The sequence below is a fragment of the Arvicanthis niloticus genome, chromosome 12, assembly GCF_011762505.2.
Source record: "Arvicanthis niloticus isolate mArvNil1 chromosome 12, mArvNil1.pat.X, whole genome shotgun sequence".
Taxonomy (NCBI): Eukaryota; Metazoa; Chordata; class Mammalia; order Rodentia; family Muridae; genus Arvicanthis; species Arvicanthis niloticus.
In genome coordinates, this window is record NC_047669.1 from 9,879,190 (window position 1) to 10,008,980 (window position 129,791).

Below are 129,791 nucleotides of genomic sequence, written 5' to 3' on the forward strand. Positions count from 1 at the left end.
AAGTCCAAAGCTAAGTACATTCCTTTATAAGACTTGTGTGGGGTGGCAGCTCTACCCCCAATCTCTAAGAACCCTGGCATTATCTTAGGTAAGCAGACAGCAACGCCCGCCCCAAACAGGGAGTAGCTGGGACCCACTAGGACCCTGGAAGTCACTCCTGGCCCGAGCACTGGTTCCTTCCAGTCTGGGCCTGAGCACTGAGCAGATCCCGGGCAGCAGCTGTGCCCCCAATCTCTAAGAACTCAGCTCTAACCCAGGGTTAGAGCTCCCAGGTGCTCTAACCCTGGCATTATCTTAGGTAAGCAGACAGCAACGCCCGCTCCAACCAGGGAGTAACTGGGACCCACTAGGACCCAGGAAGTCACTCTTGGCCCAGAGCACTGAGCAGATTTTGGGGCCCAGCTCTTAACCCAGTAGTAACACCCACCCCACACAGTTCTGATACAACCAAGATAATAGGAAAGACAGGCTCTACTCAGAGACAGGGCAGGTAGCACTAAGGAGATACAGTTGGCAAAAGGCAAGCGCAAGAACATAAGCATCAGCAATCCAGGGTATTTGGCATCATTAGAACCTAGTTCTCCCACACAAGAAAGTCCTGAATTCCCCATAGTACTAGGAAAGCAAGATTTGGATTTAAAATCACTTCTAATGATGATGATAGAGGACTTTAAGAAGAAGATAAATAACACTCTCAAAGAATTTGAGAAGAACACAGGTAGACAGGTAGAAGCCCTTAAAGAGGAAACACAAAAATCCCTTAAAGAATTACAAGAGAACACAACCAAACAGGTGAAGGAATTGAACAAAACCATCCAGGACATAAAATGGAAGTAGAAACAATCAAGAAATCACAAAGTGAGACTACACTGGAGATAGAAAACCTAGGAAAGAAATCAGAAATCACAGACGAAAGCATCACCAACAGAATACAAGAGATAGGTGCAGAAGATACCATAGAAAATATTGACACAACTGTCAAAAAATGCAAAATGCAAAAAGTTCTTAACACAAAATATCCAGGAAATCCAGGACACAATGAGAAGATCAAACCTAAGGATAATAGGTATAGATGAGAGTGAAGATTCCCAACTTAAAGGGCCAATAAATATCTTCAACAAAATTATAGAAGAAAACTTCCCTAAAGAACCAGATGCCCATAAACATACAAGAAGCCTATAGAATGCCAAATAGATTAGACCAGAAAAAAAATACCTCCTGTCACATAATAATCAAAACACCAAGTGCACAAAACAAAAAAAGAATATTAAATGCAGTAAGGAAGAAAGGCCAAGTAATATATAAAGGCAGACCTATCAGAATTACACCAGACTTCTCACCAGATACTATAAAAGCTAGAAGATGCTGGACAGATGTCATACAGACCCTAAGAGAACACAAATGCCAGCCCAGGCTACTATACCCAGCAAAACTCTCAATTACCATAGATGGAGAAACCAAGATATTCCATGACAATACCAAATTTACACAATATCTTTCCACAAACCCAGCATTACAAAGGATAATAGTGGGAAAGCTCCAATACAAGGAGGAAAATTATACCCTAGAAAGAGCAAGAAAGTAATCCTCTTCCAACAAATCCAAAAGAAGATAGCCACACAAAGATAATTTCACCTCTAATAACAAAAATAACAAGAAGCAACAATCACTGTTCCTTAACATCTGTTAACATCAATGGACTCAATCCCCCAGTTAAAACATAGGCTAATGGACTGGACACATAAACAGGGCCCAGCATTTTGCTGCATACAGGAAACCCACCTCAGTGACAAAGACAGACTCTACCTTAGAGTAAAAGGCTGGAAAACAATTTTTCAAGCAAATGACCCTAAGAAAGAAGTTGGAGTAGCACTTCTAAAATCTCCAGCCTGAGAACACAAAGGGAGGGATTCATGGCTCCACCTGTATAGGTAGTTGAGGGTGGCCTTGCCAGGCATCAGTGGAAGTGGACAGCCTTGGTACCTGAAAGTTTGGATTCCCTAGTATTGGGGAATTTCAAGAGCAGGGAGGTGGGAATGAGAGGATGGTGGGAGCACATCCTCATAGTAATTGGAGGAGGGGGAATCGGGTAAGGGGTTAGGCGTCAGTGAAAGTAAAGTACCTTGGTGCCTGAAAGTTTGGATTCCCTAGTGTTGGGGAATTTAAGAGCAGGGAAGTGAAAATGGGAGGATGGTGGTACTACACCCTCATAGAAACTCCCAGAATTATATGGATTAGACATGACAGAGGCAGGACACCAGAAGACTAGATTCCAGAATTCAAACAAAAAATTATCTTGATACTAAAATTTGTTTTGAGAATTGTATATTGCAGAATACATAGCCTTGGTGTAACTACTCATCAAGTGAGCTGAGCAGACCTGCTCGAACCTCTGATGTCCTGGGATTCCAGCTGAATGCAGTGAAGATACAGACGTCAGAGACTTATCAATTTACTCTTCTCCCTGCCCCTCTTCTAATATCTCAACACCCATAATCAGCTTAAAGAAGTTAATGAAGAGTTGACGCCCCTATTTCTTGGGCTTGGGGGCTGAGGTGGTTAATATTGGGCTGTCTTTCTAGGGAAAAGTAGTGGTTTTGTTGGAACAGGGAGGATTAGCTAGGATTTATTGCATAGCCATAACCTATTGGTAGAAATATGTATAATTGTTATTAAGATGACGTTATAATTTCTTAAATGGTACAAAATTTACTTTGATTTCAAATTTAAGGTTTTCATTGGTACAAGCTTCTTATTGATATAAAAGTGAGATGCATATTGTTACTTTCATAGGCATTGTGCCTATATAACATGTTAGGAATACAAGGCTTAGACCCAGTCCTTCTTTAACTTTTTAAACTGATTTGAGATGGTTCGCCTGTGAGTTAAGGGCCTATAACAAATTCATGGCTCTAAGTTTATTATTAGAATGTTTTCTATATTTTATTTAGCTGAAAGGAGTTAACAAACAATAGTCCAGATTGCCTTACATGGATAGTTGGTTTTCAAAACATCAGAAGTCCACAGAATTGACGTTACAAACGTTTCTGTATTAATGTCCATTTTGATTAGAGACCTGTCTGCTCCTGACAGCTTCTTGTCTTGGATTCTAAGAAGAAATTGAGCATCTCTGGAGTTACTCCAGTTGTGGTGAGACAGCCACTAGGCAAGAATTGCCTCTTTTCATCTACAAACAAATCACTGTCCAGAAAAGTACACACTTGCAGAATAGTCGACTGATTATATCTGCCAAGACAGAGTAATCAGCCCTTAATAATTCTGCATCACTAGGTCTGTCAGAGGATCCTGGGCCAGAAGGCTGAAGATCGAATGCTCCAGCGTTTTGTAGTATAGGGGCTGTCCAGGTATTCAGCGGTCTCTATAATTTGGCTAAATTTTAGAAGCTATGCTTTGTGCTTCCCATAATTTCAGTTAACTCAGTCATTCTGGATGTCTGATGGGTTGAAGACCTATAGTTTCATAGCCAATCCTTGCTATTTACTTTGAGAGAACATATTTGAGAGGATGGTTTTCAGCTGACATTCATTCTAAAGCCAAGAAAAAAAAGCCAGGTTCAGAACTAAGTCTTTTATTTAGGAGAGATGACAGAAGTTCTGCTTAGTCAACAAAATGATGGACTGGGTATTAGGTCCATCTTGTATCTTACTGACACAAATTGGTATGGTTGTGCTCTAATTATATTTTGAGAGAAAAGTTTTATTTTAATAGGAAGGGTGATATGTAGGAGGAGCTAAGGTGGGAGGAGTAAGGAAAGGAAGAGGAGGAGTAAGGAGAGGAGGAGGAGAAGGAGAGGAGGATCTAGGCAACGAGAGAGGGTTGGGGGGGGGAACATGGAGGCAGATGTTCCAGTGTCTCCACCAGTCAAAGATAGTTGATATATCTAGGTTGGGTATTGGGTTATACTTCTGATTGTATGGGCATCTTGTTATTGAGCATTACCAAACTTATAAAGCCTTTGATTGACATTAAAAAAATGTATAAAAGCAAAAAGGAGAAGGGGGCATGGGATAGGGGTTTTCTAGGAAGGGGGAAATGGGGAAAGGGGATGGCATCTGAAACGTAAATAAAATATTCAATAAAAATAATTTTAAAAGAAAAAATGCCCCCCTTAAAAATATGGTTATGCATATAAGAAATCTAATTGATTAGAATAAGTTAGGGATGATGGATGATGGAATATGGAGAACAGAAGAAACCTTAGGTGAATGACTTCTTCAACAGGTTACATGTTGTTGACCTGGGCATGGCCATGTTAAGGATCCAGTGCCTTAGCCCCATGAAACTGACAAAGCCTTCCCTTTGGCCATCACAAAGATGGCAAAGCCTTCCTCAGGTCCCAGTGCGAATGCTGACAGTGTGAGCAGTCCATGTAGCTTCTTCTACCCAGATGTTTGTAGTTTGAAAACCGTTCCCTCCAGAGACTGTGCCTACCTCCTTAGAGACCGCACCTACTGAGGTTAGCCATGCCTGTCTTCTCAAAGACCATACCTTCTAAGAGTAGCTATGCCTGCCTCCTGTTGGGCTGTTTGTAGTAGCCCTGCCTTCTTGTTTAACTGCACCTAATAACCCAGCCTCCCTGAATAATTGTATTTAGTAAACATGCTGAGCTGCTAGGGTGTCTCAGCTTTTCCACCAGAGAGCCCAGATGACCCAACCCAAGACTTTCTGTGTCTTGGTGTCCATGTGCTTGACTTTTTAAAAAATTCCCTTACCATCCATCAAATAAATTCCTGAAGCCATGAAAAGTGGAATAAAATAGTAGAAAATGTTTATATAATGTAGTAGAAATGCAATATATGTTTTTCTTGGAAACTCCAATGTTTATACAAGAGAGGAAGCATCAGCTTGATTGAACAGTGAAGCTTAAATGCAGAGTGTTGATTTAACTACATGGTGTGATATAACTCTGTCTGGAAGCTGCAGGAGGGATAAAAGGGGAACGTTGATATAGGATGATAAAACTTCATCTACCACAGAGGAAGTAAATAATAACTGATAATAGCAGGCTGGCAGTTAGAGGGGAATTAGAGGCAAAGTCTAGAAGAGCTGGGTAAAGAGTGAGGGACATTATCTCTAAGAAACAGTAGTGAAGATCAGGAAGTTAAAGGCATGAGTAGAAGGCGGATGTTTTCAACATGGGCATTTTAGGATAATTTGGCTTTCACGCTTGTATATGTGACATTTTGATTTTTAAAAATTAATAATTCATGAAATCAATAGCTTTGTTGGCTTTAATTGTCAATTTGATGCACTGAGAAGGGAGTCTCGAAGAATTTTACAGAGAAGGATGCCCTGTGAGCATATCCTTGAGTGATTATCTTAATAGTTAACTGATGTAGGATGACCCAGCCCACTGTGGGCAGCACCATTCCCTAGGCAGATAATCCTGGCTTGTATAAGAAAGCCAGATAGGCACAGGCCTTAGAGTGAGCCAACAAGAAGTGTTACTCCATGGTTTCTGTTCTGAGTTCCCTCAGCAATGGAGCCTGGAAATGTAAGCCAGATAAACCCACTCCTCATCTAAATTACTTATGTCAAGGTATTTCATCACAGTCACCAAAAGGAAGCTGCAACAACTACTGTTAAAAATTCGGGGCTGACTTGCTGGAATCCATGAACAAAACAAAAGATAACATCAGCTCCTCACAGCATACAAGTAAGCATTCAAAATGTGTCAAAAAATGGTGTCACATTTCTAGTGAGCAGAGAATCCATCAGACTTTGCCAGATCACTGCTTGTCCAGAGTAGGTCAGGATGTCTCTTGTGTCTACTACAACATTTAGATTTGGCACTGTGGCTTAGCTGAAGTGGAGAAGAAATGTGTAGCGTGTAGCGACCATTTGCCTGTCAATTTGCTTTGTCTTTTAGATGAAAGCCTATCTATTGTCCGTTTCACAAGCCCCTCCCCCCTTGGAATCTGTCTAATGGACGCAAGATCCAGGGGAATTTATTCACTGATAAATATGCAGTGATATTCATGGCAATTGACTGACCAAACACAGAATTAAAACCTGGGAAAATGGAGTGGAGATGGCTCAGTGATTACACTGGCTGCTATAGCAGAGGATCTGGGTTCAATTCCTAGAACCTACATGGTGGTTCACAATCATCTGTAACTCCAGCTCCAGGGAATCTGATGCTCTTCTGGCCTCCAAAGGAACCAGGCAAACACACAGTGCGCATACGTGCCAGCGGGCAAAATGCTCATACACATAAAATTTTTTAAAAAAAATAAAATCTTCTTTAAAAATTTAGGGAGAGGGGATGACACATAAGCAAAAAGTAACATCATCAGGAGCTAAATTTATGAAAAAAAATATATTTGCAGCAAAAGACTAAAGACATTTCTAGAATGTGCTTTTAATTATTGTCTTTTCCAGCTTCCCTTGTTTCTAGACAAAGCAGTAGAAATGTGGTTATCAGGGACAGACCATTGGGGATTACATAGAACCAGAAGGAGAGTGGGAACAGGGAAGTAAGATTGCAAGCACTGCATTAAAGGAAAAAAAGCCCTTCAAGCTGTCTAAAGACTCAGGGCCTGTCATCCAAGCTACCCGGGATGCTGAGACAGGAGGACCACAAGCTAAAGGCGTATGTGGACTGCAGAGTGGGTTTAGTCCAGCCTGGAAACTTTTTGAGACCCTGTCTCAAAATAAAAAGTAAAGGGGCCAGGGCTGAAAGCCTATAACTTGGTGATAGAGCGCCAGTATTTCCAGGGCCTGAACTCATTCCCCAAATTTGGTTATTGTCTGCCTGCCATCGGTGCTGTTCCCCCATTACAGACTGTGTCTGAGCCGAAGCTCCTGACATGCTTCACATGATTGAGAGATCTCTCAGGCCAGTCCACAGAGCATGTATAGGAACAAGAACAGAGACCTTCATCTCTCAGGCCTATTCACATCTTGGTAGGGCCAGCACAGTCACAAATGGCACCAGATGAGGAGAAGTCCAATGTTACTCCCTCCCCCCTGGGAGCCTACGAAAACCTTTCAAGAGCAAGATACTCAATGCTCGTCGCTTCCAGCTCCTGTCATCACGCAGCCTGCCAGTGCCTTCTGTGAAACTATTTCTTCAGAAGCTTCAGGCCAGCAAAATTCCCACAGCAGAAAAGTAGGCGGAAGTCTTGACATAAATGTTCTAGAAACCAGCAGAGCGGTGACCCTGTCCTCCAGGGAGCACACTGCCCCACACTGAGCTCTCCGAATGACAAAATTAGACTTGGAACCAACTCTTTTTAATTTGGCTCATAATAACTGTGCATACTCATAGGGGAAGACTGATATTTTAATTCATGTAACCATGTGTGGTGATTTAGTCAGGAGAAGACACACCTAGTCCTTCAAATATTTATCATTTCCTTAGAATGATAACATTCAAAATCCTCTTTTCCAGCTGATTCGGAATGTACACCAATTCTTTAGAATTTTACATTTATTTATTGTGTCTCTAAGCATGAAGTGGGAGTGGTGGCTTGGGCATGTGTGGCACAGAGTGAGCCTGGAGGTCAGGACAACCCACACGAGTCAGCTCTCTTCTTTCACCATGTAGGTTCCAGGAACTGAACTTGGGTCCTCAGGCTTGGCAGCAAGTGCCTCTATCCACTGAGCCATCTTGTGTGGCCCCTACAGTAAATTCTTTTGTTTGTTTATTTGTTTTTCGAGACAGGGTTTCTCTGTGTAGTTCTGGCTGTCCTGGAACTCACTCTGTAGACCAGGCTGGCCTCAAACTCAGAAATCCGCCTGCCTCTGCCTCCCAAGTGCTGGGATTAAAGGCGTGCGCCACCACCGCCCGGCCCTACAGTAAATTCTTGAACTACAGACAGCTTCCTAACATAACATTAGACCTCAGCCTCCTATTTAACTGAAGCTTTGCTACTGCTATTCAGTCCTAGTTTCTTCTCTGTTGTTGTGACAAGCACCAGACACAGAGCAACTTAGGGGAGTAAAGACATATTTGATTTATAACTCCATGTTGCAGTCCATCATTGTGAAGAAGAACAAATACCTAAAGCACCACATCTATAGTTAAGAGCAGAGAGAGAATAAATGCTTGGATCTTTGCTTGCTTGCTTGCTCTTTCTTCTCTTATTTCAGGGTCCCTTCCCTGGAATGACACCACCCACAATTGGCTAGGTCAAACAACAATCAAGACCATCCCCCACAGACATGTCCACAGGTCAACCTGATCTTCTGGGAACCTTTTTTCCCAGGTGATTGTTAAGTTCTGACACACTAACATTTAAAGTGAGCCATTAGTATCTCCTACCTCTCTTCTACTTGCAAGCAGAAACCAGGGAGCCTTGGAGTCTCCGTGCCAGGACATACTTCAGAGGGTATCACTGAGGTCCTGTCTCCCAGCTTAAGTGATGGCAAATTCTCACGAGGATGTAATGGTGTCTCTGTGCCACCCTGATAATGTGCTTGTGTAGCGACTGTGAGAAGCCTCTGTGGCTTCCCACTTCCAAGACTACAAAGGAAGCAAGAAAATGCCTCACCCGAGGCAGTAGTTTCCCTACTACTCCCGGAACTTTCTAGCATTGTTGGACTGTCTGAAAAATTCATCCTCCATCTGAGAAGGTAAAGAGATAAAGAGAAGGAGGTGGAAAGGGAAGAAGAGGAAGAGAAAGGCCTGAAAATTACAATGCCTTTGCACTGGTCCAAAGGACTCTGTCTCACAGACACTCTCTGAGAGAAACAAGAGAAAACAGGACATTCTTTCTCTGCACTGCACAGCTATGGACTATTTTGGTTGGTATTTTTGCCTCCTCACATTTTTTGGCTTTTATATCTAAAACAAATAAATAAAAACAGCGTGTTCTGTGAACTCTATAGACTGTGAGCTAATGTGGTCCCATCCTTTCTCCATTCGTTTGTAGGCTCTGTCCACAGCCCACGAGCGTTAGAAAATAACTTATCACCCACTCAACTCCCCGACTTATTCTTAAAAGAAAATATTTATATTATGCCACTGAAAGGGTTTCCATGGCAGTGATGACTGCAACACCATCGCCTTAGCAACCGGATGAATTTGTCTTGAATGAGTTGAAATCCCCTTTATAGACAAATAAGGAAAATCTGTCAAAAGTGTGTCTGGTGTTGGGGAAGCCCTGAAAGATGTTTCTTCACCCACTGCCTAGTTCTCCTCTGCCGTGGCCCCTTCTGCTCTTCTGAGCCTTCTTTATGGCTTCTTTTCTAGTACCCAATATTCAGATTTTGGGGGGAGAAAGCGAAGGGTTAGGGATTAGCATGCAAATCCATGCCAAAGATAGCAGGAGGCAGAAGAAAGGCACACTGTCTCTTTGACAGAGAGGCCTGCAGCACAACCCCGGAGACCAATGCACAATTTTTCTGCTTTCCGCTCAAAAGCATCTTTGAGGAGAAAGTTTTACCAGACGGTTCTGTCCTGAGATGGAGGAAGTCACAGCATGCCGGCAAGCCTTCTCTTCAGGTCTCAGTTTCCTTATCTCTACGGTGGATCTTATACCAAAGGAATTTTGTAGGAAATCAGATATATCGTCATCACTCCCGACGCCACTAGGGAGTTAGTTCCCTTAGCTGGCCTGTCGGAACTGCACAAAGAACTCTGAAACAAGAGGATCGACTCTTCCATGAGTGCTTCCACTTTCCAGCTGTAAGCCACACACTCATCCTTGCCTAGGCCGTGATCCCTGTGGTGAGCACTAGACATCAGGGTGTGACTTCCCCTAAAGGGGCTTCAGTGAGCTGGTTACAAAAATAAATATGCAGCCCTTTCTGGGAAGCACGTAGTCCGTGTGAGGGGATCCACAGAAACAGCTCAGTGTAAGTCAGAGCCAGCACTGGAGTTCTCTTTCCCCGTTCCTCACTGAAAAGCAGCTTGGAAAGCTAGACACGCCGACCCCGGTTTCCTTTCCTTTTGTCCTCACTTCTGACACAGAAGAAGCTTTTGTAAAAGAGGGGGAAGGGCAGTTCCAGTCGTTTTTTTGCTAATAGGCTGGGAAAACACTGGGAAACACTAGGAACACCTAGTGTTTGGTGTGGCGACCAGGAGAAATACAACAAAGTATGAAGCAGGATAAATAAACACTGCTTATCTTCTTTTCCAGACTATCTAGGGATTAGTGAAGTCAATCTGCCTGTCATGTTCGAAGAGCGATATGTGTCAGCCAGGCTCCAAAGCTCAGCTTGAGTCCTGAACCATCCTGCCACATAGGTCAAATGTCTGAATTGGTCATTTTCAAAGGGATAAATCACATTTTTCTTAAATACAGATTCAAATGTTTGCTTCGGAAGGAAGCTGAAACATATAATCAAGCCTATTTTCCTTGTTGGTTTTCTAGTGATATGACAAACACTCACCAAAAACAACTTGGGCAGGGAAAGGGTTTATTTGGCTTGTATGTCTCAATCACAGTCCCTCATGAAGAGAAGGAAGAGTAGGAACCTGGAGGCAGAAACTGAAGCAGAGGTCATAGAGGAATGATGCTTACTGGCTTTCTCCAAACCGCTCATTCTACTTTCTTTTTAAATTAAATATAATTTACATAATTTTCTCCCTTCACTTTCTTCCTGCCAACCTTTCTATGTACCCCACCTTGCTGTCTCTCAGATTCAGGGCCTCTTTTTCTTTAATTTAATACACACACACACACACACACACACACACACACACACACACACACAGAGTCAGCTCAACCTATATAATGTTACTTGCATGTATATGATTTCAGGACTGACCACTCCTAGACAAAGAACTACAGGCAACAAAAGATTGTTGAGAGCAAGAGAAATAGTTCTCCCAGAGAAGAGATCTCTAATTGGCTATCCAGTACCATGGTCACTTTTCTTTCTTATATTATATTATTCAAGACTACCTAGCTAGGAATGGCACCACCCACAGTGAGCTAGCCCTCTCACATTATTCAGTAATAATTTTTTTAAATGCCCCCAAGAGGCTTGATTACAAGGCCCGTCTGATGGAGACATTTTCCCTGTTGAGGTTCCTTCTCCTCGAGTGCTGCTGGCTTATGCTAGCAATTTGATAAACCCTGATCAGCACACTCTTCTTGGAAATCAGAGCACTTCTGCATGTCATGTCTGACATATTCAGACACCTGACCTGAACAACAAGATGGTGTAGGAGCTAAAGGTGGGCTTTGGAGCCTGGGTTTGTACATATCAACCTATGCATGCAACAGGGAATTTGACCTCTTGGTCTCTTTATCTGAAACAAGCAGTATTTACACAATAGGGCTACCTTTAGCATCTTAGGTCCTTGGATCATGAGCAACTGGGATGTGGAAGATCCCATCACTCTGAAGAATCCTCCGACACTGTCATCCTTCAGTGGTTCAGTCTCACACTTAGGTGGCATGCCAGGCTCATCTGGGCACTGGTGGATGTCGATGTAAGTATTGATGCTTGCCACCCTGAACTGAGGGGGTGCGTTGATGCTTCTCAGAACCTAGCTTTGCCTTAAACCCAGAGCCATTGTGGACACCAACCTTAGTATGATCCCTGCTCCCAGATTTTCTTGAGGATCTATTTACTCTTCCACATGGATCCATACAAAGTCTTCTTTGCTGAGCTAACTAGAGTGGGTATTTGTTCCTTGCAATAGGAAAATCCTCATAGACAACCGGTCATAAAGAAGACTCTCTTTTCCTCCTAAGTCTCTCAGAGACTGTAGTTTGTACAATAAACTGCTGTGTATAGGAGACAATTGTGATGTTTGGGACAGGCAGTCCTATATAATCCAGGAACCAGGATCAAGCTAACTCTGCCTGATGGAGCAGTCTGGCTTATAAGCCAAGAGTTCCATGAATAGCAGTCATCCCTGATGGTTCCCACCTGGGATTCTCCTGGGTCCGAGCTGGGTAAAGATTGATATTCTGAATACTTGCAAGAGTCAAATGCAGGGTGCAGCAAAAGTGTAGGGAAGCTGATCACACAACCACATAGAGCCTTAGATCTGGCCTTTGGTGGTTCCAAGGCAGCTGGAGCAATCATTTGTATGACATGTAGAAGAGGCCATTTACCAACCAGTGTGGGCACCTAAGTCATGTGTTTAAACTATATGCAGGGCTGAACCCGTGACTTTAACTCAAAGTGAGTGCCCATGGATAGCAGGGACTCATGACCTGTTTGCTGTTCACAATGCTGTGGGGAAACTCTGGGGACTGTGGAGTTATTAGGGGACACTGAAGGTCATCATGTGAACTTCCAGGTCTCAGCCCTGTACTGGTCCCCTAGGTTTCAGTTTGCTCTAGTGCTGGGTGTCCTGTATCTATTTCCTCAAATCTGAAGCATTCTTCCCTGGTGAGAGGGACACTAAGATTCAAGAATTAAAGCAAAATGCAGGAAGTAGACAAAAGTCAATCTTGGGAAACTATTGATACTCAAAAGATCTCAAGGCCTGTCCTCTAACAGTTGCTGGGAGAGCAGACTCAGACTAGCTAAAGCTGCCTGAGAGCTTTCCCATTCTTATGCCCTTGGGGCCTAGGCAAGGGGCTGCTCTCTGAGTGCTGCAGAAGGCAAGAGGCTGGGCTACCAGCTCTCCTGCTTTCACACCTTTCAGGCTGGCTCACCCACACCTCACCACCAGGGTCAGCTCTGCAGTGCTGTCCAAGGATGCAGGTGCAGGTGCAGGGCCTGCTCTCCCAAGTGCTGCAGGTGGTGAGAGAGAGATAGCTCTCCTGAGCTCATAACTCAGTGGGCAGCTTTCCTGATGTCACAGGTGATCGAGGTGGGGACATTACCTCTGTGCCCGTGCCACCCCGTGGCAGACAAGTGGCAGGGTCAGCTCTCCCACAGTCATGTCTTCAGGACTGGCTCACCCACACCCTCACCACCAGAGCCAACTCCACTGTGCTGCCTGGGCACGGCACAGGGCCTGCTCTCCCAGGTGCCACCACTGGTGAGAGATGGGGCCAACTCCAGAGCACCACAGCCAGTGAGGAGCTAGGCCAGTTCTGCACAGCCCCTGGATGTCCCTGTGGTCCCCAGATGCTGCCCCAACCAGGAATGTTTCCATGTTTTCTAGTGGTAATATGAGCCACAGATATCGACACCAATCCCTGCCACTACAGAGACATGGACTCAGACATGGCCCTCAGTAGTAGCTCAGGCTGGGACCTCACTATGGCCCCAGGTGGTGGGGTGGCCACTCATAATAGGCTTCTCTTCTCTACCCTTGAGACTCCAGTTTCACCTCTCTTCATAATGCTCAAGGGCTCCACTTCTCTCTCTCTCTCTCTTTCCCATCTGTCCACCACATATGGGCCCCTGCATGACATCCTCATCCTCTATTTAAGCTATGTTATGTGGCAGTAAGAGGGTGTCTATGCCATTCTAGGCAACAGAAGTTCCCCCCGTGCTTTCTGGATCTAGTTCTTCCCTGAATTAGGACAAATTCCTCACACACAGATTGGCCTACACATGGATAATCCAGGTGTTTCCAAAGCCTCTTTTTTCTTGGTAAACACTGCCAACTTTTTAAGTCACCACTGGGGCTAGGAGCGATACTACATACCAGAATTTAGGAGATAAAGGGGATTTTCAAGTTCAAGGCCAGCTAGGGACCCTATCCTGGATCACCACCAAAGAACTCACCGTCAGGGTTTCCAGCTCTCTGAGCTGGTCTTGGCCTTCCTTATCAGGTCTGAAGCTGTGCTTGCGAAGGTGACCTGCATAGTAACATTGCCTTAGCCTGACACACCTGGAAGCCTTTGATAGTTGAGAGGATATTCCACTTTCTTTAGTGTAGAGAGCTATGGGTTGAAGCTGAAATTCAAGCAGAACCTGTTTTACTCAGCTCTACCCTTGAGGTGGCAGCTGTACAAGACCTGTCCTCTAATTCCTGACTCTGGAGAACTACATGTGGGCAATGGGAGTGAGTGATCTTTGAGTTGTCCTTCAAGAGGCCCCATCTTCCACATGGAACAATATAAGGCAGCACCTGAAAATGCTAGCCTCTTCTGTTTGTCTAACACCCACGTTAGTGGAAGTCAGTCTTTTGTAGGCTGTGGGTCACATGACAGGCCTTGTATGGCCCTCATGGGAAGAGGTGTGTTATCATGCTTTGTAGGGACCACTCATGACTAGGGGTGTGGGAAGGGGTAAGCAGGCATTAGATGAGCGACTCGGGGGAGCTACAAAGCTTAGCAGTAAGTTAGAGTGCTTTGTGCCTTCAGAGAATAGCCCAGAGGCTTGCAGGAGGCTGGGAGCTCTGATCTACCACTGAGGTCGGCCCCCAAGCTCCAGTTGGCACCATTGTCCCCGAAAACTGTGGGAGGATTGTCAAAAGCTCATGTAGGAGCTGTAATCCGCATTTCATTTTACAGATTTATTTATTTTTCTTTGTTCACTTCCCTTTGTTTCCTCAGAGTTACTTTTGGTAGAAATGTTTGAGTAGTTTTCAATAACACTAAAGAGAAACGTTCATTTCCCCACTCCTAGCTGGATGATTCCTAAGGCTGGAGAGACGATAGCTACACCTTTCCCTAAGCAAGAGAGACCTGGAGGCGGAGGGAAGGGTAAGGATCACTACCTCATTCTAAGTGCTAATGCTCTCATGTGTGTAAATCAGCTTTAATTCTCACTGTAGTTCTGCAAATAAGCTTCGGTGTGCCTTTGTTCTGGTGCGGAAGGCTCTGGTTCTGGGTCACAGAGCTAGCACAATGGTCTTGACCAAGGCATAGAGTCCCCAAGTCTCTATTTTCACAGGTGAGTCTGCTCCCTTGCATTCCACAGAACTACCACAAGAATTCCATAATTTCATGTACAGATATATTATTTGTCTGTGTTTCATGTTTTTTGAGATCTCAAAAGACAAAACACAGCATCTGTGGACTGATCGCCTACACACATGATTCCTGGCTCATTAGTGGGCAGAGTGGGTGTATCACTCCCTGCCCTCCTCCCTCGGTACCCTGCAGCTCCCTGGATACGAGAGCTGGGCCTTGCAGTTTTCTGGCTGGTCTTGTTGTCCTTCCATGATGAGTGCCAGCTCCTTTCTGGATGCCTTGTATGACTCAGCCTTCTTTGCAATTAACTGTGATGTTCTGCTGGAGGCTTCCATTATAGACAATGAGAGCGGCTACTTTGGCCTCAGTGGGGTCTGGCAGGCTGGACTGTTTGACCTTGAGAGCTACTTCCAAAGAGACAGAAAATCAGCCCCATGCACAGATCATGCCAGGATGTCTTCCTCCCTCTGCCCAGCTTTGTCCCTGACTCCATATTCAGTCCCAAGGGCCAGGCCTGTGCATTCACACCCACTCCCTGGCATCTGGGTGATTGGCAGGAGCCAGGATGCTAAGCTAGTGAGAGGCTGGCAAAGAAAACATTCTGTTGCTTCTCCTGGAGAAGATATTCCTTTATAATTCAGAACGATTTAATTGTACACCTACTCTGGGCCAGGCACACCAGGGGATCAACCAGATTTGAAGCAGTCCTTGATCCTTAGGCGTGTGGAATTCAACAGCAAGTGTTGGGAGATCCCTGAAGAGACCCTGACTCCACCACAGCACTGAGCATCTGTCATGGCGACGTGGAGGAGAGGCAGTCGAACGAGATGGAACCTAGAACAGCTTTTGCTGATGCCTTTTTAACTCCGTGAGAACTTTATAAGATGTCCAATCAGTGCCCTTGCTTTTCAGTTGGGGAACTCAGGGTTCTGAAAAGTTAAATAACTTGACTTGGGTTTTGTTGACAGGAACAGAGAGCATTGGGGAAGAGTCCCAGTCCCAAAACCAGGTGTTTGTGGGTTTCCCCCCAAGAAAGCTAGGCTTCCTGTTTCTTGGAAGGGGTGGATTTGGGTCTGTTTGTTTGTTTGTTTGTTTGTTGTTTTTTTGTTTTGTTTTTTGAGACAGGGTTTCTCTGTGTAGCCCTGGCTGTCCTGGAACTCACTCTGTAGACCAGGCTAACCTCGAACTCAGAAATCTGCCTGCCTCTGCCTCCCAAGTGCTGGGATTAAAGGTGTGCGCCACCACTGCCCAGCTCAAGATTTGGGTCTTTTAAAAAGCTGCAGTCCTACCAGCAGCTCTGAGGCAGGGCTTTCTCCTTGCTTCTGGACAGCTACAATTTGCCTACTACGTGATGAAGCTGATGTTGGGCCCACTCTCTCCAATGGGGCTGGCAGCCTGACAGCAGGCTGGAAGGGGCCCATCTATGCTGCAGGCTCTCTCAGCCTCACCTGTGCTAAAGAAATAGCCTCACCGTCTATCTAAATTGTAGTTCCTGTCCTTTGAAACCAACAAGCCAGACTCACTTAGCATCTGCGAGGGGACATTACTCAGTGCTGCACCATCAAGAACTCATTTAGCTCTGATGAGCTGAGCCCATCCCTAGGTCTCCTTCAGGCACGTTTGCTCTCAGCTGTGGGGGTTTGGATTATCAGTCCTGGAAGATGAACACGTGCTGGGAGACAACCAAGCTCACCCACCTCTTCTTCCACACCTCATACAGAGGTACAGAGAAGCAGAAAGGATGACTCTGGGGGGGTGGAGAAAAGACACTAGATGAGACTTTGTGTTCTCCGTGCTCCTCGAGTTCTGGGAGGACCAGATCCAGATGTGTTGAGCATGACTTCCTCAGCTGTACATCTAGCTACTGTGTCAATTCACTCCATCTTCATCAATAAGAAGGTGCAGCATCTCATGCTCCATTGAGAACCTGAATACACTGAGAAGTCAGGGGAAGCGCCCAAAATCGCAGAAGAAACAGAACCAAGATGAGCACATGTACCTATCTCTCACAAATCCTACTCCAAGTAAGAAGAGGAGGGCAGTTTCCTTCCACCCCCTTTATGGCTTACAACCCCCTCAGTTGGGGGTTTGATATGGAGCCTGCAGGTTAAGGAGACTTCTGCTCATAGAGACTCAGTATGAACATTTCCAGAGGGATGTCCTGACGCAGTGGTCACCCCCAGATAAGCAAAGAGTAACATACAGAAGGCTGGGGAGAGGGAACTGGCATCTTTGGCTTCACTCCCAGGTGGCTCTTACTGTCCACAGAACACAATTCATGTCTTTTGCACCTCCATGAAATTGTATATCTCCCCTTTTAAAAAAATGTCAGTCACCAGGTGGTAGTGGCGCACACCTTTAATCCTAGCACTTGGGAGACAGAGGCAGGCAGATCTCTGTGAGTTCTAGGCCAGCTTGGTCTACAGAATAAGTTCCAGGATAGCCAAGGCTACACAGAAAATTCCTGTCTCAAAAAAACCAAAAAGAAAAGGAAAAGAAAATTACAGTCAGCCTACACAAGGCTCTAGGTTATTCTGGTGACACAAGGCCATTCTGTGATCTTTTCTCTGGACAGTCCAGAAAGCTGTCATTGGATCCCCAAGAATGAGAGGACTCCCCAAGGCCTGTTACTAAGACTTATATTCTCTTCTGGTCCTACACATGATCCTTTGCCCCCTTGTCTCCTCCAAACTAACATTCCAAGTGTGATTGTGAACCCTGAAGGCCTCATTACCACTCCAACATGGCCACGCTTCTGGGTAACCAAGTTACACATCTCTCTCTTGTGCTTCAATTCTTCATGTCTGTGAGCCTCCTGTGCCTACTCCACATCCCAGACAACGATGTCCCCACCTTGCTTTGTGTCCTTACTCTCTCCATGTGCACATGATTCCCAATATAAGCACCAGTCATCATTTATCATCATTTCTATAGCACGGAGCATGGGCCAAGCACCATTCTTAGAATCATGTATGTGTGTTTGCATACATATGTGTGCACTTATCTGGTCCTCACTGTTCTCTGAGATGGTATTGTGTCACCTCTACTTTACAGTGGTGGAATAAGACATGGGAGGCGGGGAAAATCACTTGCCTGACATCACTAGGCACATTAATGGCAGAGCCAGAAACTGAGTTTCTACCATTCCACCCACAAGTTGTGCCTGGGTTTCTGTGTTAGTTTTCAGGCTCTTCCTCCAGTCGACAGGCTGTTTGAGCAGGGGCTTATGTTTTAGTACTACAGGCATCTGTGCATGGCCCAGTGACTCATCCACTGTAGGGTCTTGGAACAAACTGCTGAATGGACATCCCCAAGTCTGATCTCACAGTGTGCAGTGGCATTCCTATGGCTCCCGTGCGTCTTCATGATTCACAGCAGGTCCCAAGCCCTGTTCATGCCCCAACTTGTGCTGGCTGTTTGGAGCTTAGGGCTTCATCTTGTGAGACTCAAGGGGTACAATAGGTACAGACAAGCACATGTCCCGTTTTTGAGTCAATCTTCCTTTGCCTTTCAAGGGTGCTGGGTCTGTGTGTATACAGTACAAGTGTTTGTGTGGCTGCTGCAGATTGGGCACTGTTCCAAGGCTGAACGCACAGGCAATAAATACGAGAGGAACTCTTTCTTCAATATCATGATGAGTGTGCTGGTTACTACTCAGCTGCTGTGACAAAACAGTGTGGCCAAGGCTACTTATACAAGAAAGGGTTTGCTTGAATGGCAGTTCCAGAGGTGTAGGAGTCCAACAAGACAGGACACATGGCAGAAAGTGGCAGGCACGGTGGCAGAATCAGGAAACTGAGACATCACATCCCTAACAGCAAACACAAAGCAGAGAGGGTGAACTGGGAGTCTTTACATTCTCAAAGCCTGTTCCCGGTGGCATATGTTTTCCAGCAAGGCTGGGCTTCCCCATAAACTCTCCAAGAAGTAACACCAACTAGGAACTAAGTATTCAAATGCAGGAGGCTGCGGAGGATATTTATCTTTCAAACCACCGCAGCAATTGCGAGCAAGCATCTTGTGATTCCTTTTCTGGGGATATGTGACTAAATATATACTCAGCCTAGGGAACACATTGCTGACAGACCAAAGTGAAAATGGCACTAAAGTCAAACTTGGTGATGAACCGTATTGGTGTTACTTACTGGAGTGTGGGTGAGAGGATACTTATAGAAGCATAAATGACTCAAAGAGACCTGTGGGATTCTGCATCATCAGAATCCCACCCCAGCCTGGGCGACAGCTCATGAAAGCTAGAAACCTGGAGTGCATTGTACAACTGCCACAGTTAGGGTCACTATTGCTATGATGGAAAGTTGTGACCAAAGCAACTTGGGAAGGAGAGGCTTTATTTCAACGTATACTCCTAGGTAACAGTCCATCACTGAGGGAAGTCAGGGCAGGAACCCAAACAGGGAAGAGACTTGGAAGCAGAGGCTGATGCAGAGGCCATAGAGGGATGCTGCTTACTGGCTTGCTCCCCATGGTTTGCTTAGTGTGATTTCTTACAGAGTAGGATCACAAGGCCAGGGATGGCACCACCCACAATGGGCTGGACTCTCCCACATCAGTCTCTAATTAAGAAAATCCCATACAGGCTTGGCTACAGTTCCATCTTATTTTCTTAACTGAGAATCTCTCCTTCCAGAGGACTCTGGTTTATGTCAAGTTGACATAATCTAACCAGGACAGGCTGGGTGTGGTGGGGCATGCCTTTAATCCCAGCACTTGGGAGTCAGAGGCAGGCAGGTCTCTGTGAGCTTGAGGTCAGCCTGATCTACAAAGAGAGTTCCGGGAGAGCCAAAACTAGCCAGGACAACAACCTTTTTGGTAGCTCAAGTGGTCTGAATCTCTTACAGGCAGCTGGCCTGGTCTCTGTCTTTCCCAGGACCTTGGGTTATCTGAGAGTATCTCTCACGCAATCTATTGTTTACATACACTTGGGGAGGAAAAGACCTAATGTTTGGTTTCAGGGACTTCCAGGAACTTCTAAATTGTTTATTTCCTATGTCTTAATGTGCTTCCCATCAGGATACAATGTTTCCCTTTCTTTAGCACATCCTGCGCCTTCAGGAGCAGCCCCAGGATAGAATGTTTCGATTTACAGGAGATCGCTGCACACCGCCAGGCTGGAGCAGGAATAAGTAAACAAACAGTAAACAAGTAAACAAAATGGAGCTGCTGTGCTGGCTCATGGCAGGAAGGGAGAGGCAGGAGGAAGGGCACGTGAGCTTACCAGGGTAGGCGTCGCAGAGAAGATGATATTGGGGCAGAGACTTGATAAAGAGTGGGAGAGAAATGGGCTGCTGTCTAGGAAAGAGAGCTCTAGACAGGGAACCCCCATACCAAAGCCCTGCAGTGGGCTCCTGTGGGGGATGAAGAACAAGGAATCATTGGTCAGCAGCAGCGTAAGCCAGGGCAGCATTAGAAACATGATGTAGATCCTCGTGGGCCATGGTGGGCATCTGGGGATGTATTCTAGGTGTACTGAGAACCCCCAAAGGAGGTTGTACAAGAAAACTGGCGCAATCTGACCCATGTTTAAAGGCTTGAAAGTGTGAGTTTGAGTATGAAGTCTTCTTCAGTTTCCCTGCTTAACAGCAGTGTTTTCAGTGAATTAGCTCTTTTGTTTCCGCTGCCGTTTCGTAAAAGCTCCCCCTTCTCCAAAGCCGCTGTGGTGATTTAAATGGGAATGGCTTCTTATATTTTGAATACTTGGTCACCAGTTGGTGGAACTGTTGGGAAAGATCAGAAGGTGTGTAATAGGCTCCCCCCCCCCCCCAACCCTCTCTCTCAGTGCTTCAGATATAGGCCAGGTTAGTCCAGATTAAAAGTAGGTAAAGGCAGGTTTAGTAGGCGCTACTTCAAGGTAGGTTCATCAATCCCCAAAAAATGGGGCTGAGGAAGTTGTGCACCCGGGCTAGGGTGGGGAAGTTTTATAGACTATAGGCAAAGGTTGATGATGTGTTAGCCATAAGCGGGGTTTGTACCCAAGTATGGTCAGGAGCTGAGCGCTTAGGTAGGAATTTGGGGTGGCTGGCAGCATCATGGGAAGAGGTCTGGACAGCTGCCAAGAATATGGGCAGGGTTGGGGAAAGGAGGGTAGATGGGGTTTCCCATCTTGTACAAGGCAAGCAGGGGTTCCGGCCTAATAGTGTGGCCTTGTTGAAGGATGTAGGTCATAGGGAGGGAGGGGTTTTGAGGTTTCCAAGAACTGGCATCATTCACAGCCCCTCCCCCCATTCCACCCAGCTCATGGTTGAAGACCCAGTCATAAGCTTTCGGCTGCACCTGCCACCATGCTTTTGCTCTGCCAGTGAACTGTAACCCTCCGGAACTAAGAGGGTTCCCAAATGAAATGCGGCCTTTAATAAGTTGCCTTGGTTGTAGTGTCTTATCCCAACCAAACAAAAGTAGCTATGACAGCCCTTATTGTGTCCCTTGTGACTTCAACTGGCTTCAGCTAGAAGTTACAGTGTAATAAGAGACACAACTAAATGAACAGTTGAAGTGCTGATGGCATGAAGTCATGGTGGGGCAACCTCAGGGCCCTGTGAGCATCAAAAAGGAGGCTGCTCTTACAGGCATGGAAAGCTGAGTAGCTCTGAGAGGACATGGTCCTGCAGTGAAGGCTTGAATGACAAAGAGGAACAGATGAGGCTAGGAACAGATGAGCTATGCACATGGCAGAGGGACCAGTGCTCTGAAACCGTCATGGCCTTGTGGTCCTTATCCACCTGTCTGTAGTTCCTACCAGGCCAACTCCATTGCCAGCCAGCCTGGGCAAAACTGGTTCTCCTGCTGAGTACTGACTGGTGCAAAAATCTGCCATCCTTGGCTCCAAAACAAAGTCATATTTAATCTCATCAAAGCCCTTGACCACACAGTGCCTTTTCTTTTCTTGATAATTAACTTCACATTCCCAAGAGCACATTCTCCAGCTGTCCGTGCTCTTTCTGAGACCTGACCTCAGAATCGAGCAAGATGCCTAACTCCTTAGGTACCTCCGAGAACGATTACCTCTGCAGCCATGTCCTTCCGTGATCTCATAAAAGAATATACAATCATTCTTGAGCAAAATAACTCCTGCAAAGAGACTAGGTGTCTATCCTGCCTTGGCTGGATTGTACTGCCGAGTGACTTAAAAGACTGAGGAGAGAAGAGCTCTTTTTTTCATAGAAGAATTCTAGCTACAAATGTGAAAGGAATGCATAATTAGAAAATCACCTCTGTTTCTGTTTTCAGTGCTGTTTGGTTTGAGTGAAAATTGTGAGCAGATGAAAGAATGAGCTCACGGAGTCATAGAGAGGTGCTCAGAGAGGGTCTGGTGTGCTGTCACCAGAATCCACTGCTAAGTCTTATCGCAGTCACCAAGAATGGAGTGGCCAATGATAGGGAACTCCTGACAGAGTGAAACAGACAGTAATTTTGCCTTCACCCTGGGATCTTTAGGAAACTTTACCAACTACTGATATCTGGGATCTGTCACACAGATTATCATTTAAAGGTCTAGGGCACAACCTAGGCATAGAGATAAAGTATCTCCATGTAAACCTGATGAAAGGCCAGAGTTGAGGCAACTGCCACATGGGAGACAAATCATCACATACACTCATCCTAGTCAGGTTCTCAAGTTCATCTCTAGCTGGAGAAATTTCCATAGATTGACCATTGCATCACTGAACCAACGTAGATCATAAAAATGGTGGACCGGCATTGTTCCATTGGGGGGAGTGGGCAAGTCCAGCCCTGCCTTGTCCTCCTTCTTTTGACCACAAATCTTCTTATGAAATACGGCCTTTACTGATTGGACAAGAGGGACAGCAAATACACATGAATCCATCTCCAAGAGAGTCTTAAGTAAACGCAGGTTTGGCTATATTGCATTAGTTCAACTGAGACTGTTGATTTACTGTCTAACAATGTGGTGTGACAGCCCTGCGGACTGCAGATGAGGAAAGGCCACACTATTAAGAAGGCAGGCAGTCTCTTCTCTATGATTTCGGTTACATAAATACATCTTAAAAGCAAGAAATAAAAGCAAGAAATGGTCATAGCTATGTTATTATGTGATGTTCTGTTGCAAAACTTTGTGTTAATCAAACTTTCTTTTAAAGATGCAAAATAAAACCTAGTCACTTGCATTTATAGAAAGATTGACTTTAACACTGATCTCTGATTTTTGGTTTCATGTTGCCAGCTTGTGCCATGCTCTGAAAGTTGTGCCCAGCAGCGCAATAGTGGCACAATGGTTACAGGAATAACCAGCTACTTTCTGAAAGAGTTTGAGCCAACTTCACAGAAGAAATCTGAAGCGGAAACTTCCGGTTTCTTTGGAAAGTCAGCTATGTCAAATGCTGTTTTGCTGGGGTGTAGGGAGCCGCGGCGAGCGGTGACAATATTCGCCATTACAAGATGGCGCTGGCAGCAGGTGCTCCCACAAGTAAACAACTAACTGCGCAGGTGCAAAAGGCAAAAGTGCCAAAGTCACTGCCCATCCAGGGGCGTAATATGGGGTGAGGAGTGAACAGCCAATCAGAAGTGAACACACCACTCTAGGGTACATATAGCAATGCTTTTCCTGGGCTTGGGGTCTTCCGCTTCTGCTGATACAAGAATAAAGCCTCGTTGTAGTAACCACCCAAACACTGTCTCACGTGTCTCTTTCGCGGGCGAAGGGGACTCGGAAGGGGAGCGGAACAACTGAAGTCAAAACCTGGGAATTTCAAGGCGCCACGGAGACCCCCCCACCCCCCGAGATTCGGGGCAGGTTAAAAGACTACAGGATCGAGGTACGTCTCTGAGAGATATGTTTGGGGTGGAAGCCTTCGTTGCAGACGGATTTCCATCCACTGCCGCCGCTGCATTAGTTGGCCTCTTGCTTGTGTTGCTTTCGCCTTTGGCTTATTTGTGTTGTGGGGATCCAGCTCGCAGCACAGCTATTAGTGCAAGTCAAGAGGTTTCAGGAGAGGTCCACTCCAGGGTATCAGAAACAGAGCGTGTTAGCTGGCAACAGGCCAAGGAGCTTGGGGGAAGAGATAAGGCCAAGGAGCCTGGAAAGGAGAAGCAGGCAAAAAAGCCTGGGCAACAGAGACAGGCCAAGAAGCCTGGTCAAAGAAAAGAGTACTCAAAAGGAACAGGGGCCACTGCAGGGCCTGTTAAGGTTAAGGACCCTTCACCAGCTGGTGAAGAGAGAGTAGAGGTCAAAAGGACCCCCCTATGCCCCATTAAGGAGCTTGCCCCCATAGACCTTAGCAGCTCTGAAGAAGAAAGCCTAGAGCAGGAGGCAGCCACCTATACAAAAAATAACCGTTCTGAGATAAGACTAAGAAAGACCTTGAGTCCCTCGGCCCCGCCCTTGCCTCCGGCTTATGCCCCGGGCAGCGTCTCTAATTCATTTCTCAGCCCAGGAGATTGGAGACAGCTACAGCTGGCATTTCTGGTCTTTGAAGGGGCAGAAGGTGCCCGTGTTCATGCCCCAGTAGAGTATAGGCAGGTCAAAGAATTAGCTGAGGCAGTACACGCATATGGAATTGGGGCTAATTTTACTGTATCCCAAGTGGAGAGATTAAGTGCAGCTGCTATGATGCCAGGAGACTGGCAGGACACAGTGAAGGCGGTACTTAACAATATGGGCCAATACTTAGAGTGGAAGGCCTTGTGGCACGAGGCACTGCAAGCACAAGCCAGGATTAATGCAAACACTGAGGGACAACAATTATGGACTTTTGACATGCTGGCTGGAGTTGGCGTACACGTGAACGACCAGACCATTCATCCCTGGCAGGTCTACGCACAGATAGCATCAGCTGCAATAAAGGCATGGAGGTCTCTCCCTAGGAAGGAAGGCAGTAACCTTTATTTGTCCAAGATAATTACACAGATGACATTATTATGTGTCATAAGGATTTAATTACTTTACAGACCTCATACCCCTTATTATTAAACACCTTGGAACAGTGGGGTCTGCATGTTGCTACTGAGAAAGTTCAATTTTCAGAAATTGGCTCCTTTTTAGGGACAGTTATCTATCCAGAAAAGATAATTCCTCAGAAATTGGAGATTCGTAGAGACCATTTACATACTTTGAATGATTTTCAGAAATTATTAGGTGATATAAATTGGTTAAGACCATTTTTAAAAATTCCCTCGGCCGAGCTGAAACCTTTATTTGATATTTTGGAAGAGTATGCTCATATTTCCTCACTGAGGGCCTTAACACCGGCTACGAGCCGTGTTCTACAAGCAGTAGAAAATGCTTTACAAGATGCCCAGTTGAAACGCATAGATGAAACCAAAACCTTTGATTTATGTGTTTTCAAAACTAGATGCTTGGGGCTGGTGAGATGGCTCAGTGGTTAAGAGCACTGACTGCTCTTCCAGAGGTCATGAGTTCAAATCCCAGCAACCACATGGTGGCTCACAACCATCCATAATGAGATCTGATGCCCTCATATGGGTGTCTGAAGACAGCTACAGTGTACTTACACAAAATAAATAAATAAATTCTTTAAAAAAAAAAAAAGAGGAGATGGAAACACAAAGCAGCTGCTGGAACTCGCTGCAAAAAAAAAAAAAAAAAAAAAAAAAAAAACCCACAAAACAAAACTAGATGCTTACCCACTGCTGTATTATGGCAAGAGGGGCCTTTGTTATGGATTCATCCCAATGCTTCTCCCGCAAAGATTATTGAAAGTTATCCAGATTCAGTCGCTCAGCTTGCCCTTCGTGGACTAAAAGCAGCCATTACCCATTTTGGAAGGGAGCCTAAGGTTTTGATAGTGCCCTATACTGCCCATCAAGTCCAAATATTAATGGCGACCTCTGATGTTTGGGCAGTGCTGGTTACTTCCTTCAATGGTCAAATAGATAATCATCCTAAGCATCCCATCTTACAATTTGCCTTAACTCAAGCTATCATATTTCCACATATTGTGTCTCAGGAGCCACTCCCAGATGGGATGGTAGTTTATACGGACAGGTCTAAAACAGGAGTGGGTGCCTATGTGGTTAATGATAAGGTTACATCCAAACAATACCATGAAACCTCACCTCAAATTGTGGAATGCTTAGTGGTGTCAGAGGTTTTGGAAATCTTTCCAGGTCCCTTAAATATTGTTTCAGATTCCTTCTATGTGGTTAATGCAGTGAAAGCATTAGAAGTTGCTGGGTTAATTAAGACATCTAGCAGATTTGTAGAAGTTTTTCAAAAGATTCAGCTTACCCTGGCTAAGCGAAGATTCCCTGTCTTTATAACTCATATTAGGGCTCACTCAGGCTTACCCAGACCTATGTCCTGTGGAAATGACCTGGCAGATCGAGCCACAAAGTTGATTGCAATTGCCCTTTCGCCAAAATTGGATTTGGCTAAAGCCTTTCATAAAAGGTTTCATGTGACAGCTGAGACGCTACGATGTCGATTTAACATCACTAGAAAAGAGGCTAGAGATATCGTGACTCAATGCCAAAACTGCTGTCAATTCCTACCTGTTCCCCATACCGGAATTAACCCTCGGGGAATTAGGCCATTACAGATCTGGCAAATGGATGTTACTCACATCCCATCTTTTGGCAAATTACAATATTTGCATGTCTCCATTGATACGTGTTCTGGAGTTATGTTCACCTCTCCATTGACCGGAGAAAAGGCGGCCCATGTTATTCAACATTGTCTCGAGGCTTGGAGTGCCTGGGGAAAGCCTAAAATCCTTAAAACTGACAATGGACCAGCCTACACTTCTCAAAAATTTCAACAATTTGAATTTGGACAGTCAGGGCAACACGGCGGCAGCTGATCGCCATTGCCTGGAACCAACTAGGCCAAAAGAAATGATAAAATGGAAAGATGTTTTGACTGGTCAATGGAAAGGCCCGGATCCTATTTTAATAAGATCCAGGGGAGCGGTTTGTGTTTTTCCACAGGAAGAAGACAACCCATTTTGGCTGCCAGAGCCACTGACGTGGCGACTCGCGGTTCCTGAAAATGACCCCCCAAAGGATTCATCTGCAGACGCTCTCAGTTCTCATTTGGACTCTCCTAAATTGGGTTCCTAATATATATAGTGAATTTAGATGGCTATCCTATCTTCTTTTCCAAAACCTATGCCCTTGCTTTCTTAAAAGGTGCCGCTTCTGCTAAACAGAATTTCTCCTATACCCTTAACTGTAATGCCTCACTCCAGTTTGTTTGTATCCTCCATTTCTTTTCATCCTATCCAACAACTCCTTTACTACTTGTACCAATGTAACTTGCTTTATGTCCCAGTGCTGGTCTGCTCTTGTCTATAAGCAGGCCCTAATAGCCAGTATACCACTATGGATCTCTATCCCCGTTCAGATGTCTGGGACCTTGACTTTATTTCGACAGAAAAGAGATTTTGATATAACTGCAGCCATTATCACTGCTATTACCATCTCTGCAGCTGCAGCTGTGACAGCTGGCATAGCCATGGCTAATCAAGGTGCAACAGCTACCGTTGTTAATCAAATTTCAGAAAAGACTTCTGAGGCTTTGACCACTCTACAGAAAGTGGATGCACACTTGGCATCAGACATTCTGTTGGTCAATCAGAGAGTTGATTTGCTCCAAGCCCATGTAGAACAACTCACAGATGTGGTTCAAATGAGCTGCGAGTCAGCAACCCCACATCTATGTATTACACCTCTGGGATTTATGAATGATACATTTATTCAAAGCCATAATCTTTCTGCTTATTTACAAGGGAATTGGACTAGGGAGCTGGACCAGATGCAGCAGCAATTGCAGATCCGGATTTTGAGCCTTAATGGAACTTGAGTGGACCCTGTTACCCCTGGCAATTTTACTTCTTGGCTTACCTCTGCCTTTTTTTTTTCTTTCTTAAAGGGTGGGGATAGGCCTGTTTGGTGCAGCCCTATGTTGTGAATTAGTGTTCATGATGGTTGGTCTGCAAGCTCAGAGCCCAACAAAAACGTGACAAGGTCGCTATCGCCCAAGCACTCGCAGCCTTGGAGCAAGCATCTCCCCCTGAAATTTGGCTATCTATGCTAAGAAAGTAGCTGATGACTGAGACCCTCAGTCGATGCACCCCAAGGGTTCAGCCCATTGCACTGGGTCGATGAGAGGTCTAAGTCTAGTCAGCCCTTGCCTGAATAACTGTGGTACCTGAATATTTAGAGGTGTTTGCGAGTGGGTACTCGACAGGGAATGTTCCACGAGTGTGGATAGATTTCCCGAAAGTATGCCTGATTGCACAAAGGTTTGATGCCAAAAACTTCCTCTCCTGGTGGCGCCTCAGGGAAGAGGTTCCCTTTCCCCGACAAAGGCATCGAGATGGGTATGGGAAGTATTACTCATTGCACGACGACAAGAGAAGAAACCCATTACAATATCTCATTTTACACAGGGGATCAGGCCTCTGCTTTCCCTCACTGAGTTGGTGCCGCGCTTGATAGACAAAAGGCTGTTCCATCTTTATAAAATAGATAGGGGGAGATGTAGGGATCCTCAGCGAGCGGTGACAACATTCGCCATTACAAGATGGCGCGGGCAGCCGGTGCTCCCACAAATAAACAACTAACTGTGCAGGTGCAAAAGGCAAAAGCGCACCAAGCCACTGCCCATCCCAGGGCGTAATATGGGGTAATGAGTGAACAGCCAATCAGAAGTGAACACACCACTGTAGGGTACATATAGTAGTGCCTTTTCCGGGCTTGGGGTCTTCCGCTTCTGCTGATACAAGAATAAAGCCTCGTTGTAGTTGTAGTAACCTCACTGCCTCACGTGTCTCTTTCTCGGGCGAAGGGGACTCAGAAGGGGCGCGGAACACTGGGGCACACGGATGAAAGGATGCTTTGCTAAAGCAGACACAGGTGAAAGGTCTCATAATGTTCAGAAGGGATATAAAGATGACCTCACAGACAGTGGGAGCTCAGGTGTCTGTTTGCTTTACTCCGCCTTGCTCTACTTTGAATGACACACGTGTATTGGTTCGCCTTACATTTGCATTGCTAAGCTTCACTTGTGGTGATGCCATTGAGAGAATCTCACCAAAGACCCTGGAGTGAAGTTCCTGTGGCTTCTTGCTGCAGCCTCAGGCCAGTCGGCAAGCTTCGAGGTTTCTTCAGGATTGAACTGCAGCTGCTGGTTCATGTGTGTAGTGTCTGGTGACAGGACTAGGCTACAGCTGCTCACTGGTATTTGGTGTTTGCTGCTGGCCTGGCCTGCTAATATCCTGACAACAAAGATTGGACTCACTCTCAAAGAACTATTTCTAACCAGGTCTACTTCCCCTGTAATTTTTCTTTTCCACGACCTCTAGTGGGTTTGGGCTAGAGGTGAGGTTGAATACTTATTAAAGAAGGTTGGAAAAATTTTATACAGAAATTCATACCTGGCACTGTCAAAAATCTTAGCTAGGGAAGTCATAGGCCCCAACAATCTATTATTGGTCTGGTAAATGGAAATTGTCACACTGCCTCCTAAATATTTCTGTGTGCCCGGCCTCAATAGAGAAGCTCCTGTTTGCAATGGCAATGGTTAATGCAGAGACTCACAACCGGTCAGAGTGCTGACAACAGGTGACTGATGAGTGTCAGCCATGAACAGAACATCTGTGTGTCTTACCCCCCTCCAAGGCTCAAAGAGCACCGAGGACAAAGGCAGGAGGGAAGGGCAGAGGGATGGGGAAGAATGTTCTGGAGCAGTCTTCCAGGCAGGTCAGGGCACGGCTGTCATGTTCATCGGAGCTTACCTGCTTTAGCTGGACTCTCCAACATTCCATCATAGATGGGGGAGGGGCTCAAGGTGTCACACCTCTCTGATGAGGTATAAGCCATTAGTGGTTGCTTGGGAGGTAGAGTCAAATTCCTTATTGGTACTACCACTGGTAAGTTGCTGGTGCTCAAATTAAATACCCCTCCCCAGAACAAAACAAAACACAAACAAACCAAAGGGAACAAAACCAGTAAACAACAACAAAAATATGGGAAAGCAGAAGATTTATTTAGCAGGAATTCAGTATGGGGGATGGCTAAAAGTAGATAATGAGGATATCATAAAAATACAGTGTGTGAGAGAGACAGACAGAGAGCGAGAGAGACAGAGACAGAGACAGACAGAAAGAGACAGAGAGCTAGAATTCTCATCCAAGCATCTTACTCACGGCTTTGGCCTCCCTTCTGTGGCTTTCCTGGGAAAGGTCGAACTTGTCTAAGCTGAAGACATCCTCATAACAGCACCTGCCAAGCAAAGCAGTGGAGAAGAGAACCTGAGATAAAAGTAGAAATCACGTGGTGGATGATGGTTCCAAGCTAGAGAAAAGATACACACTTTTTCTTGCCCCTCCTCAACCAACTGCCCCCCCCCCCCCCCACCGCTAGAAGTACCAGGCTTTGAACCAAGGGCCTCACACATACTAGGAAAGCACTGTACCCCTGACCTTCCCCAAGCCCCCAGATCTACACTGAATGAAGTTTCTGCCCCCTGTGCTGTTGTCCCCCACGGCGTGATCAGCACTCAGATCTTGCCAGGGCAGGGCTGCTCTGCGAGCAAGGAGGCCTAAATTTGCTACAGCATGGCCCCCAGCCAGTTATGCTGTTGTCCCGTTCCCCAAGCCAAATCCTGGGGTGCTCAGTCTTGAGCCTCCCGCAGGTCTGGAGGGAGGACACTAGTGGGACAGTCTGCCTGTTGCTGGCAGTTGTGGGTGGTGGGTGGGTGGAGGCTCTTGTTGGAAGGCTCCCAAGAACAGATGGGGCTTTCTGTGTTGCTGGATGGTGGCAGCTTAATGTATAGTAACTGACAAACTACTCATCATGAGGGGCGTTCCGGAAGGAGGCCTGCAGTTGAGTGGGCGACGGGGATCACACAGAGGGAAGTTGGCAAGCAGGAAGGCACCGTGTGGGTGGAGGCGCAGGTGGAACGGCTGCGGGGCAGTGTGCTCCAGAATGAGGTGAGCAGGCTCGGCTCAGCACGGGCTGAGCCGCCCCCCCCCCCCACCGCCTTATCAAGAGAACACTGGGTAACATTTGCCCAGAGTCTCCAGAAACAGCTTCCCGGGAACCCTTTTAAAAATGAAAATAAAGGCCTGGTAGGGGGCGGGGGGGGGGGGGGGGTGGGGAATCTCAGACAACAGAAAGCAACAGGTAACAAACTATCAAAATGGAGAAGTATGGTGGGAGGAGAGAAGGAGGAGGGGGAAGCAGGCACACACAGAAAAATGGAGAGGGGATTCTGAAACAGGTATCTAATTCCCCTGGGAGCATCTTGAGTCTTTTAAATGTTTTAAGTGGTATAGGGTGGGCCCCCTCTGCCCTAATTTTGGCTTAACTTAAGGAAAGTGGCGCTGATAAGGTAATTAATTTCATATAAAGCTGAAACGTGTTTAGCACAGGCCTTGAACGCATCTGACCAGTTTGGACTAGTCGGCTCCAAAGGGAGGCCCTGCTGGAGACAGACAAGCTTATAAGGCCTTTGTCTCTGAGAATGAGGAAGAAGCTGAAGTTTGCAGTCTTCCTTTTTTAATCTGGCCTTCAGGGATCAGTGACCCCTGGAAATAGTTCTAATTTTGTGGTGAATATAGGGATTTGCTGAACCTGGTTATTCGTAGTTATCTAGTAAGGGACAGAAAAAGATTTTGGAGTCTTGGTTACAAACAGATGGAGAGAGCAGACGTCCTTCTGGGAGGGTCCCCAGATGTGTACTGTCCCACTGTGTCCATTTCCAGGCAATAGATCCAGCTTTGCATCCAGAATGGATGTGGATCTCTGAGGACCCAGAGGCAAGAGGAGTTGATGTGTTTGTCACTAGGCACTACTGTGACTACAGTTTGAGGCCACAGGGCTGAGACTACAAGACTCACTCCTATATGCTGTGGAGGACCACTTTGGAAACAGCTGAGGGCAAAGTGTCTTGATGCACCAGAAAGGACAGGTTAGAGTCAGTGGAGCCTTGGCAGAGCCTGTCTCTGGGGATCCGCAGCCATCCCCTTTGGCCAGAACCCCTGCGGGACTAATATGCTCTGCTCCTGGCTGTGAGGTTGGCAAATCTGGAGGGTTTCTTTCACATCAATAAACAAGCACAACCCATTTGCTTTGATCGCTGGAGCAACAGGGTTTTACTCTGACAGCTCTTGACATTCTGTTGGCCACGTGAGAAGTCATTCCTGCCCAGTGGTTGTGCTAAAGTTTGTACTTTTGCTGACACCCTTGGGAATGACAGGCAGGCAGCCTTTGAAAAAGAAAAGACCTTTCACATTTAATCTGAACCAATTCCTGTTACCAAAGCATTATTTTATTTCTAATGTCCAATTTCAAAGTTCCATTCAATAGTCGGGGAGGAGGGAGCCACCCAGATCCAGGGACGTAGGCCGCTGGTCAAGTACTTGCTTACCGAATGAAGGCCCTTGGACTCCACACCCAGCACTGTGAAACCCAGCAGAATCTAGAACTGTGGCCGACGTATACAGAGACTGGGCAGGAAGGTAATGGAAGAAGTTGATGCCCAGCTAAGCAGAAACAGAAGCAAGGAACCCATAGTATTTGCCTTTATAGAGCAGCAGTTCTGGACCCGTAGGTTGTGACTCCCTTGGGGGTCAAATGACCCTTTCACAGGGGTTACTTAAGACCCTCAGAAAACACAACAGATTTACATTACAACTCTAACAGTAACAAAGCTACAGTTACCAAGTAACAATGAAAAAAATGTTATGGGGCGGGGCGGGGGGTGGGGGGGAGCAGGGGCGGCAGTCACCACTCCATGAAGAAATGTATTAAAGGGTCACAGGGTTAGGAAGGTTGAGAAGCGCTGGTCCAGAGGCTTACTAGCCCTTTCCACTCTGCTTTCTTACATTTGCACATTTGTGGGTGAAAAAGATGGAACACAGAATCACCCTGGCTTAGGAGGAAAATACTTGTCTGGGAGCAAAGAGACCTGGATCCTGGATCCTGGTCCTGGTCCTGCCCTCTGTGCCCAGGCTTTGTCCTCTCAGGTTTCCTTATCTGCAAGAGCCCTTCAAACACCAGATGATCCCAGCAAGCCTGCTGTGCTCCTCCCGAGGAGGCCAGGAGGCTACTTGCCAGGGGAAGGTGACCCAGCAGGGCCTGCTGGGACAATTGTTCATGTGCTGCAGTTCACACCTCTGTCTGCGGTTACACAGTTACAGTTTCCTAATCATACTGGCAAGGCTTCCAGAGTTCCATTAGCACTCCCATTGGACAGGATATGCCAAACTGCTAATGGCACCCTGGGGGGCTACACCTCACACTGTCAGCTGCCTTTCAGGAGATTTTATTTTAATTTGTGTTTACTTTTATTAAAATTGGACTATTGGTTTAAAACCAAGGAACTCCAGGCCGATGCCTATGCAAAGGTGGAAGAGGGGCCTGTGTACTGTTCACTGCTGTGAGAAGGTCCCTGCTAATGGGAACAGCTGAGGGACTGGGAGCTGCCTGGTTGCCTTTAGGAAGCTTCCATTTGCTAGTAGTGAATTAAAGCAGCAGCTGCAGGCAGATGTTGGTAGAAGCTCAACAACCTGGAGAAGGAAGCAGCAGAGCCTTATGAGGCAAGGTGGACAGACTGTTTGCATCTGGGCTTTCTTGGTGAGATGCTGCATCTACTCCTGTTTCTCTCTCTCTCTATCTCTCTCCCCCTCCCCCGTCTCTCTGTCTCTCTGCCTGCCTCTGTCTCTCTGTGTCAGTCTCTCTCTCGCTGTCACTTGCGCTCTCTCTCTCAGCCTTTGTTTCTTCACCCTTAAGAGGAACAGCATGGGTTTTGTCTACCTGGAAGCACATCCCAACACCAGCAATAGAGTGTAGGGAAATATTTGGAAGATGATCCCAGGGAGGCCTGGTAAAAAAGTGAGAAGGTAGGCGAGGAGAAATCTGTCACTCAGCAGGTCACCATGTGGAGCTTAGTCCTGTTGCTGGGAAGAAAGGGTATATGTCTACTAACTCCTATCATTATTGCTTCGGGATGTTCCTGGGGGGCATGAAGAGCTTAGTGTTGCTGGCCATCCTTAGATACAGGCTGAGAATGGCAGGGGACCTGAATGGGTTTAAGGGTTAATAAGTTGTTTTCCTATTACCACTTCAAGGCCCAGAAGGAGTAACCTGTGTAAGTTATACAGCTGGTAAGTGGTAAAAGCCAGGCTTTGTATCCAGGGTTTCTGGCATGGATAACCATTATGCTAGAATGGTTTTCTGAATAAAAATAGCAAGGAGAAGAAGAAGAAAATGAAGATGAAGGAGGATAAAGTGAGAAGAGGGGAAGGAGGAAGAGGAAGAGGAAGAAGAGGAGGAGGAGGAGGAAGAAGAAGAGGAGGAGGAGGAAGAAGAGGAAGACGAGGAGGAGGAAGAAGAGAAGCAGCTCTCATTTGTGACTGATTCCTGAAGCTTGTCTTTGTTGTTTCACTGAATCTGTCTTAGGGGAGCCCACATTCTTACGTCTGCCTAGGCACGATTCCTAAGTCTCAAGTATTACAGCCAGGAGCTCCAGCTCAGCTCCAGGAGGCACAACTCTGCAGCAGGCTAATGAATCTGGAGGCTCTGGTCACCACTTCCCTTCCTGGGGCCAACGTTTGGTCATATTCCCCTACTCACTCAAAATGTTGTGCCTGGGACTCAGCTTTCCTTAGATCCCTTCCATCTGTTGATATCTTCCTTGCCAAAGAAGTACAAGGATGCAGAGAAACTGGGAGGATGAGGAGTCTTTCTGTCTCCCTAAAATGATCAGGGTCTCCACTCTAAGCCTTGTTAAGGAGTTTAGGTCCACAGAAGGCTTAGCCCATCGAGACTAGCCGCTTACAATGATGGTACATAACAGGTTCAGGATGAATATCCACGTCGCAAGCATCTGCCCTGTAAGAGAGATGGCAGAGCTCTTGACTTCCAACAAGTTCATATTCTGAGGGAAAAAGAGAGATGTGGACAGATAGCTGTGACTCTGGACACAAAAGGTAGATGTGAAGGTGAAGCGGCATGGGATGTGGAAGAAAGGCATGTAACCGGAACTCCTGAGGGGACATTTGAGTGATTGCACATGAGAAGAATCACAGGCAGTAAGCTAGGGAGGGTATTCACCACAGGAAACAATGGCTCTCCGGTGTGGGTCCTTAAGAACAGTGATAGCTTTCTCACCTTAGACATGTGTGACCCAGGGACTTAAGATGTCAGGTTCTCAATGGCCATCAAAATCAGTTTGAGACCATGCATGCTGGCTAGTTTATGCTAACTTGACACAAACGAGAGTCATTTCTGCAGTGAGACCTTTGAGAAAATGTCCCCATCAGATTGGTCTGTGGGTGACCCTATGATGCATTGTTTTAAGCTGAGGATCGATGTGAGACTGCTAGGCTCACCTAGGCAGGAACTCCTAGGTGCTAGAAGAAAGTAGGCTGAGCAGGCTGTGTGGAGCAAGCCAATAAGCAGTGTTTCCCCGTGGGCTCTGCTTCAGTTCCTGCCCTGGCACCCCTCAGTGACGGACTGTGAACTGAGAGTTGGAAGATGAAATAAACTGTTTCCCACCCAAGTTGCTTTCAGTCATGATGTTTATCACAGCAATAGAAACCAAAATCCACCTGTGTCTCATGCCAATGATGATTAAAGATGCGGACACATGGGAATAAGAAAAGTAATGTCGGCTTCAGGAAGGAAGAATGAGGGAACGGCACAAGACCAGTCAGTGTCCAAAAGTGGGCCCCCAAAAGGGTTGCCACGAGGGGGCTTCTTAGAGTTTTTAAAAAAAAACTTTAAAATTATATTTATTTATGACTGCATGTGTGGAGGTCAGGAGACAACCTGCAGGAACCGGTTATCATTTTCCCCTATGCGAATTCTGAGGATCAAACTCGTGTAATCAGGCTTGGTGACAACTGCCTTTGCTTGCTAAACCACCTTAGTAGCTCTGTGGAGATTTTTTTTTTTTTTTTTTTACAAGACTTTTGGTTGGGATTGGGCTAAGACTGAGGTAATTTCTATGAGATTAGTCAGTTTCCTGAACTTACTGGTAGAGTCAACCAAACCGTCCTTGACTGCATGATCTTCTGGCCCAGCCAGAGAGGTGTTCACATGCTGTGCACCAGCTAAGGGTTGGAGTGTCCCTCTGTCCACCTCTAATTCCTACTTTGATCTTGCTGACCTTGGCTTCCTGCTGGTCACTAGCTAGCCAGTGACTGACTCTGCAGGCAGGCATTACTGGTCTCTAATGCCCTTGGATAATGCCTTGCTGGGTGTTAAACTGCTTTCATTGTCCTCACATTCCCATGGCTAGGTTGTAGTTTTCACTAAGGGCCTTTTCCCTTACTACCTGTAAAGCTAGCTCCGAACACAACTCCCTTGAAACATTACCAACAGTTCCCTGAGTGCAAGCTATTGGGGGGGGGGGGGGTGAGGATGCTCAGTGAGATGAGTCCCTGGGCCAGTTACTGTGAGGGTGTCCCACTTCGAGCTGTGCTTTCGGAAGCTCTCTTCTCTAGTGGAGTTATTCTATGTACACACTGTGAACTGTGGCGCTGGTATAGTGTCATATACGGTGATGGCTAATGAAACTCCATTTTGTACCAGGCATTCATTTCGGGACTTCATAGCCATTTGTCTCTGACTTGAGTTCCTGGAAGATAAGGCCCAGCAACCCTGACTCCTTGACCTCCACTCGGAAATGTACAGCCATGATCATCTGCTCTTATATGACTAACCGCTGACTTTGGCGTCTGTAACTTGTTTATGCAGACATTCGAGGACTACTTTGAAGTCACCTTGACCATCTAATCTTGGCAGAGCAGAATAGCCATTGTGATTTTTTTTTTTTTTTTTTACTTTAAAAGCCTGTCTTTCACTCAACTCTGGGTGTGTGTCTCTAATTTGGGTTGAAGACTGTGGCCCTGTTAGCAGCTTCAATAAATGTGGTTAGTTATAACCTGGATCAAGCCTGGGGATCCTTTCCTGGTGGTCTTGAACTTCACCACATCACGAAGGACGTGTGTTATGGCTCTGAACGTTCCAGTTCTTCTCTGCACACATGTGAACCCAAAAGATCAGAAGGGTTCACGGAGGAGATGATGTACCACGTGTGTTAGAAAGAGTGCGTGAGGCAGATCGATTAGAGCTAGCTGAGATGCCACTTCCAAGTCAGGAAAGTGGAAGACAGGTGACAGCCTTGTGACATCCCTTCGGGATGGAATGGACAGAGCTTTGTAACCAGTAGAGTATGGGAGAAAAGGGGCTGAGGATAACATGAAGTCAGTGTGTTAATGATAGGAGGAGAGGGAGGTGGGAAGAGGGAGAGAGGGGGAGGTTGGAGGAAGAAGAGGAAGGTCAGCCCTGTTACTTATTCCCCTGGGAGTGTTTAGATCATCTGGAGCAGGATGCGGAGAAGGAAAGGAAGAAAGGAGAGGTAAGATAGAAGAAAGGGTAGGAAAGGGAGGAAAGGAAAGAGAGGAGTGGAGAGAGAAGAGAGGGGGATGGGGCAGAGGAGAGGGAGGTAAGGAAAGAGAGGAGAGAGAAGAGAGGAGATGGGGCAGAGGAGAGGGAAGAAAGGAGAGGAGAGAGAAGAGAAAGAAGAGACGGGAGGGAAGGGGAGAGGAGAAAGAGGGAAGAGAGAGGAGAAGAGGAGAGGGGGAGCAGAAGGGAGAAGAGGAAAGAGGAGAGGAAAGGAGAGGGAAAGGGAGGAAAGAGAAGAAAGGAGAGAAGAGAGGAGTAGAAAGGGGAGAGGAGAGAAAAGAGAGAAGATGAAAGGAGAGAGAAGAGAAGAGAGAAAAGAGGGAAAGAGAGGAGATGAGAGTCTCTGGAGTCATGGATCTTAGTCCAGGAAGAATAGAATATGAAGTGAACCAAGAATAAAATGTCATCAAACTGATGTCTTAGAGAGAGAAATGAAATAGGGAGGAAGCCGAGCAAACCAACACTGCCCTCCATCTTTTCTGTTAAGTAGGAGGTGGTGCTATCTGAGGAGACCTGGCCATGTGGTAGGGGTTTGAGGAGGAAACAGTTGCTGGTAGAGGGTGCATGAAGGAGTTGACTGGGGACACAGAGAAGGACTGCCAGGCACACATTGTTTTCTCCTGCTCTGACAGCTGTCATCAGTCAGGGGACCAGATGGGAAGATGAGGTAAGACTCTCCCAGTGCAGAAACTGCACCCGTTAGTGAAGCAGGTACCACTAGATACAGAATTATGCTTTGGAGCCAGTATAAGGCCATTGGTGCTGATAGAGTGGTGTGTTCGTGGGAGCATGAAAAGAAGTTTGGATGACTTCCCTAGTGACAGCCAGGGTGAGCCTCTTTATAATTATGGACCCGAGTAAAGAGTGAAAACGGAAGCCCATACATCAGATGCCTGAACATATTTGCACACTATAAATTAAGCTATGTTCACTGCCAGCCTGTATTCCCAGCTGGTGTCCTTCCATCCGCTTCCAGGATCACCTCATTCTCAGGGCTCTAGGAGATGATCGATCCCCCCCACCACCCCCCTCTTACCAGCCTGGCCACTTGTGCCCCTAGGAGTGTTCAGATTTTCTGGGAAAAGATGGGGAGGGCGGCTAGATCTAGGCCAGGGATCCAGCTGCTGCCCTCTGAATCCAGGGCAGGGATGCAGCTAGCAAGTTCTTTATGAAACAGGGCAGGCAGGCATGGGTGTGTCAGCTCACCAACTCCGGATCTCCAGGCAGGTCTCAGCACAGCATTCTAAAAGAAGGAAGGGAAAACAGCTATTTTGTGGAATTAGACTGGCTAGACACATGGTTCCAGAGACTTCAAAAACACTATAAACAAAAGCAGAGTGTCTGGAAATGGCCCCATTTCCTTCATTCTTGAATTATTAAAAAAATTTTTTAAAAGGTACATCTATAAAATAGTTGCTCAGTAATAAAAAGAAAGAACTACTGATATGTGCTGTGCACACAGATGTATCCCCAAACATTATGTGTGTGGAACGACACACTGGCCTGATCCCACTCAGGACCTTGGGAGAAGGTCGGCGGAGGGACAGAGGCTTCAGCCCAGGAGGCTTCAAGCTTCTTCACGACAGGCTTCGAGCAGAGATACCCAAGAGACCCAGAGGAATTTGTTTGGGGGGTGACAATGTTTAATCCTGTTTTTGGTGGTGTTTACCCAACTGTATATTTGCAAAATACAAATATACCCAACGCTTTAAAAAGTGGGTTTCCTAATGCTGAATTTACCTTCCCAAGCAATGGGTCAGAACTTCCTCAATTCTGAGGCTACGCCTGGGACTTTCTCCCTGGCCTCACCCTTCCTCATTCACTAGCCCTGGGCCGTTCCTGCACAAACTGCCTGCGTGGCAGAGTGGAATAGCCCACCCCAAATGTTTCTCTGGCATATTTTGAGTTGGCTGTTCAGCAATGTAATAGATCTTTGTAGACCCAAGAACAGTATTGAAAACTATCTTTCAAAACAAAGAAATCAGTACCTTTTCCTCTGTGTTAGTAACTAACCAGGGTGTTTCTGATGCCTCCCTCACTGCCTACGAGAAACTCTGAACAGGAAGGAAGAGGATGCTGTAGGTGGGTCTGCAGCTGGAGCAGACAGATTACAGCGTGTACTTGCTGCCTGGGGGGAACTCAAGTGGCTGAGGTTATGCTTACCAGGCAGTCCTCCCTAACTTCCCCACCCATCCCTATAAACCAAATATTTCTATGCCTTAGGCCCGGCTTGAACGGTCAGTCCCGTTCCTATACCTGTCTACAGTAAATGTACTCCATAGACTAAAATTATCAACTCTTCAGAGGGAAAGATTCTGCCAAATCCTCTTCCTCAGTTTACTTAGTCGAACATTGGTGGGTGCCTGGGGTGGGGGTGAGGCACCTGGGGTTGTGGGGGTGCTCTCCTGCCATGGCTCAGGATGGTACAGGACTCCTTGTAAGCAAAGGGCTCTTCTTTCCAGACCTAAGGACAGTGTGAGAAGGTCACAGACTGACGTCTGATTTGACAAGTTCGAGGGGACTACAAGCTCTGGTATCCTGGAACTGTTCTCTGATTTTATAGCTCCTAGGTAGGGTTTTAGGAATGTTGGGATTCGTTTCAAATTTTGTGTTGCCTTTTCAGAGTGAATGTTTTCTCCTGCTTTTCTTGTTTTCCAACTTTGAGATTTTTTTCACAGATTAGATTATTTTCTTTTTAAAAAGAGGATATGCCCAAAAGCCAGGCTATCAAGCCCCCTCCTTTGGGCAGATCTGCCATGTTTATTATGGAAGAATAATTAGAGAAGTCTTCTCTGGTTTCTAGAAACCAGACAAGCGGAGGGCAGAGGGCAGGAGGAGACACACAATACAACGGACAATGCATTTGAGCTAATCGGGTTGTCTGTCCAGTGGACACTCTCTCTCCAAGGTCAACGTGCTAATCCACGTTACGTTGTAAACCTCAAGGGCCATCGACACTGAGAGCTGTTATGCTCACAGGAAATGTAAGGCTAAATTCTCACATGCAGAGAGGTTTGGCACCGACATTGGTTACATCAAAAGGCTCTTCTTGGCTCGAGGGCCCAGGAAGGCTGAAGTTGCCCCTACACGCACGTAGCCTTTCTGTGAGTCAGTCTATTCACGCAGCAAGTGGAAAGCGTAGCTACCTTCCTCTTCACATAAGCACGGGGAGAGTCAAAGTCCGGCATGTCAAGAGCATCACTAAGACAGTGTGAGTGAAGCTGTTGCCAGGAGACACTGAGTAGGCGGGACCATGTGACTCCCTCACAGTTGCCAGGGTGCCTGGCCTTTAAAGGAAGAGTCTTTGGGAGTCCCCTCAGAAGCTGCTATCCTCCCAGATCTATTTTTTGGCCCACGCTTGCTCACAGGAACATAGTTTGAAGATCTTTCTGTTCTTAGCCCTGGGTCCTGCAGTACCAGCCTAGCCAGGGCCACCAGGCTTACCAGGGGCTTGGGCAAACCAGCCAGTGTGTATTCGGAAACCTTTGTGGTCAGCATAACCACAAGGGTCCACCCTTGTTCTGGCCCCATGGTTCAATGCGCAGGCTGATGTGGCTGTTCAGTGAACAAAGGGGACAAATCCCTGCCTGCTGTGTTCTTTACTCCCAAGAGGCAATTGCTGGCAGGATTTCCCCAGAAAGCTATTCATTCCCCAATCGGCCAACTGTGTTAGAGCTGCTGGCTCACTATGGGAGCCACAGGTACTGGAGAAATGGGACTAAAGTAGAAGGATCTGAGGTGGGGTCAAGGGGATGCTTCCAGTCCTGGCAGGGGAAAAAAAAACAACAACAGGGAGATTAAGTTTTCATTTCTGTGCAAGTAGCCACCTCCGGTAGACCCCTGGGTTCTGAGTCCTTTCACCACAAAAGGTCCCCCCCTATGACTGTCTTTCAGGGACAGTTTTAGGGTGGTTCCCTTTATTCAGTATATGCCCCTTAGAGTTATGGGCGTGGCTAAGGCTTTTCTCCATATTGTCTCAGCTAATGCCAACACAGCTGCTTGTGTTGTGTTAAATATGAGGATCACGCGCAGGTTTGAAAAGCTCTGACCTGTGTGGATTCTAGAACGAAACGGTGTTGGCTTCAGAAACTGCCCAGAACCAGAACCAGGGAAGAGCCTAACGGGACAGGCATGAGAAGGCCAGACTCCCATGGCAGCTAAATGTGGCTTTTCTCAAGGTTATAGATGATTCTGACATACGTCCCCCAGCTATGAAGCATCTGCTGAAATTACAGACATGGGCTGTGGAGGTGGCTTGGGAGGTAAAGTGCTTACTGGGCAAGCATGAGGGCTAGAGGTTGGGACTCCAGAACCCAAGGAAAAGCCAGAGGGTTTGGGCAGCCCTCCCTGTGATCCTGGTACTCCAGAGACAGAGAGGCTCTGGGTCAAGCTGACTAGCTAGATACATGGTAAGCAAAAGATTGTATAGAGATGATAGAAGCAGAGGTAGAGAGATACATGGTAAGCAGAAGACCCTCTGTGTGTGTGTACACATATATGCATATGTGTGTGTGTTTGAAAGGGAATCAAGGAGGATACTTAACTACAATTTAGAACATCCATAACCATGCACATACATGTACATGTGCACCCCTATATATAAACACACATCTGTACATGCACCCACATCATGTGCATGTCATATGCACATTTCTCAAAACATTATGGGATAAAATAAAAAGATATAAAACTGGATAACCACATAAAAGACTGTGAAATTAATCCAGACAAGCAATGGCTACTTAGTAGTAGAAAATAGCATGAACTCGGCGGCCACTGCAGTCCAGTGGATTCTTACTATATCAGAGTCTGTATTTGCAAATTCTAAGTCCCAGACGTTTTGTAAGTCTCAAGCCATTAAGGCTCATGGAGCTCTGAGACTACTGGTGGACGTGAGCAAAGAGAAGCCATGATCGGTGACCCAGTGCAAGTAGTCTCCGATGGAGTGGATTTCCGTTGCCTGTTGTCTCAGCTCTCACACTTTGTTCCAGGCTGGCGAAAGGTTGGTCTTTGCAGTCCTGCTTCCTGTTGACTGTTTGTGTAGAATCCCCCCAGGGATGGTAGCAACTTGTTATGTAATGTTCCACGCACTCAGAGGCGGAGACAGTCCTTCACAGAGAAAGCCGGCGCTAGATAACCACTCATCTGCCGTGAGTTCTGCTGCCCCTGGATGTGAGTTCCAAGTCACTGAATCAACAATGTACGTGGCGTCTTGAAACACAAGCGCACAGGAGAAGAGGCTTTGTGTTGCCCATTGACAAGACCACTGGCGCTGGAGACTCACAGGAATCTGACCATACACCTCCTCTCAGCAATTCAGCATTTGCTGTTCAGTGTGTGTGGTATCGTTACAACTACTGAAGACAAATTACCTGTTTTTCTATGTTGTCTGATTTGAGTGCCCACAGGGCAGGTGCTATTCTTCTCCCGCAAGAAAGAATCATCCATGTTAGAATATGTGACTCTGAACTAATTGGAGTCCACTCCCAGAGAGGAACAGGACTCTAGCTTTTGTGCTGGACTGCTGGTCCTTAGGAAAATGTAGATGATCTCATAGCGGAACTGGTACATCGTTAAGAGGCATCATTATGTCTTGTGGGTGGAGACCTAGATGGATAAGAGAGATTGAAGGCTAGAGCAGATGCTGGCTTTGTGTGAGAGGGAGATTGCAGTATTCAATCTCTCTGACAGCCAACATTTGAAACAGGTCCATCCATGCTTACAATTCTTTCTTAAAACAGCACATTTAAATTTCCTTTGTGGGGCCCGTACCCCCATTTCCGAAGCCTACGGTGCCCCATGTGCTTTGAGCCTCATATAGTTTGTTATGATTTGCCTTACTCTTGTAACAGGATGGTCAAATATAGCGAATGCTAATAAGGATGATGTCACGGTATCAGACACATGATTGTTTCTAGCATGCCCCATACAGAACTTAGGTCACATTTATATTTATAGTATTTGGTGTTTATTAATACTGTTCTGTATTTAACCTGGCAGTTCTACCCTGGAGGCCTGATGTAGGAATCCTTGACATTACATGTTGAGGACGTGGGCTCCATGTTTGGGAGTCTTGTCTCAGAAGAATGCTTGATAGAAAAAGGCTGACGTGGTTTTAGGATCGCTCGGCCTTTGCTTTGTTGAGATGCTGTTTCAGAGAAACCAGTTAAAGGTGGGGGGAGTAAATTCAGGATAGTCACTTCACTGTTGGAGTGTGGCTGATGGCAGCCCTGGGCTCCAAAAGCAGAGAGAATGACCCCTACCCAGAAGGCCTGGGATTTATGAACAGAGGATAGAATTGGTTTTTTGACCTTTAGTATCAAATGCCTGTAAAATTCCTCTTAAGCAGAGTTAAGAGAAGCACCTGTGGCTTGGAGAGCAGCGACCGCCTCTCCGCCTCTCTGAGTCAGGGCATTAACTGACAAGCATGTTGTTTTATGTTTGCTTCCGTCAGACTGTGCATAGCCATCATGACAGCACTCTCCGGGACTGCTGCCAGCATTTTCTGATGGCTCTGAACACATTTCGATGAATGTCCAAGGAACAAAGCAGAGGTTGCTGTGAGAGAGGAGGCCATCACTACCTGTATCACCACAGCCTCAGTTTCCCCAGTGGAAGGTGACTGGTTAGATCTCTGAGGTCATTTCCAGAGACTGCACTTCTAAACAAAACATGTCGGTAACCTTGGGTATTGGCCAATGTTTTCAGTGTCCTTTCTGGCCCAATGTGTTCAGTGGTGAACACTTGGTGTGGGGCTCTTGTACTGGAGATGAGGTGAGTTAGCTTCTTGGCAGAGTGGCAAGGTCCAGCACTGACAGCCCGGTCAACTCTGGGGCCAGGGCCCTCTGCATCTCTGTGTGCAGTGTCCTGTCATCTCTCTTCAGTATGTATCTCCCTTACATTTGCCCACTTTTCTCAAAGTCCTCACTGACAACATGAGAAAAGGAAGATGATAGTGAATTACAGATGTGTATACGCATAGGCATTTAGTGTCCTCATGCGCCGTTTGGAGGGAAAGACCCTAAAGGACATGAGCTATGCCATCTCTTTTAAAGGCAGGTGCTTTGAGCATTTCCCTGAAATCTCACATACCCTCTAGCACTCTAGGGATGGATCCTTGGTCTGCACCTGGACTAAGTGAGCCTCGAGACTCTGTCCAACTTTCTTTCAAATACCGCGCAGAGTAGGAACAAGTTTCTGTGAGTCCCTTTCACTGCAAACCCAAAATGTCTGGATCTTAAATGAGGGGCATTAGGCCGAGGCCCGACTACTCACAAATTACAGCCCTGGTTTTATTGCTTGTGGTCAATAAGTATTCTCTTTCCAGAGATAGGGTGCAGTGGGAGCCCACACCCCCACTTTTTACTTCTGTTGGGGTCCTTCACTCACTCACATTGCACCCAGATCTCCAGCTATTGAGTTGAATGGATGAGCTGCGAATTAAACAATGGCTTCAGAAACATCAACGTCCTCAACAAGATTCTGCTTCTCTTGGTCACTGGTGGATGTGGTCCATTTAAAAAGTGTTTCTTAAAAGAGTCCCAGTTTTCTTAATTGTAATGTGTAGACAGACTACTATTCTTACAGGGTGCGGCGAGAGGAAACAGATCGTCAGTGTAGGCGCTCTGTAAAGGGCAGCTCTGACTTTTGGTTTTGTTGAGTTAACGCAAAGCACAAACACAAAGAGCCTCTACGTGAACGTGAGATTTCCTAACCTTCTACGGTCTTACTTGAATGCACTTTCTTATCTGAAAGATAGATGAACTGCTTCCTGTAAATGCCCACTGTGGAGGGAGCCCCATTGCTGGTCCGTAAAAGCAATTAAGAGAAGAGGCACAGGAGTCAGCGATGGGATGCATTTCAATGCTTTTATTTACGTTGCCTATTTGGACCACAAACCAGCCAGGAGAGTTCAGCCCTCAAGTTCAGCCCTCAGGGAGAACTCTATGGTCCCACTCTAGGCCATCACTCCACAATGCGGCGGAACGACTGGACAGTGGGGGATGCTGCGCCCCAATCGATGGGCTTCCGGTACTCCTTCTTGTCCAGAAGATACTGTCTGCCACGGTAGTTGGGTAGCTCATAGAAAACCCAGATGCCTTCTAGTACCTTACAGGAGTGGATCTCTCGCAGGTGAAACTGCTCCATGATAGAAGGACAGTCTTCTGTGGTTTCGTACATCTGGCCGTTGAAGTCACCCTTTTCAAAGATCTGAATCTTATACTGGCCTCCACTAGACTGAAAGCAATAACAAGACCAAGAGAAAGAAACAAACAGAAATCATTAGCACTTCAGGAACCCAGAGAGAAGCTTAGTGCACAGCCTCTCATTCTGAATGGAGGGTTATCAGAACTCCTGTCTTCTCCGTGAAATACTGAAAGGGCAGACTAGCATAATTTCTATAAACATCTATGATGGAGAGAGAGAGAGAGAGAGAGAGAGAGAGAGAGAGAGAGAGAGAGAGAGAGAGAGACACAGAGAGACAGAGAGAGAGAGCTAGAACAATTAGTATTTAGTCTGTACTTGATCTCAGCCACAAGGCTAAATAATGTCATTTAGTCTACTGATGAAGTAAACTAAGATTCTTACTTCATTCAACAATGAAGAGGTAGGAAGATTTAGGAAAGGTGTGTAGGGCAGAGGGTGTTGGATGGAGAGAGAACTCAACTGTTAGGTGCTTGCTGCTCTACCACACACACACACACACACACACACACACACACACTCCTAAAAACAAACTCTTAAAAAAGAAAGGAAAAATGTGGGGTTGCGGCCACACAGCAATCTCCCCAGACTCACCAGATGAACAGCTCGGCAAGAGCCCAGGCGGTCATTGAGGCCCATCCAACGCTGGTACTCAGGGTACTCGCCCTGGGGTAAGATGTACATGTGCCCCGCGAAGTTGGGCCTTTCATACACAGCCCAGGTGCCTCCCTCCACTCTAATGGAGTTGCAGCGACTTAGGTAGGAGCGGAAGTCCGCGCAGTCGCAGTCGCAATCATAGCGGCGGCCTTGAAAATTTCGGTCTTCGTAGAAACTAATCTGCAGCACAGAGCAGTTAGAGAGCTGAGGAGCTGGGCAACTTTGTGCACAGATAAAAGTGACAAGCACACTGTCACGTCAGAACGGCTTTTCCTTCTAATGTGAAGAAAACCACACAGTTCATCTTTACCTCACATCTGGTTTCTGGCAATCTTGTCAACAAATGGAGTAGGGACTTTCTTAAAATGGAGCAGAATATAAAAAATGTCCTAATAGAAGCCAGTAGTCTCAGATCAAGCGGCATATTTAAGTTCTCATGGCCCTCTATATATCACATTATATTATAAATATCTGTTTATGCGTCTGACCCTCTCACCAGACTCCGTTTTGGATTCCCCCAAGGGTAAAGAACAAACCTCCTTAGTCTACAGATCTCCTGGGCCCAGCAATAGCCGGCAACGCCTCAACAAATGCTCCGTGAAGATGACCATGTCATGGATGGGCACGGGGCATAGATACAGACGAAAACACATGACTGTAATGCGAAGAGAGTGGGCATTAAGTATTCTTTGCTTCAAAGTCTTACCAGTTTCTACCACAGGACCTGGAGTGTCTTGTGGCACTGGGAACAAGTTGCCACGGAGAGCCAGACATAAGCCTGTGCTCTTGAACTACGGGGCTCAATGAGCCCTGCTACCTCAGGTAAGACATTCCGGGGACTTCAGCTTCCCACTGGTCCAAAGGCATGACCCAAATACACTCGCTGTAAGTGTGTATAGTGGTGATACAAACCAGAGCTCAGAGTGCTTTCTGGTTGAAATGGGGGACACCTAATAGGAACTTTGGGGGTTCATAAATCGTTTATGAATATCATTGTGAAATAAAAAAAATAGATTTTCCCGTGTCCCCCACCCCCACCTTATTGCTCAGTAATGCCACAATCAGAAAAATACTAGTTATAAGGGAGAAGGAGCTGACTTCTTGGCGTTATGCTGCCACCTTTTGGCCGATTTGATTTATTGACTTGGCAGAAAAGCGTCATCATAAAGGCGCAGTGGCAGGTAGTCCTTGATTTTTTTTTTTAGTGAGGGTAGCAAGGTGAGTAGTTTTCCAGACGCAAAGGAAATGGGGCAAGCCCGTTCAGACGCATAAAATACGTGAGTCCACCATAGGAACTAGCGTTTGGGGTTCCGTCGGTGCCTGTAACCGCCAAGAGCAAGAGGATAACGCCGGGAGCCGCAATGGGAGAGCACTCTGAAGGGGCGGGGGTTGGTGATTCATTAGATGGGGAGAATGGACAGACTCCCCAAAGGGCATAAGATCCTTTCTCTTTAGTCCTGGCTTCCCTTCCTGTCCCAGTTCTCTTACTTCAATTCCCTGTTCCCTAAAAACAACAAAACAAACAACAACAAACCAACAAACCAATAAACAACCCCCCAACAACTCCCCCCCGCCCAACCAAGCCAAATTTATTTCATTTCCTCTCTTGGGTTTTGTTTTTCTGCTCCCTCCCTCATTTAGCACAGCAGATACCTGTTTACAAATGAGAGGGAAAAAATTTTCAACACAGCTTAAGTGACTTTGAACAGAGCATCGAGCCTTCCTAATCTGAGAAACAAGGTAAAAGTGTCTGTCTATAGAGGGTAAATGGTAGTCGAGTGTACAGTTTAACACTTGACTCAGAATTGCCAATGAAGAAGGGGCTTACCCGTCTGGAGGAGCTGCAGGCAGTTAAGCAGTCCTGGGAAGGGGAGGGTTATATTTCTGGGTGGAGAAGACACTGGTTCTCAACCTTCCTAGTGCTCTAAACATTTAATACAGTTCCTCATGCTGCAGTGACCTTCAACCATAAAATTGTCTTGTTGCTACTTTGGAACTGTAATTTTGCTACTCTTATGAATTGTATCTAATTATATCTAATATACAAGACAACCCAATGGGGTTGAGACTCACAGGTTGAGAGCCACTGCTCTAAGCTGTCTTGCTCAAGTAAATAACCCACACCCATGCTCAAGCAAGTAACCCTTGAAACACAGTGGGATACACACACACACACACACACACACACACACACACACACACACACACGCAATTGTGTACTTAGCACACCATAAACAATACTAGTGGGATACAGGGAAGGGGCTTGCTGGGAGTGGAAAGAGAATGGGAGAATGGGAGATGAACATGACCAAATTACTTATATACATGTGCAAAATATGAAACACATTAAAAGAAAACCTTTAAAATATATCTGGCTCAGTCTGTATGTTAAGTGTTTCCAGGGCTGATTGGTACTGGGTAACCAACGGGTGTGCTCTTCTCTGGGGCAGGCTATTTCTTCCACTCACAGCATCCTTAGTTGCCTGTAATTGTTTAGGGTTGAGGTAGGTCCCTTTCACCTTAGCGTGTCTGTTACTGTCGTCCTTGTACAAGTCATATTTAGGCAGCCAAGGATAAATACTTTAAACAGTAAGCTGTTCTCGTTGTTTTGGACAGAGATGACTTCCTTTTCAGGGACAGCTCTAGTCCCGTGAGTGCCGTGCAAACCTCTTGCTTCTTTTGTGGGACATTCTCTTTTCTTCCATGTCCCTCGTGACATGACTTAACATGGCAGCACGTACACTCTGAACACTCAGCGGGACTGCCCCCACACTCCAGAGCCTTTTTATTGTGACCGATGAAGACAACTTCAGGAAAATCTGCCACCTTTTCTAAGAATGGGCAGGTTCTACAGGACTTCATCTATATGCTGAATTTACCTTTGAGTTGTGACTTACCAGAAATGCTTTTGTGGGAGCTATGGCAAATGTGGCATGTGTTTTAGTTCATTGATCCCAGCATTTATTCTCATCTGCACATTTGCCTTATACCGGTGTCCAAGATCTGAAATATGCACAGGGCCATCATGTTGTCCACCCTTCCCAGCCAACCAGTCATTCCACACCAAAGCAAGTGTGCATGAGTTTTTAATGGAGTAATTTCTGGGCTCCAGCCCAAACTCTGTTCAGTGGATGAAGGCTGCTCCATCTATGCAAACTTCCTACTTATTAAGGAAATGTGGAAGCCATCCACTCTACACCCATCCATTCCATAGCCAATGGAGAGACTGTGGTCTTCTCACATAAAACTCAGAGAGAAAAAAAGTGCTGGTTTTCCTGGAAATTACTACAAAATTCCTGTCACATTTGTTTTTGAAAAATAGCCCACCAACCCAAGCAGAAAGAAAAGTATCTCAATTATCCCAGTGGTTAATGAAAACATGCTTAACAAAACCTGTTGCTCTTGCTGAGCTCACAGTGTCTCAGATTGATCCAGTGACAAGATGTTGAGAAAGGAAAGACAAGGAGAATGAACAGGTGTTTATTTACATAATATCTATGCTCAAGGCCCTTCAGACTTTTCAGTAGGATCTAAGTGATGTATATTACAACACTGGACATCTGTCTGAATGGATGTTTGCTTTATCTGTCAACTGAGGGGAAAAGTGCTCAGGCACTCGTCAACCATAAAACCTTAGGTTAAAAGCCACCTGACACCCTGACTGGAAAGCATACAGTATCGCCTGCATAATTTCTAGCTATCCTCAGTCTAAAGATGAGGAAACCATAAGACAATGTAGATGGATTTTCCACACCATACCTGGCCTGAGCTTTGAAAACTATCGATTTCTCAGGAGCAGCAAAAGCCAAAGCTGCTGCTGTACAGGCTCAGGGAGAGGGAGAGACTGGGAGCAAAGACAGTCAACTAATTGTATGTGCCATGTGACCATTACATGCTCTATTGCCCACACTTCTGCGGTCAACTGGAGACATGAAGTAAGATGCCGGGGATCTGTTTATTCAAGGGGGACAATTTTTTGTCTTTAGGAGATACATATTTAAATATCTCTGTCAACAATACAATGAAGTTGGCTACTTTTCAAATGGTATAATAGAGATCAAACATAACCAAATGTTAACCATTAGATTTACTGTGCACTTCTCTTGTCTTCCAAGATTAGTAAGTCTAAATGTTTTCAAAGCAAAGAGTTGGAGGGGCCCAGTGTGGGGATCAGGCACTGCACAGTGACTCTGCCCTCCAGAGTCATGGACTACTACAGAAGCAAACCTCCTGAACAACTACCTTCCGACAAGCAGTTAAGTCAAATGGTGAAGATTCTGCCTGGAAACAAGAACCACTTGAATGAAGAAGTGTTGTTAAGATTTGGTTCACTGGACTGACCTATCATCCTCCAGCCTTGGGGACAGTAACGATTGAGGCTCAATTATAGAGACCAGAATGCCGACGACCGACAGTTTCTACTGCAGTCTTTGCCATGTCCTAGTTCTGTGAGATGTACATCACCAGTTGCCAGAAGGTGGCCATTGCAACTGTTCCTATAGTACCTAGCGCAGCACCCATCACTAATGGTAAACCTTTAACATGGTGTTAGATGGTTCTGTTAGACTAGAAAACAAGCCCTTCTCCATCTCTCTCCCCGGCCTTATCCCTCAAGCACTAGCTTGCTCACCTCAGGGCAAAGAAGCAAAAGCTCTGCTTTGACAGAGCTTTTTGTGCTCCTGGGTGAGGTTAGCTAAAAGGTCTGTGTGCGGTGACTTACCTTGGCTCCAGTTTTAGACATTGTAAGTGCAGAGGTGGATCCCCACACTACTGGGAGAGGTCCAGGGCAGCTCCGGGGCTACAGGCACAGGGACATTTATACAGGGCGGTTTCAAATCAAACATCTGCTTAGTCATGAGAATTGGATCCAAAATTTGAGTCAGTCATTTAGAGTCTATTGATGGTTGCTAGAAAAACAATTGGGATTATAAAATAAAGGAAAGCTCCGTGGCCCCTTTAATGCTCAACCAACCCTACTGTATTGTAGACTTTGCTGAATCAAAGCACCAAAAACACAGCCAAAAGTTTTAAAAATTCAAAAACAAGTTTTTCTCTGTGTACTTTGTTTTCTCAGCGAATGACCTCTTGGACATTCCTAACATCTTTTTGTCCTTCAGCAGAGAGCCTGCAGAAGCCAAAGACCACCCTCTACTTCTGGGCAAGCAAATTCACTAAGAACCAAGGGTCATGAAGGCTCATCTTTGGGGTTTGGGAGTCACTACAAAAAGCATTTCAATGTTTTTAATATAGATTGTGTTAGATATATCAATGTTTGGCTTGAATTTGGTTATTGATATAAAACTAGGTAAGAAAATGCAAACTAGTATGTTTAGGAGTAAGATAATGTCGGCAACTCACTCTCAAGCTTTACAGGCAATGACAGCAGGCTGAGTATGGCAAATGGTGACACCTGGGTGCTCAGAGCATACAGGGGTTCAGTGACTTAACCTCTTCCTTTCCTTTCTCCTTTCCCCTCCCTTCCCCTCCCCTCCCCTCCCCTTCCCTCCCCTCCTCTGTTTTTTTAAGAGTCTTGCTATGTTGTGTATCTCTGGCTGGCCTGGAATCCACCGTGTAGTTTGAGGCTGACTTCAAGGTCACGAGGATCACCCTGCTTCAGGAATTACAGGCTTGCCTCACCAAGGCCAGCTCACCTGTCCTTGCAAATGTCATTCAATGAGTGTGACTCACAAGAGGAGTGTCATGTACACATGGACAGAAAGCTGCCTGGAGACTCCAGAACTTTCTGAGTCAGTCACGCGCTCTCAGCCCATTACACTGGGATCTACTCAAGCAAATGATTGGTCTCAAACCTTGGGAATGAGGTAAAGACTATACAAACTCAGAGAAACAGTACATCAACTCTTGCTCCTTTTTAACTTTGCCAGCCAAGCTCAGTCTTCTTTGAAGTTCAACTGCACCTTTCCACTAATAAATCTCCAACAGGTATCTATAAATGTGGTCCCCACAAGAGTTTTCAGTTACAAAGGGCACCTCCATAGGCTGGAGAAGCTCAGCAGTTAGCAGTGCTTCCTGCTTCTGTAGAGGACTGGACTTCAGTCTACAGCAGTCCCACCAAGTAGCTCACAGCTATAGCTCTAGGAGACCTGATTCATTTGGCCTCCTCCAGCATCTACTAGTGGACTTGTACTCGCATGAGCGTGTGCGCATGCACATACACACACACACACACACACACACACACACACACACACACACAGAGTGCATACCCAGTTAAATACCTGCACATACATATATGCATTTAATAATAATAAAAATCAATCTTTAAAAATGTGCCTTGACATGTAGATTACTGAGAAGCAAATAACAAATCACAGAATGCGTTTGCTTCAATTTTATGCACTTTAAAGTATCAGAATCCTTTAATGCGATCCCTCATGGGTCTTCATTTGGTCATGCTTTGCTTATTCCAATTTCATGCTAAAGCAAAAGCTACCAAAGCTTCAAAGGTTTAACAAGCTTTAAGAGAGTTAATTTTGGGGCTGGAGAGATGGCTCAGCGGTTAAGAGCACTGACTGCTCTTCCAGAGGTCTTGAGTTCAATTCCCAGCAACCACATGGTGGCTCACAACCAACTGTAATGGGACCTGATGCCCTCTTCTGGTGTGTCTGGAGACAGCTACGATGTACTCATATAAATAATATAAATTAATAAATTTTTAATTAAAAAAAAAAAACAAAAAAAAAGAGAGTTAATTTTACTTGAAGACTAAGAGCGGCTACTCTGTGATGGTAACTACTAGTTAAACAACCCATGTTAGCAGCTGTTCTGTGATAACTACTAGTTAAATAACCCGTGTTAGCGGCTGCTCTGTGATAACTACTAGGTAAATAACCTGTGTTAGCAGCTAGACTTTTCTCATTTATCTTCAAGCAGGGCTTCCCAGCCACATAAACCAACTCTGGCACAGTAACAGAATAAAAACAGAAACCTTTTATTAAAATTAAAAGTGAAACATCTTTTTACCAAAAAGAAAAATTACTTTTTAGAGTTTTTTGAAATTTGACATAGAAAATAAAAAATAAAAAAATTTATACAATTTCATGTGTTTTATACTTTAAGGCCTAAAATTCCATTTTATAAAACTATCTCTGACATATTTATGCAGCAACAGACCATTCTGTCACTCTTTTTAAAAAGAGAGTAGCAATCTCTTTTTAAATAGTTACAAAGTACCATACAACTGTTTTTTCTTTTCTTTTCCTTCCTTCCTTTCCTCTGTGTGTGTGTGTGTGTGTGTCTGTTTGAGACACAGGGTCCTCACCATGTAGACCAGGCTGGTGGAATTCGCAGAGCTCTGCCTGCTGAGCCCTGGGATTACAAGCATGTGCCACCACACCTGGCAGACTTTTTAGCTAGGACAAAAGCCTTTCATCATACAAATTAAAATATGAAGTCAGCTTGTAAGAAAGCCTGTACTTGGTCACTAAGTATACACAAAGCTGCCTTGCCCAGTGTTCCATTTTGTGTGACTACACATGTGATCTTCTGACCTTCTACAGTAAGAGGCTTTTATGAAAGTCAGATGTTTGGCTGAAATACGACCTAAGTGAGTACAGAACAGAAACGAGCAAAATGTCTTGAACAGAGAGAAGCCGTGAGGTCTCGCAGGCAGCAAGGATGCTCTTCCAACAGGCTGCAGTGGGCGCCATCTCCTCACATTTCCAGAGCCCTGCAGATGAGCAAAGAAAATTGAATGTAGGTAAATTAATGTTGATACTCTATGCAATTAAGAAAACTACTTTCATTTATAAACTCATGTAAATGATATAGATAATGAGAAGTCAGAGTGCTAAAATAAGCTTTGTATCCTTTTTGGTGTTAGCTAACAGGGAAAACCTGTAAGAATCCAAAATTGGCAAACTAGGTACTAACAGGAATGTCAATCCCTACCCCTTATGATGTCTGTTTCTTTGAAAAATCTCTGTATTTCTAATCTTAGACCCACATTTATTAACTATATGTTGTGAAATTATGCTTATTTTTAAGTTTACTTTTATTTTATGTGCATGGATTTCTACTTGTATGTATGTATGTATGTATGTATGTATGTATGTATGTGTACCACATGCACATAGTACCCTTGGAGGCCAGAAGAGAGCGTCAGATCTTTGGAATTGGAGCTATAGACAGTTGTAGGTTAACAAGTGGATGCTGGAAACTGAACCTGGGTCCTCTAAAAAAAAAAAAAAAAAAAAAGCAGCAAGTGCTCTAACCAGTGAACTCTCTCTCCAGCCCACAAATTATGGTTTTTAAAAAGAATATTATAGTTGGGCATGGTGGTACACACCTACAATCCCAGCACTTGGCACTGAGGCAGGAGGACCGCTACAAATTCAAGGCCAGCCTGCACTCCACAGGAAGACCCTGTGTCATGAACAAATTAAAGGAAAGAAATATACACTTTATAAAGGCAATCGTTCTTGTTTGCAGCTTTAGAACTGCAGTCCCCTAAGTAGTTAGATATGTCCTTGCAGCTCACCTCTAAGTTTAAGTGCATCTCAGGACAAGAGCACATGCTGTACAGAGCCCTGTCATGAACGTGAGGCAGTGTTATCTGAAGCAGGTGCAAAGTGGCCAGAATCACATCAACCGTGACATGTCCTCACAATGGACTGCTACCCAACCGTCTAGGAACAGTCTTGGGCTGGAGAGATGGCTCAGTGGTTAAGAGCACTGACTGCTCTTCTAGAGGGCCTGAGTTCAATTCCCAGCAACCACGTGGTGTGGCTCATGGTCATCTGTAATGGGATCCTATGCTCTCTTCTGGTGTGTCTGAAGAGAGCAACAGTGTAATATAAAATTTAAAAAAAAAAAAAAAAAAAAAAAAAAAAAAAAGCAGTCTGACATGGCAGAACAGCCCTAACAGGCCGACTGACTGGGTTCATCGCCAAGACTACCCAGAATAAACAAGGTAAATGTTTGTTTGCCAGGACCCGGAGGTAAGGGAAGGTTAGAAAAGGACTACTGATGTGGGGCAGGGGACGCTTGAACTACGTGCTGAGATATTCTGTTTTCAAAAGGTGGCAGTTGCATAAATTTGTGAGCATAATTTGTTCGTCACCTTAGACAGTGACGAGCCAGGCTTGATGGTACACGCCCATAATTCCAGCTCCTTGGAAGGGTAAGGTAAAATGATTGCAAACAAGGTCTGTTTGGTTAGGGGGAAGTTCAAGACCAACCTGAGAAACTTAGCAGACACAGCCTGCTCAGTGACAGAATGCTTGATGAGCATGTGTAAGGTCCTAGGTCACATCCTCAGTACCACCAAAAGAATGAGAAAAAGAAATGAAGGCCCCGAACAGGCGAATTTCATATTATATGAACTATCTCTAGAAATAAGCTTTCTCCTACCTTGGGTCCCCAGTCCCATCTCTGAAGGACAAATGCTGTTTATATTCTTTATACTCTTTCAGAAGTTTTTAAGCATATAACCAGCGTGGGTATGCAAATCTCACTGTTCTGGTTGGATTTCAAATAGGAATGCTTATCAAAACACACAACATCCAATGTTACCAGCCTGTTTTCTAGCCACTGCATTCTGCAGGGGAGGTTATTTACTGAGACAAAGGAGCTTAGCAATGGCTAGACCACTGAAAAAAAGGCTGGACCACTGAAGAAAATGACACCCTTCCCCAACACCTATTAGCTTGCCCACAGACCTGTTGGGAGGAAGGGATAGTAAATCTTTATTATTTATTACTATGCATGGGTTCATAATGTGTGTTGGTGTGCATGCCTGTCCATGCAGTGTGCTGTGGAGGACAGAGGACAGGTTTGTGAAACCACTTCTCTCCTTTCATCTTTATGTAGTTCCTAGGGACCCAAATCAATCACCAGGCTCATGACGCAGCAGGCTCTTCCCTCTGAAATACCTCAGCTGCCATGTTCTCTATTTGTGAGTGAGCATCTCTGTATGTAAGGGAGCATCTCTGTATGTAAGGGAGCATCTCTGTATGTAAGTGAGCATCTCTGTATGTAAGGGAGCATCTCTGTATGTAAGGGAGCATCTCTGTATGTAACCAAGCATCTCTGTATGTAAGGGAGCATCTCTGTATGTAAGGGAGCATCTCTGTATATAAGGGAGCATCTCTGTATGTAAGCGAGCATCTCTGTTTATGTAAGCGAGCATCTCTGTATGTATGCGAGCATCTCTATATGTAAGGGAGCATCTCTGTATGTACATGACCATCTCTGAATGTAAGCATCTCTGTGTGTAAGCGAGCATCTCTGTATGTATGCGAGCATCTCTGTATGTAAGCGAGCATCTCTGTATGTAAGTGAGCATCTCTGTATGTAAGGGAGCATCTCTGTATGTAAGGGAGCATCTCTGTATGTAAGGGAGCATCTCTGTATGTAAGTGAGCATCTCTGTATGTAAGTGACCATCTCTGTATGTAAGGGAGCATCTCTGTATGTAAGCGAGCATCTCTGTATGTAAGGGAGCATCTCTGTATGTAAGTGACCATCTCTGTATGTAAGGGAGCATCTCTGTATGTAAGGGAGCATCTCTGTATGTAAGCGAGCATCTCTGTATGTACATGACCATCTCTGAATGTAAGCATCTCTGTGTGTAAGCGAGCATCTCTGTGTGTAAGCGAGCATCTCTGTATGTATGCGAGCATCTCTGTATGTAAGTGAGCATCTCTGTATGTAAGGGAGCATCTCTGTATGTAAGGGAGCATCTCTGTATGTAAGGGAGCATCTCTGTATGTAAGTGAGCATCTCTGTATGTAAGTGACCATCTCTGTATGTAAGGGAGCATCTCTGTATGTAAGCGAGCATCTCTGTATGTAAGGGAGCATCTCTGTATGTAAGTGACCATCTCTGTATGTAAGGGAGCATCTCTGTATGTAAGGGAGCATCTCTGTATGTAAGCGAGCATCTCTATATGTACATGACCATCTCTGAATGTAAGCATCTCTGTGTGTAAGCGAGCATCTCTGTGTGTAAGGGAGCATCTCTGTATGTATGCGAGCATCTCTGTATGTAAGCGAGCATCTCTGTATGTAAGTGAGCATCTCTGTATGTATGTGAGCATCTCTGTATGTAAGGGAGCATCTCTGTATGTAAGGGAGCATCTCTGTATGTAAGGGAGCATCTCTGTATATAAGGGAGCATCTCTGTATGTAAGGGAGCATCTCTGTATGTAAGCGAGCATCTCTGTATGTAAGCGAGCATCTCTGTATGTAAGTGAGCATCTCTATATGTAAGTGACCATTTCCATTCCTATATTTGCCTATGAAACATGGTATCTTTTGCCTATTTTTTTACTTTTAGTCTTCAAAAACCTGAAAGCAGTATGCTAATTTCTATTTTAAGCACAGTTTGTGGACTGGTGAGTTGGTTCATTAGTTAAGAGCACTTGTTGATCTTGTAGAAGACTCAGGTCCGATTCCAGACACCCACATGATGGCTCACTACTCTCTGTTAGTCCCAGGAGATTTGATGTCCTCTGCTCTCTGGACAGCAGGCATACATGTGTTACACAGACACACAAAAGCAAACCACTCATACACATATTTTTTTTGGAAAATATTTTAAAATATTCTAAAAATAGCATTTGGATTAAGCAATTCTCAGCAAATATATCTCCATATTCTCTTCTACATAGTTAATTCATGACTTCTAGTGTTCTGTAATGAACTATTTATTTGGGTTAATTCTAACTACCTTAATAATGATCTATGTGAGGTTATTAAGGACCAGTTTTATTAGTTTTAGGAGACAGGAAAAGATGCATTAGAGAGGAGGACTAGAACTCAATGTCTGGGCTGGAGAGCGTGATCAGCAGTTACACACATACACTGCTTTCCCAGAGGACCTGAGCTCAATTTCCAGCACCAAAGCTGGTCAGTTCACAAACACCTCAAAGTCCAGCTCCATGGGAGCTGACACCTTTGGACGTCTCTGGGTACCCTCACTCAGGTGTACACACCCACATACAGACATACCCATAAGTAAAAATAAAATATTAAAAAAACAAAACAAAAACATAATTAATGAGGTAAATGTAAATTTTTGGTGGTGTACAAATTGCAAGGAAAGATAAAACTTGGCCATTATATTTGCCCAAATTTCTGAGATAGGCACCACTTGAATATTTAAGCTTTCTCATTAAAAAATATGTGGGTACATGTCTGCACGTGGGCGAGAGCAGAGAAGAACACTGTCAAGAACATAATACACCGTGTTCTTTTCTGTTTTGTATGCCATCAAAGAGTTTCCAACAGCCCCGTGAGTGCCCATGTTGTATGCCTACCCGTGGCTCCATGCAGGGTCCTACCCAGCTGCTTGCTTGGAGGCTGCTGGAGGTGGGACCAGGCTGTCCAGCTGCTGCCGATGTCCTGTTCTAACCAACCATTCATAGAACTTGTTCTCCACAAGGACCTGGAACTGCTTCCTCTGCTCCCTGAAGTTGTGTAAGAGCACACAAATGTAAGGAGACAACCCCCAGCAGATTTTACTCCCACCATTCCCTAAAATCTCAGTACAATCAAATGACTATGTACAGTCCCTCTTCAGTTCTCACCATGTTCAAGGAAGTGAGACACAATGTCTAAAGCCTAGTACACTGCAGGTTCTTAACAGTGTTCTGACTGACAGGAATAAATGTATAAGGAAAAGAGATAGCCCTGCTGTCCAGGTCGGCGGATTGTGATCTCTGTCTCTGTCCCTGTCAACTATGAGCCCTTGTGGGGAAGACAGGAAAGAAGCAAAGTAAATGTACAGCATGAAGTTAAGTACTCAGAAGAAAAACCCTTGTTGGAGAACAGTGGCGTGTCGGCTGACAACGCAGCATTACTGAGTGCTACTGTAGAGCAGGAGTGGACAGAGATGCCTCTCTAATGACACGTCAACAGGATTACGTGGAATGGACTGCCCGACAGAAACAATCAAGGCTCTAACGTGACAGCATGACACAGGCAAGAAAGAGAAGAGTAGCTCCCAGTAGGGAACAACTTGCACATTGGTCTGGCAGGACACAATTCCACTGGGTCCACAGGACACCAACAACAGACAGGGCATGCTGGAATGACTACCGCCCAATGCAAGAACAGGGCACTCCACAACCTCAATTGCACAATCCCACTCAAGGCCAGGGGTGAGGCCTGTCTCCTGGGTGAGTGGCTGCTGACACTTCATACTTTTAGATCCACCTCATCCCACCCTGCCTTACAGATAAATTACTTCATCCCACCCTGCCTTACAGATAAATTACTAAGTTACAACCATGCAGCCACTCACTTTCTCTGACTGCAGATGGCATTTAATCTTCAGCAAGGCCTTGCCTCCTACAACGCTCCACAAACCACACAACGTGAACCAGGATTTTGCTGCCAGTTTGCCTTCAATCTGCTTTCTGTTGAAAGTTCTCAACTCAACATTTAACTTAATGGCTTAACTTTATGACAGAATAAAAACAATGTACTTGCTCTGCAGGAACTCAAATGTGTGTGTTTTTGCACGCTAGTAATCTACAATATGCTACCTTTTAACGCTGGGCAGCGACTGTCAAGTGCAGGCCTGCAAGCCAACGCTCAGGACAGTGGGTGTTCTTTGGTGCTCCTACACTGCAGAATCGGCTGGTGGCTTAGGTACAGTAAATGAATTTTTAGCTTATACTGAGTTTTGCTCTGGATGTAGCCCTAGTGTAAGCTAAGGTGCACCTTTATTCCCAAAGTTACACTAGCTACTTTTTCAACATTTCTAGCATGCTAAAATATAATTGCTCACCAATTTCCAGACTCTACAAACTCCCTACGCTTTTCACACGTGTAAGAGAGTCCAGGCATTTAAACGATGAAAACATTTACAGAGCAGGTGTTCTAAAGATATTTCTTCAATGACGATCTCCTCTTACACACTCTAATTCTATTACTGTACTATATGGTGTCATAATGACTGAGGGGAATAGTAAGGACACAGAGACAGAGAAGCACCTCTGCAACAAGGCTTGTGACTAAGTAAAGTACTTAATCTTAGGTCTCTAGTCTTCATCTGCAACTGGGTACAGCGATTAGAAATAACCAGTGAGTTAGCATAGAGCTGAACAGATCAGTGCTTGGGACATCCTAAGTATTCAGCCTGCGATCCTGTGAGCATCTCCATCATTACTATATATTAGAGTGACAACTTCCTACTCAGAAGGCTCTGAGTACAGTGAGATCACCATCTGCTGACATGATCCATGAGGTGAGAGCCACATCCAGTGTTTATACAGATAACTGTAGTACTTCTGCACGGATCTCCAACTAAGGCGTAAGTTGTGTCTGTTGCTGATTGTGTGATGTGTGAGTGTATGTGTGTGTGTTGTATATATAGGTATGATGTGTGTTGTACACACACACCACACACACACACATTAAAGGAGCGTAGACTGAGATTTACAAAAAAAACTTGGCCATGTGCTCAAATGGAGAGAGAACGAAGTTACCTCCACCATGTTCTAGTACTCTAGTATTTCCTTTTCCCTCTCTTACAATCTCTAACAAATGAAATTTGTCTACCAACATATTTGTAAAAACAATTATTTATTCTAAGCATGGGTAATTTCAAGTTATTCACAGTGGTCTGTTGAGAAGAAAATTGGTTAATAAAAACTTACTAAGCTGAGACTCAATGTTTAGAATCATTTTTCACTTTCTCGTCTTCACAAACTCACACACAGAGCCCAGGCTGCTGCCCAAGTACTTCTGTCCTCCCCATCCTCCTTTCTGCTCTTGCCCAGACACTGAACCACTCTGTCTCCTCTTCCGACTCACTCTCTGACTGCCTATGTGCTAGCCCAGAGTTCTATTTAAATCTGCCATGGCCTCTAGTGAGTAGTCTGTATGCTGTGGGGCTTAGAGAGTCTCCTGAATAAATAAACTCCTTCCTGGACTTCATTCCACAGCTTAAGGCAAATCCTGAAAGGCTTCTACTGCGGAAATTCTAATGGAATGCTCAAGGCCTAATCATCAAAACAGGACATAATTCAGGCCACGTATTAAACTTAGGGACTACTGTGTTGCACCCTGAATCCCGCCTTAGATTCTGCTTCTCAGATATCTGCTCCTCCACTACTCTCTGATATTCAGACTAGGCCTCACTTGCTATGTAAAGTTCTTATTCTTCAGGACCCATTACAAATTCTACATCCTTGACACATCTTCCTTAACTGTTCACACCGGTGTCTTTGGACTCTTTGCAAACTGCATGCCAGGAGTCTGGCTTCTGGAGTTCAAAGACTGATAAAAATCTGGTCATAACATAAATAGCCACAGCCATATGTGTTATCCCATGCATGTAATTTTAAAAAATCCGCTTTGGTGCCCCCTAAGTAGAATGATGCACAATATTTTATACTGCAAATCTCGCTTTGAAAAACACACTTCCATTATTTCTCCCATTTTAGCATGGATTAAGGGAGTAAGTGACAAGAACTAGCAAGAATCTACAGTCTGGCCTTGGGAAAACCACTTTCAAGAATGTGACTTATAAGTCTGTGGTGTAGTGGGAACCATGAAAACCTGTATTTTACACCAAGGTTTTGGAGGATTCCAAAGCCCTGATCTCTTAGCCATCAGTATAGAGCAGCGTGCAAGAGAAAGCTAATAGCTAAGCTGTTTAAGGCTGAACCACACACCATTTTCTAGACAAGATTGCTTTAATTCATGTAAGTCTTTCCTCTACCAATTAAGTGTAAGCTGATTTTTATTGTGATTCTTACCATGCACCTCCCACTAACCTGGAATTTGTGGTTCTCCTGTCTCAAGCCTTTAGGTGCTGGGATCACAGGCTTGTGCTACAGAACAGTGCCAACTTCTTCACAGAAGGGAGCCTAATACCTGAGTACCTACCTGCTCATTACCATCTTCTAGAAAGCTACACAGCATCTAGAATACTAACCTGGGAGGATGCTCAGGTCATTCTAATTTGTGTGGCTGGATACTATAAAGTATCCAAGTTCATTTGTCTTCCTAACAAGTTTTGCACAATTAGCAAAACACTGACTCTAGAAAACACTTACTTTGTCAAACGAGCTTCCTTCACAGTTTTCTGCCAGATATGTATCTTCTGTTCTCTTTGAGCCAGTGCTTTCTGGTAGGCAGAGGGGAGACCCCCAGGTATCTCTGCTGTGTCCCCTTCCATCTCAAAGGGAATAATAAATATGTAGAACTCAGAGGGTGGCAAGAGCCGGAAGACTCTTGTGTCAGTGCCTTCTCTGCACACCACCATTGGGTTATCCCAATAGTTAGGCACTGTAGCAAGGCCAGTCCTGGCCATGTGGTCCTCCAGCATTGGGTAATGGGTATGAAAGGGGGCAAAAGTTACTGTCTGGTTTCCAGAGAGAATAAGTGGCCGTGAGGGGGTCATAACATGAAAGGTGCAGTCTGTTGTAGAAGAGATGGACAATCGGTGGCAAACAGCAATGACTTTTAGATTCTCACAGTCATGGAGGTGAAGAGCCGTCTCCACAGGACCCAGCACAAAGGTACTATTCCTGCATTTTTCAATTGTCATGGATCTGAAAAATTTTTAAAGAGTTAAATACTTCTGAATGAATTACCTAGAATAAAATCCTTTCTTAAAACAAAAACAGAAACCCCAGTCCAAAGAAAATATCAGAGTATTAGGGACCTATGCTTACCGTAAGGGGGAGAGCAAGTATATAAAAGACTCGTTGCAGCGGTGAGCCCTGACATGTGCTCCTACTAGAGTTTCTGAGCTCTTGGCCAGTGTCTGCTTGTAAACCTGGCTCATCACCACGATGCGATGCAACTGAGGGGCTGTGTGGGCATTGCAAGCAATCTTAGCTCTTTTGGTCGAACCTTCAACTATTTAAGAAAACACACAAATAATAAGATAGTTTCAGATCAAAGAAAACATGTGACCATGAGCTTATCCACGTCTGCATGTGCCCCTGCCTACAATCCATTACACGTGAAGAAATAAACGGAGGAGTTAATGATAAAGTATTGTTTACTGTTCTTTCTCTATATATCTGTTATCTCAAATCATCTTTAACAAATGTAAACCTATAATAGCCTCAAGACTTCCGGCAGAGCTAGGGTGTGTTTTCTCATTTACCTTCTGAGTTAAGTGACATGCCTAAGGTCCTACACTAGTGACAGAGCCAAACAGCTCTTCCTTATGCTCACTGCCACCCCAACCTTGGTGGCCTCCTCACACTGCCCTGTACTACAAACGCTCCATCCCTCTCCACTTACTAACAGCACCATCCCAGGACTCCTACTTGAGTTCACGCCTTCTCTCCCAAGATCATTCCTACTGGCAATGCATCTTCCCCTCACAGGGCCCCCACTGACCCAGCCATGTCAGCACGAGTCTTGTTGCTTTGCCTGCACTTCCCACTAGCCACATGGACAATCTATACTGGTTCCATGTGGAAAGGATATACAACTATGCTAAACTTCTTTTAAAAGACTCAGTTTTTAATTGCACATAATCATATACATAATACATAGTTATGTAGAAAAACAACAGTAAAAAGTTTAAATATTAGTTTGTTATCAAATTATTAGAATTTTAATATAATCTTATGAGATTAAACAGTGTTAATTTTGCTAACAGTGCCTACCCTATCAAGGTTAAAAAGCTCCCTTAAGCTTAAGTGTTTTTATGAAGCTAAGAATTACATAGTTCCGCTTACATGTCTATAGGATCCCTGAATCTCAAGAGACTTTAATGCATGGCAGAATGGCTGGGTTGGATATAGACTTCCTGGATCACTTAAAAAAAAAAAAAAAAAAAAAAAAAAGACTTCAGACTTTGTAGATAATGTACAATCATTCTATTTTACAGTGTCATAAAAATATGAAAAAGTATAATTCTTTCTGGAGGTGCTGCTGAATGACAGAATGCATGTGTAGGATGCATGAAGCCCCAGGTTCAAGCCCCTGACGTGTCCTAAAAAACCTGAAAAAGATTCAACTTTCTGGGGGGAAGTGGGGTTGAGACAGAGTCTCAATATGTAGACCAGGCTATCCTAGAATTCACTTTCAAGAGACCAGGCTGTCCTCAAACTCAGATATCTACCAGGCTCTGCCTCCTAAGTGCTAGGATTAAAGGCATGCAACACCATGCCCAGCTGAACCAATGTATTTTTAAAAATATATATGAAAACTGTCTGTGGGACTATTTTTGCAATTCTGAGATTGTGGAAACAAAGCTTACTATATTTTTTTTTCTTAATAACTTGGCCTGGTACCTAGCTTAGTAGCACAGATATCTGAAATGTTTTCCTGGTTCTTTTCTTGAAACTTATACATGGGCCCATGAGTCTACAGCAGTGGAACCTATCTGTGAGGCACAGCTGGACTGCCAGGGACAGACAGTGACAGAGCCAACACTGATCTCTTATTACTGCCCATACAATTTCTAGTTTAGAACAGAAGAAAATATATTCCATGCTTGTGTCTCTGCAGCTAAAAGCCACTCATCTTTATACCAACTCTGAGGGGTCGTCTATTGGTTTGCCAGATTCTGCTACTAAATACAAATGAAAAAGCCTCAAGCAAGTAGCTGACAGCAAAAGGAAGAGAGAATGGGGGAGAACAGATTATAGCTTTTGTGACTATAATGAAAGACCCAGGTCACCTGAGGGCAATGCCCCACTGTGCAAGGCACATACAGAAGATGGATCCTCTTTTATACTGGAGGTAGTTTTTGCTTACTTACTGTGGTGGTTGTACTACGAACAGCCCCCATGGGACTCATGTGTCTAAATGTTTGGCCCATAGGGAGTGAGAGGCACTATTAGGAGGTGTGGCCTTGTTGGAGGAAGTGTCAATAGGGGATGGGCTTTGAGGTCTCAGAAACTCAAGCCAGTTTTTTTCCTGGTGTTTGTGGATCAAGATGTAGAACTCTTAGCTACTTCTGCAGCACCATGTCTGCCTGCACTGTGCCATGCTCTCCACCATGATAATGATGGTCTAAACCTCTGAAACTATAAGCCAGCCCCAGTGAAATGTCTTCCTTTATAAGCGTTGCCATGGCTGTGGTGTCTCTTCATAGCAATAAAACCCTAACAAAGACATTTACTTGTTTTTTTCCCCTTTATTTTTATCTTACAGTCATGTGTGTTTTGCCTGTGTATATGTTGCGTACCACATTTGTGTACTGCAGAGACAAAATCTCACCATGTAGCCCAATTTGGCCTTATACCTGTGATTCTTCTGTCTTCCAAGTGCTAGATGACAGGCATGTGGCACTGTACCAGCCTAGAAGACATCTGACCATTCGTACACCAGCAAACAGTAGGTTTCCCTGTTTTTCAGTTTAACATTAGGTAAAGCATTTTTCTTTAAATACCTTGGTGAGCCCAAGACAATTTCTTTCCAGACTTGAGGCAAGCAGATGGACCAAAAGGATTTGTAGTCAAACAGGTTCTCAACCATGCTTCCAGCTTGTAGAGAGAGAAAGTCTTAGAGGCCTTTGAGAAGCCACTTGCTGCATGCAGTGGTTGCCACAGGGCAAGTTCATGAAGGGGATAGACTTTCTTGGCTTTGCTCACCATGCCTTCAATGAGGAAGCTGAGTGCCATGACAGCTTCTCGTGAGAGCAGACTACTGTGGGTCGAATGAAAGGATGCAGTGAGCTGTTCTGGGTCTAGAAGCAGCTCCAGGAGTTCTGACAGATGATCACAAACAAAAGCCTGGTGACTGTAGTCATTCCAATTCTAAAACAAACAAAGGAAAAACGCTCAACTGAACGAAGGTGTTCTGTAAGATAAACATTTGACATTTTAATTACACCACATTTATATGATGCCTCATTTTCTCAAAACAAAGTAGGTAGCTATGCAAAAGTAACTTCTGTGTATGTAATATGCGTAAACTAACTCAAAACCACTACAGGTTCAACACCCCTTATCTAATATGTTGAGACCACAATATTATGGAATTTTATCTATTTTTATTTCATAAATTCAAAGTAATAGCTTTACCTTTCATTCCATATGTTCACTGTAAGTTCAAAGCAATAGTTTTTTATATCAGAGGTTAACAAGATTTTTGCCAAGTACAGGCCATCTATCTTATGACTTATTTTTGAAGTCTTGAGTAGTTAAACTAGCTAATTCATTCTCTGTTCTTATACATATAATAAAATTACCCACTCCTTGTTCATGACCTTAATTATCATGGTGCATACCAAGACCTGTGGCCTCATCCCTGGACCTAACCTAGAATGAAAGTCTTTTGTGATCCTTAGTTTGTTCTAAGCCTATTGTCCTTTCCAGTACAATCTATAGCTTGTAAGACACGAGGAAGCACTGAACTCCTTTTCTGATATATGCTGCCTTTACTATTTATAGGAGGAGGCATATTCTACTTTTTATTCTAACCTTAAACTTTCTATCAACTATCTTAGCTTCTTAAAATTATTTGAATCAAATCAGGAATTCTGTAAAATCATTGCCAGGAATTATAAAATCAACAAACAACATTATTTCATGAAAGTCTATCTTCATGTTGATCTGCAGGAAATTTGTGAAATAGAAATCAGTTATAATATACTAGAGGCAGAAGGGTCTGCTGTTGCCTAATCAGACCATGTCAGGAAAATGAGGAATACAGCAATGACAAACATGAGAATACACATCAGAAGCAAGAAGCAATCCGGAGATGAAGCCCTGAGGCCATGCCTTTCCAAGGGACGCCTGTCACAGCCATGCAAAATGGTGGGTCGTCTCCAGGAAGCCCATGTGTCCACTGTACTCCTCCTGCATGGTGTCTGCCAAGGGCTCATTAAAGAGCAGGAAGTAGAAGCCATCTGCTCCTCTGTCAGAGGCCGTGGTCTCACGGACATCTCTTTTCCTCTGATGAGAAGCCATCTACACTTCAGAGTTCTAATCTCTCAAAACTGCAGGTCACTTGTGGGCTATTCTAATAGGCCCTAATGCCACATAAGTACCCATCATTAACTATTAAGTTCTTCAGTCTAAAGGACTGATAGCTCGAGGTTTTCATTTCAAAGTAGGCCAGCGAGACCCATGCATGGTAGTATATGCTATCAGTATGATTACTTGGGACACACAGGCAGGAGGATCTCATATACAGGAGTTTGGGACCAGCCTTGTTAATATAACAGGATTCTGTCTCAACAAAGTCAAAGTTGTAACAGAGAATATTAAGTTTTTCAGTTTTCCTTGAGCCTTAGGCATAGGGACTATATTCTAGATGTACCATTTGGTGTGGGCACTCCACAATCACTTATTTCTTGTATTTTGACCCCCTTTGAATTTCTACAATCGTCTGCATTTGCTGCAAAAAAAACTGCTTTGATCAGGGGCCAAAGATACACGCATCTATGAATATAAAGTGTCTAGAGCACAGTTAAACTACACTGTTTTAGAGCAATGGCAAAGATAGCTTCTCCTTTGAGGCCTGTAACCTCTCTCGAGCCAGGAAATTAGTTGGCTCGGTCTACAGTACCAAGCATGAATTCCCTCTCTTAAGTCCAAAGACAGTTGTTGGTTATGTCAGAGATTTAAGTCCCACTATTGCACCGCTGGAGACAGCCTGCCAGTCATCGCTGTGGTTTGTAGGCTTTACACTGTGGCAGAATGGGTGAAGACCAGAATGTCTGCTGCTTTGAGGTCCCCTATGTTCAAACTACACCTGGTGTGGCACACAGTCTCCTTCTGCTACCTGCAGATCAAGATGTAAACTCTCAGCTCCTCCAGCACCATCTCTGCCTGCACACTGCCATGCTTTCCACCATGATGATAATGGACTGAACCTCTGAATTGTAAGCCAGCCCCAATTACATGTTTTCCTTAGAAGAGCAGTCATGGTCATATCATGTCTTCATAGCAATAAAACCCTAAGACAGGGTAAAAAACACCTCTTTAAACGTAGCTCAAGCAGAAGGACTGCTCTGCAGCAGACATCTTGTGAAACAATTTGCAGCTAGAGAGAATAAACAACATGTCAAAAATGGACTAGAAACTAAGGTTGCCTACTGGCCAAGGTGGCTACACTATATACATCTGATAGAAATTCTCCCAAATTGGGTGGCAATGACATCGTGGCTACTTGATAATATCTGGGATCAACCTGACTACATCTGGAATCAACTAAAATCCAAGATGTTGGGCACACCTCTAAGAGATTTTCTTAATCTGATTATGTGAGGTAGAAAGACCTAAACTGGGGTATACCTTCTGGTGGCAGAAGGAAGCTTTGCTTTGTGCTTGCCTGCCCTCACTCCTGCTAGCGTGTTTATCTACCCTGGCTGAGGTTGTACTGTAACTAACGTGGTCAAGATTTCAACACAGGCTGAAGACCAGCAGCTCTCCAGGAATCCTCCAGGAATCCTCCAGCCCTTTAACACCAGACTGGGACTGCAGAGACATTCAGCCTAATGGACTGAGCAACTACTAGATTCTTGGCCTTTCCACTGTGGGACAGCCATGGCTGGCCTACCTGGACTACATCTTGTAAGCCAGTCTAATAAATCACCTTTCAATGTGGCTACTGTTCCTTGAGAACACCAAAACATACATCTTATACTGTATTGTGGAACCTAGTAAAAAGAGACTCCCTTCTACTGAATTAAAGTTCTAACAGTGAGCTGCTCAACCAGAAAAAAAAAATCAGAAATGGATTTACTCTCATATAAAGTAAAGTATTTTTGTCTTCAGCACTGGAGGGTCTGGCCTACACTAAAAGATGGGGAAAGTTACAGGTTTATAATAATGGATTCCTTTAAAGAATAATCCTCAGAAAATATAAGAAGCAAATACCAGAAGTTTTTTTTTGTTGTTGTTGTTTTGTTTTTCCAGAACCACCCTTCATTTAAGCCTAAGAATTCTCGGTATCCGGGGATATCTCCATAATCGTTGAGTGTATGCTGAGGGATAGCAAAACTCAAACCTCCTGAGTACCAAGAGCCTTGGCCAGCTCTCTTTGGTACAGCGTGTCCTTGCTTACTGGTACTGCTCAGAGGGAGCCCACAGAGAACATAGAGATTCTATGATACACTATGGCATTCACAAGCACACAATGGCATGGCCCATCAAGATGGGTTCCTGCATGCTCCAGTGCCTGCTACACCTGCCTTAGGATAACTTGAAAAATCCTAACTACATTAAGAAATTAAATTAAATCCTCTAAAGTAAATTTGGAGAAATCATGCAGATTTTCCAGGGGGGTGGCAGTGGGACCAGTTTGAGTCAGATGAAACTGCTGAGTAAACAGAAACACTATGAAGTTAATACTGGAGAAATATCTTTACTGAAATTTATGCAATATTTCTTCACCAACACTAAACTATAGGAAGCAAGGATGGTGCTGGGCTTCATGCCGTGGAAATGGAGGTTTGGGAAATAAAATTAGTACCAAGAAAGCAAAAGAAAGAATAAAGCAGCATCTGGTGCAGGAGATACAGCACACTCAACTATAGTCACACTCAAGAACCAGAAAGCGGGATGGGAGAGGGCCCAGGATGTAAGAAGGCTTGCTTCACAACATGAGAACCTGAATTTGGATCCCCAGCATTCGCGCAGAAAGGTGGATGCTGGGGACTGACTTTCTTCCTATTCATGACATTTTTCCTTCTTTTCTATTTTATTTTCAAGAGTTTTGTGGAACAAGAGTAATAATAATAGCTGTGTTTCTGAAAAACTAACTACTAAACAACGCTCTACAGAGCTTGTGAGATCGCTGGGTTGTATACTCTAAGGCAGAGCAGCCCGTCTGCACTGGCAGTGCTGGAGGACACACAAGGAGAGCGACTGTGGACACTTCTGTTCACTTCACATGTGCAGCAGTGGAAGAGGGTTTGACAAATGCTCAGTTTTAAGGAACTGGAAAACTTAAAAATTAAGGTCTTTTTGGCTTGATGCAAATCTATATTTTATTTTTGTAGAAAAGTGGGTTGACTTGGACTGATAAGAAATAAATTTACTTTAAGACAATTCCTCAGAATACATGTAATTTTACCATTTATTAATGATTAAATCAAATGAGCATACTACTCCCATAGCATAGGAAATAAATCAGACCAACAATCAACAAATGGGATCCCAGGAAACTAAAAAGCTTCCGTATAACAAGGGAAATTGTCAGGAAATTTCCTCCTCTCAGAATGGGAGGAAACCTTTGCCAGCTACTTAACTAACCAAATATTGATGTCTACGATACACTAAGAATTCAAAAAAATTAAAGAAACTAAAGAACCCAATTAAAAATGGGCAATGAGAATCAACAAAATATTCCCTTAAAGGGAATATACAAATCAGAAGAAAACATCCAGTGCTCGACTACCTTAGACAAAAGAAAAATGTAGATGAAAAGTACATTAAGCTTCCATGTCACCCAGTCAGAAAGGCCAGCATCAGGACAGGAATGGTGACAGGTGCTGGTGTGACTGTGACAGTGTGCTCTCCCTTATACACTGTGACTGTGACAGTTTGTGCTCTCCCTTATACACTGTGACAGAGTGTGCTCTCCTTATACCCTGTGACTGTGACAGTGCATGCTCTCCCTTATATACTGTGACAGACACAGTCTGCTCTCCCTAATACACTCTGACTGTGGCAGTGTGTCCTCCCTTATATACTGTGGGTGGGAGCACAGACTTGCAGCCTATTGAGGTTTCTCAAAACACTAGAAAGAGGACCAGGTATCATGGTGCACACCTTTAATCGCATCACTGGGAAGGAGAGATAAGCAGATCTTGCTGAGCTGGAGGCCAGTCTGGTTTACACAGGGAGTTCCAGGCCAGCTGGGACTACAAAGTCAAACTCTAGCCCCCATCCAAAAACCAAACAAAAACAAAGTAAGAAACAAACCAAGAACCAGATCTATGCTATGACCCTGCTGCTCCTGGAAAGATGCGCAAAGGACTTTATGTCCAACTAGAGAGATACCAGCACATCCATGTTCTTAGCTGCTCTGTCCACAATAGCCAGGAGAAGGAGTCAAGCTAGATGTCCATCAACAGACAGACTGATAAGATAAATGTGGTATATATACACCATGGGATTTCAGTCAGCTGTTAAATAAATGAAATCATAAAATCTGCAGATAAATGGATAGGAAAGTTATACCGAGTGAGGTAATGCAGGTCCAGAGAGATTACCATGTTCTCTCTCCTAGTTGGTCCTAGCTTCACATCTTTTGTTTTATGTGTGTTACTTAGAGCTTCAGTGGAAGCCAGGAAACCTGAGAGGTGTACAGGATATCTCCCTGTGAGATACAGGTCAGGGAGGCTCAGAAGCCTCCAAAACAACATGAGTAATTGCTATTGTCCTTGGTGACTCACCATAACTACACAGTGAGACCCAACTGCTGAGGACACTAAACTCTGGCTAACCTACACAGAGAAACCAACTGCAAACTGACCAGGAAATGCCTCCCTGCTGGCTTGCTTTAAAAGTGCCTGAAGGTGCTGAGTAGGTTGTTGGGAAAGAAAAGACTTCAGCAAACCAGACCCTGAACTCTGAAATACTGATAAGCCAGGCAAGATGTGCCTGGGGCCAGCAAGATGGCTCCACAGATAAAGGTGCTTTTGGCCAAGCCTGGTGACCTGAGTTCAGTCCCTGGGACCCACATGACAAAAGGGGAGAACCACCTTTAAAAGTTGTCCTCTGACCTCCACAGTGCTATGGCACACCCACAAGTGTATACATCCACACTAAAAAGGAGCTTTCATATGGTACTATGGTTTACATTTTCAAGTTTTTCAACATACTTTACACACACAAAAAAGCAGATGCAAATATTTGTTTTTCTTTACAATAGAAAAGAAAAGCCAGTAAGACCCTTTCTAAGACTTACTGTGTTTGACAGGTTGTTAAAACACATAAAATTACTTAAGCAACTTAAGGAGGAAGAAAAATGCATTTTTTTTCAGTCTTACTCAATAGTCCAGGTTGGACTTGAATTCATAATCCTCCTGGCTCAGACCCCCAAGAACTAGACTTACAAGCATGCTCTACGATGTCTAGCTTCATTCTGACACCTTTTAGTGAAGGGGCAGCATTTCCTTTATAAGCTATGAGCAATACCTTATTGTGACAACTGGGCCTCTCAGTCGAGCTCGGAGACTGAGGTCTGCTTCTGGGACTGGGCCACTCTTCCCCAATCAATGATGTCCGCAGCGAGATTTTGTTTAACTGTTGGATGTACAGGAAGAGCAGGAACTGCAGTGTGTCTACAGAAAGCTGTTCAGAAAATAAGAGATACACCTTAAAACACCACCAACACTAGTCTACAACTCAGTACACAGTAAGCTAGGGTTCTATAGCTTCTTGATCTTAAAAATAGCAAATTTAGAAACAGCTATCATTCAATGTCCAGACAGAGGAATTTCTAAACTACGGAACTGGAGTCTTCCATAAGTACATCACAGGTGAAATGGCAGCCTCAGTTATTAGAGTAAGTAAGTGAACAGATGGGAGGGGAGTCCAACCAAGCATCAAGGTTTAACCTAGATTCACAGGCTGACCAAGAAAACACCAGGCATCGGTTAAAGCAGGTGTCAGTGTGGCAAAGGGAACTACATAGTTTCTTTATACATGAGCAGCATTCTGGAGGGGAATGGGCCTCAGGCTCTTGTAAACTTCCTAAAAAAGATTGTTTGACTTAAAAGAAAATGCTGGTGTAGAAACACACATCTATAATCCCTGCATTCAGCAAACTACACTGCAAGGAGCATTGAATCTGAGCCCATCCTGGGCTACACAGTGAGACCTTCTTTAAAACAAACAAAACCATACACAACCAAATCCAAAACCACTACTGTTCTGCTGCCGTCACATAATTTAAAGAAGGGCGTGGCTTGAAGCTCAAGCATTTCAGACTCCAGTCAGGTCATGTATCTGCGTGTACACTTAGATCTTGAGTATTTCCAGCCCAATGTGCTGGCTAGTTTCTGTCAACTTGACACAAACTAGAGTGCCTGAATTGAGGAACTGCCTCCATCAGCATGACCCATGGCCAAGTCTGTGGGATATCGTCTTGATTAATGAGTGACATAGGAGTCCTGCCAGCCCTGGGATGATGGTCCCGGTATATGAAGGAGCAGTGAGCAAGCCAGAGGACAGGCAGGAGCACTCCTCTCTCTCTGCTGCAGCTCCTGTCTCTAGGTTCCCACTCGCTCCACTTCCTGCTCTGACTTCCCTGAAAGGACTGTAACCCTCAAGTAAACACACCCTTTCTCTCCAAGCTGGTTTGGGGCAGTGTTCTATCATAGTAATGGGGAACAAACATACCCAGGAACCTGAAAACCACAGATTCCCACAGTCACCCAAATCCATTCAACCAACTGTCAACATGAGTACATGTATTCAAAAGAGACAGGGTTTCATAGACCCAAGGCTGGCCTCTAGTTTGTAGCGAAGGATGGTCTTGAACTTCTGATCCCTCTGCCTCCACCTCCTTAGTGTTAGGGCTGCAGGCATGTACTACCACAATCTAGTTTATTTAGCGTGGCAGTCCAAGGCAAGCACTCATTTACTTCCTTAAACCTTTTGCAGAGATGTAAGAAATAATATAAATCTCACACTCTTCACCCAGCCTTCCACCTTTAAAACTGCAACAAAATCATAGCGAGGCTATCCACACTGAAACAATCCAGAAGGAGAACACTACCGTCAGCACGACCTGTCTCCCTATCACCTTGAGCCCTCCCAGACCCTTGGCATCCACTTACCAACACTTCTCCTTGGTGTTGTAAGAGTGTTACACGAGTGTTGTGAGTAATGCACACCCACCATCTAACAGTATACTTAGCACTTAACTCTTTCACTTGCACACAGTATGCACACACAACCCTCTTCCAACAATGCACCTGGCAACCCCAGGCCTCAACTCCCCCTGTACCAGGTTACTCATGCTCCCAGATCTGAACAATACTGTGTGTTTCCCTGCCCCTGGTAACAATGAAATTTATAGTTTCTATTCAAGCATGTCCCTAGTATATACAGGTATGACTAATAGAAGGGCCGATCCAGCCTCAACTGGTTTTTGGATGTATGCAGCATAAGGTAAAATTGTGTTCTCTAGCAACCTTTTAGGGAGAATCCCCTAGTTACCTTCTTATGCCTATGTATAATTGGGCATGCATATGGTTAAAATCAGAAGCATTGTGGGGAGGTACATGTACAGTAGAAAAAATGAATATATGATCTAATCCATCAGTCAAAATAAAGAACCACCCTATTCCCCTTAATAACCAACTCTTCTTTTCCTCATATCCCATAAAAAGACCCCAGGCTACCTTCTAGGGCCCTTGAATATCTTCACTCATTTGGCCTGCTGTCTGTCTTGACAATGTATCTCTCTTTAATCTGTACTATTGCTTTGCACCAAATAACATTACCTTGCTTCTTTTTAAAATCTGTGCTCCTGTTTTCAATTCTTGGATAAAATACCAAGAACCTGGACATACCCAAGCTGGGCTCTGACCACCAGTAACAGTGGGGTAACTTAACACTTACCGTGGAGGATTGGCTTTTAGAGCACATATTCCTTCATTGTACACATCTATTTTAACAATGTTTGCTAGCGTTACAAGACTGGAAAGAGTCTTGCTTTTTCAGGTTTTATATCCATGGTAACTAGCAAAAACAATGGTACACGATAAACACTCAGAAAAACTTGGAAGTTTCCTAACATTTTCTTCATCTCCATGTTCAGACCCTACTGCTGCACGGAGCATATGTCAGACACTGGAAGAATCATGTGGCTAGGGACCAACTGCAGTGCCCCGTCTTGGCTATGGGACAAACTTCTCAGTTTCCAAAACCTTCTTTAGGAATGTATTAGCTTGATGCTGCACACACTGATTAGACGGTGAGCCTTCTCTTCTTCCGAGGCTCACATCCAGGTGGCATTCACTTCCAGTCTCTGTGCAGTCAAATATGCTCTGAGTTACAGTCAGTGGGACGGAGATGAATTCGTATTTGCCACTTCAAGACTGGCCCACAAAACTGAAGGAGCGGAAGAAAAAGTCTCAGGCCCTATTTGGTAGGCTGGGGCAACTGTGCTGTTTGATTCCCATCTTTCCAGAGACGGACACAGCCTTACCCATCCATGGATAGGAACAAAACATAAGCTAAGTAAGCCAGACACAGAAAGTTAATATGACTTCCTTTGTATCTGATCTTAGTGTATTTTTATTAGTATAATTAAATATGCATGGCAGGTTACTTTGTAAAAGAAAAAGATATTCTGGCTCACAATTTTGGAGGTGTAAGTCCATCTGATAGTGGCCTCTGCTGGCAGTCACAAGGTAGCCTGGGGGTATCAGGTAGTAAGAGTGGAAGTGGCATGTTATCTGTCTGCTATCCCCCACTCTCTCTTTTACGAACGCACCAGCATTACGTCTACTCTAATGACCTTATCTAATCCTAGGGCACCTATCTCTAAACACTGTAGTTAGATTGGAGTGCTATTTTAAAAAAATTTTAATAGTATATACTCATTACATGGAGCAATGGACTTAGTTATAACATCATACATATAAATCATATACAATAATAAAAGCTATCTAATTCCATTTTTCTTTTATAGTTCTATTATGTGTACATACATTTTCTTTATTCATTCATCTGTTGTGGACAACTAAGCTGATTCTATATTTTGGGTGCTCTGCAGAATGACCATACACATGGTTCTCAAGAATCCAGATTACTATCTAGATACTAGATATCAATCCATTAAATGCATGGTTTGCATTTCTCTCATTCTGCCATGTCTGCTCAATCCTCTGAAATCTTTCATTGCGCAGTTTTAAAACTCACGCAGTCCCATTAGCAACTCCTGAGCTTATGTTCTATGCTCCCAGAGCCCTTTTCAGCAAGTCCTTGGCTATGTTTGCATCTTATGCTTTTCTCCTTTAACAGTTTTAGAGTTTCAGGTCTTTGGTGCATTTTTAATTGGTTTTGTTCAGAGAAAAGAGGGTTTGGTTTTATTTTTCTACATATGGATGTCCAGTTTTCTCAGTACCACTTACTGAAGATGACAGCATCTCTCCAATGTTTTTCACATGTCTGCTGAAGATGAGATGTCTGAGACCGTGCTTGCTTTTTTCTCTGGGTCCTCTATTCTATCAGTCTACATGCTTATTTTTGTTACTGTAACTTAAGATCAGGTATTGTGGTATCTCCAGCCTTGCTCTTTCTCTATAGTACTGGTTCGGGTCTTTTGTGGTCAGGGTCTTTTTTCAGGGTCTTTTGTGCTTCTATATGAATTCTGAGATCATTTTTCCTCGTATTGTAAAGAATATCATCGAAACTCTGAGTTGTGTAGAGCCTGTAGATCACTTTTGGCAATATTGCCATTTTTTATAATTTACCTCTGTTGATCTGTGAGCACTGGTGCCATTTTTCTTTTCTATATCTTCTTCAATCCCCTTCTTCAGTGTTAATGTGTTCATTGTAGGTCTTTCACCTCCTTGGTTATGTTTATTCCAAGGGTGGTTGATGGCTTTCTTCTTTCTTTCTCAGCAAGTTTCTTCTTAGTATATAGAAAAACTCCTGGTTTTTTTCTTGTATCCTGCTACTTTTTTGAAAGTGTATGTCTGGTGGAGTCATTAGAATCTTTTATAGATATGCATTTTATTTATTTATTATTTTGAGACCAAGTTGTCTGGGTTGGACTTAAACTCACTCTATAGCCCAGGTTGCCCTGAACCTATGATCCTCCTGCCTGTATAGCAGCTGGGATTACAGCCTGTACCATGGGACCTTGCTCAGATTAAGTTTGTATCCTCTCATTAAAGCCCAACATAACTATGGAAGACACTCTGACCATGTTCTAACCACAGCACATATGAAATCTAAAATCATTAAGTGCACAGGAGCACAGTGACTGTTAAATGTTAGAAGGCAAGGAAAACAGGCAATGTCAAAGCTTGCAAAGCCTCAATTGTACAAGGTAATTTAGTTCTGTGGGTCTGCAATACAGCACCATGCCTTTCACTAACAATACTGCAGGAAATATATAAGGTTTTCTAAAAAGTTAGAATGCATGTGCTCTTAATATATACACTAGTAAAATAATAATGTGTGCTGGAGAAATTTAGGAAGGTGACAGACAGACCTGTGGCCGTTACCATGATGACAGCTTCAGAGTAATGTGGGGAGCGGGTGCGGCGGCCTGCCTATGAATGGCGCCTGATGTCCTCACACTCCGCCACCCGCTTACACTGCTCAAACTCGCTGCCATGTAGTATCAGGCCATTTGACGTGTGCCAATGGTGTGTGCCCACGTGGCAGGCTCTGAGTGACCAGGCATGGGGATAAAAGGGAAAGTGGAACTGGGATCTGGGGCTTCCAGAGTGATTGTAAGAAAGGTTCCTGAGTAAAGCTGCATTGGGAAGAATCTCGTGTCATGTCATGTCGCTCCTTTCTGCAGGACGGAACGGGAAGCGACAGAGTAAGGACCTATTCTTAAGCTCATCATGGGAAGAAAAGGCACTGGTTTCACGCCACTCTGTTGCTCTTCCCATCTGTGACAAGAATAGGCATGACCCACACAGAAGCTATTTCTCCCCCCAGGAGAAGAGGTATGCTATCAAGCACAGCCTGGAGAAGAGCTGTGTCTCAAGCATAGCCTCTGTGTAAAATGAAGGAGAGTAAACTGTTGCAACCCCAAGCCTCTGCATTTCATTGTTTCATTCCCCCTGCCTCCCAGCAAAGCCATTTAACACTAAGTGACTCCAAAGTACAGAAATGTCGTTTCTTGAGTCATTGCTCACATAAGAGCCCAGAGATTCATCCTATCAAGTGCAGCTGTATAGGACTGTTGGACAAATGAGAAACACTGTTATTGGCCTAAGCCGCTGTTACTATTATTAACCTACTAATATACTCTGGGAAGTCATTTCTACCGTAAGAATGAAAGACCCTCAAGCCTGTTTCTGAATGTGTATTTTGGCCTTTTTGCACTCCAGTCATTCCTACTAGCTATGGAGTTCATGATGGCAGATGTGCTGGCCTCTGTGGTTTAGATAAATGAGTCAGGATCTGAAGCTGGATGCCCAGCATAGTGATATGAGGAGACAGTAGATCTGTGAGAGGTCTGTGGGGCCTATTAGGAGGTCTCTAGGTGTTGCTGAGCGCTGCCCTCAGAAGAGAATCAGGTCCCAGGATTCTTTGAGTTAGCTCTGGCAAAAGAGTTGTGCCCATACCCACCTAGAGATTTATGGAAGGCAGAATTTAAAAGTGACAAACTGGAGGGCCTGGCAGAAAAAATACTGAAACAACAAAGCTGTCACACTGCCCCTGCATTACCTCTGAACTGCAGGAAGAAAGGTTTACAAGCACCATCTAAAAATAGAATCTCTAATTTAAAAGGAAACAAAACAAAAGGATTTGAAAGATTTCCAGATCCTCCAGGAAAGGAGCAAAGAAGTATCACGTAGGGATGCATCCAGTAACCTAGCAAGAGATCAGCATGGATCCTGAAACATGTATCAGGAGAAGAGGAAAGCGACTTGGAGGGTACCTCAGAAGTCTGCAGGACTACCTCTCCCACCATTGGCCCAGGGCCTTAAAGAAAGACTGTCAGGAACAGGTCCAAGTGCTCTCCATAAGCTCGCACCTGCTGCTCCTCGCTTTTCAGAAGAACACTCTTTGGCCACCTCAGTTGTGTCAAGCAGGCCCAGGTACAGCTGATGACCTAATCCAGAACACTCAGCAGCAGCATTTCGTGTAGCTATGCTGCAGGCACGTGTAACCTTAGAGCTACGGAGGCACAGCAGCTTCCACACAGATTTAAAGTACACAGGAGGGGTCCTGTTACACACTGTCCACTGCCGACACTACTGGAACAACAATAATGGGACATCGCAGAACTCTGTAACTGGGGACTACCAGTCTACAGTGCCACCCTAGGAAAGCTGCAGTCCTGAGACTCTAAACTGAGCTTCAGCATGTGCTGGGCCTGGCAGAGTCTCAGAGGAAGAGCTGCTTGTGGCTTTAGGGTGCAACTCCAGCCCACGACAAGGGAATTTAGAGGGTTACCAACTTGTGTCTGCTCTGACAGGGTCTGCATGTACTCTGGGCTAGTTACTGCTTTCTGTTTAACGATTCCCTTTGGAATAGCAATGTTCACCCAGAGCACAGCCTATCCCACTACATAGAAAACTTGATTTTATGGTCTCATAACGAAAGCGTTTGCCTTGGACCTCCAATGAGTGACTAGCATTTTAACAAGTTAAGATTTGGGGCTATTCACAGACTATGATTCTATCTGTGAGCATATGAGTTATGTGGAGCAAGAGGCAGAAGCAGAATGCTAGGGTTTGAATATGGCTTGTCCATGCTGAGTATTCATGTTGAGATTTAATCTTTGTGCTGAGGGACCAAGAGGGGAAAACTGTAGCTGTAGTATTGAGTGAAGCTGAGGAAGTGCTTACGGTTAAACAAGGGTAGCAGCTCAGAGCTCTGAGATTCAACACTGGCAGCTTTGTAAGAGGAAGAGAGACTGTCGCACACAGAGGCAAACAGTGTCGCAGCACTGATGGCCTCCCACCCTGCTGTAGGTCTCCATCAGCAAGGACGCTAGAGCTACACATGTGGCCTGTCAACCTTGGATCTCCAGCACCATGAGCCACACTAACGCTCTTTAAAATCAGTCCAATCTGTTGCTTTATCTTATTAGCAACACAACATGGGTGAATGAATAACAGTCTGGATAGTTATTTAGTTCTAGCATACAGCAGACGTCATTTTCAATCAGTCTGGTTAGAATGAGGTGGCTGAGTAAGGAGAAGGCAACAGATTGCTAAAGAGACTCTGGGGTGGGTGCTGCTACCTGTAACATATCAGCAATTCTAACATTCTCTTGCCCCAAAATATTTTTAAAGCCAGTGGAAGAGTTTCTAATTCATGCTTCCTTCAAGAGTGGGGAAATATGGACTAGTAAGTAAGGACTAATTAATCAAACACATACATCAACACTCCAAGCTAGAAATGCTAACATTCAAATGGTGCTTTAGAGTCACAACTGCCAGCAACCTAAAGCCTCAAACTATACTGTTAGTACAAAAACTAAGAATGGGTCATTTCTGAGTAACTACATATACATTGGTCCATACCTGATTTCTTTGCTTTTCAACTTCATCTTCAGTCGCGCAGTTGGACAAAATTTCAGACCATTCCAGGCGTTCCTCAGGTGTCCTCACAGAAAGATTATCAAATATTTCAAAGTAAAGCCATGCTAGATCCCTAGCCAACTGCAGCTTTCCACACGCAATGTGCCTCCAGGTAGGCCAGTACAGGCGTGGGTAGGCACCATTTGTGGCCCGAGTTCGCACATAGCTGGCTACCTTCCTGAGGTAGTGAAGGCTGAATTTGGATGGAGGTGGCTCCTGCAAGGCACCCACTAGAAAAGGTTCTGCCTTTACCCAGAGGAGAACTCCGCACTGATCCATAGTCTCTCTGAAGACATCAGGACAAGCAGGCTTCTTTGCATACCTAGAAAACAAAATTTCTTTACAGACATGAAAAAAATCTCATTTACCCATTTTCTTAAAAAGCGACCTTCCTTAATTGTCTTTAAATGTATCGTATCCTCGGTTTAACAGCAGCTGTGGCTTTCATCAGAAGCAAACAGACTTCTGGTCAAATTTCATTGCAATTTATTTGAGAAAGAAAACAAACAAACACATACCTATGAGGAAATTATCTTATTTAAATTCATTTGAAATGGTTGTTTAAAAGTGAATAAGGTCTGGGTTATATTCCTGCCTAGAAAATGAAGGAGTGGTGGTGCCAGTGGAGATGGTGGTGTGGTGGTGGAGGGGTGTGGAGGTGGAGATGGTGGTGGTAGTGGTGGCAGTGGGGGGGTGGAGGTGGTGGTGTGATGGTGGTGGGGTGGAGGTGGTGGTGGTGGTTGTGAAGGGGGATGCCATACTGTCACAGGATACTATGCTGTATCCTGGGTATAAAGCACTAGTAGACACAAGTGTAACAAATTTTTATAGTAATATAAATCACATACAGAAGACAGTTGGTTAATAATGATTTGGATATAAAGCATTAGCAAGATGGGGCAGGGATAAAGCTCTTGCCACTAAGCCTGACCACCTGAGTTCAACCTTCCAGATCCACATGCTGAAGAGAGAAACCCATTTCTGCAGGTTATCTTCTAATCCCCACAGTTCCCCCTCCCCCACTATATAATAAAAGAAATTAAAATGTATTCTCAAAGATTTGAACATGTATGGTGGTCATAAGGCTCCACACCAAGCAGCGTGTATGCATAACATCTAACAGCAGGTGGCACCCAAGACTGAGATTAACGGGTCAGAGAGTGGAGGCATTGGTGGACGGGCTCTGATGTCTGCTGTGCTCAGCCCATACAGCACATGCAGACTGGTTGCATACTGTCATATGACACAAGTGGAGTCACTCATACTTCCCCACTACAGGGAAATTAGCTACCAGCTTCTGGTACTTCCTTGTCTTTTGTCTAGATTTAATGAGACTTTGATTTTGAATTTTCATGGCTATAATACATAAACACAATTCTGTATTATTTTAAAGGTAGCCTAACTTCCTAATGAATTCCTAATGTATTCAAGTTTACTTTCCAACACTTAATAGTTCCCAGTTTTTTGTAAAAGCAAGATGGGCAAAATATTGTTGATGTTGATAATGGTGGCCAGAGGGGCCCATTCACCGTTTACTCTCCTTTACCTTTAAACTTTTCAATTTGCAAAGTTTATAGATTTCAGCTATTACATGTAATGCTGATTATCATATTCCTGCATATCATGTACTATGAATTGCTTCCCATGGGTTTTCCATGTGCACTTACAAAAATGTCATTTCTGGAACTCCTGACATATCAAACTGCATCGTCATTTAACCAAACCATCCATCTTAAGGAACATGCCTTAGCATTAACATCACTTGAAAAGGACTTTTCATGTGACCAATGAGAAATACTGTATTATTGCATTTTGAAAAGAAATAGTCAGACAGCAGAGATGGCTCAGTAGTTAAGAGCACTGACTCTTCCAAATGACCTGGGTTCAATTCCCGGCAACCACATGCACAGTCATTCCCGCAGACAAAACATCCTTACACATAAAAATAAGAATATACTTTTAAAAAGAAAAGAAATAATTGGCAGAGCACTTATGTGCCCTGCAGTGTGCTTATGTGGTCAACAGGATGCTAACTGCATTATCTTTCACCTACATTTCCCTTGCTTCAGACAAGAAGATTTGAGGAGTTAGGGAACTTGTCTAAGTTCTTGTATTTAGTTTGGCACACTTTGATTTAGGGCTCTGATCTGCTTTGAGAAATTCATGGCTGCAAAGGTACTTTGGGAAGTTGTACAGGGAGGATTTCTAAAAACAGTGGATCTAAAAGAGAATGACAACCCTCGGGCATGAGGCCCTTTAAGCACTAGATGAAAGGACTAGAAAGGGACAACTCAGATGAGGTATGAGCAGAGGTCCAGTCCAGTCCAGGAATGACCGAGTACAGCTCCATCAGGAAGCCCCCTCCATTTTCCCCAAAATGGAGACAGTGTGTTTTCAAGGTACTGGGCACGGGGTGCTGACGATCTGTTAAGACCCAGGGACAGTTGGTGGACACAAACCCAGGGGCTGCGACCTGGCCGCTGGCTCCGGAGGGCAAGGCAAAAGCCCGGGGACGAGCCCGGGGACACTCCTTGGGGTCTGCCGCTCCGCTGCTGTCCTGCATGGAGGAAGAATGGCCAAGGACGCAGACTGAGTCCGCGGGCTCCGGGCGGCACTCACCACCACCCTTCCCAGCAGCCGCCGCAGGAGCATCCCCCCTAATCCGCCCAGCCCCTGCCTTCTCCCTCAGTGCGCAAGCGCCAGGCCTTCCACCATAGAGCCCTGGCTGACCTGGGCTAGAGCGACGGGTGGCTTGCTAGGCCTGAGGCTAACTGATTCCTGGGGCTGGGAATTTTCTGGCGCTGTGCCCTTCACACCAGTAGTAGGAAGTTTTCTATGGCTCCATAGAATTGCGGTCTTCCAGGCGGCTGGTATTGATGGGTAATGACAATGGGTAAACACTAACGACAGTTTATAGCTACTTTGTGGCGGGTACTTGTAAAGTTCCTGTAACTAAACTTAGGGTGGAAAGGCAGGCGAATTCAACCCAATCCTAAGAAAACTTCATCTTACTGGCTTTCAGTAATCTTGTTTTCCTAGTTCTTCACAGCTTCTCTAGGTGTGGTAGAACATAAAAAGTAATAGTTCCTCTTACAAAAGATAAATAGACCATAAAAAGTAATAGTTCCTCTTAGGTAAGCTCTCTTCTCTCAGTGAGAGGGGCCAGCATATAAAACAGAGCCCCCACCCCCCAGAACTCTCAGAAGCAAACATTGAAGGGGGAAGGAAGGACACCATGTACAGTGGTTAAATTTTGTCAACTTGATACAAGACAAAGTCATCTGGGAAGAGGGACTCTGAATCGAAAAACTGTCTCCATCAGACTGGCTGGTGGCCATGTCCCTGAGGGAATTTCCTTGACAAATGATTGATAAGTGAGTGTCTAGCCCACTGTGGACAGTGCCAGCCCTGGACAAATGGACCTGGAAGGCATAAGAAAGCAAGCTAAGCAAGCCATTGGAGCAAGCCCGTAAGCTGTGCTCCTCCATGGTCTCTGCTCTGGCTCCTGCTTTGAGTCACCCTTGTCTTCCCTACATAAAAAGGACTGTTACCTGTAAAGTCAAATAAGCCCTTTCCTCCCGGAGTCGCTTTAAGTCACCATGCTTTTGTCACAGCAATAGAAAGTAAACTAAGACACCTGAAAACCCTCTCTTCTGGGTATTTGAGAGAAGAACAGAGGCCACTTTAAGATCTCTGCTTCAAACACTGTGGGGACCCCAAACAAATGTGCTGCAACCTGGACAGCAGATTTCCTCCCTTAGACTGTTGGGAAGGAACTTTGCACAAGGCCTATTCAGCAAGTGCAAATGGAGTCAGAGCCAGAGTCCGTCTTATTTCAAGTGCAATGTCCAACATGGGGAAGGTCCTGACAGCGTCTGCCCCTTGGCTCCTGAGGACAGACTAGCACTGTGATAATAACAGTATTCACGACCTGACCCCTGAAGGACTGCCCAGCACTTGTGATGCCTCCTGAGAAGGTCAGTCGACTGACAGGATCCGTATCTGTAGCCCAACCTTACAAATGACTATCTACGAGTGTGCCTGGCATCTGAGAGCCTAAAAAGGGACACAGAGGATCTAGACTGACACCATCCATCAGTCAAGAGACCACATTCAGACTGTGCCTCACCAGCTCTCTCCCCTGTCATTTAGTCAACGACAGGATCAGTTACAGGTCTGTGCTGGTTTGTTCTCATCCTAGTCTTTTTTCTCTTACTTCCTTTCCCACTTATACTTTGAAGGACTTTCTCAAAAGAACACAGGCTGGCCTGCCTGTTGGGGAATTGATCTGTGCTTACGTGGGAATTCTCACGTCTGCTACAGAACCCTGACAACAGTTGGTTTTTTGACTGGTCAATAAAGAGCCAGTGGCCAATAGCTGGGCAGGGGGATAGAGGCGGGACTTTTAGGATTCCCCAGCTAGGAACAAATATAGATTTAGAAACTGTTAACTCAGGAATACTGGAGGGGAGTGTGTGCTAGCCACAGGAAGGTTTGGAAGTACCCAGACATGGTTAAGTCAGATTAAATATAAAGGTTGCATGTGTATGTTTCTTCTGTGAACTCAGAGTTCTTGGGCAGTTGCACCCAGAGGAGCATAGAGCAGACATTTAAAGACTTACCGATACACCTGATTGGCGGGGTCTCTGAGTTGCCTGAGTTTTTATTTTAGTTCTGTGATTGTGTTTCTTTACCTCTCTCTTCATCCCACCCTTAGCCTGAGCAGCACCATCTCCCTCTTGTACCCACTGCTCACTCGTTCTGCTTACTTTTCCCTCTGTGTTTTAATCAACCAACACTAGTCATAATTACTAGCTCTAATTATGGACTAGTTATGTATTAGAGGACTGCTATCCTCTAAGCATGGTGTGGCTGTAAGCCACATCTCTCATTAGCTGTGATCATCTGCAAACCACTGGCACCAGATTGGGTATGCTGCTGTTCTACCATGGAGGGCGCAAAGCTTGTAAGGCCTGACCCTCCCTGAGGATACTCAAGCAGTTAATGGTTGCTAGGATGGAAAGGCTTACAGTCGAGCCCTCACTGAAGATATATAGGCAGTGAGTGAACAACTGCTGAGGGAGAGATTTTCCTCAAGGTGTGGTCACTTATAAGCTGCCCATGCTCCTACTGAACCCCCATCACTCATGTTCCTGTAAGTAACCCCAATAAATTCATTGGTTATCATTCTAGACTTGTTTGCATTTTTTATTGTTGTTGGACTGTTGTTGTCGATCTAACTGGCATGAACAAACATCTATTCATGCTCCCAGAAAAAGTTCATACAATGCTTGTTGCCCAAACATGCGACATGACGGAACTAAAGATAACTTTGTGAGGAACACTTGCATTGTCTTTGAAGCTGGCTGTTTAAAAGTAGAGAATCTGCCAGGACAACACTTCCAAATGTGGCACAGGATGGTATGACTTCCATTATCCATGCTGAGGGTAGAAGACATGCCACAGAATTTGCTGTGTCTGAAGGAAGAGTGGTGTGGACCTCAAGGTGGCCATTTTCTTGAGTTATGGAGTGTCATGCTTCCTTGACGAACGGGTCAGCTTGAGTATTGAGACACCCCCAAAATGGCTGATGGATTAGAGAATATACTAAAATTTCTCTAAGTAGCATATATGGGACAAGGCTTCAAGTAAACTGTAGCCTGGGCCCTTATGTAGACAGTAAGACATGCAAGTAAGGTTGAGCTGTCTTCTCAGAAAAATTGTGGTCAAAAGGGAGAAATTAGAAGAAAAAGACGTGCAGATGATATCCACACTTAGCTCTGAGCTGGCAGGAAAGGAAAGAGAGACAATGAGATGCAAGTGCTGGGTGGACACTTCCTATGGTGGCAGGGGAAGGAGGAGAGTAGGAGTAGATCTGTAGTCAATAGCTGTCATTGTGTTGTTCTACTGCTATAAATAGATACCATGACTATAGCAACTCCCCTAAAGCATTTAGCTGGGGATGGCTTACAGTTTCAGAGGTTTGGCCCATCATCATCATCAAGAAGAATGGTACCACACAAGCAGACATGGTGCTGGAGAAGTAGCTGAGATTTCTATATCCAGAACCATAGGCAGCAAGAAAGAAAACTGCTTTCAAAATCTCAAAGCCCACCCCCAGTGATAGACCTCCTTTAATAAGGCCACACCTCCTAATCCATCCCAAGTAATGCCACTTCCTTATGACTAAGCATTCAAACATATGAACCTATAGGGGTCACTCTTACTCAATCCACCACATTCACTCCCTTGACCCCATAGGCTTGTAGCCATATATCATAATGCAAAAATACATTCAGTCCAATTTCCAAAGTCCCCACAGTCTATCACAGTCTCAAATTTGTTTAAAAGTCTAAATTCAAAGACTTTCATATGGCTCATAGAAATCTCTTAACTGTAACCCCCAGTGAAATAAAAATGAAAAAGCAGATTGCACACTTCCAATGTACAATGGCACAGAATGTACATTACCACTCTGAAAGGGAGGAATGGGAGCATAGTAAGGAAATACTGGGTCAAAGGAAAACCGAAAACAGCATCTCCATGTCTGTTGTCAAAGTGAGTGCTCTTCAGATCTCCAACTCCTTTAAGCTTTGTTGACTGCAACAAAACTACTTCCTCCCTCCCTCCCTGCCTCCTCCCGCTTCCCAACTGGCTGGTTCCACACCCTGTTAGCAGGTCTCTTTGGCAGGTATCCTACAACTCAGGCATGTCCAAAATCTTGGGGTCTCCAAGGCAAACCAGCTTTCACCTTCATGGCTTATGTAATAGCCGCTCTTAGCCTCCATGCAGGGATATCTCTGACACATACCCTGCCTTACTATCTTTCCTTAGTCACAGAGGGAGATGCCACAGACCCTTTCTTGTATCCTTGACTCTAAAGCCAGAAACACACAGCCAAGCCTGCCAAGTTCTGCTGCTTGCTAGGGCTGGAACATAGCCCTTCCTTCAATTAATTAGTTTCATCAGTTTTCTGTTATAGATGGTTAACTGCTTAAGCTTCCTTTCCACAGTAGGAGGCTTATCTGGGCAGGGTCTTGCCCTGAGGTCACCACTCCCTGTGCTAGCTTTTCTTTAAACCTTTAATCTCCTTGTGCACTGGACGGAGCTCCGTCACACTTCCTGGTGCTTCTTTTCTCCTCAAACTGTATTTTCTATTTTTCCCTGCCTGGCTTACTCTTTTTCATTACAGATCTGCATGACAGTGACCACTACCACCCATACAACAGAGTCAACACCAGGTTGTCTTCAAGTCTCTGCTGATGCCATTAATCTAAAACCTTTCAATTTAGCCTCAGGCAGATTTTTCTGGAAAAGGGTGAAAAAAAACAGACACATTCTTCACCAAAATGTCACAAGAATGGTTTCTAAGCCACTTCCTAATTTTCTTCCCCTATGAGATTTCTTGAAGTGGACCCCCACAATTCAAATCTCTTTCAGTTCTGTCTTCCATGCTTATACTAGAATGGCCCACTAAGCCCTCTTTAACATGTTTAACAACTGCTTTTCGAATCCAGAGTCCCCAAATCCACATTTCACCAAGAAGAAGCATGGTCAGGACTGTCACAGCTATGCCCTGCTCCCTGGTAACAACTTCAGTCTTAGTCCCCACAATGCCCCTCATGGGATCCCAAAACTTGGAATCCATAGCAAGTAAACTGTGAGGATAAGACATCAGTGATAGAAGACACACAACCATCAGGTCTAGCCTTTAGTACAGAGAGAGAAATTCTTAGTACAGTATGTAAACAGAGGCCTTACTAATGGTCCAATACAAGAAACTATGATAATCAGGAATGTTCTGTCACTGAAATGTCTAAATTGGGAATGACTTTTTTAAGTGTGTGTGAATAGACACCTGGTGTTTCTACTGCTTCCTGAGCCTAGATTCAATGTGGTCAGCCACCTTTCTGTTCCTGCTATGCCAGGACAGACTATCACTTTGGACTATGTGCTAAAATAAGCACTATCTCCTCTGACTTGTATTTTAGCCAGGTTATTATTATTTTTTAATCACAATAAGCAGAAAAGAAACTAATTCAACAACTGGCACCAAGAAGTGGGGTCATTGCTGTGGTAAAGCTGACTCCACGGCCTTTAGGATTTTGCTTTGTGAAATGTTAAGGTTTTAGAATTTTAGGATGGAAATGTGTTGAATGCTGAAGTCAAATGCAATGGATCAGTATAGTGAAGTCAGAAGACAGCAATGGAGAAAGACAAGACAGTAGAGCCTAGTTCATGATGCTCAGAGGGGCACAAGGACTCTATTAGGACCTAGACTAGGGCCAATAGTGTAACGTTTTGGCACAGAATCTGGCTGCATTCTGCCCCTTTCTAAGAATTTAAGTAAGCCTGACTCTAAAGGTAATAGACTAAAATTTTAAGATAGCCTAACACTGAGCTTTTTCAATGGTTACTACTAATTACTCTGATGCATGCCTAGAATAAAAAACAGGTGACAGGTGAGGCAAAAAGAAATACATGTGCAGTTTGGAGAGGAGGAAAAAGCAGTAAGAAGCTTAAACCTGCCTCCAAGGTATGTCCTGAAAAAAAGAGGTGGTAATTGCTCAGAAATGAACACTATTCAAGAGAAGCCCCTTGCTCTGCACAGCAACAACAACAACAACAAAAAAGAATCCTGAGGAGCTCAACTAAACCTGGGAAAGGAGAGGCCCTATGGTTTCCACTTCATACCTAGCAAATAAGTAGGTAAGTTTTAACCAGCTGCAGCATACTGAAGTTGTTACAATGTGGTCCAAGAGATTCAGGCTGCATCCTGAGCTGGGAGATAGTATCATCCACGTCACACTGATTTGGAAGTATGAAAGATGCAAGACTGAGGAGGTCATGGGTTGATTTTTTTTTTTCCTTCAAAGTTTCAGAGAGCATGTGAGTCCAAGCAATGTGTGTGAGAGGTTGCTAGTTCCTGCAAGGAGTCCCTTCGAAGCCACTGTGTGAAGCTGTGAAGATAAAGCCTTGGTTGTAATGGAAACCCCAAGATGTTTGAGATGTCATCATCAAGGCACATATGTCAATGAGGGCTACATACAGGGTAGAACCAGCCCAAGAGGAAAATGTATGTTGCAGGTAGCAAAGCTGGAGGGGCAGAGTTAGGCCTTGGAAACTGGAGTCCCAGGTACCAGAAATGGCACTAAAGGATTCATTATTTTCTCTGCTGGATTTTAGTAATGCTTTGGTTTGATCTTTTATCACTATGCCTCATTTTTCCCTTTTGGAGTAGTAGGAATGTCTACTCAGTCCCACTGTATATTGGAATTGTGTAATCTGGTTTTTGTTATTCTGTAGATATAGTTCAAAGATTGCCTTGAGTCTCAGAAGGGACTCTGGACTTTTGAGCTGTGTTGGTATTGTTTAAAAGGCTATGGGAACTTTGAAAGTTTGTTGGGAGCCAACTTCTAGCAGAAAGCGGCTATCAACTTTGCAGCCATCTCGAGCCATATACCCTGACTAGAGACTTGTTTTTTCAATAGCCTACAACAGCTGAAGCACACTCTGATAAATATCTTGTTTGTCCCACATAGCTTGTTTTGCTGTTTAGTGACCCCAGCTGCATGATGCACATGGTAGAGTCTTCAGCTGTGTTCCCCTGCTTGCGCTTATAAATACCCAGGATTTTCTTGCAAGGGAGACAATAAGGAGACAATAGAGGAGACAATAAGAGAAGAGGAGGAGACAATAAGAGCGAGACAATAAACGAGAAACGAGACTTGGTCACACACTCTGGTTTATCTTCATTCTTCGCAGTCTCTCCCCCTTCTTCCACCACTCTCTCTCTTGACCAGAGCACTTAGCCCCAAAGCGTGGGGCAATGCGGCAGTCAACAAAAGTTGGACTTAAATGCTTTTTGCATCATGAGATGGCCATAAACCTATGGGACCCAAAGGTAGAATGTTGTCAAGTAAATATGAATGGTAACATAGGCTCATAGGTTTGAATATTTGGTCCTTAGCTGGAAATGTGTCTAGGAAAGTTATGGAACCTCAGAATGTGAAGTCTTGCTGGAGAATACAAGTGGCGGACCTTCAGGCTTTATAGGTAGACTTTGCTGTTTTCTACCTAGTACAGGTTGGTCTTGGTCAACATAACACAAACCTAGACATATCTGGAAGAGGGAATCTCAACTGAGGGATTGCCTCCACCTACAGAGGCCATGTGATCAGCCAGATTTGTTCTGATCATGCTTCTCTGCCTGCTGCCATGTTTTCACCATCATGATGGACTTTATCTTTCTGGAACTTTAGTTCAAAATAAACCCTTTCTCCTCTAAGTTGCTTCTTGTCAGAGTATTTCATCACAACATAATACAATGTCTAATTCACTGGACCAGACAGGCTGTGTTCATAATAGAGCTAAGGTCAATTCAGCTGGGCCTTACAGTAAGATATAATCTTTACAAGGTAAGAGAGACTCTTAACAGATCTCAATTAGACTAGCATGTAAATCAAGTTTGTAAAATGCTAAAACAATCAAGACGGGACAAGAAAAAGTAGACAAAGGGGCCTGTCTGGGAGTACAGGCTGGTCGTGGTCAACAAAACACAAGGTACACATATCTGGGTAGAGGAAATCTCAATTGAGGGACTGCCTCCACCAGACTGATCTATGAGTGCATTTTCTTGATTGATGTGTGAGAATCTAGCTTCGCTGTGGGTGATGCCACCTCAGACAGCTGCTGATCCCGAGATCAACTGGTATTTGCTTGGATCATGGGTGGAGGGCCTTCAGTCATCCTGACTACCCTTTGCAGAAAGATTTCATTTCACACGTAACATAATGTTAGTTTACCAACTCAGTAAAGAAGCTGAAAAGCATAAGCACACCAAGAGGAGGACAGGAAATCAGTTCACACGGGACGCTGGGCCAAACACAGCTGCAATGCTTGGAGACTTTACAAGTATAAAGGTATAGATACGAAAGGGAATGAGAAAACTCTCCAACAAGCCTAGGCTTGTATTAAAGCAATAGTTAAAGAGTTTGAAGTGTCCTGTATTGGTAGCAAAAGACACTCCCAGATGTCATAAGGTTATTAATGAAAACTCTAAAACCAAGAGTAGACCACCTTCCTAAGGGTTATTGGCCTAGGAACCCTGAGGTCCCCCAACCTATACAAATTATCACCAGTGCTATTGGGCGCCCACAGAACTAGACAGAAAGACCTTCTTGACGACATCACACACTTTGGTTGCTGGACATGGAGAAATCAAGCTGGGATTAAGCTGGAAGCTTCCTCCCTGTTGGCTAGTTTTCACAGTGCTTGAAAGGTGCTGTGTTAAGCGGAAAATTGCCACCAACAGTTTTATCTATCACATTCCTTCTGATACAGCAGTAGCATGACCACTGTAGATAAAAACAACTTCTTTTCAATTAGAGTTAAGGCCTGCTCCACAGAAAGAAATGGAAGAAATTCATGGCTGGTATTGTAAATCCAGTCAACTCAGTCAAACTTAACTCAGTCAAAAGTTGATAGCCAGGGAGATCACAGGCCCTAGTGGAGAAGCTACTGCTGTGGACTTGCTAACTGAACATGGTGTGCCTTTAAACTGCCTTTACGTGTTTATGCTTATGCCCACATTATTTCTGCTGTCATCTCTGGACCACGAAACTTCTTTGTGAAGTGGGCAGTAGTTCTGTAAAAACAAAAGTGGCCAAAGTAGAAACGAGTGACTGCTGAGTGCTCAGCCCTAAATAGGCTATCTATATCACCAGTATCTTCATCATCTATACCTACATCATCTACAGCACCTACTCACTCACCCAGGGCTCCAAGAACGCAGAGGAAGGAGACTTGGGAGAAAGGGGGTGTTGTATCGTGGAATGCTGTCTACTAAATATGGCGAGGCCATTTGAACTCTTGAACTCTAAACAACTATGATTAACTGCAGGAGAGCTGCACACCCTGTGATTGGCTGTAAGAGACTTGCCCATTAGTGTTCTACTATGGAGGCTGCCCCTGAGAAAGTGGCAGTTAACAGTTGCTCGTGGAGGGGCTCACCAGGCTGAGTGCCTCCCAGAGGATCTTCAAGCAATTAATAGCTACTAGGAGAAACTCTTCTTGAGTGTTGCAGTCGCAAAACTGCCCATGCTCCTCTAAGTAATTCTAATTAGAAACACACTTGGGTACAACTGTTCCTTTGGTGGGTTGAAAAGCCTCTAGGTAAAGTTTACGCACACTAATCTTACTCTGCTTTTTTTCTCTTCCCATTCACACTATCTTAATTCTTAGTACTATCAGTGCCCCACTGCATCCAGGATGACTAGAGCTCAAGGGATGACTTGCTTTTCATTTTCTGACTATTATTGTATTTTCATAGAGGACCCACACTTTGATAATGATTGTTTTTATAGACACATTTACTCTCAGAGGAGTTTCAGTATTGTACTCAGTACCCCAAATACATGGGCCAAGACTTGGAATCATATATTTTAAGCTTTGACAACTACCAGACCACAGATAGCCAAGATATCTGTCACAACAGAAGGAAAAAGGAGGCCTTCCTATGATAAAACCAGAAATAATAATAATAAAATTCATAACCAAAAGGCTAGTGCTACAGAAGATATCTGAAGGAATCTCTCATAATGAAAAGATAAACATATCCAGAAGGCCAACAGAAAGAATAACCATGGAACAGAAGCTAAGTAAACAAAAACTGTAAACTACCCACCACTACAAATCAACAAAATGATGGAGAGTAATACTTATTTTCATTGATAACTGAATCTCAATTATCTTGATCCCCCCAATCAAAAGACACAGGGTAGCAGATTGGATTAAAAAGGGGTAGGGAGGAATCTACTTTTTTTGTTGCCTCCACAGAATGGATCTCACCAACAAGGACAGATATTACTAACTACCTCAGGGAGAAAGAATGGAAAAGGGTCTTCTAAAAAAAATGAGCCTAGGAAACAAATGGGTGTTGCTAATTTAGTATCTGGTAATTCATATTTCAAACCAAATCTATTCAGAAAAGATAAGGTCACTTCACGTTGCCTAAGAAACAATCAGTGAAGAAGATGTTACTATTCCAAATCATATATTCCCTGAACAAAGACCACCCAATTGTATAAAATAGATACTACTATAAATAGACACACATGGCTGAGAAGATGGCTCAGAAGTTAAGAGCACTGGCTGCTCCTTCAAAGAACCAGAATTCAATTCCCAGCATCCACATGGCAGCTCACAACTGCCTGTAACTTCTGTTCCAGGGGATCTGACTCCCTCCCAGACATATATGCAGGCACAATACCAATGCACATAAAATAAAAATAAACAGATAAACTTAAAATATATTTTTTTTAAAAAAAGAAAGAGAATAAACGCAGATACAGATTAGCTCTAGCACAATAATGGGTGAGTTTAAGATCCACTCTCACCAAATAAAACAGCAGAATTCAACAGCATCCTATCTCAAATAGACCTACCAGATAGCTACAAGTATCCCACATCTCATAGAACATCTAAGATACAGCACATAACAGTACACAAAGCAAGCCTTAACAAATACAGGAAAACTGAAATAATCTCATGTATGTAAGCTGTCATCAATAGACTAAAACTAGAAACCACCTTGAGAGGAACTACAGAACTCATGACACTGAACAACAATGGGGGCAGGGACAGTCCCAGAGCTACGGCTCAGCTGCGAAAAGCATATAGTGCTCTTGCAGAGCACCAAAGTCTGGTTCCCAGTACCCATATGGGTGGCTTACAACCAACTGTAATTCTAGCTCCAGGAGATTCAACAGCCTCTTCTGAACTCTGAGAGCCCCTGCACTCATATATTCACATACAAAGACACACACATACACATATAACTTTAAAATAATAAACTTAAAACATTTTTTAAAATTAATAGACTAGAATAATACAAATACAACATACCAACACTTAAGACATAATGAAGGCACTGTCCAGGTGGGAGATGAGAGTAGAATCTCTCTTACTCTTTCAAAGATTTTGATTTACATTTGTGTGTGTTTGTGTGTGTGTGTGTGTGTGTGTGTGGTGTGTGTGTGCACAGGCCATGATGCGCACATGGAAGCCTAGGACAACATGAGTCAGTTCTCTCTTTCCACCATTTGGGGGCCAAAGATTGACCTCAGGTAATCAGACTTGATAGCATGCCGCCCGAGCCATCTTACCAACCCTCTCCTGATGTTTGTGTCTCTTTATTTTGTGCTATAGACTAGGTGGCCTTTAAGCTTTTGTCTGATTCCCCTTTCTCTCCCTCCCACCTTGAAGTAGGAATGCTAAGATCACAGATGTGAGCCACCAACGTCTAGGTTTTATTAGGGAGGGTCTCAAGAATTGAACTCGGGTCATTAGGTTTGCATGGTGCTTTTCCCCCACTGAGCACCTCCCTATAACCAGGAAATTGGTTCTAAAAAGTAAAGTGCCTACTGAATTTTTAAAAACCAGAGACATCACAAATATTTTAAAATTCACCTAAGGATCTTTTAAGTGATCAAACAAGAGCATGGTAGCAAGATGTCTGCAATGGTCTGACTAGACAAGCCCAGAGTCATCTGAAACAGTCTCAACTAGGAATTACCTAGATCAGGTTGGCCCTGTGGGCATGAATGAGGGAATTACCTAGATCAGGTTGGCCCTGTGGGCATTAATGAGGAAGACTGTCTTGATTATTAACTGACCCATTCCCTGGATTGGGCTGTGCCCTGGATACAAGGAGGGAAAGCTAGCAGAACTGTGAGCAAGTAGACAACATGGGTACTTCTGTTTCTGCTCCTGACTGTGGATGAGGTGTGACCAGCTGCCTCAGACTCCTCCCTCTGACACCTTTCAACAAGGACAGGACTTCTTACCTACCCTGGAACTGTAAGGCGAAGAAACATTTTGCTCCCCTACATTTCTTTCCCCCTTCAGGGTATTTTAACTATAGCCACAGAAATGACTCTAGGACAACAGCTCAGCACCACCACCACCAAGCCAGGCTGCCTAATTCAATACTGAGGACTGACAGGCTGGAAGTAGAATGACAGCAGCAAGTTGTCCTCTGACTTCCATATGTACACTGTGGTATGGGCAGGTGCCCACACACAAAGTAAAATATGAAATCGAAGGGGGCATAGACATGAATAAAATTGAAATTAAAAAAAATGAATCCATGAAATAACAGGATTAGAGAAGCCTTAAATCAACAAAATTGGAGACAAAAGAACCATTACAAAATATCAACAGAATTCACATCTTCAGAAAAGCTTAAAAGAAATGTATAATTCCTAGAAGTATACAACCTGCCAGTTAAGTGAAGAGGAGATAAATAATTTAAACAACTGTGTAACAAGCGTCAGTACTAACAAAGTAAAGATAACTCAAAACAACAACAAAGCCTCACAACTAAAAAGAGCCCTATAGTGATCTGAAGAAGAATGGCCCCCATGGCTCAGGTATTTGAATGCTTAGTGACTAGGGAGCGGAACTCTTTGAAAAGATTAGAAGGATTGTGTCCTTGCTGAAGTTGGTGTGTCCTTATTGGAGGAAAAGCACTACAGGGGATGGGCTTTGAGGCTTCAAAGCCATGGCAGGCCTAGGTTCTTGCTCTCTCTCATTCATATTCTCTCTCTCTCTCTCTCTCTCTCTCTCTCTCTCTCTCTCTCCGTGGACCAGCATCTCTTACCTACTACTCCAGTGCCTTCCTACATGACACCATGCTCCTTGCCATATGATAAAGGACTAAGCCTCTGAAAATGTAAGCAAGCCCCATCTGAATTTTTTTTTTTTTTTTTTTAAAATAAGAGCTGCCTTGGTCATGGTGTCTCTTCACAGTAAGAGAACAGTGACTAAGAAAAGCACAAATATCCCAGAGAAATTCATTGCAAAATTCTACCAAACCTTTAGGAAAAAAAACAGCACTATTTCTCTAAGTATTGCATAAAATAACTTCTTGAAAATAAGGTCAGTATTGGCCTACTACTAGCACCAATGATACAACAAAGAAAAGATAATTATAGACCTATCTCCCTAATGAACATGGCTGTAAAAGTTCTCAATGCAATACTTGCAAGCCAGGCTAGGGAGTTGGCTCAGAAGTTAAGAACATTTACTAGAGGACCTGGATTTGATTCCTAGCACCCACATGGCTGCTCACATCCAACTGCAACGTCAGTTCCGAGGGATTCTCCACCCTCTTCCGGTCTCCTTGAGCAACAGGCATGCACTAGCTTACGTGTAGGCAAAGCACCCATGCATATCAAAATAAACCTTTTTCTTTTTAATTAGAGAAGGGTTTTTTGGCAAAACATTAATGTCTGTTCCCACACTATTCACAATAGCTAAGTTACAGGATTAACCTAGTTAGTCCTAGTTAGTGCAACAGCAGCAGAATAAAGAAAATGTGGCTTATGTACAATGTTTTCTCCTCAACCATAGAGAATGCAATTATAGGATGGGAAAGATGGCTCAACCATTAAAGGCTAGGCTCACAAGCAAACATTTAAGAATGTGATTTTGTTGTCTACAGGAAAATAGATATAACTGGAGATAATCATCTTAAGGGGATTAAGCCAGTCTCAGAGAAACAAAAACATGCTTTATCTCATTTGTGGTGCCTAGATTTTATATAGGTACTTAAAATCACATATGGGTATATGGCAAAGCAAAATTGTCTAGAGAAACGAAAAGAATAACACGACAGAGAGAAAACGGGCATAATATATACACACATATATATATACATATATACATTATACAGTTTGCTTATACAAGAAAGTACTATATACAATGAATATTCACAATAAAAAATTTTTAGAAGGGAGTTGATTATTCTGGAACATGCCAAGATATTTAATAGGTGAGGATATATATCATTAAATTAGACAGCTTTGTAAGTTAGCATTTTTGCAATGAAAAGCAAAAGAGTGACATGATTTGACATATTTTTTTTAAAAAGTGGGAAGGCGCTGGGAACAGTTCAGTCCATAAAGCTTGCCGTACAAGCAGGAAGCCTTGAATTCCACCCATTGTAGCAACTGCGACAAAAATGTCCTCAACTTCCAGCGCTCAAGAGACAGAAACAGGATCTTGAGCTCCCAGGTCCACCAGCCAAGTCTAACCTGTGATCTCCGGGTTCCCTAGTGTGCTCATGTGTGCACACCATCATAGGGTGGAGAGCAGAAGAATTTTTAAATATTGCATTGAGATATTAAGTTTGTAGGCAGGAAGATCGGTTATGAGACCTTTGCAAGCAAGAGATAATTATGACTGAGAGGTGGAGCTATAGTGGGCATGCACACGGTACGAGTCACTGGTAAAGATCTGAATAAGTTATGCAGGAAGCAAGGCTGAGCGGAGAGGCTTTCCTGAACAACTAGTTGTCTGAGGTAAACAATACTGGAGACAAAGAACAACCAACGAACAAGCTCCACTCCTAACAACAATAGTAATGCCTTTTATTGATTGCATGCTTACTGTGTGCAACTCTGCTAGGAAACTTACAGAAGAAAATAATAATTCAATTAATTCCCAACAATGCCAGCGAACGCTTTGTCTTAGTTTTGCAGAAAACAGGTTCGAAAGTGGAGTGGGGATGGGGTTGCCTCACCGCTACGGAGTGCTGGAAGCCGAATCTGAACTTTAAGTCGGTCTCCACGACGGCGTCTCTACAAGGTACCAGGCCTCTTTCCTACGATACCGAGACTGTAATAAGTTTGTACTGTGAGAGCCTACCCCTAGGCAAGACGCCCCACGTACTTTGACAACTCCTGGGGTTGCACCTCCGTGAGCGTGCGCGCGTCACGTGTGCACATGGCGTAGTTTCCAGACTGGGAACCACGTTAAGACCTCTCTCAAGCAATTGGTCGGAGTCGGGAAGGAGCCTCGCGATTGGTGGACATTCGGGTTTCCTACAGCAGCGCGCTCTTTCTCCGCTCCTAGCTCTCTCCGGTTCTCAGGCGCTTCCGGGCGGCGCGAACCTCTGACGTTTCCTCTTCCCATTGGCCGGCGGCCACGGCTGCAGTTCTGCTGTCTGACTGGCTGCCAGCGCCGCCTCGGAGGTGAAGTGTTCCGCTCTGATTGGCTGCGGAGGGGCGGCCGCGTGTGATGTCCCCGGCGGCGATTGGCCCGCGCCTGGCTGCTCGCCGGCTCTCCCGGAAAGTGGCAGCCGAGGAAGGGGCGCGCTGCCTGTCGTCGCGGCCGGGCAAGAGAGAGACCCCGGAGTGAGGCGGCCTCCGGAAGGGCTGGTCAGCCGACGCAGCGGCACCGGAGGCCGAGAGGGTGGGACCAGGGGTCACCATGGCCCCGCAGAACCTGAGCACCTTCTGCCTGTTGCTGCTGTACCTCATCGGGGCTGTGATCGCCGGGTGAGGAAGGGGGCTCCCGCGCGGTACGGGGCCCGAGGGGCGGCCTTTGCTGAGAAGGACGCGGGTGGCATCGAGGAGGGAGGGAGGGGCACTCCCGCGCCGAGGAACGGAGCGGGTAGTGTGGGTCAGGCTGGCCGTACTGAGCCAGGTTTCCCCCCAGAAGATCGAGAGTTGGTTGCAGAGCCACATGCCACTTTAGGGGATTGGAGGGAGTTAAGAGCCTGTGAGCAGAAGAAGGAGCGCGGACGTCTGAGGAATGGGGCTCCTGATGGAAATGAAGGTAGTGAGTGCCAAGCTGGGGTTGAGATTATGGATACGTCCTTGACGTCGGAGTTTCAGAATGGGACGGTGGGCTACTCAGTTCGCGACAAGCCTCCCAGAGGCTGACACAAAAGTGGGTGGGCCATGATGCCGTGTCAGATGAGGAGAGCAAGTAAGGAAGCTAAGCTCAGACTGAAGAAAGTTGGCTTGAGAGAGCAACAAGACACTTTAGAGAGTTCTCCTGCTTACCATCTTCTTGGGCTAGCGAACCTGATCTGTCTTCTTGCCTCTCTCTCTCCATGGTTCCTTCTTGAGTTAGATGGTATGAAGTGAGAACAGTTCTCTAACAGGCAGTAAAGACTGAGGTTCTAGTCTTATGCCACTCTTACTATGAATCCTACAAGCTTGATGGGACTGTGTCAATTTTCTGAAATCGGGGATAACAGTGTGCCATATATAACTTAATATATTGGATTTGTGTTCTAGAATGCCTGCACCCCCAATCCCTGCTTTGGGTGGGTGAAAACAGGTGAATAAAAACTCAAGGTCATTTTCAGCTACCGAGTGAGTTCCGGGCTTGCCTGGCCTACATCACACCCTATCAAATAAATAAGTAACTCCAAAAATAAAAGCACACCAAAAGTTTATAAATGTTAGATTTTGACAATAACATCAACATAAAATTTTGCAGTTGGGAGTTGTAGTAGGCTGGTCTCCAACTCAGTGTGTAGCTGAAGATAACCTTGAACTCCTTAGTGATTCTTCAGCCTCTACTTCCCAAGTGTTAGGACTGCAGGCATGAATGACCACTCCTGGCAAATACTAATATTTTTGATACTATAGCTTTAAACTTCAGTCATTCATGAAACAGCCTCTGGAGACTAATTTTGACACTGGACTCTGTCAGCCCAACCCCCTCTTTCTTTTTTCTTTCTTTTTTTTTGAGCTGTCATTTAACTTTTTTCCTCTTAAATCTTTTATTTATTCTCTGACAGTTTCATGCATATAGCTACGCGCAACCCCTGCACCCCACTACACATACTTTCCCTGGGCACACCCCAGTATGTTTCCTTCCTAACTTCATGTAACTCTCTGAATCCAGTTAGTGCTGCCTGCTGTCATGGTGACTAGTTGTATTGGCTTGCTCATGTGAAGGTCTTGTTCAGGTTAACCATAAGTTGAGTGAATTCATGAGTACTGTTTGCAGAATGCAGGATTTTACAACACTCCTCCCAATCCTCTGTGTTTACATTCTTTCTGTTCCTCCTTCCCCTGAACCTTGGGGAGTGTGGAAAAGGGGTGGAAGGTTGAAATATTTGTTCCATTTAAGACTGATCTCTCAATTCTCACTTATTCTCCACGCTTTGAACAATTATGCTGATGCATTAATTACTGCCCCTGTAGAAAGAAACCTCTCTGTCCAAAGAGGAGAGTGGCATGAATATAACATATATATTATATATATAATATACTTATGTCATATTCATTTATATTCATATGTAGTCTATGGATATAACCTAAATATTGATAAGGCAGTTTGACAACATGTCTATTAAAACAACAATAACAAGTTCCTCCTTCCCCCAGGGCCTGTGATTACCCGCCCCCAGCCGTAGGCTTTCAGACAGTTTTACAGTATCAGATATAAATTTACTTCTGTGGAATAGGCCTTAAAAACAATCAAAAAGCAGTAAGTTAACTTCATAATCTTTCTGCCACTATTGTACCAGGGGTGTGTATATCTTGCCTAGTTAGTCAGCATTAGTGACTTTTTCCCCCAAGCAGCCTGCATAATGCCTTCTAGCACTGTGGAAGCTGGTCAGGAGGGAGGAAGTTTTTTGTATTATCTCCAACTTGCTTTCCCTATGTCCTGTGACCACAGGGTGCAGGTCATCAGCAATAGATAGGGTTTTCCATCTAGTTGTGATGGGCTGCCAGGAGCAATAGCAATGGCTTCTATTGCTTTGGGGGCCTCCCTGGCTTATAATAACTCATAAAGATGTTTCCCAAACCTAGCACTGAGATTTCTGCAACATATATGCATAGGATCCATGTATTCTAAAAGAAGCATCCACTCATTCAGGGTGCCTATGTTCAGAATCCTCGGTAAGAGTAATATGAACTTTAGGGTTGGGGGGCTTTGACATTTTTTTGAATTAGCTTACGAAGTAGTGACTTTCCATAAGTTATTTTTTTTTTAACATCCTTAGTTTTGTTTACCTCACCCCTCTCCAGAAGCATATTCTTAAGAGTATTACTTAAGCCTCACTCTCTGAATAGTTAGACTTTTTGTTATTAAATACTTGGTTCCTATCTCATGAGATGTCAAGACTTTAGAGATGAGGTGGAGACTTCCTATGAGTGATACATTTTTAAAATGATGTAGTTGAGCTGGGCTTGGTGGCACATGCCTGTAAACCCAGCACTTGGGAGGCAGAGGCAGGCAGATCTCTGATTTCAAGGCCAGCCTGATCTACAGAGTGAGTTCCAGGACAGCCAGGGCTACAGAGAGACCCTGTCTTGGAAAACAGAATAACAACAAAAAATATATGTATAGTTGAGCTAAATATGGTTTTATATACCTGTAAATTCAGCATTTGAGAGGCAGAGAAGGTAGAGAGGAGTTGAAAACGAAGTTCTGATACATAGTTAGTTCAAGGCCTGTCTGAGCTACATGAGGCCATGTCTAAGAAAACCAACCCAGAAACCTAACAGGATGATTAAAATAACTAAATTACTTTTCAAAAGTGTGCCTAGGAGTTTATTAAATAACCCCAGCTTCCTGAGTGCTGGGATATAGGCATGTGCTATCATGAATCCAGGACTTCATGAGTTTGAGCAGGCACTCTAACTGAGCCACATGCCAGACCATAAAACATATTTTTTAATACTCTTGTCGTACATCTTGGTTCCCCAGTTCACTTTACCCATACATTTTTAAATTACCCCCCATACTATGTCAGTGACTATTATATGACTTCCCTAGTTCCATTATTAAGATGTTTTCAGATTCTATTCCAGTTTCAGATTCAGATTCTATTCTTGTTTCAGATTAAAACTCTAGTGGTTAAACCTCTGGCAAAAAGAGTAGATGTTGTGCGCATTCTTATATGTTCACCTACTCAGGGTATTTACTGGCTCCTTCAATGAGCTGGATATGGCCCTTGCCTGGAATGCTTTTTATAGTCTTACTCTAGCTTTCTATTAATACTTCTTGCAGAGAAAGAACCCTTTTATGGCTGATTCCAGCATAGCTCCTGGCAATATTCTCTATTTTATGCCCCAGTTTATATCATATGCATATAGAGGCTTCTACATGTGGACTTTAGAAGATGTCTGTCATAAAGACGTATCTAAATTAGCGTACTTTCTAGCAGTGAATGCATGAAATGTAATTTTTCTCTCTCAGCAAAATACACCGTAATCCGTAATCCTTACATCCAGATGAGTGCTACTTTTCCTTTAGGGTTATTATTTGGAGTTTGCTTAATCTTTATGAACTCCTTAGGGCAGTCTATCTTTAATGTTCCAAAAGTGATACTGTTTAGGACATTTATGTGACAATCTTTGTGAATAGAGGTAACTATTTTTTGAAATTATTTGACCTTTAGAAACAGCCAAAAGTCACTGAGGGGGGCTGAAGAGATGGCTCAGCAGGTAAGGGCACTTGCTGCTCTTAGTGGAGGACCCCAGCACCCATGTAGTGATTCCCAGCTACCTGTAACTACAGACCCAGGGGAGCCAGCTTTAATTGACATGAAGGGTACCTGCACTCACACCCCCACATGAGCACACACATATGCTCATAATTTAAAATAAAATAAATTCTTGTTAAAAAAAATTATGTGGAGCCATTATAGTGAGTAAAGAGGGCGTTAAATGGATTGTTTGGTTGTTAGCTGGAAATAGCATGGAGCCATAAAGCATAAGAATAGTTTCTCTGCTGAAGGTAATTCTAAAAGAAGAATGCCACCAGTCCTTTACATAGTTTTGAATTGCCTCCAAATCCTAGTCCCATTATGATTATCTCAGTGCCTGAGACTGTAAATTCTGACATCTCCCTTTTTTGTTCATTGATTTATGTATGTGCACATGTCACATATACCTTTGTCTTTATCCTTACATGTTTATATAATTGGACCTAACTAGAAAGGGAGAAGATTTAATACAGCCTGCAAGATAATTCAGCTGTTAGGAACACTTGCTGTCTTACAAAGGACTTGCCTTCAGTTCCCAGCACCCACATCAGTCAGCTCACAACTTCCAAGGTTCAGGCATCTGCATGTGGTGTACATGTAGCCACACACACTTTCTTAGAATGTAACAGGGAGCTAGAGAGATGGCTAGGACAGACACATGAATTGGGAAGAAGGAGGGGCTCGGTGTGTGTGGTGTGTGAGAGACGGTGAAAGAGTCCTGTGAAAAAACGACCAAAGAACGTTATATATGTACAAAGAGCAAAAAAGCAAATTAAAAATGTATAGAGAACTCTTTAATGAAGTCTTACCTTTCATCCTCCCAGGCGAGATTTCTATAAGATCCTGGGGGTGCCTCGAAGTGCCTCCATAAAGGATATTAAAAAGGCCTACAGGAAACTGGCCCTGCAGCTTCACCCTGACCGGAACCCTGATGACCCCCAAGCCCAGGAGAAATTCCAGGATCTGGGTGCTGCTTATGAGGTGAGTCATGAGAACAAGTCGGGGATACCACCTGTTAACGTGGGAAAGACCAGCACCGAGGAGACCTCCCTTCCTCCCTCAGGCCATTTCTGTCTGAAAGTAGTATGTAAGTGAGAACTGTATGTGTTCCCAGATTGTACAGTCATTATCCGTAGAGTGTGTGTGTGTGTGTGTGTGTGTGTGTGTGTGTGTGTGTGTGTGTATCAGGCAAGCCTGTTTGCCTTTCTCCCAGGTAAGTTAGTGTGCACAAATCGGAATATTAATAGAATACAAAGACTCTAGCAAACAAAAGCTTTTTCTTTTTCTTTACTAAAGTAAGATTGATTACTGTTAGCATTTTAGCTAGTTGAGAGTCTACATGTTAGTTGACTAATCAACTACTGCCCCACCCCCACCCCCACTCAGTATGGCAGGAAACATCTGCGACTCTAGCTAGCTCCCTAGAAACTGAACTAAATGTATCACTTGAGCTCAGCGGTTAAACCCGGCCTGATCTTCATAGTGAGATGTGTGTACATGTCCAGAGGAAGAGTTAAAGCAGTCTACAATCCAGAAGTACCTATGTGTGCATCTGCTTCCTGCTTCCTAAATGCTGCTTCAGCTTTCTAAAATAAAAGAACTCTTTGATAGTTGAGTTTTCAACCTTTATCTCCGTTATTTGTACACGTGTGTAATATGAGTGCAGGAGGTGCCCACAGAGGTCCAGAGGCGTCTAATGCCACCAGAGTGGTAGTCCCAGGTGGTGGTGAGCCACCCACCCAGCACGGGTGCTAGGAATCACTCCTGGGTCCTGCAAGAGCAGTGTGAGCTCTTAACTACCAAACCATGTATTTAGTTCCGTTTGTTTTGTTTCTTAGTGAGCTGTTTTGTTTTTGTTTTTTATATACGTGAACGTTTTGCTTGCTTGTCTGTAGATACACTTTTGTTCATGCCTCTTACCAATGGAAATCAGAAGAGGGCATTGAATTCCCCTGGAACTGGAATTATGGGTGTTTGTGAGCTACCATATGGGTTCTGAGAATCAGATCCAGGTCCTCTGCAAGAGCAACAAATGCTTTAGCTGCCGAGCCATCTTTCTAGTCTTTTTAAAATTAAGTTTTAAGTTTTAAACTTAACAGAAAGTAGTGGATTTCACTGTGGGCATTTTAGTGATACAGTACAACATGGAGCTTACGGAATAAGCCCTGGAATTAAGTTACTCAGAAAACCAACCTGAGTAGTCCATTTCCCTTCTTTCCTGGTACCTTCTTGACCGTTACAGTCACATGCTTAAATGCAGTTTTTAAAGTACTCAATCAGATTTGGTCTTTGAAGTTTAAAAGATGAGTTGGGCAGTGTGGCGTAGGCAGTGCACCAAAGAATTCAGTCTGCTCAGTCACTTCCCAGGTGTGTGCTGGATTTCTAGAACCCTGTTTAGGAGGCAAAGGCAAGAACATGAGTTTGAGGCCAGCCTAGGCTACATTTGGAAGTCTAGGCCAGCCTGAGTCACATAGCAAGGCTTGGGACTCAAAAATCCCAAACAAACAAACAAACAAAAAATAACTTTAAACAAGCCTTAATACCATGCACAATGAAAATCACACTCTGGAAAGCTTTCGAAAGTCGGGGTCAGAGTGGAAACCAGCTGTAAACATGAATGTACTTTAACTGACCTTAGAGTATGACATTTTCTCCACTGCCATTTATCCCCAGGTTCTGTCAGATAGTGAAAAACGGAAACAGTATGATACTTACGGTGAAGAAGGCTTGAAAGATGGGCATCAGAGCTCCCATGGGGACATTTTTTCACAGTAAGTAATTTGCCCATTTGTAGGGTATTATTACATCTTGGGACCGGACCACTGGGCACTACCTGAATTGCTCTTGGAAGCAGAGGGCAGAGTTGCCTCTCTGTCATCCTGTGGACAGGAGTGCGGTGGCTATGACAGGTACCATCAGAGGAGGAGTTCATAGGGTCTCTTCATCCCCTATCACACTTGGCTTTCTGGGCATCAGGGATAGCTGCAGTGCTGATAAGTACTTCTCCTCACTTTGAACCCCTCCTTGTTAGACGTTTGGATCTCCATACATCATAATGTTTTTAACTAGGAGATCTAGTCCAGAGTTCAGCTCTGTGATTCTAAACAGAAAAATGTCTGAGTCTGCACTTGTATGCCATGAATGTTCATTTCTTCGGATTCTTTAAGGCTTCTAGAGCCTTCCCTCAAGTAAGAATACAGTTATAAACAATAGCTCTGTCTGTTAGCTGTTAGGGAAGTGCCTCTCCCCCTGACCATTGAAATGAAGGTAGAGATGTCAGAAAGAGAAGCCCCCTGTCCTGCTCTGCCCTCTCTTCAGCAGAAGGTTCCAGAGTGCGGCGTGCACCTGGGGTGAAGATTACTGCCTGTACGACTGAAAAGCCCCATTTTTACCTCAGAGTCGTTCTTTTGTTACCTTCAAACATTCATTTTGACCTTGTGCAGGCCAGGACTTACTTTTCCCTAAGGACAGGGACTGCCCTGAGGCTTTGCTTTTCAACTTTAAACACATGCCCAAGGTTTTCGTAGAGTGGTAGCTTTTTCATCAAGGCTAATAATCTCTAAAGAGCAGATACAGTGAACACATGCAATTGTCAGGATGTTCAGGATTAACCTGAAGGAAGTCCTTCAGTTAGGCCAGGCACGCTGTGCATACCTTTACTCGCAGCCAGAGGCAGGGAGAACTCTTGAGTTTGAGTCCAGAGCAAGTTCCAGGACAGCCAGGGATCTTAAAGAAGTCTTCTCTTGACAAACAAACAAAAAAAAGAGATGCCTTACATTAGCCAAAAAGTCCAAATTGCATGGGATTAGATATATTAGACCCCTTCAAATGTCTCTAATATCTGGATTTCCCTCAGTATTTGAATGGATTATTCAATTGATTGAGTCTAACATTGAATCCTTTGATATACTATGCATTAGTGTGTGGCTACTATGTATGGAACATATAGATTAAAGAGTAAATTTGGGGGTGGGCAGCAACCTGTAAATTAAATTATGTAAATTAAAATTTTTATTATACTTGGATCCAGTATATTAAAAATATCTGTTTTGTATAGTGTGCTGGCAGGAACAATATTTTATCAAGGGGAAGGAAATCAACAATTGTGAGACAGGATCCGAGTCCTTTCTCCTGATGAATTTGCCTGTATCCACAGCTTCTTCGGAGATTTTGGCTTCATGTTTGGAGGAACCCCTCGTCAACAGGACAGGAATATTCCAAGAGGAAGTGATATCATCGTAGATCTAGAAGTCACTTTGGAAGAAGTGTATGCAGGAAATTTTGTGGAAGTAAGGTCACATAATACACCTACTCATACTGACCCATAGAACTTGTACTTTTGACCACAAATCAGGAACTTTCAAGTACTTTTTGTCTTTTAGAGTATAAGAGGGAGTGGCTGACACACAGTTGAGTTCATCAGAATCCTTGGTTCATAGCAGTCACAAACCAAACTCACTACGTAGCCTGAGAGCTCAGTGAAACCACACCATGCCTGTGCCTGCCTGTGGGCTGCTTCTGTGTCCTACCTCACTGCAGAGGCTTTTACCATTGCTGTCTGGTTTATTATACATGTCTGAACCTAAACGATGTGTTTTTGTTGTTGTCTTTGAGTTTGTAAAAATGGCACCTCCTTATATTTTAGGAGACTTTTGTTTCTGTGAGTCATCCTTGCTGCCTACAGCTGTCAGTCTGCTGAGTAGAATTTCATTGTGACCATCCGTGGGGTTGGGTTCTTTCAACTCCCAAAGAGTCCTATACGTGAACATTCCTGTACATGTTCTAGTTACACATGAGCAAGGATGTCTCCTTCATGGATAAGTGTGAAAGTAGAATTGCTGGGTTGTGTCAACACGTTTATGCTTTATACAGAAATGCCATAGTACGTTCGAAATTGTCCAAGCCAACAGTCAGCATGCCATGGCAGTTCGTGTTTGCTCCACCCCTGTCTATATGGGATAGTCCTCGCTCCTTCTTGATACTTAGAATGATTAGAATGGGATATGATCTCAGTGTGCTTCTTAATTTCTGACTAGGTTAGGCATCTCTTCCATTGGCCCTGTTGTTTCTTCTTGTGAGACTCTCCTTCGCCATGTGCCCTGCTTTGTCTTTGTCTTGTTGACTTGTGAGACTGCCCATTTTTGCTCTTAGGTTTCTGTGAGCTGTAATGCAGATATAGCTAGCTTTCCATTTATAGTATGTCTTTACATGGTATTTAAGATTTATTTTAATCAGTACAAGTGTTCATTTTAATGTGGAAAAAGTCTGATCTTTAATTGTTAATTTTTGAGTCTACATTTTCAAAATCTGCTCTAAAATGAGAAAGCTCTTCTGTGTTCTCTGGTAAAAGTTGGCTTTCTTTCACCTGAGGTTGTCTTTCTGTAACATTTGGAATGGACTTTGCAGCTAGACTGCATGCTTTCAAACCCTGTCGTCTCACCTAACTGACTGTGCTGCTGGTTCCTCACCTGTACACAAGAAGAGTGAGTGCTCCCTACAGAGCCTCGATCAGATGGCTGTGTGCACGTCTAAGGCGTGTAAGCACCGCTGTGGGCATTGTCTCAAGTCACTTCCCTACATGAGCACAATGCCAGGAGATTCTGTGTGTAACTGTGTAGGTGTGCAGGTGTTTGAGGCAGCAGGTGGAGATGGTGGGAATCAGACTGCACAAGAACACGATGTGCTCCTAACCAGTGAGCTCCTTGTCAGGCCCCAGTACGTCTTTTGGTTTGGTTTGTTTCTTGGGATGAGGATCACATAGCCCAGGCTGGCCACAAATTTACTATGTAGCCAAGGACATGTCTATGAATGTGTCTGAATGGTGCCAGCACTGGGGATTAGTCCTGGGCTGGGTTGCCTAAAACGGAAAGAGGTAGTCTGGGGAGGTTGCTCATAGAACTGGGAGGTCGGCACACAGTAGCTTTTGAATGAGGGGGTTGTGCTTTATACAACTCAGATTTCTCAACAACGTAGTAATCCTGTGAGCTGGTGTGTCTTGGAAATGGTGATACTAATACCTGGTTTTAGTCTCTTCTTATAACCCTCTCTCCTCTCCTACAGCTTCGGACCGAAATCAGAGTCATTTAATATACACTTGCTTCTGCCCTGTGTGGGGGTTGATTTGTACCCAAAGAAGAAAACTAAAGGCTGTTTCATGTGTTCTTAGGTAGTTAGAAACAAGCCTGTAGCCAGGCAGGCTCCTGGCAAACGGAAATGCAACTGTCGGCAGGAGATGCGAACCACACAACTGGGACCGGGGCGCTTCCAAATGACCCAGGAAGTGGTTTGTGACGAGTGCCCTAATGTTAAGTAAGTGAAAAGCCCTCCATGTGTGTCTTGTGTCTATAAGTGACAGATGTTTGTTCCCTCCAGCTCTGACCTCAAGCACAAACCTTTTTATCTGTGTGATGCAGAGTCGGTCTCTGTGAGTGTTAGCATCTGGACTCTCTAAACAGGCCCAGATAGCCTTGGCAAACAGCACAGGCTGCCCAAGAAAAGGCTCCCAGGGAACACAGTGGTAGAGCTGATTGTATCCGTGCTTTCTCCTTTCGTCTCAGACTGGTGAATGAAGAACGAACACTAGAAGTGGAAATTGAGCCTGGGGTGAGAGATGGCATGGAGTACCCCTTTATTGGAGAAGGTGAGATGCTGGTGTCGATTATCATAACTCATTCTGCCTTATCCCATAACTTAACGGCTGCATGGTGTGTTCAGGGAGTGAAGGCATTGCCTTCCCAGACAGACTTGACAAGAGACATTGCCTGAAGCAGTGGATTTAAAAGTTACTCGAAACGTCAGGTGAACATGAGTTCAGCTTGTGTAACTTCTGTTCTTCTTTGGACTGCCCTGACCAGGTGAGCCTCATGTGGATGGGGAACCTGGAGACCTACGGTTCCGAATCAAAGTAGTCAAGTAAGTATCAGCTGGGAGTATCAGCCTTGCTTTTTGCTTGAGTGATTACGGGGGTAGTGAGTCCTCGCTTTGTCTTCTGTTTTATGCCTACAGTACCATATGTCATTGTTTCTAATTCTGCAACAGTACTGAAAATAGGGGGTGACGCCCTGGCCTTGAGCCCCAGTTATTTACTTAGGACTTAAAAATTCAAAAGATGCTGGAAGGAAAGACTGGGTAAGAGAGAGCTGGGTACTGTAGAGTACCTGTAAGCATGCAGACCACGCTGGGTTTGGCACACCACGCTGTATAGGCCACACTGGCTGCCACATGTCTGTCATGCCTTCCAGGTGGTAAAGACAGGCAGATGAGTAGTTCAAGGTCATCCCATGATACATGATATCTTATTTCAAAGCAAACAAACCACAGGAAATGAAAAGAGCTGTGAATGAGAGGCAGTCTGCACTAGGAATTACGGCATGCTTTCATTCATTCATATTAATAATATCTAGCCCCTCCTTTCATAGGCTTCCCTCCAGTGTGGAGTGCTGCTTAAACCCAGGCCTCGGGCTTTCTGACTTATTATTCTCTCTTATTAACTAGTTGGGGACCAGTAATAGGTCTGTGTTTAGGCTTGATTAAACATTGTTCTCGCTGAATGATACAGCACTGGCCCCTCTTCCCAGGTCTCCCCTCTCTCACTCTCCATTGGGTGACCTATTTTTGCATGTCTTGTCTCCTTCAGAGCTTCCCTAAGAAACAAAACAGTTGTATTCCCTGGTACTTTGGGTAAGGTGGGGATGGGGAGTTTGGGATCTCACTCTGTAGCCCAGGCTGGCCTTGAACTTAGTGGTCTCACGTTGCTCTGTCTTCACCTTATCTGTGACTTGGGAAAGCACAGAAAATCTAGTCAAGCATGCTCTTTCTTTTCTATAACCTAATGATTAATGATGTTTCCTTACATTTGTGTACTTGTGCTAATTGTAAGGTAGTTAGAGCTCAGTAAGACTTACATGGGTCTGTGATCTTGGAAAATGCTACATGCAAAGGCAAGTCAGATACTGTTTGAAAGAACGGTGTTCACCTTTTTTCCAAGATTGTCTAGCACTTCAACCTCTGATGGGTTTTACCTTTTTGTTTCAGGCACCGAATATTTGAGAGGAGAGGGGATGACCTGTACACAAATGTGACTGTCTCACTAGTTGAGGCTCTGGTTGGCTTTGAAATGGACATAACTCACTTGGACGGTCACAAGGTAAACACTCCGCCTTCCAGCTTTGTAGTCATGTGCTCTTGGGTCACCTCAGCAGCTTGGTCATCAGAGCCAGAGGCTCCTTTCTGGCCATCTCCCACTGTCTCTCCTCTCTCTGCTGCTGAGCCTCCAGCTGTGTTTCTAAGTCTTTCTGTGTCTGTCAACTCTGGCCCTTCGTCCTTTCTTCTCTGCTGAGCTGTGACACTAGCTTTGTCCCCAGTGCCCCACAGAAGTTGTGTGATGGACTTTGGGTGTTCCTGTCCTGCTCCACTGTGCTCCTTTTGCTTCCCAGGTCCATATTTCCAGGGACAAGATCACCAGGCCAGGAGCCAAGCTATGGAAGAAAGGGGAAGGGCTGCCCAACTTTGATAACAATAACATCAAGGGCTCTTTGATCATCACTTTTGATGTGGACTTTCCAAAAGAACAGCTGACAGAGGAAGCAAAAGAAGGTATGGTGTGTGTGTGTGTGTGTGTGTGTGTGTGTGTGTGTGTGTGTAAGTGTGTGTAAGCAGTAAGAAGGCCTGCTGTTGCTGTGTGAGCTGGGCTGTGAAGTGAGTCCCTTAGGTGAAGAAGCCAGACCAAACTGAAGGGAAGATGTGCTGGACATGGGAGGGAGGACTGGAGCCTCAGGGTGAGCTCTGCACTAACCGAACACACCCTGGTGTAAGTGTTTAAAGTGATAAAGAAACGGGTAAAGGGGGAAAGGAAGGAGGGTGGAAGGTCAGCTGAGGGGATTTTCTTCCCCTCTTTTACCTGATCTTACTTCCTAGGGCTTCACAAGATGTGTGTGGGGTGGGGCTTGAGAGAAAGAAATGAGATCACGTGTGTGTGTTTGGAGATGTCAGGACGCGTGTGAAGTTGGAGAGTCCAAGGAAGTCACGTTTTTGTGAATGAAGTCATTGACTCGTTCTTTCTGCAGGCATCAAGCAGCTTCTCAAGCAAGGACCAGTGCAGAAGGTATACAACGGACTGCAGGGCTACTAGGAGTGAAGAGGCTGGACTTTGAAAGAGGTGGATCAGTGATATTTATTATCTGCAGGGTTTTTTGTGTGTGTTTCATTATTTTCAATATGCAAGTTTGGCTTAATCCTCTTTTTTCCTGATGATCGTCATGACATGAACTAGAGGTTTGAGATCTGTCGATTTCATTCAGACAACAGTGACCAGCAGAAGGTTACCTAATACCTCTCCCTCTGGGGATTTAACGTCTGGTGCTGCCCGAGGTTCACGGAGTAAAGTCTTAGGAGGACGCCAGAACGAAGGAAACGATGAGGTTTAGAGACAATTGTTAGCTATTTCAAAATGCCAACTGGAGAAGTCTGTTTTTAAATACATCTTGTTGTTTTTTTTTTTTTTTCTTGACTCCTGTTTCTTTTTCCTGTGAGCCGATGGGTAGTGTTCCCATCAGGCAGGATGGACACACAGCATGCAGAGGAATGATGAGAGTCCGGTCCACAGGCCCCACTAAACACACATGGTGTCTAATAGCAATGAGCTCGAAGAAACCGAATAGATTAGAGACTGAGCTACATGAATTAAAGTTACACAAAGACCTCACTGTCTTTGAGAGAACATATTTTCCTGTTTTCTTTGGTGGTAATAAAATCTGATATGGGTATTTTACTGTTTAGAAAGTACTTTTGTGTATCTATCCCAGGTAGCCTTATGACCAGAAACCTGTTAGTTTAGGAGCTAAGATGGCTCGCTCTAGAGAATAAATATTAGAAGTAGAATTGCAAGTGGCTTTGTCTTCCGGTGGCACCAGATTCAGAAGCCAGCAGGCTTCAACACATGTGACTTTTGAATCTTCTCCTCTGTTGCTGCGGTACACAGGACTTGTTGCCATGGCTGCTGAGTATTTCAGTGTGACTGTGCAGTATGTGAGCTGCTTTGGAAGCACCGGCGTAGTTCACAGCATCACTGTCCTCTGCAGCAGCCAGTGTGGTTTGAGACTCAGGAATCCAACAAACCACAGAAACACAGACATGGATTCAACTGGCTTTCTGTATGTTGTATACGCACTCATGGGTTCAGTATGCCTTTTGCACATTTGTAAACACATACTCAGGTCAGTGGGCTTTCACACATGTTATACATGCATCCGAGTTCAGTAGGGTATATTTACATTCTCTGTGAATGCTGCCTGTGGTAGCTCACGAGAACCCTGGCCATTATTTGTACTTGCTAATGTGCTTTTTCCAGGACCCAGTCAGAGCTGAGGCTAGAACAGCCCACACAGATCTTGCTCTCGCTGTGAAGAAATGTAACTGGAGTCTTTGCTGATTCTTATTCATTGCCTAGACTGTTGTGACTTAAGGAGTTCCTTCTATTGCTGGGCTCCGAGCTTCAGTTCACTTTAGGTGAGTTAGAAAGATTTATGTCAGAGTACCATAAACCTTACATTAAACTCTGACGTGTCCTGATGGGAGTGGTAGAAAGGTCATAATGCCAGGCACAAGAAGTAAGTGCCTTCCAAAGGCACTGTGGTCTCCCAGACAGCAAGTCCCCACCATATACTGATGATATCTATCTGCTCAGTCATCACAGAAATTCCCTTCAAGACAGAATTTCCATTTGCTTGTGTAAGAGCTCTTTCCTGTGGGGACCAATGCATATCTATTCACCCCATAAAGAGAACAGTCCAAAACGATGATCGATCGAACCAAAGGTCCAGCATGGTGAACTCATGAGCTCTTCCAGGGTTGCTAACAGGAGTGTAGGTGAGGAGATGCAGCAGCAGGGATAACTAAAAAGGCAGCTGCACCAGCAAAAGCTCACCCCAGCACAGGCTCCAGTTCAGGAAAGCTGCTACCTGCTACCCTGGGACTGCAACTATCTGCAAACTATCTGCAAAAGCCTGAGGCTGTCTGGTCAGTTCTGCATTCCTCCCACCACACCACACACAGATACAACACACACTGCCCAACAGATGTTTATTGCTCCAAGTCAGGAATCTTACAAGTTTCTACTTTCCCAGTTGACCTTTTGTTTATCTCCTGAGCCCTTTCTGGAGGATGTTGGGTTGGAGGAAGCTGCCATACAGCAATGCTGACGGCTAGGAACAGTGAAAACTTGTTCTGTTCATTGACGTGGACAAAAGGCTTCTTAAGGGCCTGCCATGAGCTAGCTAAGTTTTGTTCCACATCCTTTGTATGGGTAGACTCGGCTTTAAATTGGGGCTAGAATTTGAACCTAGGCAATTTGCTCCTGAAAATGTACTTAGTACAATGAATACTAAAGTCCAGGAACAAAGTTAGAAAACAGGTAATAAAGGCTGGAGAGTCAGCTCAGTGGATAAAGGTGCCACCAAACACCACAACCTGATTTCAGTCCCTGGGACCCATATGGTGGAAGGAGGGAACAAACTTCTGAAGGTTGTCTTCTGATGTCCATGGGGACATCATACTGCGTGTGTGCAGGCACACAGACAATAAATAATAACCAATTCAAAAAAGAAAATGCATGTTAGGTGAAGATGGTAGGAGAACTGGTACTTTTTGCAGTTCAGATCTGCAAGGAAAAACTGGCATTTGGGGGAACTCTCTAAGGTTGGGTCCTTGGCCAGGAAACAGATAACCCCGGACCTTTGAACCCTGTTACTTGAGGTGAAGAAGGGCAAGGTGTGTGTTTGTTGTTTGTTTGGCTTGGTTTTGGTTTTTCAAGATGGTTTCTTTGAGTGGCCCTTGCTGTCCTGGAACTCACCATTGTGGACCAGGCTGGCCTCAAACTCAGAGATGCAACTGCCTTTGCATCCCAAGTGCTGGGGTTAAAGGAATGCACCACCCTGCCTGGCTAAAGGGTATGTTTTTAACCTAAGCTGTTCTGCATTTTTAACATCTAGTTTGGCTATTATTCTATTTTATTTTTCCCTCCTCCTCAGTTATTGGCTAAGTGGTGAGATTCCCATCATACATGAGTGGTGTGCACAGAAGTCAGGGAGATAGCTCTGTGGGCTTGCTGCACAAGCCTGATGACCTGAATTCCAAAAGCCAGACATTGTGGCTTCTTGTATTCGTATGTTCCTACTGCAAGCTGGGAGGCAGCGTCTGGAGAATCATATGGAGAGGGTTGCAGGCCAGCTACCCTGGAGTGTGAAACAGGACACACACAAGGTGAAGGGAGAGAATGGACTTCCAAGGTTGCCCCCTGGCCTCAATACCTGTGCCATAGCTCACGCAGGCATACAACCTCATACATGGCATAATTACAATAAGAATTTTTAAGACTTATGCCCCAACTGAAGAAATGTTAGTGTTATTACCAGTAGGGGTAGAATTTTATTTTTATTTTAAAAAGTTCTAGTTCTAGTGATGAGCTGAAAAAAGCAAGTATATTCAGTGACTCCAGGAAATAAGAAAAACAATTACCTACTGTTCACGTCCTGAAATTCCAGTATTTCTCACCACTATTGACCCAGTACTTGTGATCAAGGCTTAAATGAAGTCACAGACAGTGAATGAGCATCAGTACAGTTCCTGTGTAGATGTTATATGTCAAAAGCCCAGACCCAGGCAGGAGGATGGCTCAGTGGGTAATGGGCACCTGCTGCCAAGCCTGACTACCTGAGATCCACACCAGAGAAGGAGAGGACCAGTTCCTCCAAGTTGTCCCCAAGAGAACCTTACATATACCCTTGCCCAACAACGTAAGCAAATAAATGGAATAAAAAATTGAAACCCCAGACAACTGAAAGACAAAATACTTCTGAATGGTATAATAGAATCATGCCCCCTATTAAAGCAGCTAAGAATAAAGTAGACAGTCTCCCTGGAGGACTGGGTGCCAGAGGCGTGGCCATGTGTGGTTCAAGAGATACTATAATGAAGTACAGAATAGCCACTGGATGTTTGTTTTGGAGACAGGGTCTCATGTAGCCCAGCTGGCCTCAAACTCAGTAGTCCAGCCTTGAGCAAGAACCTTTGGTTTCCACCTGCCAGGCCATACCCAGGTTCCTAGTATTGGAAGTCAACTCGGGCTTTGTGCAGACTAGGCAAGGGCTTTGTCAGCTGATCTATAGTCCCTGCTTCGGCACTGGATTGTGAAGATTTAACTGTAAGGTGTAAAGATCTCAATTCTTACAGTACACTGCAATAATACTATTCCGAGTTATATCAGGTAAAGTACAGTTTTACAAAGAGAATATGCTATTAGAATTCACCTAAGATTATTTTAAAACACTTCAAAATGAGACTGCTAAAATTGCTAGAAGCACATTTGTAGTTCACAGTACATTTCTGCTGACAGTGGGTCTGCACCCAGGCTGCCCAGGTCAACACGGGAGGAAAGAGCTGTATTTAGTGTCTCTCATTCCAGGCTGATGCTGTGTTGGAGTCCTCCCACTGGGCAACCTTGTCTCTTGCCTCTGCACTGAAATCCGTACACTGTGTTTGCTGAGACAGATTTTCATCCAAAACTGAATAAGTTGCTGCCAAAGAACTGAAACCAAGTCATATTTTGGTTTTTGGTTTTTGTTTTTGTTTTTGTTTTTTTTAGTGAAACTCTCCAGATTAACAAGCAGTAGAGCGTTTTCATAAGAACAAGAACATGTCCACCCAGCCAATTCAGTCATGCCCTCCAGAGTGTGTGGAGAGGCTCGTTTAGATCCACTTACCCAGAGGTATGCCCAGGCAAGCTGCTTCCCCTCACAGTTTCTGATGATGGGGAGGGACTGGCCATCTCCAGTCTTTCAGCCCTCTCTTCACAATGTCTTCAAGATACAGACATGTTTGGCATCTTTCTCAACATGCTTTGTTGAAAACCATACTACCTGGAGCATACCTGATCTTGTCTGAAGACATGCTTTGCTTTCAAACATTATTGCTGTCTTAGCAATCACTGCTTCCCCAAGAGTCCTCCTCCTTTCTGGTATTCATTCTGTCTGGGGTGTTTCTAATACTGTTTGTTTTGACAGAAGAAGGAAGGAAGTTGGGGAATTTTCATGCCACAGTGGGAAATATGTAGTGATGCATCTAGACTCACATTCAGTATGTCCTTTCCAGTTTTATCACAGTGCCTCTCTGTTTTAGGGTGGTGGTTTTAACAATGCCCACTTCCTAGAATTATTGAACAGTTAGACACTGGCAACTGGAGTACCTTTCTTAGGATGGACAGAAAAAAAAAAAAAGTAACTTTGTACCTCTATTTATAAAGGTTTGGGAGGTTTAGTTTTAGGTGGTTCCCCGGCCCCCATTTCTTTCCACTGCAGTAAACAACTTTGTCCCCAGGTGGCGCTAAAATAATGGCATGAATTCTAAAATAAGCCCTGCGGCTACAGATTTTTTTAAAAGCCATATTCTGATGATTGTCAATAAAAATCAAGCTATTCTGTAAAACAAATAACAAAGTGCAGAGTCAAATAAACAATGTCCCTTAACTGCACCTACCCTCCCTTTAGCCTCCCTTATGTTAATGGAGAGAAGGCAAATTCCATGTAGGCAGGGCTGGATTTGTTGTTGTTGTTGTTACATTTATTTGTATATTTCTGTGTGTGCACACTGTGTGCATGTATGGGTGCCACAGTACATGTGTGGAGGTCAGGACAATCTATTAGAGTCTGTTTTCTCCTTCCACAGTGTGGGTCCCAGGGATCTAACCCAGGACCTTTCACATACTGAGCCATCTTGCTGGCCACCGCAACGTGGGCTGGGTTTGTATTTGGAGCTTGATTCTACCCAATATGAAAACAATAATGTTAAATTAAAATCAAAGACAACTTCTGAGACAGAAGATGGACGACAGGCCTGGGGACCAGTGCCAAGTGCTGAATTGTGTAAACAAGAACAAAGCTGGTAGCTAGTTAAAGCATTGGCCTCCTCTTTGAGCTGCATTGTTGAACTGGAAGAACAGGAACATGTATGCCCTAGACAAGTTTTCCATAGTAAAGTGTTTGAAGATCAGTCTTGGGGTATTCCTAGAAGGCATGTGGTTGGATTCCTACCTTGCTAATTATGGTGGCATCTGCTGAGATAAGTGAACGGATCAGCCAATATGGAAGGCAGAATCTGCTAGCACAAAGGGGCTGTGTTCTGATTGGCTCACTATTTTTATTGGTGCCGAGTATCTCAGGAAGAAAGCTTTAAGTGCCAAATGCCTGCAGTTCCAGAAGCCATGGAGCTCCCACTACTCTTGCCAGTTTGAAGAGCCCAGGGAAACTCAGAGCCCACTGATGTTAACCAGGTAATCCGGTTACATGAAACATGATGTTTCAGAGCAGAGAAGCAACATCAGTGAGGAGGCATGGCTTGACCCTCATCTGTCAAGTCATCACCTGAACTGATGATGTCTGTTTGCACAGGCAAGCCTGTCCCATATTATAGCTGGGCTTGATGGAAATGCCTTGTTTTATTTGGTATCTCTGTAGACAGTTCAGAAGCTGGGGACTAGGGTCATTTAAAGGCCCTCATCTCATATGTCTGACAGCTGACTCTAGGGGGACAGAGCAGCTGTGACTCACAGCCTTAAGACACATGCCTCCAAAGGAAGAGATTGCAGGGTGGGGTCTCTCTCACGGTTGGGCCTCACAACCTCTTGGCACCTCTGCTACATGTCTGCCCATAAAGGCAGCCGTAGGGCTTGTCCATAGGAGAGACGCTTTACTTGATCTTTTGATAAATAAAAACAAAACCCTTCGAATCTTGAGAGATTATGGGAAGTGGAAACAAGGGTTCTTTGGAAAGTCAGTTGGATAGTGTTTTGCTGGGGCAAACACCCAGTGGAACATTTTGTTAAAGTGGACACAGGTGGAAGGCTAAGAAAGACTCCTTAAGGAATGTTTCACTGAGGCAGACACACCAAAGAGGATGTTCTGCTAAAGCAGACACGTGAAAGGACACGTGATGAAGGATTCTTTGCTAACAACGTGCATGTGTTGGTCTGGCTTACACTGAGTGGTTGAGCTGCATTTGCTGGCAATCCATAGAGAGAAATGCACCAAAAAAACTTCTGGTGGTATTCTGAAATTTCTTGCTGCTTCTGAGGACTCGGGCTGATTGGATGCATGTGCTGAGAGGAGGCACATGGAGGACACGTGATGTTTGGGGGGGTATAACTAGGACTCCACGGAGTGACAGAGACAAAGCTTGGCTTGCTGGTACAGCTGGCTGAGCAATGCTTGTGGGTCTCTCGTCTTTACTGATCTTTGCTTCCTGGGGAGGGGCACAGCTGAGAGCTTTGCCTGGTGTCCCTCCAGGTTCCTCTTGCTGACTGGGCCTAGGCTGTCTCTGCTACATTGTGTCACCATTGATGCTGGCATGATTCTGCCGAACTGGACTTCTGGTGTATCTGTGAAGTGTTTGTGAGTGGATCGAGCTGCCACTGCTAACCTGTGAACTAAACTGCAGATTTCCAGACAAGGCAGACAGACAGGAGTTACTCCAGGGAACCTTTCTGAATAGATCTGCTCCCCCACTCCCCGAATCCTTTCTTTTCCACTACCTCTGGTGGGTGGTGGCTACAAGGGAGGTTAAAGTGTTTAAGGACCATCATTAGAAATAGGATTTGAAGAAATTAAAGTTACAAGTATGTAAAGTTGCAAACATTACTATGGTCATCTTTAAAAAGAAAATCCCTGGGCTGGAGAGATGGCTCAAAGGTTAAGAGCACTGACTGTTCTTCCAGAGGTCCTGAGTTCAATTCCCAGCAACCACATGGTGGCTTACAACCATCTGTAATGGAATCTGATGCCCTCTTCTGGTGTGTCTGAAGACAGCTACAGTGTACTCATACACAATGAGAGAGAGAGAGAGAGAGAGAGAGAGAGAGAGAGAGAGAGAGAGAGAGAGAAGAAGAAGAAGAAGAAGAAGGAGGAGGAGGAGGAGGAGGAGGAGGAGGAGGAGGAGGAGGAGGAGGAGGTAAAAGAAAATCCCTGGTGCTCACAGGAGGTGGGGGAGCATGTGGAAACAAAGCTGTAGGGTGTCAGAGCAGCAACAGGGGATGCCACATAGCTCATAGAAGGGGAAATGGATCTGGGACTCTGGAAGTGTAAAGCATCTCCTAAACCATGAGGAGCAACCTCTGGGAGGCAGGGAAGGGAGGCTGAGGAAAGAATATGGGGACAGGTGCTGACATACTCTTCCAAATACAGTCACAGATAGAGACCTTTCTATCTGGCTTTTGAGTCCATTCCAGTGTTTGTTAAGCCAGTTCCCCTTTGGAATTGCAAGCCAGGTCTGTGTGTGCCTCTTGACTCGGGTTGGGATTCTTTGTGTTTATTCTAAGTAGATTAAAAGTCTACAATCTCAGCTGGAGAGACAGAGAGAGAGAGAGAGAGAGAGAGAGAGAGAGAGAGAGAGAGAGAGAGAGAGATCAAAACACATCAAATTGAGTGTGTGAACTCTCTTGCACAGGCAGTTTTAAAACTGTAGTATAAAAAGCAACTGAGAACACCTTTCTTGATGGGGGAACAAAGCTGAACATGAAAACATTACAATCTAGTGGTCCACTGACACTTTTAAGTTACTGCTGAGTGAATCATTAGGAGGTGAGAAACTAACGATGTCCAGAGACCTTACTAGTGAGTGGTGGAGGGTGGGCTTAGTCCACACGCCCTCCACAGCTAGTCTCTGGACTCAGATACCTTCCCAGCACACAACTCCTGGAGTGAGGTGGGAGCTTTCCAACCCATAAGTCCATGTGGTCCAGTTCTTGCTGAAGATAGCACTGGATCAGGGGAACACTGTTCCCACTGGCGTTGGGTCATCACCTCGCCCCTGGAGTCTGGCTTCTCTGCTTTCCCCCTCCTCTGCTTCTTCCTCCTCCATACATATTCTTCCCTGACAATGTCACCAGCACGTGTGTGTGTGTGTGTGTACATACACATAGCCCCAAGACAGATCCTGGCTACTTCATTCGTGAAAGGAAAAGCAGATCCTATGACAAGTGGATTGCCACAACATGTCACATGAGCACGGAAAATAATCTCCCCCACTCCCACCCCTGCCTGGTTATACATTTAATCAAAATAGAAAGTATAAGAATGGCATCAACTTTAAACCACTCTTATTTAAATAGTTGACAAAATGCCTTTTATTAAGGAAAAAATGACCAATTGAGATAATAGTGAAAATTCCAGGTCTGACAACCAACATCCTCTGTATGTATGTCTGTGTGTGTCTCTGTGTCTGTGTATGTGTGTGTCTGTGTGTGTGTCTCTCTGTATGTCTGTGTGTCTGTGTGTGTGTGTGTGTTTGTGTCTTTGCCTTTGTGTGTCTGTGTGGGCTTGCATCTGTCTGTTTCTCTGTCTCTCCCCCCTCTTGTGTTTATGTCTATCTTTGTCTCCCTCTCCCTTTCCCTATCTCCTTCCCATCTTCACTCCCTCCCTCCCCATCTCCGATCTTTTCTCTCTGACTCCCAGGCCCCTGTGTGGGGGTTGGCAGATCAGGGTCACTTAAAATGACTGAGTCTAGTCAAATGTTGGCAAGAGTTGATCCAGAGCCTAGCATAGTATATTTCTATTTTTCTTGACTGGAGACCAAGAGCCACAAGAACCCTTGCACCTGGAACTGGGCTTGGCATCTGACTTTCATTAGGGCATAACAAACAGGATTACCCATTATAGGGGTATCGGGTTTCCTGGTGCCATTTTTCTAAACCCCAAGATGTTATCCCTATAAAGGAAAAAGCATGTGGGGGGTCTGTGGGGAAGGGGTGTTCTCCCCCACGGTGGGGATAGATGCTTTCACCATGGAGGGAGACTGGGAACTCATCTGACAGGAGCAGAGGAGAGCCTAAGCCTGGGGATGCTGAGTTAAACCTCTACTCTGACAAGGTGTAGGGGACCAAAATGCATGAACAGCTGATATGGTGAATCGACATCTCATGTTATACTGGGGAAACATTACTCACTCAGAGTAAAGGAAGAGAGTGCTGATCTGAATCAGGGGGCCTGAGCCTCTCCCCACCCCCTCATGGTCGCCTGTTCCCTCATTACCTGCTGAGGTTCTCTTGTCAATAGCTTTTCCCCAGACTGGTGTTTAAGGACACATGGATAACAAGCTGACTGTGGACTTACATTCCATTGCATCACAAAGTAAATTAGCCTTGAACTGTTGGTTTTGGACTGTCTACAAGAGATAACAAGCTCACCCACTTGTTGCGTGTAACTTCTGGGTTTCACTGTCCTTGGCAACCATTTCCTGTCCCCTCTGAAATGTGATGTTCCCAAACTTCCTTAGCTAAATGTCCTATAACTGGTTCATTTTTCAAAATGTGCTATATAGGTGCTATTTATATAAGTAGACATTATTTAAGAGTGATCTAGTGGCACAGGGACCATGTGAGTACCATTCCCCTCCCCCCCCCCCCCCAAGGAATTGAATTGGTGTCCCTGAGCACCACAGCTTGTTGCTGGGCATCACTATCTGACCCTGAGAGAGCTGTGCACCCTTTCGAGACTTCTTCAAGATACTTCTGCCTAAGTTTAGAGACTACCCCTCTCTGTAGGTATCAATGCTTATCCCAGGATGCCACTCAATGGGTGCCACCGTCTGCACCCAGGATGGCTGTCTGACACTGGTGACCCCTGACAGGCTGTTGGGACAACTCCCTTCTCTAATTAGTCAAAGCATTAGAGTCCCTGAGAACTACTGCTTAATTCTCGACAACGGGCTTCTCCTGGGAGCCTTGCTTCTTCTTCTCTTTAAAGTACCTTGACCTACCTCTGCACACTGCTGCTGTCTCCTGGGTACTATTGCCTGCCATGGATACCACGTTCTCTTGACGAACACTTTCTGCTTGGGAGTCCTGATGCCTGCGGTGACCACTGCTTAGCTGTGGCACTGCTGCCTGTCACTGGGCACTAACCCACTTTAAGACACAGCTGCCTGCCTCTAGACACTACTGCCTGGTGTTGGGCAGCCATTGCATGCCACCAGGCATGCTGCCTACCCTAAGCCCTGCTGGCCTTTGCCTGAGGCATCATCCTGACTCTTTGCTTGCTCCTTCCCTGCTGAGGTCTTGCACACAAGGGCCATACAGCATTATAAAAACTGTAGGATAGTGCCTTTGCTTTCCTTTGTCCCTAGCTGGCAATGAGCATCAAAATAAAGCTGTTTAGACTTCTAAAGTCCCCTTCAGTTCTTATAATAGAACTCAAATATTTCTATCAGGGGACAAATCCAAATGATAGGCACTGTTTTTTTTTTTTTTTTTTTTTTTTTCCAGTTGATCACAGGGGCTCTGGTATTAGGCTACGCCTTTTAGTCTAGACTCTATCTCATGTGTTCTCCCCAAGACAAGAGCCTCCTGGAGAAGTAGATGGGTTCTGCATCCAGATTCACAGGCACTGGGCCTGGCTCGGCCTTCTGAAACCTCAGGGTCCCAACCTTCACCTCCCTGTGACACACTTCCTCCAACAAGACCTTACTTTCTAACCTTTCCCAAGTAGTGGCACCCCCTGATGACCAAGCATCCGAACTTATGAGCCTATGAGGACCACTCTCATTCAAACCACCATGGACCCGCATCATTTCATTAGGTGGTCTGTTCCATCAGTCCCCAGAAAAGCAACCATGCTGTCTGGGGTACGTGTGTGGTACATTAAATTGTCATGTACTGTTTGGAAGCAGGGCTGCACCCCTCCCATTTATCTCATGTTTATCTCAAAATGTCCTTCAACACTCCTTACCTGGGGTTAGGCTGGTCCCCTTAATTCCTATAACAGAGAAGAAAATACATCAAAATAGCTGTGCCCTTGAGAACTACTCCCAACAGAGGTTACTATTGTTTATCCCATGATTGGAAATCGCCTGGAGCAGGAAGAAGGTGAAAGCGAAGCCACCACAAGTTCAGTTGCTCGAAGCTCACCTATGGAGAGAAAGCTCAACCAGGAAGCCCAGAAGACTCCCCTGAGCTTCCCCAGTTGGTTTCTGCTGGATGCACCCAGTTTGATGATGTTGTCTCTACCTGTGGGTATTTGTGTGTTTACTTGCACAGCAGAGGGTGTTCTGTCTGGGACCCTCTATCCATCAAAAACTCCAGTTTTAGTTCCCCGGGGCTTCCCCAGTCAGCTTCTGCTGATGGTGCAGTCCTCTGATCTGATGCTCTGCTTTCTTTTCGCTGCTTGCTGTTTTCTTTGACACCTTGCTGTTTTCTTTTGACACCTTGGTGTCTTGGTGTCTTCTTTGACACCTGCTTGGTGTGTAGTCAGTAAACTCACTCACATGAAACTGAAAACGTGACTACCATGGATCGTTGTCTATAACAAACAGACAAGGCAGAGACCCAGTGGTCCAGAAAACATCTAGCTTTCTCTGCCTCTGCCTCCTTAGGATGGAAAGCTCAAGTCTTGACGATCCAGGAGACAAGAAAATCCCAAAGTTTGCTGAGTAAGTGAAGTTGAGTAATAGTGCAGGTCAAATGGAAAGCACAAAATGTGAAGGGCTTGTCACAAGACATCCCTGGTACTAACCGGAAATGATGGCGCTTGGATTGGCTTAATAGGAAACAGCACTTGAAATGCAAATATTGGGAGAGAGGTGTTAAAAATAGAGATTGTGAGATTTTTCTAAAGAGAAATGACTTGCCATTCTCTCTAATCAAGTCTCTAGGTACTGTATGCGCTGGACATGTGATGCGAGCTGTCTGCTGGATCACTCCAGGAAGGACATTTAAGATTTCAAGACATCTAACACGTAGCATTCCACCAAGCACATGTTGCTTCTAAGTGCCTAAACCTAGGCAATTCCTGGGAAGCCAGCTCTGATTGTTCGTGTAGATTCCGAGGGGATACTGAGAGTGTCACCAGGCAAACCATCTTTTGGGTACCCATTGGAGCCTCTCACAGGGGAGCCCCTAAGATGTCCTCCTCTCACCCTCTACCCCCCAGCCCCCGTGCCTTGTTTCTGGGCTCTAGCACTTTATGCCTGCTTCTCTGGCCTCCTAAATCCCCACAGCCACTCACACTTACTGCCTACTGCACACAATCTTGAACCTTGTCTTGCTGACTTCCTCAGGTAGGAAACCACATATGTGTGTGTGTGTATATACATATTATGTGTATGTATGTATATATATATATATATATATGTATATGTATATATACATACTATGTGTATTATATACATATTATGTGTAATATATACATATTATTATGTGTATGTATATGTACATATATACATATACATACACCTATACATACATACCACTGTCTCTCTTTCTTCTGGTTCCTCTCATTGCCAGATGCTACTAGCACAAGGCTTGCTGGGATAGCATGTTGATATATATAAGTAAAACATATATGTAGGTCTTGTCACTTTCACCTGTTGTAACCCTTCTGTGCTATTGGTCAGTGCTAACTGTCTTAGGGTTTCTATTCCTGCACAAAACATCATGACCAAGAAGCAAGTTGGGAAGGAAAGGGTTTATCCAGCCTACACTTCCACATTGCTGTTTATCACCAAAGGAAGTCAGGACTGGAACTCACACAGGGTAGGAACTTGAAGGCATAGAGGCTGTGGAGGGATGTTACTTACTGGCTTACTTCCCCTGGTTTGCTTAGCTAGCTTTCTTATAGAACCCAGGAGCCCAGGGATGGCACCACCCACAATGGGCCCTCCTACCTTTGATCACTAATTAAGAAAATGCCTTACAGCTGGATCTCATGGAGGCTCCTTTCTCTGTGATAACTCCAGCTTGTGTCAAGTTGACACACACAACTTGCCAGTACAGTAACATAGATGGTCCTTGCCCGGAACCTTAAGTGTATGTCTTATCTAGTAATGTAAACCATCTCTGAAGTATTCACTACTGAAATCACTCTCTTTACAGGTGAGTAAAATGAGACTCAGAGAGTTTGAGCAACTTGCACAAGGAAAAAAATCCAAAGAGCCTTTATCCTTAGCCATACTGTTTCTGACATGGGATAACTGAAGGCAAAGGGTTAGCATTCCCTACACTCTGTGTCCTCTCTATGCTTGAGTATTAGGGCCATTAAGAACTACTGTTTACTGGTAGCCAACCCTGTGCCAGGCTTCACAGTGAACACAATGAGCTGATGTTATCTCCTGAACTCCTCCAGTTATCTTTACTAGCCTAGTGTTAGTCCCCATATTTAACTGATGGAGAAACTAGGGCTTAGCAAGACTTAAGTTTGCTAGGTTGACAAATAGTAGCAGAAGGACTGAGATTTTGGTGTGCCTTTCGGCTCCTCATGGAGGCCCAGAATGATGCTCAGCTGACCCAGAGCCCCAACTCCCACACTGCTAACCTCTCTCCATCCTGCTCATTCTCACCTCCCAGCTCCTGCCTCTGCCTAAGTATCAGGATTCAGCTTCTGAGGTGCAGCCTGCCACTTATCCCATCAATTGACTAGGCTTCTGGGTTCAAATCTCTGCACACAAAGAAAGCTACCTTGGCTGCACCTTCACTACAAGCTATCTCTCTGGTGTCCTGCTGGTGGTCAATGTTTGATAAGAGCAAACGCCACAAAAAAGGCCTACCTCCCCAAGTGTAGTCAAGAGATCAGACAGCAAGAAAAAAAAATGCTACCAGCCTAGATAGAGCCTTGTTAAGGCCAGTGGGAGGCTCGTCTGATCTTATGGTTCTTTCATTGAAGTCAGTGTTTTCCGTATACATGTTCAAGACACCTAATCAAGGCAAGACATAGATAGGAATCTCTATGTTTTGACTTCATTGTTAACCCTTCCGAGAGTCCTTCTGGGAACCTGGAGAATGCCTTCTGTAGTGGTGATTGACCAACTTCCATCTATTAATTATTGAACTGTGTGTGTTCCACACAAACCATGTCTACTCAGCTATGTAACTAATTGACTCATGACCACAAGATGATTTATCTCACTATTTAGCCATTGGCGTCCATGTTGCCAACTCAATCGTATGACAAGATGGATCTCAACATGGATTCAGTTGAGCAGTAACTGAAGGAAGAGAGATAACGGAGTCTAGAAAGCAGAGTGTGTAGAGCATGGATGTCCTAGAGTCCAGTGTAGAGATCAGGCATTTAGTCTGTGCAACTGCTGAGGGAGAAAGCCAGGGACCCTCAGTGAGGTTTTAAATCAGGCTGGTGTAAAAGGAAAAAGCTCCTTCACAACTAGAGTTAACAGTAGAACAGGTGGCCAGAGTGGAAGAGAAGTTCTCTATCTAATTCTCAAGTGGACACCAGGCACCAGAGGGAATTCTTGGAAGGGTGACTGTTCTGCAGCCCCTCTGTGGGGCTCCATGGGCAGGAGGCAAGTTCTGTGGTTACAAGGTTGAATATGAGAGAGAGTTCTGCCCACCCTAGGGCTGTGTGCTTCTGGGTTTCAGGCTGGGGGCAGAAATCTTTCTGTGTGCTCACAACAGGCAGCAGAAAGCCAGGCTGTGACACGCAGCAGGGAGCAACTGGAAGAAAAAGGACCATCTAATGTAGCTTGTCCAGAGAATATTTTCTACATATGAGTGCAAAGATTCACAGGCTCTTAACAGTCCACTCACTGCTGAACAGACCCACTGTAACCTCGACTATCCACAGGATGGATAACTGAATGTCCAAACTTAGCAGGTGCCAGGAGCCACTTGGCGCCAGTGGCCCCAGATAACCTTCCAGGGTGAGGCCCTGGCTCTTCTGAAAGTCTTCATGTCCAAACCCCAGCAAGCACAGGACATGGATCATTCTCGCCTCTCTTCTGTTGAAGAGTGACACTCTTCACCTTGAAGTTGGCAAAAGGCGATGAAGAAGCCAGCAGGAGAGGTGGGCATGGTGCTCTTTACTGGCCAGACTTTCTCTGAAAAACATGTAACTAGAAATAGTCTAATCATTTACCTTTTGTTTACCTTCTAAACCTGCAGTTGAGATAACTTCAGTACCATCCAAGTCGTCACTAAAGTTTATAGGGGTTTTAGGGTTTTTTTTTTTTTTTTTTTAGAAAAAAAAAATGGTTTCTGAGTATTTTCCTTTATAATTTCTGAGATTATGGAGGCAGATGCATTGTAAGATTTTATTTACTATTAACCAAACACATTACACTTTATATTCTTTTAGCCTCCCTTCCCCCCAAAACCATGTTTTTTTGTTTGTTTTTATTTTGTTTTGTTTTGTTTTTAACTATTAAGAAGTTGCTAGCTGATCAGTAGTGGCCAGAAGCCAATTCCCCAGCTTCCTCTGGGCTCTGTATTCTTCTAGTTCTGGATTAATAGAAAAACAACTGGATTGGGCCAAATCTAGGCTCTGATTTCTTGAGGTGTTAGAGAAGTCGGGTTCTAGAACCGTTAGGAGCCTCTGCTTCTCCCTGTAAAGAAGGGAGGGTGGGAAGAGCATGGCTCTCTTACTCCTAGACTAGGAGGGAGGGGATCCTGGCTGCCTGTGGAGGTGAGATCCGTCTCAGTGGCCACACACCTCATGCCTTTGACCCTAAACTGTTTTTCTCTTTTGTGGGATGGCATGTGATCGGCATCCAGGCCACACTGAGTAGCGTGTAGTAGAGAGCCTTCTTTCAAATGAAAATGGAAGCCTTCCATTGTTTCTTCTGGGATCCAGTAAAACCAGCTGCATGAATGAATCATGGTGTTCCTAGAGCCTGTCTCACCAGCTCAAACCAGAAAAACAGCCGACGGCCAGCGGTGGCCAGCGGCTGCAGCAATGACACTGTCTCTTGAAAAAGAAGAATGAAGAGAGAAAAGGAAGAAAGATATGTTGATATCTAAAGGGTTTTTCTTGCCATACTGAGTGTACACCCTGCCTCTTCACTATAAGCCAGACAGGAAGAGCCTGGGCTCAGAACTGAAGGGGGAGCAACCCCAGGGGTGGCTCCTCTGTAAGCCTGGCACCTTCATCTCTTCCTGAGCTCACTTCAGTCTGCCTCTGCTCTTCCCCTTCACATGTGCCTTCAAATGTAGCCTTTTGGATTTAGATCCGCAGAGCCAAGCTGTGACAATTAGGACCGGGTCACTGTTTCTAATCTGTTTGCTTTCGTGGTCAGGCCCACGTCATCCAACTGTAGTTCTTCCAGATAAGTGGGTAGGTCTTCTGGGGCAACTGGTGCTGAATCACTTTCCCAAGATACTTGATGGATCCTGGGACAGGGCTAACTGGCACTGTGTTGGTTGGCATTGAAATAAACCCCAGTCTATGTCTGTAGATGTTGTGATAATTCATACAATAGCATCGTGACAGTTTTGTTCTATCTATGGTTCCCAACGTATTGACACCAGTGCAATGTGAGGGTAGGGGCAGAGGGGAGAGAGAGAGAGAGAGAGAGAGAGAGAGAGAGAGAGAGAGAGACTGACTGACTTCAGGATAGATAATATCTTCTTCCTGTCCAGGCACCTACTTTGCAGATAGTAGACACTCCCAAATTTCATTGGGAGTTTCTTTGAACACAAGATTGAAGAAACAGTGGGTTATCAGAATCTAAATGTCTACCTTCATGGGGCTTTGGTCCTTGAGTCCAGTAACTAGCCTGTGATTAACCCAACACTGGGGCTTCTTCTTTCCCATGGCAGCCAAGGCAGCCAATCCGGCTCCTGGCCTTTGCTGGAATTCACACATTCATGATCTGGTCTGTGAGAAGCTGTTTCTAACCACCACCCCTGCTGCTGCCTCACTTAGTATTTTGCCTACTCCTAGCGCTTTCCTTCTGTGCTGAGCCCCACCCCCACCCTATCCCATGCAGGGCCACAGAGAGAACTGACCTATGAACACACTGGTCTGAGAACTTAGGTTAATCTTTTTTTTTTGTCCTGGGTTACATTCACAGCTGTAAATACTGAATTCTCATCCATTCATTCATCCCCCCTCTCTCCCCCCACCCTTCTCTTTTCCTCCTCCTCTCCCTCCTCCTTCTCTTCCTCTTTCCTCTCTCCCCTTTCTCTCCCCATCCCCCTGTTCCTCTCCCTCTCCCTTTGCGTCTCTCTCTCTCTCTCTCTCTCTCTCTCTCTCTCTCTCTCTCTCTCTCTCTCTCTCTCTCATCCCCTTTCTATCACCTGGAGACTGAACTCAGGATATTGGTGCTTGACCATGATGCAAATGCTCCATCACTGAACTAACTATATGCCCAGCCTCCCTCTTTTTCCTCTGAGAATTACAATTAAGCTGACTGGGCTGGCATTTAACCCACTGTGTAGCCCAGGCTGATCTTGAATTTGTGATCCTCCTGCCTCAGCCTCCTTAGTAGCTAGGATTAGGATTAACAGACTTGTGTTACTAGGCCTGGTCTAGATATAGAACTGTTTTTTTTTTGTTGTTGTTTGTTTGTTTGTTT

The 129,791-nt window shown here is 44.6% G+C and overlaps 3 protein-coding genes across 5 annotated transcripts; 1 reads left to right on the plus strand and 2 right to left on the minus strand.

Moving 5' to 3' along the window:
* Window positions 1–45,006: 45,006 nt before the first annotated feature.
* Crygs (crystallin gamma S) lies at window positions 45,007–50,832 on the minus strand. Its single transcript, XM_034515578.2, has 3 exons — window positions 50,740–50,832; window positions 45,957–46,199; window positions 45,007–45,395 (listed from the first exon to the last, which is right to left on the minus strand). The coding sequence occupies exons 1-3, from the start codon at window positions 50,758–50,760 to the stop codon at window positions 45,123–45,125; spliced, it is 537 nt and encodes a 178-aa protein (XP_034371469.1). The 5' UTR covers window positions 50,761–50,832; the 3' UTR covers window positions 45,007–45,122.
* Window positions 50,833–52,950: 2,118 nt separating this feature from the next.
* Tbccd1 (TBCC domain containing 1) lies at window positions 52,951–98,068 on the minus strand. Of its 3 annotated transcripts, none has more exons than XM_034515806.2 (8): window positions 97,886–98,068; window positions 80,096–80,474; window positions 72,057–72,212; window positions 65,354–65,720; window positions 62,670–62,856; window positions 62,049–62,546; window positions 58,299–58,448; window positions 52,951–53,709 (listed from the first exon to the last, which is right to left on the minus strand). In XM_034515806.2, the coding sequence occupies exons 1-7, from the start codon at window positions 97,939–97,941 to the stop codon at window positions 58,319–58,321; spliced, it is 1,773 nt and encodes a 590-aa protein (XP_034371697.1). In that variant the 5' UTR covers window positions 97,942–98,068; the 3' UTR covers window positions 52,951–53,709; window positions 58,299–58,318. The 3 variants fall into 3 exon arrangements, with proteins under 3 accessions (XP_034371697.1, XP_034371698.1, XP_076798838.1); XM_034515807.2 differs by having other exon boundaries at window positions 97,737–97,941; XM_076942723.1 differs by lacking the exon at window positions 97,886–98,068 and adding an exon at window positions 97,631–97,766.
* A 179-nt stretch (window positions 98,069–98,247) lies between these two features.
* On the plus strand, window positions 98,248–112,331 carry Dnajb11 (DnaJ heat shock protein family (Hsp40) member B11). The gene is made up of 10 exons (XM_034515524.2): window positions 98,248–98,493; window positions 103,277–103,433; window positions 105,126–105,223; window positions 106,609–106,741; window positions 108,619–108,761; window positions 109,010–109,092; window positions 109,307–109,364; window positions 110,487–110,598; window positions 110,888–111,047; window positions 111,518–112,331. Exons 1-10 carry the CDS (start codon window positions 98,426–98,428, stop codon window positions 111,580–111,582), a joined length of 1,077 nt encoding a protein of 358 aa, XP_034371415.1. The 5' UTR covers window positions 98,248–98,425; the 3' UTR covers window positions 111,583–112,331.
* The last annotated feature ends 17,460 nt before the right edge of the window (window positions 112,332–129,791 follow it).

Bases quoted from the DNA above. Each gene is read 5' to 3' on its own strand.
- Crygs (XM_034515578.2), bottom strand. From the start codon at position 50,760: ATGTCTAAAACTGGAGCCAAG. The intron at 46,200-50,739 runs GTAAGTCACCGC...TCTGTGCTGCAG, and splicing joins TGTCTAAAACTGGAGCCAAG to ATTAGTTTCTACGAAGACCG. The intron at 45,396-45,956 runs GTGAGTCTGGGG...TATTGCTTTCAG, and splicing joins CTTGCCGAGCTGTTCATCTG to TCTAGTGGAGGCCAGTATAA.
- Tbccd1 (XM_034515806.2), bottom strand. From the start codon at position 97,941: ATGTGCACACGTGACGCGCGCACGCTCACGGAGGTGCAACCCCAGGAG. The intron at 65,721-72,056 runs GTATTGCTCATA...TGTTTGTTTTAG, and splicing joins GGCCCAGTTGTCACAATAAG to AATTGGAATGACTACAGTCA. The intron at 62,857-65,353 runs GTATTTAAAGAA...TTTCTTAAATAG, and splicing joins ATTGTCTTGGGCTCACCAAG to TTGAAGGTTCGACCAAAAGA.
- Dnajb11 (XM_034515524.2), top strand. From the start codon at position 98,426: ATGGCCCCGCAGAACCTGAGCACCTTCTGCCTGTTGCTGCTGTACCTC. The intron at 98,494-103,276 runs GTGAGGAAGGGG...TCATCCTCCCAG, and splicing joins ATCGGGGCTGTGATCGCCGG to GCGAGATTTCTATAAGATCC. The intron at 103,434-105,125 runs GTGAGTCATGAG...ATTTATCCCCAG, and splicing joins ATCTGGGTGCTGCTTATGAG to GTTCTGTCAGATAGTGAAAA.